The sequence below is a fragment of the Giraffa tippelskirchi genome, chromosome 9 (genome assembly GCF_054371585.1).
Source record: "Giraffa tippelskirchi isolate mGirTip1 chromosome 9, T2T-mGirTip1v1.2.pri, whole genome shotgun sequence".
Lineage (NCBI taxonomy): Eukaryota > Metazoa > Chordata > Mammalia > Artiodactyla > Giraffidae > Giraffa > Giraffa tippelskirchi.
Genome location: NC_137283.1, coordinates 48,279,459 through 48,412,978, shown reverse-complemented (window position 1 = coordinate 48,412,978; position 133,520 = coordinate 48,279,459). Strand labels below are relative to the sequence as shown.

The following is a 133,520-nucleotide window of genomic DNA, read 5'->3' as shown; positions in this document are numbered from 1 at the left end:
CTTAATTAGACACCTCTGACAGCCAGCTTGGACGGCTCTTGCAGGTGAAGACACACATCAGGAGATCTGGGAAGCTGGTCACCAAAGGCCAAGCCAGTGTAAGCTTCTCCCGCGGGGAAGCCACAGCCGAGCACTGGCAGGAACGCCCAGCCTTTGTCAGCCATCTTGAGCCTCAAACTGTCTTAGCCCACACCAGGAAGGGTGCTTGGTCCCAACCTACTTGGTTCTTTCTCAGCTGCTTAAGACTTGCATGAAGACAGCTCTGGGCCACCGCATCTGCTGTCTGCACTGGCATGGGCTTGCCTATAAACATGAATTTAGCGTCCATCCTCTGATCAGCCCCTCAGAGAAGCTGGTGGTCCCCTTTCCGACTTGCAATCTGTTCCGCAGCTATACCTGTCACCAGCATAACTTAGCCAGGTGACTGCTTCCTTTATCCTGTATCTTAACCCATGGCCCAGTTTCTTCGAGTTTAATAGGCTGTATGCTTGCTTTGTATCTCCTATTTGGGAGATCCTGCTAGTGATAAGTGACTCTCACCCCCTGAGAACCTGAGGCTGAAGCCCAAGGACCCAGGCATTCCCCACTGCCCATCATGGGCTGCTCCAACCCCAAGCCCAGGAATGAGTGTGCCAGGTCCTACCCTGCCCACAGGGTTGCTGTTCCTCCCAGCCATGGCCAATGGTGGTGCTATAAGTGCAGTGCAAAGTTCTCAAATCAGCGAAACCCAAATTCTGAATTTGGAAGGGTCTCCTCTGACCTAGAGGGATCCTCCAGGGTTCCCAAGTCCAGCCTGCCCTTTGCTGGGACAGCTGCTGCACTGTGCAGGGCTTTGAGAGCCGTCCAGGAGCAGCTGTCATGGCCATGCATCAAAAGAGTTTCAAAGCCCAGATGAGCAGCCAGGCCTGAGCTAAGCTCCCCAGGCATGCACAGTCTGGCTGGAGGCCTCAAGGGCATCTGGAGTCCAGCCATCGGCCACCCTGAGTCCCAAAGGATGAAGCCCTCAGGGACAGGTGGGGATGGAGGAGGGTGCGGAAATTGCCCTGGAGACCGGACCCTGGAGAAGGGCTGTACTGCTGGTGGCCACCAGGTGGCAGCAGCCCACCATTTATGGGTTGGCCTGGTTTAGGTTCTCTTGGTGGAAGTAGGTCTCATGAAGTCTTAGGGTGCTGGGCTTCTTGCAGGTCTCTCAGATTCAAGGAGACCTGGCTAGAACTCGGCCTCGAAGATCTGTGTGGAGTGGAAGAGGCAACAAGTTTGGGGACCTGCAGGTTCTTGACAGGTCCTTTACCCCCAGGGATCACCACAGGCTAGAAAAGGAAATTTTTGCCCAGTTGTGGGGCAAAGGGTCAGGCTGGCCCTGTGCACAATAAGTGCTTCAATCTCTTAGCAATTCTTTTCAACCCAAGTAAATAATTTCTATGGTCGATAAAATGCATTTCTGCCTCTCACACTCTCTTTACCCATCTGCATGATTACTGACTCAGAAATACTCCCTTGGCAGAGTCTACATTGGATCCAGACCCTCTCTCTGTCTCTACAAGCCAGAGGAAGCTGGGGTTGAGCTTGGCCAGGTCTCTCAGGTGGAGGCAAGGGACATCCACGTGCCCTCACTCAGCCTCCCAAATGGTAGGGGGCCTGGGAAGCTTTCCAGCAGGAGGCACAGCCAGGGGGAGAACCCTCACACCATCTGATTAGTCTTTGTACCACTTTTAGTCCCTAACCATTTTCATCCCATTTAAAGAGGAAACAGGCTCAAAGCAGAGCAGTTGCTGGAAGTTATTACCAGGCTGGCAAGTGCTGAGCCTAGATTCTGACCTAGGTACCCCTGACCAACTAACATCTGGGCCAGCTGAAGGGACTCAGTAGAAATGGGTCCTTAGCTGCAAGCACAGGGTCAGTCTCTAGTTGGGACAGGATGACATGCTCCTACTGATGTGTTGGGCCTGGGAGATGCCCCCCCTCAATGCCCTAGAGAGAGAAGACAGACAGGGAGAGGCAGGAAAAAAAGACAACTACAGACAAAGCAAGGCCTAGAGGATGCTGGGAAAAGGAGCAGGGAAAGGTCTGCAGCGGCTGCAAGGAGCGGGAGGAGGCTGCCGGGCAAGATAACAAGGAGTGGGGGTGGCCAGGTCTGGGGGAGTTGCTTCCGCTCCACCCCCTGGCCACCAAGGAGATAAGACAGCCAAGTAGCAGTGGGTGAATTCTGTGTGGATGAGGGGGGAGGCGAGGGGCCGCAGGCTGTGGAAAGAGGAGGGGCCCGTGATCTGGCCAGGACCCCTGCTGGCTTTCCTGCCAGAGTGAGCAGTGCCCTTCATCCCCCCAGAGCCTGGCCCACCCAGGCCTGGCTCCCGCTCCAGGCAGGCACCAGCACCCTGAGTCCAGCTGTTGGACAGGAGCTATTTGAGAATGATTCATGGATGCAATTAAGTGTCCCCACACTATCCCCTTGCTCAGGCAGGACTAGGGGGAAGGGGGTTGGAAGGCGATGCGGATATGGCAGCCCTGGCCTGCTGTACAAGGGTGAGGTTAAGCGAAGCAGAGTGCCCCAGGTCATCCACTGCAGATCTCCAGCCTGGAGCAAGGCAAGACTGGACCCAAATATGGGGGGAAGAGGGGCAGTGCTTCTCCTTTCTCCCCAGATCCTAGGGGTGGTCCTCTGCATGCACAAGCATGCAAATGTACACATGCACACACACGCACAGGTTTGGACAGTCATCCTGCGGCAGCAGGCATGCTTCTCCAGCACGCTCGTGTGTCAAGGTAGCACACGCAGATACTAAGCTCTACCCCACCCCAGGCCTTGCCCATGCCTAAGGCATGCAAGCTCACACACACCTCTTCCCAACCACCTGTACATGGGCAGGCCAGGCCCAGTCATGAGTTCTAACCCCTGCACATGCTTACAGCCTGCTCTGGCCCAACGGGGCAGCAATCAGGCTTGTGCTACCCTTGGAGGAAGGAAACTTGGTCTGACAACCTGTTGGGAGCTGGGAAAGAAGTGGGAGCTCCCTATCCCCCATGTGCGGGAAGGGTTCAGACGGGCAGACCAGAGGCACACTGTGCGCGTGCGCATGTTCGGCGCACGCGCTCGCGCACACTGCACACAGGGAAGCTGGCACACACCGCTCTCGCGCAGTCTTTCAGGCGTCCCCTTATGAGGTAGGTGGGTCTTAGGGTTTCCACTCTAAACAGGCTTCTGAGCTTATTGAACTCAGAGTCCTCGGTCTACTCAAGGGTTGAAATGCAGAGCTGCAGCGGGAGGGGAGGCTGTGGAGGGAGACACGGTGCTCCTGAAATACTGGCTCAAAGCTCAAAACTTTCCTGTTACCCACAGCCACGCTTAGCGGGGAGAGGACGGAGCAGCCTTCTCAGACGGACTGCAGACTGAGGCTCAGAGATGGGCTGCCGGCAAACTCTGACTGATAACGGTTCATCTACAGCTCTTGGAAGCCCAAGGCTCCTCTCCCTGCCCCTGGCCATCTCCGCGGGTTGGTGTCCTATCCCACCCAATACTGGGCTCTGCAGTCCCCGCAGACACGGAGAGTCTAGGAGTGCCCTGAATCAGCTGGGCTCTGCCTCCTTTCTCAGACTGGAATCTCCTAGGACTGGATAGCTTCTCCTCTAGGAGTGCGCACCCCAGCACTGGCTTGGCTGGGCCTCTCCTCTAAGTCTAGGAGCCCCAGCCTGAGCCCCGCAGGCTCTACCAGACTGAGATACACAACGTGAGCAGCAACCACACACCGCTGTCCTCTCACACAGATTTTTCTGGTTCTTATTAATGTAAATGAAATCTGCTCAGCGTCCTTAATGGAAAGCGTTCCTGGAATTTGTGCACACGTGGTGGGGAGGTGGGGGAGGCGGCACCCTGAGATTAACCCTTGTGTAGCCAGATAGAGATTCATGACTGGATAGTGACCCCTCTGGCTGCAGGCTGGGGTGGGGCTTGGCGGAACCAGGACACTCAACCCCTTCCAGAACTGTGTCCCTGCAGCATCAAAAGTGGCAGAGCACCATACATGCTCTACCTTCTGCCCTGAGACCAGAAGTTCCGGTGCAAAAGTTTCTCAGAGCCTCAGAAAGGTGGCCTTGACAGGAAATGGGGAGCCCTAGAAAGTCCTTGATCAGGGAGGGGCCCAGCCAAAGACTGGAGGGGGAGGGGGTGAGGAGGGGTGGCAACTGCCAGCCGGGCTGCCCTTCTTGTGTTCCTCTGGCTCTGTCCTGAGTTGAGAGGGAGGATACAGGCAACAGACCCTGTCTCTTTGAATCTCCCCACCCAGCCAGGAGAAGACCCTGCCTCTGTGTTGCCCCCCCTCCATCCCTCTTCCACCCACCTTACTTCTGTGATAGGACAATTATCTTCATAACTTGGGGGTGGGGGGCAAAGAGGGAAGCTGGAGACCCCAGGGTAGGTGCCTAGAGAGGATCGACTGTAGGGGTAGGGGGGCAGCGAAGCCCTGGCCTGGAGCCCACACTGAGCCCCGCCTGGCTCCCTCCCCAAAAATCTGGATGCTTGTTCTGGCATAGCCCTCTACCCGTCGCTGGGCCCCAGTAGAGCTGTGTTTTACTGCCTTTCGTGGCCCGGACAGGGATGTCTGCTTCATTGGCGGGGGTAGAGGAAGAGTCTAAGATTTCAATTTCTCCCAGGTGTGGCTCCGTCTGGAGGATGCCTTGGGGAGGCTGACTGAGGGGCCAGCACCTGGGGGGGAGGGCAGCGCAGAGAGTGGGAGGGGCTCTGGAACGGGAGAAGGCCACAGAGGGGGTCTCAGAGAGGGAAAGGGGGCTCTGGAGGGTGGGTTGGAGGGGCAGGGGACTCGGGGAGGGGGTTGATGGGAAAGGGGTCTCGTCTTGGAGTGGGACTGGCTTCAGTGGGGGACAATAGACCGATAGTCTTCCCTCCCACCCACACCTGTCAGGCAGGCTGGGGGAGGGAGACTGACCCACTTAGCTGTCTCCCCTCCCAGGCTTCCCACTAATGAGCGCTCTGGGCTTTGGGAGGCAGCCTTCCCCCCGCCCCCCCCAGGCTGTGCCTGAGGCTGTCCCTTCCCCCCAGTCCCTCATTATCTACTGGGGGTGCTCACTGGCTCAGCCTGCCCCCCTTATCTGCAGCTGTGCCTGCCTCTGGCAGTGAGGAGGTGGCTGTGGGCCCCAAAATGTACCCTCTCTGCCCCATCTCCCCTACTTCCCCAGGGCTGGGGAGACAAAGGCTCCCACTCCCTGCTGTGCAGCTCAGCGCTGAGCTTTGATTCCACCTGTGGGCCCCACCAGCATGCCAATGAGGGAGGCGGGGGGCCTCTGTGGCTCAGGGAGAGCTGGAATTGAGGCGCTGGCAGGACCCCTGGGATGGGGAGTCTGCTCTGCTCATCAGAGGGGTTTCCAGCAGCTGTGGTCGGGGGAGTCCTGCTTGGTGGGGAAAGCAGGCCCATGATGGTTGATGGTGGGAGAGGGCTCCTGAATATGTGGAGAGCACAGCTCTGGAGGGTGGAGAATATGGAGTACCATTTGGGGTGGGGGGCACATCTCGGGGGGTGGGGGGCACATCTTGGGGGCTGATGTGTGGGGAGTGCTGCTCTCAATGATTTTCTGTCTGTCAGAGGACAGTCCAGGGAGGAGGCTGCCATGTCTCTGGTACCCTTGGCTGTTTCTGAATCCTCCTCCCCCACATTCCTGGGGTGCATGGGGAGGTCTGGTTGCTGGAGCATGCCCAAGTCCCCCCAGGCTCCCTCTGACTCTGTCCCGCTGTCCATCTGTCCACCCCCTCCCCTTGGAGCCCAAGGCCCAGGTGGCACTCTCCCCTCGCAGCACCCTCATTAGGAAAGGGCTCTGAGATCCTTCTAAAGCATCTGCCCCCACACCCACACCCCAGATCCGAGTCAGCTGCAGGCTCTAGCCCCTAGAACCTGATAAATATTTATGACAAGCTAAGTAGGATCTGTCAGGTCCTAGCCCAAACCTTTGTCCTGGGAGTTAGAGGGAGAGACAGGGTCAAAACCTCAGGACTTGAGTGTATGGGGGCTGAGCTAGGTCTCTGGTTCTGGGTGGGGACAGGCCTCCTAGGCTCCATACACTAATGAGGTGGCTGGATTGGGCTGCCCCTGAAGCCTGGGGTGCCTAAGAGAGCTTCCTCCAAGGTGCCACACTGGCCAAGGTCATTCTCCCCAACCCCGGCAGGTCTTGTATGGGGGTGAGAAGGGTACACGCTGATACTTGGGTCCCATTAACTTCCTGCAGCAGTGTGGCTATCTGCTATTGCCAGGGTGGGGTTAAAGCCATACTTAGGGGCAGTCCTGAGCTCAGGAATTCAAAGAAGCCCTGAAGTTGAAGAGGGAATGAATGAGTGCCATTAATGGTTAAGTCCAATGAGACTCTGGGCATTCCTAGCCAAAGAGGTGGGGCCCAGGTGATCCAAGGGGTCACCATGGATTCCAGACCTGCCTACAGCCTGTAAACCCAGCAAGGCAGCCAAGCTGGGCTCCTGGCTGGTGATGAGGGTGTGGGGGCAGCCTCAGGAAGCCTGAGGGAGGAGTCCCTACCCTACCACCTGCATTCTAAGGCTCCTGCATTCTAAGGCTCCTGCCTAGGAGGGGCCCCAGATCTTCCTCCTGGGAGCAGGATACCCTGTTGAGTTCTCTGAGACAAAGGCCAGAAGCCCAGATGAACCAGCAGGGATTGGCCTTTTGCATGTGACTCCAGGAGCTCCTGGGGCATCAAATACTGGCCTGGGGCCACAGGGACTGCACCAGGGTTGGGGAGGTGGGGGGGGGGGCAGTTGGGGGCGAGGAGGGGGATGGAGACTGAAGCAGGGGAGTCTCAGGGGAGCTGGAGGGTCCCTGCTCTGAAGAGAGGATGGCCACCTTGAGAAAAATGTGTGGCGGCAAGAGGTCCCAATGTCCCCACTGGCCAGCTCCATTGCTCCTGTAGTTCCCATGTGTGTGCCCCATGTGTGTAAATGAGAGGTGCAGCCTGAGTGCACCCCAGCTGCCGCCCCTCTCATGGCTCAGGGTCTGCACCCTCTCCCCCACCAGTCATGACTCCTGCTGCAGTGGTTTGAGCCGCTTTCTCAGCACTGAGTGGTAATCTCCCCATCTGACCCCAGCCAGGCACTTCCTACCTGCAGCCTGACAGCAAGGAGGATGTGGCTGCTGCGGGTTCTTGGAACCTTCTGGAGGGTTTTGTATTTAACATCCGCTGTCCAGACCTCGGGATTCCTTAACCTGAGCCAACTGGGCTGGTGGGAAGGCAGGACCCCAGGCTGGATCTCTCCTCCCAGGGCTGGGTGGAACAGCTTCAACAGTTCTGGGCTCAGCTTTCATACCTGTGAGATGGGCAGTTGGGCTGGGGGAGTGAGGAAAGAAATGCCTCTCTTTCACCCAGGAGTACCCAGACTCCTGGAAGATCAGGCCAAGGCAGCAGTGAGGAAGGGCAGGAGTCATTCGAGCGCCTTGGATTCTGGCTTCTCCAGAGTCAGAAGATATCTCTTACCTACCTGAGAGGTGCTTGTCCCCTAGACGGATTCACTCTTCTTCCCACCCTCCCCTGGGAGTCTCCTGGGGCTACACAGCCTCCCTGATGCTCCAGGATCCCTCAGAAGTCTTGTGCCATGCTTTCAGCAGAAGGGAATTCTGGGAGTGGGTCTGGAAATCCAGAGTGTAACAAGCCTGCTTGAGGCTGAGACTGGGGAGGTAGACACCCCCACCTTTGCTGACTGTCCTACACACACACACACACACACACACACACACACACACACACAGCCGGGTCTCCAAGGCCACAGGCAGCTCATATAATCTCTGAACTTGGCTACACTAATGCATTAATGGAAAAGCCTGAGACTCTGGGAGCCAAGATACTCCCAGGTGTGTCTAACAAGCATCTTCTGGCGTCACTGGGAACCCCAGAGACCGACTCTGACGGTAGGATGTAGGCCATAGGGCTAGTGAACCTGCATGTCCAGCCTCTTGCATGGAGCCTGTAGTGTGAGAGTCATTTGGGACCCAATGGCTGCACAGGTCAGTCCTGAGCCCACACCAGGACCTATCAAATGGGACTTGTGCTTCTGGTTGCCAGGCTGTCCTGGGGTTCCTGCAGGTGTCCTCAGAGGAGCCTTTCTGTTCCTCCCTGAACCATGACACTAACGCAAGTTTCTGTTGATAGGTTGGAGTCCTGGAGGCTGGAGGCTCTTGGAGGAGAGGACTGTCGCCTTGAGAAACCAACCTCCAGGTATGTGTTTTCATCTTCCAGGTGTATGTAGCAGCCCACCAGGTATGTTCATTTGACCTCAGGGTATGTTACATAGTTGTCCTGCAGACCTCATGGAACTAATTCTTGGCCATACACTTTTCTTTCTTGGGGACCAGCGACTGACAGTGACTCCCAGACTGCCTCTCCCCTAAGGTCAGGGGCGGACTTGAATGGTCTGTAAGTCCCAGGTTGTGCCCAGTTAAGAGCTCAGTTAAGCAGTCTCAGGATCCCACTTGGGTCTCCTACGGGTCAGAGATATTTGAGAAGGGAGTGGGTGGTAGAGGTTAGGGGATTATTCCTGGCAGTATTTGCTCCTCTGATCTTACTGCCAGGAGAAGGCACCCAGCCTGGCCTCCTGGAAGTATGGGGGTAGGTGATCCCAGGCTGGATGGCAACCCGCCCCCCAGCACAAAAAGTGCTCCTGCCTAGGCTCAGCCTCCTTCACCCACCCCCTCCGACCACCTCCCAAATCCCCAATCCCAGCAGCAAACGTCGGTGTTTGCCTGTTGCCATGGCAATGGGATGCACCTTTCTGTTACCATGGCAACAAGCCAGGGGTTTTTAAAATTCAGTTGAGGTAATTTCCACCCCTCAATCCTCATCCTCAGACACCTCATTCTTCTCTTTTCTTCTCTGAATCTTAGAAAGGATGGGGTAGAAGACCAGAGGGGCCAGTGGGAGGACTTGGGCCCCACCCCTCCCCAACTCCTTCATGCACCCTAGATCCCAGAGAAGAGGGCAGCCTCTTCCCCGTTCCCTGTCCATATCCAGGTCCACAGGGGATAGATGAGGGCTTTGCATGGCTGGGCAGGCAGAGGCCAGCACACTTGGGAGACCTGGTTGAGAGTACAGCCTGTGTGGCTTTGCAGGAGCAGAGAGAGTCAGCAAGGACCCTCCCAGACCTCCCCACTATGTCTCCAGGGCTCATGTGAGGATCTCAAGGCGTTGGGACCCAGACCCCAGGACAATAGAGCACAGATGTTGATTATACTGTGTCCTGGTGTTAAGGAACTTAGCTTAGGGAACCCTGTGGTGGCTGGATTTGGGCAGAGGGCATCTGAGAAGGATTGACGGAGAGGGATGCAGACACTGTCCAGTCCCTGCCTCTCCCCTCCCATTAGTGTCCTCTCTGCTCAGGACCCCACTTCATTAGTCTGGTCATCGTAAGTTCTTGAGGCCCAGCATCCCCTCCTCACCCCACCTGCCTCCTGACTAGGAGAAGAGGAGCCGACCATCCAGGACAGACAGGTGGTTGCCCCTCTTAGCAGAGCAGACTGGCTCTAGAGGATGATGGGGCCCCAAGCCCCATGCAGTACCCCATCATGCCTCACATACATGTAATTCCTTTACACTTTGACTTGTCTCTGTAGCAGACCCGTGCCCCACAGGTGGAGCCTCCCCAGAGAAAAGCGTTCGAGGCAGAAGTTGGAGAGAGTCCTGCAACAAGGCCGCCCTCCCCGCCTCCCCTGTGCTCTCCCTATGCATGTGCTCCCACCCCATCAGTCATTTGGGTAGAGGGGCCCTTCTTCCCCAGGATGGATGTGGAGTGCCAAAGCCAAGCACTGCAGGGCCAGCAGATGGGGGCCAAGGCCAGAGGGAAGTCACTTCCATCTTACCTGTCCTTTGAGCCCAAGGGTTGAGACTGTATAGTAACAGCCCTTCAGAGGCCATAGATGGGCAGGCCAACCTTGGGGAGGCTACAGAGAACCCCCAGGAACAGGATAGAGGAGTGTTATGGCCAGCTCACCACCACCTGCCCACTTTTCTTTCAGTCCCTATCCTTCCCAGACTCCCAGATCAGGGAAGCCCCAAGCTAGGCTGAGGAAGAGAGAACCCCAGCCCAAGCCCTAGGTGAGAATGAGAATGTCCCAGGTGGAGCACCTCCTCTCTACAGCCTGTGAACCACCTCCCCCCACCAGGGTTATGACACCCAGATAGGGCCAGACCCCTCTCTCCCCCAGCCATCTGTGGCTGCTAGGCTCCTGAAGAGCTTCCTGGTATCAAGGAACTAATACTGAACTACACTACACCTATACCAAGGCCTCCACACTTGAGAGCCTGCAGCTAAAGTACTGAGGAGCAGGGCTGCCTGAGATTTCTCTTGTGAGCAGCAGGCATCTGGCAAGCCTCACTCACTATGAACTGGGGGCTTGGCATCAGCTAGAGGACTGTTCAGACCCTCCAAGAAGGTCTGCTGGCCCTGGCAGGCTGGTGCAGCACTGGAGCCCCCATCCCGAGTCAGAGGAGGGGTGTGGGTGAGAGGGGGACCAGCAGGGCAGGACGGGTGTCAGCAGTGTCGGAATAGAAACCACCCCACCCAGGACACCTGATGGCCTAGTTTCTAGGCACCATCTCTAGGATCAGAGGCAGCACCCTGTCCCCCACATCCCGTGTACTCACCAGGCCTCACGCTCCAGAAATGGTGTGCCTGGACCAGCGTGATGCCTGAACATCAAAAGGCCCCAAATTGCCCTGCCTCAGTGGAGATGGGTCCCTGGGGCTTTAGAACCAGGAATCTGGGCCTAGAAGCCTGACTCCCCAGGGGGGGTATTTGAAAGAGAAGCTGAGGAAATGCCAGCAACTATTTATAGCCTGTGGGATATACCAGCCCCATCTCCTTCTCCTGCCAGCCACCTGCAAGCCGTGGGGGTGAGCATCCCTGCTCTAGAGCAGGAGACCCCGAAGGTTCAGAGAGACCAGACCTGTCTGAAATCCCACAGCTCACCATCTGCACAGCCCTGGGAGCTGGGAGCAGGGGCAATGCCTAACCCAGGGTACAGTGTTGTAGGGGAAGGGCGCTGGGATGGGGACATTTACCCAGAAGGCCAGGGCAGGGCTTTCAGCCCAGGCTAAGCTTGGCAGGCCTGGTCAACAGGAAAGGGTGGTTGAATAGGCCTCCTGGTAGGGGAGTGGAGTTCAGTTCCCTCTGCATGGAGCTAAGGCTGTCTGATTATCTATAGGGGTGGTTGCTAAGGGGTGGTTGCTAAGGATATAAATTGTCCTGTCAGCTGTTTAGGCGATCCAGCCATGGGGGCAGGGAGCAGGTCAGAGCTGGCAGTGGGAGGAGCACCGAGTGTCATTGAGGCAGGTCCCCACTGCTGGGTGAGCAGGCTAGAGATTAGAAGCTGAGGACCCCCTCCCAACCCACCCACCTGATGACAGTGCTTTCCGCGGAGCCCCTACAGGAGGCACCCCTAAGCCCCAACCTCCTAGCCCTCCTGGCCTCTTAATGCTCTGACAGCCCATTCACCTCGGGCTTCTCTGGGTTTCTTTGGGGGTCCAGGGTCGTGGCACCTATTTCTTTAGTCCCAGGCCTGTCTTCCAGGAAAATTCCAAGCCCCGGGCAGGCAGAAACCATACCTGCCTAATGTCTATACCCCACTGCACCCCTGCCACACTGGGGCCCATGAAAGAGAGGGGCACACCACGGGGCTGGTCTGTGTGTGAGGCAATGAATGAGTTTGCCTTAAAGCATCGGAAATGCACCTGTACCCTGTGGTTAATTGGTTGACCGAGCTGTTACCCAGGCTCCCAGGACCTGGGGACCAAGTGTGCCTGAAACAGATGTGGGCTCCATCCTCCCAGAGCTCACAGTCCTGTGAGCAAGGAGGACAGTGCTGACCCAGAGTGGCTGGACCTGTGATGAGGGACACAAGAGACTGGGGACCCTGAGGAGGCAGGACTAGACCATCTTCTTTGAGATGGGCTGAGCTGGCCAGGTCCCGTGGTTCTGAAACTGCAGCCCTGACTGGGAAGGGAGGTGTGTCAGGACCCAGGAGTAACCCCCTCAGAGCTGGAGCTGTCTTGATTGGCTTTCCCTGAGACAGGTCTCCAGGGAGGTTGCTGACAGCAGAGATCAGAGGGGACTGCAGGAGGCACCTCTTGTTCACAACAATGAATAGCCTGGGGACATGAAGTCAGCCTCAGGCAGTGGCAGGGCCTCGGGTCACTGCCTCTCACTGACCTGAAGGACAGGCCAACTCAGATCTCCCGGGCAACTGGCTCCACGCATCTGACCAGAGCCGGAGAACCCAACCAGGAATGACCAGGGACATTCTGGCCAGGAACACTGGGGAGCGGACTGTGGGGTTACTTATCCCCTCAACCTTCCTTATCCCCTCAGCCTGGTTCCTTACCAGCAGGCAACCCCTTCCCAGGGACTGGTTTGTCTTTCCCAGGGCCTGCCAGGGTGACCCCCCCCACCCCGATGAACTAGGTAGGCAGACACCTGCCCCACCTCCCAGGGACACAGGGGTCAGTTGCCCCACATCTGGACAGGTGAAGCCCGTTTTTTACCAGCCGTCAGACTGGAGCCAGGAGCCAGAGTCCTTCCTAGGAAACCATCTGCCCAGCTCAGGTTGCCTGAAATGGGCACCAGCATCTGAATAAACAGCCCTGAGTGGGGCAGGGCTGGGGGTAGTGGTGGTGGGGAGGCAGGGCCCCCAGCCCCGCCCTGGAGTTCACAAGAGTCCCGCAGCTGCCTTTGTCCCATCAGCCGTACTTGATGACCACATGGACCTCCCACCCCCCAGCCCCGTGACTAACTGCTGCCTGCCCACGATCAGCTGGACTGAAGCTCTCCCAGGCTCTCCTCAGACAGCCTGTCTTCCTGGCACGTGAATGGCCTCTGCTACACTCCAGGAAGACCCTGCCCATGGCCGTCCATTCCCCACCACTACACCAATCAAGCTGGGCTGTCCTTCCTAGTGTCCACCCCTGCCCCAGTGCCAAGTGCAGGCTGGCACACAGTGGGTGCTCAGTAAACATTGCTGCCCACGGTCATGACTGTGGGATGGGGTGGTCCCAGGAATAATGCCTGAGCCTGCTTGGACCAGCAGTTCTTCCTGCTCCTCCAGCCCATATGGCTCGATCCGGCTCTGAAAGCCTGACCCAGACTCAGAGCTGGGCTGGGCCCCTGGTGGGAGCTGCCCATGGGAGGCCCACACTTAGTCCAAGTACCCCAGCTCCTGCCTACCTGGGGAAAGAGGGGACTGGCATGGCCCCTCCCACAAGGCCCCATCTACAGGCTATGGGGCTGCTGTGGACACGGTATCTGGACACTCTTGCCTGGCACCCCTCACAAGGCTTCAGCCCCCACTTCTCCTGCTGCCTAGGACTAAGGGCAGGGGGTGTATGGACTTTCAAACATCTTTCCTGGAAAGGTCTGTCAGTGCTCTCTGTCTCCAGATGGGGGACTTCCAGATAGTGCAGGGGCAGGGGCTCTGGGGTCCTGGGTGCCTGTAGGACTGCACACAGGGCTCCCCAGGGACCTGAGGGCACACAGGGGTCCCTAACCGACCTGATTATCCTTGCTATGAGATCTTGGGCCGGGGATGGGATGGGGGATGTGGGGAGGTGTGCCAGCCCCTCCCTCTGGGTACTTCAGAAAGCAGTGCATGCATCCCCCAAGGTTCATTTTCCATTTCCTGTAGGTCGGATCTCAACCTGACAGGCATCCCCTCTCACCTCCCAATCACCATTCCTCCCACCCCCTCCCTCTGCCCCCTTTTCTATTACCCACCCCTTCCCCTACCTAATCGGAACGCACCCCCACCCCCACAGAGTGGCTTCCTCTCTCCGCTGCATCTGGTTCCCACTGCAGCCAGAAGAAGAGGCCAGCACCCCAACCCCCTGCCTTCCTGCAGTCCCTGTCGTCTCCCCTCTGCCCTTCAGGCAGCCCCCATCCCATCCTGAAAGAGCCCCTCCCCCACTTTGGGATCCCCCTCCCCAACCTAGGGCCCCCACCCCCAGCAAACTTGGCTCCTTTCAGCTCCCCTCCCTCTCGGGCAGAGGCAGGGCGTTCAAGTCCATTTAATCTTGGCAGAATGCAATTTCCTGCTTCAGGGAGCTGGCGGGTTTAGGAGGCTTAATGAGGGGGGAGGGGGGAGACGGGGAAGAAGAGAAGCTGAGCGGGGCTGAGAGATGGAGACTGAGTCCCTGAGAGGGGTGGTCCAGGAAGCTCTGGGATGTGCCTGTGTCTTGGGGTTGCCTGGGGGGGTCTTTGGAGGATCACACGGGTCAGCTCTTCAGCTTCAGGTCTGGGGCTCCTTCGCACACCTCCCCACTCCAGCTATATGGGGTGGCAATGGGGGAAGGAGAGGGGCCTCAAAGTGGCCCACAGCGTGAGTATGTGTGTGTGAGTCACGCCTCTGCATGGCCAAATGGTGGGGGGTGCAGGTCCCAGTGTGCAGATGGGGGAGGGGGTCCTGGGGAAAGTGTGCAGCTGGCAGGTCTCAGACCCCCAGGTGGGGAGCTAGGCAGCCGGGCTGGAATTTCAGCCCCAAATGGGATGTTTATCTGGATACTGCCACCTAGGAGGCAGAGAAGATAAGAGACAAAGGGGCCTCTGAGCTGCCAGCAGCCCCACACCTGGTGGGGGCAGGGCAGCCAAAAGCCTGGTCTGCCACCCAGAACCCTGGACAACCCCTGGGGAGACTGAGGCTGGGTGTCTTCCTGTGGTCCCTGCCCTGAAGCCCCACCTGGGCCCCTCTCCCCATCCCTCCCCATCCCTCCTTGCCCTGGTTCAGGCGTTTACTTCCTGAAGAAGTCCTTGGAGGAGCCACGACCCATCAGAGTCCCCAGGCAGGGCTGGCAGAGCGGTGGTCAGGCAGGGGCACCCACAGGAAGCAGGCTGGGGGAGGGTGGCGGGTATTTTCAGGGAAAAGCAGACAGCCTGGAGCCCTCCAGGAGCAGCGCCCTGGATAGGGAGGTTCTGCTAAGCTTGCTGCCCCTGGTGAGGGGAGAGAGCAAGGAGCGCAGAGAGGATCTGAGAGCTCTGGAAGCCAGTCTGAGCCCACTGTCTGCTAGGAATTCTCATTTATGGCGTCCTGGGAGGAAGGCCGATGAACACCACGGAGGGCTTAGCCTTCAGCCCCTTGTGTGAGGCACTCTTCCTCTGGGCTGCAGTCTCACCATTTGTGAAGAAACGTAACTGGGGCAAGGTTTCTGAGGAGTAGCCCAGACCTCCTTGGAAACAGGTGGGTCCTTCCCAAGCCCAAGGGTCATCTGGGGGTGTCCTTGAATGGCAGCGAGGTGTGTAGAAGGTACAATAGGGACCCACCTGTGACCTTTGCCCTCCCGCACGTCTCCAAGCCTCCCAGCTGCCTGTGAGTAATGAAAACAGCATCTTCTCCAGAGGAGGCAGCTTGTCTCTCCAGGGAAGCTAACACAAATCTACCAATAGACTATGCTCAGGGGCAGAAAGGTCTGCAGGCTGGCCCCAGCTCCTTATGAAGGTCTGACCTGGTTCCCTGCACCTCTGCTTCCCCTCTGACTAGGTCACCAGCTGTCTGGGCTGCCTCTTCCTCTGATTGACATCTCCCCAAGGATTGTTCCCGGGTCCACATCTGCCCTCACTCTGCCTCTGCTGAGCTCAGTGAGGGCCTTCCTGGCTCTTGCAAGGGTCAAAATGAAGCTCCTCTGCCTCTTCTCCTATCCCCTGCGCCAACACGCATCTCTCATAGACCATAGACTCCGACACTGATTCTGCTCAAGACAGCCCCATGATCTGGCCTCCAGGACACCTTGACAGGTCATGCCTCCAGCCTCTTGCCCAAGTCGTTCCTTCATCCTTCAAGCTGGGAGATCTCTGATTGGTTCTTTTTTTTTTTTTAATTAAATAAATTTATATATTTTAGTTGGGGGCTGATTACTTTACAATATTGTAGTAGTTTTTGCCATATATTGACATGAATCAGCCATGGGTCTACATAAAAATATGGAACGCTTCACGAATTTGCGTGTCATCCTTGTGCAGGGGCCATGCTAATCTTCTCTGTATCGTTCCAATTTTAGTATATGTGCTGCCGAAGCGAGCACTCTGATTGGTTCTTTAAGGCCCAGTGACACTGTCACTTCCTCAGTGCGGCCATTCCTGAGTCACTCTCCTGGCCCTCCGCGTATACACACCCTTGATATCCCCTGGCCGACCTCGAAGCTAATCTGGGGCCTCATCACCTTGGTGACCCCAAGAGCTCCTGGGTCATAAATGTTTGGAAAAACTGTGGGCTGGACGCTGTGGTCGGGGCCAGAGTGGGGCTGGTCTAGAGGGCAGGTGTGTGACCTGGGAGTCCCTCCTGTGCTATCACCGCATTCCCTTGACAGCTGGCATGCAGGCCTCTCCCTGGGAAGATGGTGTGGTTGCCTTTGCTGGTAGAGGCTCCAGGGGGGCAATCCTGTGTGCTGCCCTGTAGGTCCTGGATATCTGAGGAGCTGAGACAGTGGCTGGATATGGAGTCCCTTCTGCTGGCTGAGAAGGGTCCCCACTCTCTCCTGGGGCTCCAGCCCATGGCAGAGGAGTTCAGATAAGCCCTCATGCCCCTGGGTCTCTCTGGCATCTGCTAGGAAGAAGCAGTGAGTCATAGCAAAGGTGACATGGGCAGAGAATGCCCTACATACCGGGAGATGCTGCTCCCGGCAATCCGCTCGTAGTGGCTCATTGCATCCTCCCAGCACCCTGAGATGAGAGACTAGCTCTCATTTTACAGATGAGGAAACTAGTCTCCAGAGAATAAGCAAATGAATGCACGTGGGCCACGGGTGGGTAAGACCCACCCTCAGGCAGCTAGGCTTGGAGTCAGAGGGTCCTTGATGGGGCCCCGTGGAGACCTTCCCACACTTCCGTGCACTTGTACTACAGCCCCAGCCTTGCTGGCCCTGATGGTTGGGTAGGCAGAGTGAGGCACAGTGAGATCAAAGAGCTCAGTGTCCCTGGCTGCGTCTGCCCATGTTCCCACATCCACGGGAGCCTTGGTGGCTGCTTAGAGAGCAAGGCCAGAGCTGCAAGGCCTCTGCCACCACCCAGGCTGCACACCGGTCTCCACGCTTCTGTGGGACTCATGCTTCTCGAGACACCAGGCCGTTTCCTGTCTGAGACCCATCTCCCAGCCCTCAGGGGGCCTATCCAAGGTGTAGGGTCCAAGGCAGGCCTGAGCCCTGCAGGGATTTGATCCCCCACACTCTGTGCCATTAGGATCTCCTGAGGTGGCCCCTTTTCCTCAACCTCAGGCCTATAAGCCTAACCTACCACTCCTTGGGGACAGTTTTATTGCTCAGTAGGTAAAGGTTCTGCTTGCAATGCGGGAAATTCGGGTTTGATCCCTGGGTCGGGAAGATCTGGAGTAGGAAATGACAACGCACTCTAGTATTCTTGCCTGGAAAATCCCATGGACAGAGGAGCCTGGCAGGCTACAGTCCATGGGGTCGCAAGAGTGGTTTCATGACTAAACCACTACCACCACTCCTTGGGGACAATTTTGTTAAAACTTCAGCCCACACTGGGGTGGAGAATCAGCATGGGAGGCTGGGATTTGGGAGCTTACTCACCCAGTAGGCAGGGGCTCAGTGGCAGTCTGACCCACTTTTTGGCTGTGCTAGGTCTTCGTTGCTGTGCGGGCTTTTCTAGTTGTGGCAGGCTGGGGCTACTCTAGTTGCCGTGTGTGGACTTCTCATTATGGTGGCTTCTCTTGTTGCAGAGCACAGGCTCTAGAGCACAGGCTCAGCAGTTGTGGCTCACAGGCTTAGCTGCTCCTTGGCATGTGAGATCTTCCAGGATCAGGGATCGAACCCGAGTCTCCTGCATTGGCAGGCAGATTCTTATCCACTGTACCACCAGGGAAGCCCAGTCTGACCCATTTTGTCCATCCTCCCAGAACCAGCTCTGCACCCTCAGCTCAGAGGAGACTCTACCAGACCCTCTGAAGTTCATGGTCCAGAGTGAGTATGAGCTGTGTGGAGACATTAGCCTCCATGGCCTGGCAGTTGGCACAGGGCAGTAGTAGTAGTGTTAGTCACTCAGTTGTGTCCGACTCTTTGTGACACCGTGGACTGGAGACTGCCAGGCTCCTCTGTCCGTGGGATTCTCCAGGCAAGAATACTGGAATGGGTGGCCATTTCCTTCTCCAGGGAATCTCCCCGACCCAGGGACTGAACCTCTGTCTTCTGCACTGTAGACAGATTCTGTACTGTCTGAGCCACCAGGGAAGCCCAAATATAATGTCAGTGCTATGTGAATAGCTGAAGATGAGTGAAAAATTCAAGTTTTGGCTTTTGGAATTTCGTGGAATTTGGGGCAGGGCACACGTGATACCTGCAGAATGAATATGTGACATTTGACCAAGACACAAGGTAGAGAGGTTGTCTCCTAAGAGTTCAGGGGAGGGCAGTCGGGGGGCCTTTTAGGGGAGACAGTATTTGAATCTGGGAGCTACAGACCAGCCCTACCCACGTGGCTGGCTCTACCTGCAGAATGTGTGCTGGAATTTCTTCCTTGTTCCAGCCACCCAGCTCTCTGCGTGCCTCCTCTCCCGCAGGCAGGGGCTGGGTGCACAGAGAGGACTGGGGAGAAGGCTGCCTCATGGTTGGGGGTGGTGTGGGAGGGCTGCAGTGAGGAATGGGGTGAAGAGAAGTTGGGGCAATTTGGGCTTGAGGACAGGAATTGCGGGTACTTCAGGAGAGGACAAGGGGCCAGGCAGCTGGGGGCCCCAGTTTTCCCCCAGGGATTGTGAGGAGACCAGCAACTGGGAAGGGGGAAGGGAGAGCAGCGACCTCCTTTTGAGGATGAAATGTCCCTCTGTGCCCCTGACCAGCATCCTGGGGAGTCAGGACCTCACCAGGACTGCTGCCTGAAGAGTACAACTTGGGCCCAGAGACCCTTCCCTGTGAGCTGAGTGGATGTGACTGATGTAGAGGAGGCACACAGTAGGTGTTCAGACAGGCTGTGGACACCTGAATGCATCACTGTAAGTGGCAGGAACACAGCCCCTGCATGTTAGTCGAGGTGCTGGAGGCAGGCAGGCCAGAGGGTGGAGTGTGGATTTCTGATCTCTCCCTAGGCAGGCCCTGCCCCTTCTCTCCCTCCAAATCTGCCTCCCACCTTATCCCTCCATCTAGGTTGGTCTCTGCTCCTTCCAGCGGCAAACATGAGCTTTGCAGAAACTTGTCCTCGGATTAAACCTTAAACCACTGTCTCAGGGGAGCAGGGCAGGGAGGCCGGCCGGCCAGCCAGGCGGCATGTGGAGGGTGTACGAGGCTAGGAAGGAAGCCGCTCTCCCCATTCCAAAAGTTTGGGTCAGATCTCATACACAAAGGGGAGAAGTGAGGGGACCCTGGCTGAGTTGAGCATACCCAGCAGCGCCCCTAGTAATCTAGCCAGGTACCTTTCCTCTCTCTTAATGCTCATAGCTTCCTTTCTGGCCCCCTAGAAGCCAGAGGAATCCTTCAAAATCTTAAATCAGACTCTACTGCCCTCATTATCCTCAGGCAAGTCCTAGTCTTTCCTCAATCAGAGGCTACACCCCAACATTCAAGGGACCCTAGTCTGGAATCCCCAGACAAGTTTGCCCAGCCTCCTGCTCCTCAAGGACTCGGTATTCCCTTCTGTGAAATGGGTGCACCATGATGTTCTGACCAGTGTGAGCCAGAGGCCCTCATCCTTCCTAAGACTCCACAGATAGCACAAGTGGAGCCCCCGATTCCTGGATGCAGGTTCAGAGGCCAGGTAAGGCCAAGGGGTCCACTCCACCCAGTTATGTTTGGAAATGAAACCCTCACAGGACGGGATGGCACCCTATCCCAGGGTAGGGGGTGTAGACTTGGCTTTGCTGCCCTGCCAACCACACACAGAGCAGAGAGGTTCATCATTCTGGATGGAGTGCTTAGCAGGCACCAGGTTGGCCGGGGCAGGCCCAGCTCCCCACTGCCTGGCATCCGCCTTGCTACCCGACACTCCTCTAAGGCACAAGGCCATGAGCTGTAATGGGCAGATTCTCTGCACGGAGCCTTCCTCCTTGGCCAGTCCCAATGCTGCTGTGCCCCAGATGCCTTACAGCCCAGAATAGGCAATGGTGCTGGCCAAGATCCTCCATTTCCTGGCTCTTGGAGGATGGAGACCCAGATGGGATGCTCTGGCCTTAGATCTCTGGTCTAAGGGTAAGGACAGTGGCCTCGTATTGTAGCCCTTCCTCAGGGAAGGCCTGAAACCAGGCTAAGGGAGGAGGACCAGGATGGCAGGGTGCCCAGGGTCTGCCCATCAGCCCCTCCCCCTTCAGGGGGTTGCCTTATCTGGGCCCCATTTCCCTGCTGGCAAAGAGGGACCAGGGGAGGCCATGCCGCGGCTGTCACGGAAGGGACATTCCCCAGTCATTTGGAACTAAGTAAGTCCAGATCTCAGCTTGCAGGCCTGGCTGCAGGACCCTCCCTGGGCCCCCCTCCCCCAGGACTGTGGCCACACAGACACATAGAAGGGGTATGTGCAGCAGATGTGGGCCTGGGAGGCAGCCAGAAACCCCACAGGATCAGAGCCTGGCGCACTTAGCTTGGTTGGGGGCTTGCCCAGGTCTCCCCTAGCTCTGAGACACACCTCTGCCTGAAGAACTATGCCTGCCCCTGGGGGGTGGGCTCACTACTAGATTTTCCCTGCCTTTAAAGTCAAGGCAAAGTTGACCTTGAGTCTCTGGGGCTGTAGCTGGAGACACTCTCTCCTCAGGCCCGCTCTTCCATAGAGGAGGAAACAGCACATGGGCATCCATCCCTGCCCTGTCCTCAGCTCCAGGGAGTGGGTGCAGAGGCCCAAAGATCAGGGTAGGAAGCAGCTCCCAGCCCCTGATCAGAGTGCAGAGGGGCCTCTGGCAGAGCCCTTCTCTCATTCAGTGAGGATGCTATATACCAGTCTCTATTCTGGGTGCTGGGGAAAAAGGAAATAGAACAATTCCTGCCCTCTTGATGCTGATAGTCTACCAGGGGTAGAGAAATGGACAATAAACAATAAGCAAAAAGAAGAAGAAGTAAAGGAGGAGAAAAAGAGAGGAAGGGAAGGGAAAGTCAAGAGCATTGGGGTGGTGGTGAGAGATACAACTTGTGATAGGGACTGTCTGAACAAAAATCTGAAGGAGGTAAGGGAGAAGTCAGGGGGATGCCTACAGGAAGATCATCCAGGTTAAGTCAGTTCAGTCGCTCAGTCATGTCCGACTCTTTGCAACCCCATGGACTGCAGCACACCAGTCTTCCCCCGTCCATCACCAACTCCCGGAGTTTACTCAAACTCATGTCCATCGCACCGGTGATGCCATCCAACCATCTCATCCTCTGTCGTCCCCTTCTCCTCTCGTCTTCAATCTTTCCCAGCATCAGGGTCTTTTCCAATGAGTCGGTTCTTTGCATCAGGTGGACAAAGTATTGGAGTTTCAGCTTCAGCATCAGTCCTTCCAGTGAATATTCAGGACTGATTTCCTTTAGGATGGACTGGTTGGATCTCCTTGCAGTCCAAGGGACTCTCAAGAGTCTTCTCCAACACCACAGTTCAAGAGCATCTATTCTTTGGTTCTCAGCTTTCTTTATAGTCCAACTCTCACATCCATACATGACTACTGGAAAGCCATAGCTCTGACTAGACGGACCTTTGTTGGTTAAGGGAACAGTCATTGAAGTGTGGCTGGTGTGAGAGGAAGAGAGAGAGGAGGCTGTAGCCAAGAGCAGGAGGACATGAGTCAGAGATGAGGAGGGGGGCTGGGGAGACAGCCACAAGACAAGGACTTGGCTTTGACTCTAAAGGAAGTAGGAGCCATTGAGAACTTTGGGCAGGAGAGAGACATGCCCTGGCTTCCATTTTAACAGGGCTTCTCCAAATCCTGGCTGGTTAGCAGGAGGCAAGAGCAGAAGCAGGGAGCCTAGTAAGCAGGCTCCTGTCCCTGTCAGGCGAGAGATGAGATTGGCCGCGGAGGTGGTGGCTGCAGAGGCAATGGCTGCAGAGCTGGCAGCCAGGGAGAAGGTAGGAAGTGATCACCTGACATTTTGTATATTTTAAAGGTGAAGTTGAAAGGTCTAGATGGAGATGTGAAATTCCAGGCTGATTCAAAGACTTTTTGGCCTGAGCAGCTGGAAGGATGGGACTGTCTCAACTGAGTTGAGCAAACCCAAGGAGTGGCTCCAGATCCCAGGTCTTTTCAGCCAGACTCCGCATCCCCCACCCCTACCCAGTGGTCGGGGCTGCCCAACCATACATGACCCTGGGCCCAGGCACCCAGAAAAAAGGCCTGTGCCATGGGGGCAGGGGAGATGCAGAATTCCCATCTCAGTTCTTAGTAAAGATTCTTTTCTGGAGCAGATAAGGATTGAGCTCTAGGCCCAGGACCTGGGCTCCCCAGCAAGGGCTGGGCAGGCCTGAGTGGGTGAGGGATGGCTGTCTGGCCTCTATCTAAACAGGATATGCTCAGGCTGGCTGATGGTCATGGGTCACTTGGCAGCCAGCCAAGCTTAGGCCCACCCGACCCCCACCTCCCTCAATATACAAACATACACACACAGAGTAATACAAACATGGGATGAGATGAGTATGGGCAACTCAGATCCCATGACTCCCTCTTTTGTTCACTCTAAATGCACACGAGAACAGCGGCTGATGAGTCTCTGTGGGGCCCAGCCAGGAGAACGCAGAGAGACCTGGGTGTCTCGGTCTCTGGATGGGCTTTCAGGACCCCTACAGCCTAAAGAAGCTTCTGACCCAAACATTAGGACTGGCTTCCTGGGAGGTCATGTCTTCCCAGAGGCCTACAGGATCTAGGAGGAAATAGGAAAGGCATTCCAGTACAAGGGATCAGCATGTGTGAAGACCCAGAGATGAGAGAGAGGTCAGAACTCTTCAAAGAGCCTGGGAGGCCTTCAGGATTCCAGAGTGGAAGGGGAGGATGAAGCTGCCTCAAGAAGGGAGGCTGGCCCCTTGTGCAGAAAGGGACGGTGTGTGGAAGGTGATGGAGGTGGCCACAGGCTCTGGACTAGAGGAAACACAGGGCTTACACTGATACTGAAGTCGGGAAGAGCACTCCTAGCAAAGGGGACAACAGCAGAAAAGGCCTAGAGGCAGCTTTGGGGAGCAGCCAGGGAGGTGGGTCGTTCCAGCTTTTGATCGGCTCGGAGCCAGCCCCTGGGGCAGGCTGGGCAGGAGAAGGCTGAGCCGGGCATGGGTGACTCCTTACTGCCCGCCCCCCTCCTGGTGCAGCAAGCATGGCCTTGCACCCCCTCCTGGGGGCCCCCTTTCCAACACTCCCCCTCTCTGGGATCCAGTTCCGGGCCGGTGGGGGCTGGGCCAGAAAGCAGGCAGCGCCTGGGGTTAGAGGAGATGAGAAAACCAGAAAGTGGGGAAACCTGAGCCAGCAACGCTAGGGCTGGGCGGGCCAAGGCTTGCTCAGCCGGCTAGGCCCGGGAAACAGGTTCCCCGGAGACCCAGCCAGAGGAGAGTGCTGGTTTAGCGGGCCACCTTCGTAGAGGGGGCATGGCCGGTCCCTGAGGCCCAGGCCTGCCTTGTTCAGCCTTCCAGATGCAGAGACCAAGAGGGCAGGTTTTCTCTCAAGTTTACCCACAGTGGAGGCCAGATAGAGGCAAATAGTGTAGCCAGACAGAGGTTAGACAGGCAGCAGGAGGCCCAGGGCTGCACTTCAGCCCCCAGCAGCACAGCCGGGAGGAGCGAGAAGGAAACAAACAGGCATGAGCACTGCCAGAAACAAAGTCTGGGCCAGGCTGAAGGCTGGGGGTGTCGGGGGGAGACCTTCAAAACTCTCCTTCTTGTTACCAGCACTATCCCCATGGGTGGGCACCGGGACAAAGGGAGCCAGTTCTTTCCCAATTGTAGCCCTCACTATCAGGCTCTGTGGGACCTCAGGAGCTCTGGGAAGCTGAGCCCAAGGCTGCACAGCCAGGATGTCACTCCAAGGGCCTGTCCTCATGGAGGAAGGGAGAGGGTGCTGCTTCAGGATGGGAACCCCAGAGGCTCGGTCAAGGTGGGGAACCAGACCTGGCTTAACCATCTCTGAACTTCCTACCACCCTGCATGTCCAGACCAGCACTAGCGTGGGCCATGGGGACTGAGTGGGCCTGGGGTCTGAGTGTCCACAGAGGAAGGAGGGACAGAGGCCAGGCAGGGGTCAGCCTGGCCTGGCCTCTGTTCAGGTGGCCCCACGGGGCATCCTGGGTGGCTCTCAGGTGGAGCTGGCACAGCTGAGTGGCACTGAGACAGAAAGATAGAAGGACTCGGGGTGGCGGTGAGAGTGTCGGGTGGGGGCAGCCAGTCCAGAGGAGCTGGGTAGCAGGCAGGGAGTTGGCTCCTGGCCTCTTGGCTCATGTTCCCTCTTGGATCTGGTGTTACAGGGATTTGCCCTCTTATTCATTCAATAAAGATTTATTGAGCTCCCCAAGTGCCGCGTGTGGCTCTAGCACTCATTGCCAGCCCCCCCAGCACTGGTCTGCAGGCCCTTGGCTCCATGTGGGCCCCGTGGCCTGGCCCTTCCCTCCTGGAGCCTTCCGATAGCTCCGGAAAATGCTGCCCTTCCCACACCACGGCTGGTGGTTATAGGCCTCACTCCGCTTCTCCCAGTCTCCTCTTCCTCAGCTGTATAATGGGGACAGCAGGACTTGCTTCTCAGTGGGATTGTGAATGGCATGCAGGGCCTCCTGGTTGGGCATCAGGCTGGTTTCAAGGGGTCTTTGACCCCTGAAATTGGAGACAAAATCACCACAGGCTCTACGATGTTCCTCTCAATAATACATATTATATATAAAATAACATATATAGTGATACAAAGTGCTCATCCCAGCACTTCACACAACAGGACATGGGTGCACTGTGGATTCACTGCTGCAATTATAATTGTTTTGATTTCTATCGATTATTCAGCCTTCTCACAGTGATTACAAGAGAACTGGCATCATTCCATTATATGTAGCCAAGCCCAGCTCTAACTCTCTTCTCTTCCGCTGTCCCCTTCCTCCCACCCCACTGCCACCAAAGGCCTCTGTGTGCCGAGAGGCCTGTGTGTGTATCTGAGAGGTGCTCCATGGACAAATCAGCTGAGTCTCTTTCCTTCCCAACCCAGCACCCTGGAGTCATCTTTGCCAAGTCCCCACAGTTCTGCTTTAATGACCAGGATAATGATCATGATGGTAGTGGTGACAGAGGTGGCCAGGGAGCTCCAGGATGGTGGTGGAAGTGATGGCTTTGGAAACCCTCTGCAGTGATGGTGGCGTAGGCTACCCTGGTAATAGTGGTGCAGTGGCAGTGACCTCAAGGGTGACCCTCGTACAGAGAAGGGGGAAATGAGGAATGATTGACACAGTGTTTTTAAATGAGGCATGACGGCGAGAGATGCACAGGCGCTGTCACTGCAGCCACCGTATCTGCAGGCTGGTGTTTGCTCACATCCAGTGGCCAGCCTCCGCTTGGAGCACGCGGGCCAGCACTCCAAGTCTAAGTCCGAGTCAAGAGACCCTCAGCAGGATGCCTAACATCCCACCCCAACCTACATTTGCAGTCAACCAGCCAATAGGTCAGAGTGAGAGATGTCTTGGGTGGGGGGTTAGCCAGGAAGAGAAAGGAGAGGAGGAAGAGAGAAAGGCGAGGAGAGTGAGGAGGAAGCAGACAAGGAAAAATAGAGGGAGAGGAAGGAGGGGAAAACGGCTTCCCTGGTGGCTCAGATGGTGAAGAATCTGCCTGCAATGCGGGAGACCTGGGTTCAATCCCTGGGTCAGGAAGATCCCCTGGAGAAGGGAAAGGCAACCTACTCCAGTATTCTTGCCTGGAGAATCTCATGGACAGAGGAGCCTGGCGGGCTATGGGCTACAGTCCGCGGGGTCACAAAGAATGGGACAGGACTAAACACACACAAGGAGGGGGAAAAGGAGGGGAAAGGAAAGAATAGAAAAGAGAGAAGAGAAGGAAGGGGAAGGAATAGGAGAAGAGGGAGAAGGGAGAGGACAAAGAGGCCCATGCCCATTGGGACCTTGGCAAAGTGCGTGGGGCAGGGCTGAGACTGTGGTCCTGGCTGGTGAGGCCATGGCCTTGGCCATTGCATTAGGTTGGGTGGAAGGTCCCTTCCTGGGATCAAGGTGGGCACGCAGCTCAGTTGCAGGGCCCTCAGGTCATCAGGAATCCATCTGAAAGCAAATGTCCCTTTCAGGAACCCCTATCTGGCTTCTCTGGAATGTGGAAGTGTAAGGGGTGGGTCCTTGGGGCTACTGGCGGCTTGAAATAGGGCTGGCTGCTGAGGAGATCGCATGGAGCCCTAGAGCTGCTGGATGGAGCTGTAAGGGTGACCTGGCCTGGGCTGGAGGCGGAGGCCAGGTCCAGCAGTGTCAGCCGTCCCAGGGGCTACACTGCCACCTGCTGAGCGGCCCGGGCAGTCCTGGGTCCTGAGCCGCGGGGCTCACGCGAGGCCAGGCGTGGCGGGCAGCGAGTGGGAAGGACGGACCCGGCAGGGGGTTCGCAGGTGAGAGCAGCCTCTTGCTCTCTGGCGCGCCTGCCCTTCCCGCCAGGGAGTTGAGTGCCCGGGTAAACACCAGGCGCAGTGTGCGCGGTGTATCCACAGAGAGACAAAGCCGGGGCGGGGCGGGGGCGCCGCCCGCGAAGCCAGGGCGGGGGCGCGGGGTGCAGGTTAGCCTTACCGGGCGCGGGCTGCCCCACCGCCTGGGAGCCCCGAGCCTACCCTGCGGACAGGTGGAGCGGGGGCGGGACGGCGGCCGGGCGGGTCCCGCCCTGGGGGTGGGGCCGGGCGGGGCGGGCGGGGCGGGGCTGCGCTATGCAAATGTCGCCCACGGGCGGCCAATTGCCGGCGCTCCCCGCGCGGCTCCGAGCGCCCCGTCCCGCCGGCGGCCGCGAGACCAGAGCGAGCGAGCCAGCGAGCGAACGGCCGCGGCCCGGTGAGCCCCGAGCGCAACCCAGCGCGGCCGCCCGGCCCCAGTCCAGAGACCAGGCGAGCACAGTGCCTGTGGGCCAAGCCGAGCGCAGCGCCCCGAAGCCGAGCGCGCGCTGTCGCCCGCGCCCCGCGCCGGGGAATGCGCCCTCGGTGCGCCGGCCAGGGGGCGCCCGCAGCCCACCCGGGGGGAGGCGGCCCCGAGCGCCCCTGAGCCTTCCCATGGCCCGGGATGGGGTCCGGGGCCTCGACTGCTGACGCGCCCGAAGCCAGCAGTCCCCGTTAAGCCGGGGCCGCGGCGCCGACCCCGGCTCAGGCACAGCGGCGAGAGGGCGCGGGCAGGGCCATGGCCCCGGGGGGCCGCTAGCGCGGACCGGCCCAACCGGGAGCCGCTCTGCTGCCGCCGCCGCCACTCGGGAGCCCAGGCCCCGCCGCCGTGGAAGAGGTGAGTGCAGCGGGAACCGGGAGGGAGCGGGCAGGCGGCCGGGCCACCCCGCGATCCCTCTGGGACCCGCGGCACTGCAACTCTGCGGAAGTGTCTGGGGCGCGGGGCTCGGAGAGGCAGGGGGCTTCCCGCGGACGCGAGGACGACAGGACTAGAGTGGGCGCTGTACCTGTCCGGGCTGCCCGGACCCTCAACCTCGAAGCGACGTGGAGATGTGTGAAAGATGTGGCCTGCGGGGTCACCAGTGTGCAAAGCAACTTTTTCTCCGAAAGGTTCTGGGTGGGTGGGTGCTCCCATACGCCTCCTAGTTGCCGTAGCTGGAGGCCTGATGCCCCTTCCCCTGGCTGAGCTCTCACACTAACGCCTCAGGCAGCTCTCTTCCCGAGTAGGTACCTCTGCCCTGCCTCAGTGTCGGAATCGTCCAGTCGGATCGTCCGCTGGAAGGGAAGCACTACCCTGGCAGCCCCCTCGTGGAGGGTCTCCAAGATCAGCCGGGGCAGGACAGCCAGCCCCAAGGCTTTTCTCCCAGCCCTGTGCCAGGCCCCCGACCCCCGGCTGCTAGTCCGTGTCTGCCTTCCTGCAGGGCGTTTTGCCTGGATTAGGGGCCCTGCTGTTTGTGGGTAGTAAGTGAGCTGGGAGAGCCTGCAGTCAAGTCCCCCCCCCCAAAATCTGGTCAGGCTGGGGCCCAAGTGGTGGAGTGGGCAGGAGACAGTAAGAGCTTGGTGGACTTGCCTAGAGCAGGTGGGACCAGAGAGTGTCAAGGTGGCCTAGAAATGAGGCAGGGCTGGCAGGAGGGCTCAGCTGGAGCTAGCGCTGTAGGCCTGCCTGGATAAATAACTTCTGATTCTTGAGATAACTGTGTTATGAACACCAGCCCATGAACACCTGGGGGAGGAGGGGTGTGAACCTAAAGCGCTAATGTGTCGGCTCTGGAGATTGGGGGTTCTTGTCCTCCTCAATTCATCCAGATTGTCTCCCAGAAGCCCCTGTTCTAATTGCAGAGATAGAGAAACTGCACCCAGAGGTTGGTAGGCTCATGCCAGTCCAGGGGGTTGGATGGAGATGGAGCCTTTTCCCAGGCTGTACAGGGAGTGTGCCCAGACCCTTGGGGTAAGGTGTCCTGGAAGGTGAGGACACTGGGCATGCCTCCCCCTGCTGCTGCCCCTCAGTTCTGAAGGAGCCAGGCCCAGAAGTGTGGGGGTTGAGGAGAGGAGGGAACCCAGCCTCAGCCCCCTGCTACTCTAGGCACACCTTGAGGGGGAAGATGGAGCCAAGCCCAGGTGACCTTGACTCGGAAACTCTGACCATGAAAGAGGGGTTTTCAACACCAGCTGTGCTGGGGTGCTCTGCTTCCTGGTCCATAGGGTGTTGGGGGAGGGGGAAGCCAAGGAGTCAGGAAGGAGCTCTGGCCTACTGGAGGGGGCTGTCAAAGGAGCTAGATAGGGGGTGGGGTGCTGTTAATAATTTTTCCATCATGTCCCCCCCTCAGCCTTTCCATCCAGTTCTCAGCTCGCAGGAGCCAACCTTCCTTCCCTGAGGCACGCTGTCCACCCCCCTACCCGCGCCACCCCCCGCCCCCCAATCCCAAGAAGTCTGGATCAGGCTGGACAATGTGACCTCCTAGCCCCCTGCTCCGCCCCCAGGTGCCTCCGGACCCCTTCGTCTGGCCGCCCCTTCCCTGCACCCCTTGCCAGCCCCAGCTCCTCGGTTCTTTGTTCGAACGTCTCTCCTCCGTCCCTCCCTCTCTCCTCCCTCTCTCCTCCTCCCTCCCGCCTGCCTCCCTCCCTTGCTCCCTCCTGCCAGCCTTCTTTCCTTCCTTCTCTGCTCTTCTCCTGGTGGGCTCCCAGGTGGCGGTGGCTGTTCCTTCTCTGTCCACCCACCTGGGCTGGACCCGACTAGGGGTGCTCTGGGACTGGGGCTGAGTGGAATGCATCCAGGGGCTGGCAGAGGAGAAGCAACTATGGAAATGCCTGCCCCATCCCTATCTCTGTCCTCCTCTTCTTCCTCCTCCTTCCTTCTCCTCCTCTCCTCCATCCCCCAAGCTGCCAAAGAGGGGGCCTAGGTTTGGGCCTGAGGCCCCAACAGATCTGAACATCCCCCGTTCACCCCTTTAAAAGTCCAAAGCATTGTGGGAGGTCCCTGAGGGGCCCAGTGGAGCAGAGCCCTCCAGGTTCCTGGACTCCCTGGGGGGACTCCAACACTGTCGTTGGTGACCCTGACCTTATCACCATGAAAATGGTTGTAGGAGAAATGAGGTCACAGGGAGGAAGGGAGACGAGTCACCCCAGCCCCCTGATACCTAGTATCAAAGCTCTCCAAGGGACTCAGCCTGCATCTAGCCCTCCCTGAGAGAGCTAGAACAGCGTCTCCCCACTTCCTTGAGCCCCACCCCACTAGCAGGTCGAGTTCTTGAACAAACATATATATATATATGCTTGTAAGGACTAGTGCAGGCATGTAAGTTTGGACGTATGTATATCCACAACTGTTAAAGGGGGCCTCCCAGGTGCACCCGAGGGTGCCTGCAGCTGCACAGCCCTTTCTCCTACACGCCCCCCCCCCAATCAGGGCCTGCCATTCAGCCAGCTCCTGCTTTGTGCCCCAGCAGACAGGGGGCGGTGCTGGTCCTGATTCTCCCCTCTCTCAGCCAGCCTCCCTAGCATCTGTGATGGGAGGTTTAGATGGAACCTGAGAGGTACAGCAGGCACCCTGAAGAGGGTGTGCCCACAGAGAGCACCACGTGGGGAATGGGTCAGGCCGCTTGAAGCTGCACTTCCTGTCCGAGGAATCACCAGTGGTTTGCTTGGCAGGAGAGGCAAGGGCTTAGGGGAGGTGGGTCCAGGGAGGACATCGGGGTCTGTCAAGTGGGACTGGATAGTCTGATGTGGAGCCTTGCCTCGGTGGATGCCAGCCAGGGCAGGGGATTAACAGATCACAATACCCCTCACCCTCCCCTCCCCACCCCAGGGTCCTAGAAATGGGCCTAGGGTCTCTATCTCCCATGGGAGAAGGAAATAGACCAGGCAGTTCTGGGGGGTGGGGCTTACATTGTCATTGTTGCCCCCACCCACAGTGCATCTGGGTGGGGGGGGGTTGGGAAGTTGGCGCTGATTTTCGCCGGGAGGGAGCAATATGTTCTGACAACTGGTGCTGGGCTGCGTTTACCCAACAGCCAGCCTGCCTGGGGAGACAATATTTGAAAAACATTGTGTGGAAACTTGGGCCTGCGGGGGTATGTATCAGAGCTCTGCTGGGGACACTGAAGCTGGCTCAGAATCTGCCCCTGTCCTGCTGGCCACCCTTGCTCCCCCTCTTTGGTCTCTGTAGGCAGAGCTGGAAATTTCCCTGGCAGGAAGTCCTTCTGTATGTCTGACCTGGATCCCTCCTGCTGTGATTTCAGTAGAAGTAGACCCTGCTGTTCTTTGCCTTTCCTATTCTGGCTGCTGTCTCTCTCTAGGCCATCTATGTGTTTCTCACTCATCCTCCACTCTCTCTTGCTCCCAACTCTAACCATCAGGTTCAGGTCTCCCTTTACTGAGAGGAGAGACTTGGCTGGAGCCTAGGACTGGACCCATCTCTTCCCCCATTCCCTAAAGTGGGAGAGGAAGGAATAGCCCATTTGGTTTGGGGGTGGATGCATGGGAACTGGAGAAGGATGTAAGATCACCTCCTTGAGCTGAGCCCTGTGAACGGAAGTCTGGAAGCTGTGCTTGGGGAAGGGTTTGAGTGTCCACTGGCCCCTGTCAGCCCTGTTGACCCTAGACTGCACCCAGTTGCTTGGTCTTCAGACCCATTGTTAGGGACAGGAAAGTATATGAGATTTTCATGTTAACGGTAGTCATGGCCCCAGGCTGAGGGTATGAGCACAGAGTTACCCATCACCCTAGTTGTTCAGATAGGAAAACTGAGCTACTTTTGGCAGAATTACACAGGACAGTGTTGGTCGGGCAGGAAACTTTGCTCTGCCTCACATATTTCAATCTTGTTCCTCCTCCCAGGTGTATAGACGGCTGCCTGACTCGTGGGCCCTAGGCCCCTTCCACAATGCCTGTCGCTGGTCTCCTCCTCTGGGCTTCCCTGCTCACTGGGGCCTGGCCAGCCGCCCCCACCCAGGACTACCTCCCAGCCACGCCCCGGGTCCGGCTCTCATATAAAGGTAAGAGGCTCCCTTGCAGTTCCCCGGCATCCTCCTCTGTCCAAAGCATTTCGTCCTGTTGCACAGGATAGAGAGGAGAGGTCAGAGCAAGAAAGAACAAATTGTACAGCCACATGGGTCACACTGGGTGTTTTGTAGGGATTGGGGGAGGTGGTGACTTGCTGGGAAAAGCTAGAGACTGGACTACTTTGACATTTAGAGAAGGGTCCTGAGTCTGGGCTGCTTCTAGAGCCAGAATGTATGGTCTCTGGGCTCGAGTCTGCAGGGTGTCTGTCCATGTGACAACTGGGGGGAGACAGGGGTGTCACATCTTTCAGACTTGTGCCTGCAGAAGCCCTTCCCTGCTTGATCAGACAGTCAGACAGACACTGAGGCCTCCAAAAGCTAGAGGAGCAGGACCTGCTCCTCTGGGGTGTGGGTGCTTGAGGAACCATCCTGGGGATCTCCAGGTGGGAGGGAGGGGCTTCTAGGAATTGGGGAGGGGGCTCTTGTGCTGTGACTGGAGGAGTCTAGGGCCTCTGGTGAGTTCAGGGAGAACACGTGCTGTTGTGACAGGCCCGAGATCCCCAGTGAGCACTTTGCCTGAAATCACCGGAAGGTTTTTGGGCTTCCCTGGTGGCTCAGCCATAAAGAATCTGCCTGCAATGCAGGAACCGCAGGAGATACAAGTTTGATCCCTGGGTTGGGAAGATCCCCTGGAGGAGGGCATGGCAACCCACTCCAGTATTCTTGCCTGGAGAATCCCGTGGACCGGGGAGCCTGGCAGGCTACAGTCCATAGGGTCGCAAAGAGTCAGACACGACTGAAGCCACTCAGCACGCATGCACACAGTGGAAGGTTTTAATGATGAGCTGGGGTGTGCAGAGTGAGATGCTCCTCCTGCTCCATCACCTTTGCAGCTAACCCGCTGGGCAGGTGAACGCATGTGGCACACATACTCAGACATACCAGCGGCTCACTCACTGGCCACTCACTCAAAGACGTAATCGAAAGAGTCTCCCCTTGGCCTGAGAAAAGGGACAGTGCCTATGCCTGGGGGGCCTGGGGTCACTGCTGAGTTTTCAGCCTGGGCCCTCCTCTGCCCTAGAGTGACTTTATTCAGCTGCCTGTCCTGGGTGGGGCCAACTCAGCCCTGGCTGACCAGATTTCCAGGTAATACTTACTAGGGTGAGAGCCTGGGCCAGCCTTTCCTTCCTCAGGCTTGATGAGGCCCAGCCCCTCCTCACCACATTCCCATGTCCCCTAGAAGAACCCCTCTCTTGGCCCCCATATCACTCCTGCAACTTGATGGGGGGAGAGGGGAGTGAATTTCTGAGAGTGCGCCTGGGAGGAGTCCTGTGCAGGGCCTGAGAAATAGGCAAAAGATTGATCGCTTTGGGTTGTAAAAAACAACCCCTCTCCTAGGCCTGGGAAGATGAGATATTTATTCTGCTGATACCGCTGCCATTCCCTGGTGGAAGTTCTCAGAGCATATTAATAAATACTGAAGGGGACCCATCCCCCTCTCACCCCCTTCCCAACCCAGGGTGCTGGCAGGGAGAATAGAGCACCCTCCTCACCAACAGGGGCTGGGAGGATGAGTTGGTTTCCAGACCCCTGGAATCCTGGAGCCCAGACATCCACTCTGGGTATTTGTCATCATCTTGGAGACCCATGAGAGGAAGTAGGAGGAACGAGGCAGAGGGAGGGTCTCTGGACGCTCCTGTTAAACCTTCTTGGACCTGCAGGGGCAAAGGGACAAAAGATTTTGTTCCTGTTTTTCAGAGAGAGAAACTGAGGCTTAGATGAGGGCAGGGCCAAGGTCAGGCAGGAGACAGAGACGAGGCCAGAAATAGAACCCTGGTGTCCTGGTCTTGCCGATGCCTGATGCTCACATTGGTCAGGTCGATTCCCTCTCAATTAGCTCTGAAGCCGACACCCGCTGACTAAAAGCCCAGCTCGCTGGCAGCCAGCCTGTGGCGCTGACTGTTGTGGCAGCCTGGGGCGGGGCTGGAGGCTGCCTGGGGCCACCCCGTCCCTGGGCCTCTGTGCCTTCGCACACGCAGGTTTCTCTCCTGAGTGACCTTTCCGTCTCCCACTTGATCTCCTGTCCTACTTTTATGCGTAGATGTCACTTAGTTTAGTAGCTACTTGAGTCCCTGCCATGTGCCAGGCCCTGTGCTGAGTACTTGGGACTGTACAGTGAACAAGGTACAGGGGCGCTCCCAGACAATGTGGCTGAAAAGACAGTGGACACCCAGTTGGCCCATGCCTCCTGGGAGCCCAGCACTTACTGTGTACCAGGCCCCAGGCACCCTTCTCCCCCGTCAAGTTGGATGGTCTCAGCCAGGACATACCTATGGCGCTGCCCTCGGTGAGGGATAGGCCCTCACTGAGCATTTGTGGAGTGAGAATGGAGACAAACATCTACAGAACCCGGGGGTCCTGGCCTGGCTGTGTCTAAGGCTGGGGGGACAGCCTCCTGCTGCATATACCCAAGGGGCACAGAGGAGGCTGCTGTTAGGAGACCTGATGGTCACGGAGGCTCCATGCCTCAGCTTCTCCATCTGTGGATGGATGAAAGCAGCTGGCCTACCAGGCCTCAGGAATTCGGCCTAGGCACATCCCATCCCCTCCCCTCCCTGGGCAGGTGCTAGTTTGGAGGTGCTAGTTCCAGCCCAGTCAGGCCAGACCCTCTAATAAGCCAGAGGTGCTGGTGTGAGGGGGGGCCATGCTGCCCAGGGCAGATAAAGGAACAAAAGCAGGAACTGGGCCAGGCTTGGGCTTGCTGCCTGCCCATCAGCCTGGGCGCCCCAGCCAGGCCGAAAGCCTGGAGAGGGTGTAAGGAGAAGGGGCCCAGTCGGAGCAGGAGGACTCCTCTGGCCCATCTCCTGTCCTGTCCCATCAGCAGCACAGCCAAGGTCATGCGGATATGAGGGTCAAGTGGGGAAGGTTTTCAGGAGCAGGAGAAGCATTCTTTGAGTGCTCATGGATGCTTAGAACTAGTGACCTGGCCAGCAGGACCTTCTTTCTTCCGTCCATCCTTGCCTTGGCCTGGAGTCCTCTTAACCCCAGAGTCACTGGCCAAGTCTGGGAGGAAAAAATACCCTCCTTCCCCCACCCTGAGACTGTCCAAGCCCTGGGGTACCACCTCCCACTGCAGAGGGAGGTGTGAAGGCCCTGCCAGCTCCTTTGTTCAGCGTAGGGAATGTTTACTTTTTCCCAGGAAGCCACCCCCACAAGATATAGCTCCTGCCTGGGCTGGCTTTGGCCAGGACTTGAGGCCAAGAGATATTTGGAGAGGGAAAGGGGTCTTGTGATGACATGAGGTGGCCAAGCTACTGAGAAACTAAGGCAGGAGTTGGGAGATGGAGTGGAAGGTCACCTTGCCAGGGGAAGTCAGGAAAGATGAAAATAATGGAAATAACAGTAGGTACCCATGATGATAACCAAGTGGTAGTCCCACCAAGGCCTGGGGAGGAGGGCTGCCCGGGTTTCCTGTGAGGAATCAGACCCAGAGGCTTTCCCGGGTCACTCAGGAGCCAGACTCAGATGGAACGTGGCTCCGCCTAATGTCCGAGCCTGTCCCAAGACTGAGGCTGGAGGGCAGGTTGGGGAGGCAGGCCCAGCCCTCTCCCATGAGCTTGGGCTAAGCCTTGAGGACCCTGCAGTGCTGCCCATAGCCTGTCCAGGCTTACTTCCCAAGGAAAGCGCTGGGTTCACACTGGGCAGGCTTCATGTGCTCTCTCCCACTGGGGAAACAGCATCTGGATTTGCTCCTTTCCTATGAATCCAGTTGTCCATCACCCCAGCCCCTCTACTGATCAGAGTCCCCTGGGAAGCTGTCTCTCTCCAGAGAAGGAAAAACAGAGTCCAGGAGAGGAAAGAGCTCCGACGTCCAGAGCAGCACTGCGGTTCAGGCTTTTCAGACTGGGCGTATCTGGCTTCCCCTGCAGGAAGGACATTCTGTAGGTGGGGGGTGAACAGGTGGGTGCTGGTCACCGCCCCCCAGCCCACCTCGCCCAGCCTCTGCGTCTTTGGGGCTAATGGCCCAGAGCAGGGCCACCACTTACATCATTTGTGTGTGGCCGAATGAGAGTCGCCAGGCTTCCTTATTAGGAAATGAGGAGATTGGAGGTTAGGAAGGGTCACAGTCCGTTTACTTCACCCAAGGGAGAGTGAGTATGGGGTGAATACAAACTGAAGTGGAAGTGCCTCTAGCAAGCCTCATCTTAGCTGCCCTGACTGCGCAGGGGTGGGGGCAGGCCTGGGGAGCTTAAGAACCCTCCCTTGCCCCCTAGGGGCTCCCTGGCTGGCCAAGCAGGCTTAGAGCTTGAGATTGAAAGGCAGGGGTGAGAAGGAGCTTGGAGGCCAGGGGTGGCACCAGAAAGCTGGGTAGGTGGCTTTGACAATTACAGTGAAACTTGGCAATCACAAACTGGGGAGGGCTAAGTATTCCAGGATGAGCCGGACAAGGGAGAAAGGAAGAACCAAAGCACGAACTTGAGCCCAGATCTCTACATCGGGGACCTCAGTTTTCCTGGAAATGGGAGCTACCCCCTCTCCTTAGATGGACCTTCAAAGTGGCTGCCTGGGGAATTAGGAGGTCTGGGGGGGGGCTGGTTGGCCGCCCCTCAGCTGGCCACAGATCGCTGTCAGAGAGAGCGAGGCAGGTCCTTGTGCTTGCCGAGAACCTGCCCGAGGCCCCGCTGGGGTCAGCCAGGCCAGGGCCGAGGGCCTCAGCTGCGGTCCTTCCAGGTCCCGACAAGCTTCAGATGGGACCGCTGCTGGCTGGGCCTCCGCAGCACAGGCCTTGTCTCTGGGTGCCTGGCACGACGCCTGCCCCTCCCTCCCTGGCTCCAGCTTCTCTTGGCACGGAGTGAGGAGCTGGTGCATGCTCAAGGAGTAAATCATGTTCCTTGGCAGCCCCCGCTGCTTCGTAATCGTAAAGAATTTAAAGAGAAACCACCAAGATAAAAATCTCATTCTGGCCCATAAAGGCATCTTTCACCCTGTGGCTTGGGAGGCAGCGGGCTCAGAGTGGGCTCCTGGCTGTCTGCACCTGTATGTGCGCACCTCCAACCCCGTGACCCCTCCAGAGGTGGTGGGGGGTCCAGAAGGGTGTCTCCAGAGCCGTTCGTACGTGACTCTTGACAACTGGGAGACCTCCAGCTCCTCCCCCAGGTCAGGCAGAGCGGGGCACTTACATTTGGTAGAATGCAGAGGTGATGCTGTGCTGGTTGAGAGGGCTGGCCCAGAAGGCAGACAGGCTCCATCCTACCTTCTCAGCTGTGTGATCTCAGATGGGTAGCTTAGGCTTTCCCACCCCTGGTTTCTCCATGTGAGGTGAGGATGGCAGTGGTTCCATGGAAGCAGCATCTGGAGGTCTCAAGCTGCTCAGCTTGCATCCTGGCAGTGGGTAGACCTTACGTAGTGAAGTCCCTCTGTGTCCTGCTGCCTCATCTGTAAAATGGGGATAAAAATGATGCTGACCTCATTGTGTTTTGAGTATTAACTTTGTGTACACCGTTGTGGCTCTGGTGAAAGGCAGTCCCAGAAACTAGGAGCTACTCTGAGGTTGGCAGACAGGTGAGGGCTAGTCCTGGGGGTTCCCAAGGAGTTTGCACCGCCTCACCTCTCCCTGTAGATTTCTACCCTGTGGTGAAGCAGACGGTGTCTGGAAAAGGCTGCAAAAGACGCCCTGAGCCCTGTGGGTGGAGTGGGGTCAGGAGGAGGAGGACTTCTGCCGTGAGCATCTGGACAGGCTTTTTGGAGGAAGCTGTATCTCCAACAGGGAAAGGGAGATTTCTGGAAGAATAGGAGCAGAGGTGGTGTGTGTGGTTCAGCACTTGGGGAAAGGGCAAGATGCTGGATGGGGCTCACTCTCAGTGCTAGGATATACAGTTTGCATTTTCTCCCTCTGGTTTTTAAACTCTTTCTTTCATGGCAGAGGTACCACATGCATACTGGGGGAAAAGTGCATTTGGGGAGGGGATGCCCTGGGGGGGCGGTCTCTCCAGAGATGGGCGCCACAGTCTGGTGTGTGCCCATGATCATGGTGCCCATGATCAGCAGCGGTTAACCCCCCATCCCCATCCCCACCCCGAGCACTGTTCTGGCTCCTACAGCTTGTGCTTGGGGTGACCAGACTCGGACTGCTCACTTGGGCCTCTACACAACTGGGCCGAGAGTATATTTGCTTGGCCTGACCTGGCGCTGTCTGGGAATCTGAACCCTGCTTCAAGAGAGCCCTTGGAGCTTTGGAGAAGCAGAGAAGATTCCTGCTGCATTTTTCTTAGAAAATAGCAAGAGGGCCTTTGCCAGAGGCCTGGATGCCAGAAGGCTCCGATCTGAATCCAAAGCCCAGCTCACGTGGGTGCCTGAGCTTGGCAGGCCTGCAGGCCCCCGCCCCCCAGCTTGCCTAGCAGCCCCAGGGAGAGGGTGGAGGCCTCCTGGGCTCCAGACCCTGATCACTGATCCTGACCTGGCAAAGAATGGGGTCTGGGCGGTGGCTGCTGGCCTAGGTTCCAGGAGGCCGGCCCGTGGCCTGGGGCAGGCCCAGCTAGGCTGACTTGTGGCGTTCCCACTGGGGCTGCCGGCAAGTATTGCCCATCTGCCGCATCTCTGCAGGGCAGGGACAGCCCCAAAGTAACAGCCCCCTCCAGGGACCAGGAGGCCTTTGGGGTAAAAGGCCTTGGCTCCCCGCCGCCCCCAGTCTTCTTCCTTCCTTCCTGCCCCCTGGCCCCCTCTTGCCTCCATCTCCTCTGTCACTACCATGACCCCTGCTTGGCTTCCTACCCGGACATGCTCTTTCCTCTCAGGTCTCTGCACTTGGCCAAGAACCTTGTTTCTTCCCATTTAGGGCTCCGTGCTGATGCCCTCATTTCCTTCTAGGAGCAGAGTCCGCCGTGTGGACCTGCTGGTCAGCCCTCGTGCGTGGCTCCTGTCGTTCTCACACTACAGCTGCCGAGCAGCCGCTCGAGTGTGGGGGCCTCGTGGGCTCCTGCAGCATCTAGGGTGGGATGGGTGGCACTCCGGGCTCCTCTACCCAAGGCTGCCCATGCTGTCATTTTACTCAGCACTCTCCAAGTCCCAGCACCAGGTCTGTGTAGAGTACTCGCTGCCTTTCTGGACTGGTGAGCAGCTGAGTCCTGCTAGACTCCTGACACAGCCTCACCATATGCCCCAGGGCTGACCCTGAGTACACAGCTGTCTGTGCGATGATGCCTCAGCTTCCCCATCTGAATACTGGGGAGGGAGCTAAGACGGTCTGGGACACCCTGGGAATCTCTGGGTGGGTGATGTGAATGGGGCTGCAGGGATGGGACTCCAGGAGTCTGAGAAGGCCAGAGATGGGGGCAGGGCCCAGGGCAGGGGGAGGGTCTTGACACCCACCAGCCTGTTGGTCCCATCCTGGCCTGTCCATCTGGTTGATTTATCAGAGTAAATGAGCCATGGAGAGTTTGTTGTCTTTTGCAGTCACAGAGGGGAGGAGGAGGTGGAGGAAAGAGTGAGGGGTTTCCGGGCCAGGTCTGGAATGTGGGAGGAGGGGTGGGCCCCCAGGCCTGCGGAACTGGAGGCTCTGATCCACTCTCCCCACCTGAGAAAGGGATGGGTGCCACCCTCTCCTCAGGACCCGCCCCCTCTTCCACCCCCTTCCCACTTCTTGGGGCACATTCCAGTCTGAGCTGCTTGCCTGGCTCAGGCCCTCTCCTCCCACCCCAGGCTCGGGGACTACCCTGCTCCTTCAAGCCTGCCTCCTTGACCACGCTGTGTCTTTTCCAGGCTGGGCTAGAGCTCTGAACTTTCCCTGGCCCATGGATGCCAAAGGTGTTCTCCTAGGCACACCATTCGGGTCCAGGCAGGACGTCCTGACCACTGGAACCACCAGCCCAGACCTAGAACAATCAGGCACCATGTGGCCCTGGGGGCGGGCAGGGTTCAATGGAGGCACCTAGATGGAGGGCCCCCTACCTGCTAGGACACAATGGTTGAAAGTCATTGGACATCCTTAGCGGGGAGAGGTGTAGGACCAACCTCTGCTCTCCTCCTGTGTGTGCCAGAGAGTGACCTTGCTGCCACTTCCCACCTGGTTTTTCCTGGGCCGGGATGAGCTGTGCCCCCAGCCTGTCTTCTCCTGGGCGGGGCAGGTGGGCACTGGGGCGGAACGGGCGTGGGAACAGCATGCCTGGGCCTGCCGGGCCCCAGCCTCCAGCCCTTTGCCCCCAAAATGGGAGGGGAGCCCGCAGCAGAGTTTAGCCCAGCTGGGCTGCTCCAGCTTGGTGTTTACTGAACAGCTGCAATGTTTACAGTAGCTCTTGAGAAGGGGCCCCTTGTTCCAGAGGATTTCCTATCCTGAGGGTCCCATCAAGGTCTGATCTCACCACCTCCCCATATCCCTGGGATAGGCGTGTCAGGGAGCCAGGGACTACAACCATCTCCACCCTCTCCAGGGTTCAGCCAGTGTCTTGGAGCCTGCCCCTCCACTGTCCACTCTGGCCTCGGGTCCTTCTCCCCTGGAGAAGCTGACATTCCCAGGAAGTGGCAGCTCTAAATGGTGAAATACGGTAACAGGGTCCCCAGTTCAGACTTTTAAATTAAATTCAATCAGAGCCGTTATTGAATATAAACACGCAGAGTCATTTACATGTTAATTATGTTGAATGGACTACGAGGCCATAATTAGTTGCTAATTGGGTGAGAGCTGCTGTAATTGGTTTTGTTGGCACTGACCTGGCTCACCTGCCTAGGGGAAAGAGGGGCGAGTATTGATGGCTCCTAGGGAGGCCTGTGCGTCTCTGCCCTGGACAGCCTGATGCAGAGATGGGATTGGAGAGGACAGAGTTTGATGGGCTTGGGGCCAGAGAAACCTGGAGCCTGCACCCCCCTCTCCCAGGGAGCAGACAGCTTAAGCCCCAGGCAAACTCCTGGGTCTGGCTTCTAGGGGTTCCCATCTAGAACAACCCTAGGGGTGGCGGAGGAAAAGGACTGGGAGAGCCAGCCCCTGAATCAAAGGTGATGGCCTCCTCTGCTCAGCCCCACGTGGGACCTGGACCTGAATAAATGGAACGTGCCTAGGAGAGGATTAGCACAAGGCACATGTCACCCCGGTGTGTCCTTGCAGATGTCGGGACCCTGGCATTGAGGTATGTGGGAGGTGGGGTGCTGAGCAGGGAGAAAAGTGCCTGCAAAGGCTTTAGGGCTGCCCTGCCCCCTGCTCTGCCTGGCTGGAGCTCCGGGGTTGCAAGGCTGTGGCCAGGGGCTGAGGCCTTCCGGCTGGCCGCTCATTAAAAGAGGATTAGGCCGGGAGCCAGGGGGCCAGCCCAGCCCCTGGGCCTTCCTCTGGGGCCCCACACAGCTTGGGGGAGTGATGAAGGGGCTGGGGGCCACCCCTCCTGGGGGCCACCCCTCCCCAGCGCCCACGAGGGTGTCCAGGAGGGACCCTGCCCCTCCTGCTCCTGCTACCATCTCCTTGTCCACCTCTGTTTCCCTCCTCAGAAGGGCCGAAGGATAGAGTCCTGACAGAGCCCCTGGCACACCCCTGCCCCTCACCCTCCTCCTCATTTCTCTTCATCTTAGGAATTAGGGCTGCCCCAACCCACATGAAGTCAGAGGTCAGGGCTGGGCTGCCGGGACCTGTCCATCAGCTCGAAGTACCCATGCACAGCCCTGGAAGTGACACTGTCAGTCAAGGCCTGCTGCTTTGTAGGGCTGTAACCGAGGGGGCGGGGTACCCATCTCAGCTCCAAGACCCCCCTCTTGCAGCAACCCCTGTCTCACTGGCGACAGACCTGGTGTCCTAGAGACAGGCAGCAGAGGTCAGGGGGCTGCGCACTCGGGGTCTGCGGGGTCTGCGGGTGAGGGCTGCAGACACGCCCCCTCAGCAGTGTCCTCGCCCACCTCCTCCTTTCAAGTGAGGCATCGAAGGCTTCCCAGAGAGGAGGAAACAGAGACCCCCAGGATTAGGCTCCTGCACACTGAGAAAGTTCCTGCCCCTGGACCTTTGCCAGGTCGTTCTGGGCCAGGACCCCAAGTGTCTAATGGCCATGGGAGACTGTCAAGGCTGGGAACGGCTGCGGAAATGAGGTGGCCGATGCCAGAAAAGGCGCTTCCTTCCCAATGACGGGAAAAGCCTTCCCGGATATTGCTCCACCCAACCTATGCCCAGCCTGCAAGAGGACCTGGGGGGGTGGGGAGCTCGTCCCTGGAGCATCACACAGGCACACCACCCTCCCTCCCCCAAATCAGAGCTCATCCAGACTTGAAGCCCTGGCACCCGCAGAGCCTTGGGTTATGCTGGTTGTGCCCCGGCCCCTCCGTCTGTATTTTCCTGGGGTTGTGGGGGGGCGGGGGGGTGACACTCCCGCTATCAGAGCTGGGCCTAGAACAAGTGGAGCAGAGGTGGGGACCGGCCTGAGGATGTGAGCAGCCTGGGTCCATGTCAGCTCCCCTGCGTACACCCATGCCTGCTCAGGCCCCCAGGTGCCCTGGGCCCAAGGCCCTGCCCCTCACTGGGGCTGGCAGCCCTAGGCTCCAGGCCTACTGACGCTGCAGGTGTCAGAGCAGGATGCCCAGGGCTACTCAGCCACCACTTGCCTTCAGCCGGGCTTCTCGGAGGAGTGAAGACCCCCTGTTCTTTCAACCTGTGGCAGAGGGGAGGTGGGGACAGGACACCAGTTTCACTCCTTGCCTGGTGACCTAAGGTGAGCACCACTCTCCCCTGGGCCTCAGTCTTCCTGTCTGGAGCTGGGGCTGCAGGGGTGTCACAGGGACCCTTGTTGTAATTCTTTACTACAATCTGGCATGCAGGAAATGAGCCCTCGGTGACCCCAACTGGGCTCCTGAAGCCCATGCCAGGAGCCCATGGCAGAGCCAAAGATTCCTGGCCCCTGTCCCACCCCTTCCCTACCCTACACAGCCGTATGGGGGTTCCCCACACCCGCCTGTTTCCACAGTGACCAAAACATCACATCCTGTGACAACAGAGCCATTGACGCCATATCCCGTGGCCACTGGGAGGGGTCCCGAGGGTCCTGAGTCATGTGCCCTGTCAGTGGAGGACGAGTCACCTTCCGGCCCTGGCCCTCCCGGCAGGCAGTCCCCACCACCACCACCAGGATGGGCTCTGCCGGGGCTGGCCCCTCCTTCAGTCCAAAAGGCCGTGGACCTAGGCAGGAATCCCACGCTCTGCGCACTCCGATGTGTCATTTCCCTGCTCTGTGCTTGTCATCTGTAAACTGGATGCTGTGAGCACAGGGCTTTGCCCGTGATAGATACGGGATGACTAAGTGAGAGGCTCCCTCCATTCCCACCTCTACCCACAGGGCGGGGACCCGGAGGGTTGTGAGGGAGGGTGTCAGGTCAAGGCGAGGTGCCCTCCTGCTCGTCCTGTAGGTCTGTTTCCTCATCTGCTGAATGGCCCTCTCCTCTGTCCTTGTAGCGCTTTGATCTTGAGAGGGGGATTTGGAAAACTTGGGGGTCCTGGCACTGTAGAGTGGGAGGGTTTGGATTATAGGGGCCCCTGGGGCTGGGCAGGGATGGATGTAGGGATTATGGCCAGTTGCATCCCTGGGGCTAGATATTTGAAGTTGCCACAGTTAGATCTCTGTGTCTGAAAGTGCCCACTTGAGCCTTGTCTCCCTTCTCCCTCTTGCCCCCCAAATGCCTCCTAGCCCAGCAGGATTGGTAAGGGCACTGTCAAGGCCGTGCCCCCAGCCAGGGTATAAATAACCCCTGGCGGGCTGTCCCAGCCTGGGGGGGCTCCGCTGGCAGCCCTGCTTCCTCTCTGGCCACTTCCTGGCCCTGGGGGTGGGGGAGTGTTTACTTTCCTGTTGTCACGATGGCTGAGTGGCCAGGCGGGGGACACCGAGTGGCCCAACAACAGGTGCAGGACAGGTGCCCAGGCTGCCCTGCCCAAGACTTCAGAGGTACCGCCGACGAGGCCGAAGCCAGGCAGGGATCGGCCCTTTGATCCCTTGGCGTCCCTGCGTCCCAGCGGTGGGCCAAGGTCATCACCTGTATTCTCTTGTTGCCATAGTCAGGGCTGGGCGGGGCACGGCCTTGGACGTGGCCTCCGCGTCTGCTGTGGGAGTCCCCTGGCTCCCGGCCCACCTCACACGCCCATCTCAGCACATCCCGAACCTCCCGTTCAGGGCTGCCCTTAGGCTCAGCCTCTCCAGCCGCCTTCCCAGCTCCCTGGCACACAGCGGGGGGTCAGGGTCAGCCAGGCCAGTCAAAGACAACTGCCCCAAGTAGAAGGTGGCCTGAACTAATGGGAGGGAGCCCCCTGCTGGTTCCACCTTGAGGACCTCAGATGCCAGCTATTCCCCCCTCTCCAGGTCTCTCTGTCAATTGCCCCACCTGTGAAATGGGTCACCAGCTGTGGTGCAGGGAGATTGCACATGTTTGATCTCCCTTGGTGGGTGCCTCATGTGGTGTAGGACCTATATGTACTTGTGTGTATACCTGGGCTGGGTACATACATGCATACTGTTGGTTCTGTGTTCCGCCTTCTCAAGCCTCCCGTGCTGGTGAATATCCATCACCCTGGTTACAATCGCTTCTCTCTAGTGGAGCTGAAAATAGCTGGGGGTGGGTGGAGGAGGGGCCTGCCGTGGGGACCCCTCAGAACTCCCTCTCCCAGAGGAGGAAGGTTCCCAAGTTTTCTGGAGTCCTCTGTCTCTCGTTGGCCTATCACTAGCCAAGTTCCCTCCTATCTTTCATCCTCAGAAAGGAGGACTTTCCCCCAGCAGCCTGTGGGTCAGAAGGCCACACAGAAGGGAAACTGAGGACTCAGATGCACGCTACTCCCAGCCCCTGGGGGTGCTGCAGCACTAGAGGGCGGGCCTCTTTCCTGGGAAGGACTTCCTGGCTGGTTCCAGGAAGTGGCCTGAGGCTTCCACCATCAGCAACCCCATGGGGTCTGGGGGAAGCCCAAGGTCTGTTGGGCAGTTTGCTTCCAACAAGGCTTTCCAGTGTCCTGCGTAACTTGCTTCCGACAAGGTGGGGACCTTGTGTGTGCCCGCTTTGCCCCCTGCCTTGTTGGCAGCTGGGGTAAGGACAGGGCGCCCTGGCTCTGTGCCAGCGTCTTCGAGCTTCCCTTGATGCACCTGCCCCCACCCTCAGCCCCTGCTCATTAACCCTTTTAGGCCCCTGTGGGAAGCTGGCCCCACCCTGAGCGTGGGAGCATTAACCCTTACCTGAGCAGAGAGTCTTTGATGCCGTCACGCGCCCTGGCCTGCACCCACTGCCCTTTCATTGGGACCTGGAGACTGGCTGGGCTGCTGATGAATCAGGGCCCCAGCTTTGGGTGTGGCCCCTTCCCTGACTTGCCCACCTGTCCCACTTTCTCCTCCGAGAATGTCAGGGACTCAAGAGGTTACCAAGTAGGCCCTGCAGCGGAAGCGGAGGATTTAAGATGACCATGGGGTGGGGCTACCGCCTCTGTCGAAGAGGGGATGGCTGGCTGGTCTCCAGGCGCCCTCACCGCTCCCCTTGCCCTCCGCCCACAGAGCTTAAGGCCACAGGCACGGCCCACTTCTTCAACTTCCTCCTCAACACAACCGACTACCGAATCCTGTTCAAGGACGAGGACCACGACCGCATGTATGTGGGCAGCAAGGACTACGTGCTGTCCCTGGACCTGCATGACATCAACCGCGAGCCCCTCATTGTAAGGGCCAGGCCAGATGTGGGGAGAGGGGACGCGGGCGGGGGACCCCGGCTGGCTGGCCCTCTGACCCCCATCTCTGGCAGATCCACTGGGCAGCCTCCCCACAGCGCATTGAAGAGTGCGTGCTCTCAGGCAAGGATGGCAACGTGAGTGTGGTGGGGTCCACGGGTGGGGCGGGGTGGGGAGGGCAGGGGGCCCGGCAGGCATCCGGGCACCTCCTTGGCTTTTCCTCCGGCCCCAGGGTGAGTGCGGGAACTTCGTCAGGCTCATCCAGCCCTGGAACCGAACACACCTGTACGTGTGTGGCACCGGAGCCTACAACCCCATGTGCACCTATGTAAACCGCGGCCGCCGTGCCCAGGTAAGCCCCGCCCACCTGGGCCCGGTGCCACCCCCACTGGGAGCTGCCTTCCAGGGTTCTGACGGGAGCATGGGCCTGAGCCCCAGCCCTGCCACCTCCTGGCCCTGTGACCGTGGGTGAGTGACTTCTTCCACCTCTCAGAGCCTCTGTTTCCTCACCTGAAAACAGGGCTCATAGCTGCCTTTCTCACAGGTCGGTGTGAGGAGGAGGCAGTGAGCTGATGCTCTCAGAGCGCTTAGCACTGTACCTGGTGTGTAGTAAGCCCTCACTCCATACCTGGCAGCAGTTCTCTTGGCTTTGCTTGTGGACAGTGCCCCTTGCAGCCAAGCCAGAGGGCCTGGTGGGGGCCTCAGCGTCAGGAGGCTGGACGCCTGGGTCAGCTTCTGCCGCACGGCCTGGGGGAGAGCTGCCCCTTCCTCAGCTCTGCCTGCCCGCCCACCCGCTTCTACCTGCCTCCATTTCCATGTGGGTGTGCGTGTGAGCTGGTGTGACCTCGTAGAGTGTGTGTGAGAGCTACTGGACCGAAGGGACATGGGTGTGTGCAGGTGTGCCCCAGCTGTGTGGATGTGTCCTCGTGGCGGTGTGTGTGTGAGCCAGGGGGCCCGGATGCGCCTGTGTGTGTCCCTGACATGTGTGGTGTGAGAGGCTGGCAGCCCAAGCCCGCTCCCCCAGCCCCTGCCACCCCTGGCTCTAACCCGTGTTCCTCGTCTTCTCAGGCCACGCCCTGGACCCAGATGCAGGTGGTCAGAGGCCGAGGCAGCAGAGCCACCGATGGTGCCCTCTACCCGACGCCCACAGCCCCACGCCAGGTGGGCCTCATCCCTCCAGGCCCTTGCCAGGCAGTACTGCCTCAGAACCGAACCTCACCCCGGTCCTGGCCTTCCAGCCAGGAACCTGCACCCCAGGCCAGCCTCCCCAGGGTCTTCTGTCTACCTGTGTGCCCCCTCCCACCCCTTCCCCTGCAGTGCCCTCAGGCTCTGAAGGCATTCCCAGCTGGACTCGTGTCAGCCTCAGTGTGACAAGAAATCATGAAGTCACCAGTTGGGGAAGACAGGAGCCCTGGGGACAGCCATCCCTCCGCCCTCAGAACACGTGTGTAGGCATGTGTGAGCACACACAAACATACACGTGGGCATGCGTAGGGCACTCTCCAGCCCACACCTTACTCAGCACCCAGTGCAGGAACATGGCACGTGTGTTCAGCCTGACGTAGCTCTTAGGGGTCCTTGCCCCAGGCCTCGCCTGGGTCGTGGGTTAAATAACGCAGCTGTCCTGCACACCCCCATGCTCGGGGTGGGAGGGGCAGAACTGTGTGTCTCCTAGACTTGACCTGGGACAAGGCTGGGCTGGGGGGCACTGGGGGCCGGGGCTGGGGGTGCTGGGGCTGGGCAGGGGCGGGCAAGGGGGCAGGGGCTGCCGGTGAGTGACAGAGCAAGTGGTCACTTGAGCTGGTGTGTCTGTGGCAGGGAGTGCTGAAAGGTGGGACCGCTCAGACTCTGTGTGTGTGCACCCAGGGTGTGAACAGTGGGTTCTGTGTGTTGGCTATGATGCGTGCTGAGCTTTGTGTGCAGCCCCGTGTGTGTGCAGGAAGTCGTGTGTACAGAGTGGAACTGGAAGCAGGCCTGTGTACACCTTCCCATCACCATCCCTGCCCCCTGCTGAACCTTCTTCCTGCCTCTTGCCTCGTGAGCTCGTCCTGGTCCCAGTGCCTCTACCAGCCTGCCTCCTAGCATCTGCAGGGATGGGCTGGGAGGCCTGGGGGGCTTTGTGAATTCCACGTGGTCCGGGCTAGACCCCTCAACTCACAGCTCCCCACAGAGATGTGTGGGTCTGGGGGCTCTGCTGAGGGGCAGGGAAAAGGCCCTGCTCTGTTAGTCTGTCCCAAGGACCACAGGTAGGGCACAAAACCCAGCAGCACAATAACCTCAGAGCCCTCGGGCCTGGTGGGACCTGATGGCAAAGGGCAGGACCCCAGGCCCTTGGCCAGTCCCCCTGCCCTGGTCAGATTGACAGCCCCTCTGTGGCCTGGGACTGGCAGCCACGTCTCAGAGAGGTGTGCCTCTGTGGCCCGGGGTGGGGGTGGGGGGCCCTGGGCAGAGTCTCCCTGAACCAGTTGGCGTGGAGGGACTTCAGCCCCCATAAGCCCACCCCATACCCCTCTCGTGGCCCCCAAAGCAGAGTCCTCTGATTCCCAGGTCTTATCTGAGACCTGGACCAGGAAGCATCTCCCTGGGAACCCACAGCACGCCCGTGCCCTTGGAGACCTGGCCAGATGGAGTTAAAACCCAGTGAGATCTGGGGAGGGAAGCAGGGTAGCTTCAGGGTTCCCCTGGGGGCTCACTGTCACCGTGGGAGCCTGGTGACCCTCACCTTCCCTAGCTGTGGGACAGCCTGGACGATGCTGCGCCCCTCTCTGCCCTACAGGATTACGTCTTCTACCTGGAGCCTGAGAAGCTCGAGTCAGGGAAGGGCAAGTGTCCCTACGACCCCAAGCTGGACACAGCCTCAGCCCTCATCAGTGAGTGCCCTCACCCCACCCCGGTTCTGTGGCCTAAAGGTGTGACCTCTGCCTCTGGAGCAGGGAGCATGGCCCCAACACTTATCTCAGGGAAGAGACCACGAAATTGCCGTGTCTGAAACCTGCCCCCCACAGTGTGGCCTCTCTTGGCAAGGGGAAGGGTACAGACCACACCCCAGTAGCTGAGGGGCAGAGACGAGGTGGCATGAGCCTCCATCCAGCCCCTTGGATGGGGGGTGGGATAGGCTCTGGGGGGTGGGATAGGCTCGGGGGTCCAGATTCTACCCTGAAATCCACATTGGGGTCCATGCAAAGGTCAGAGCCTTCTGGACTGAAGGCTTCCTAGGAAAAGACAGGCGGGGTCTGCACTGAGGGCTGGTCCTAGAGTGTGCCTTAGATCATCTGGGAGACCAGGAGAGGCCCACAAGGCAGCACCAATGGAGGGTGCTGGCCCAGAGACTGACTGGGAGAGTTGGTTTCTGGTCTGGCCAGGTGTCTGGGGGAGTTGGGAAAGTGTTCTCTGAGAAGGAGCCCTGCCTGGGGCCTCAGGAGCAGCTGCGGCCCCCTACCGCCAGGTTGGGCAAGCCCCGTGCTGACCCAGGTCCCTGCACTCAGCCTGTTTTCCGGCTGCCCAGCGAGTCTGCTTCTCAGCAGCTGCTGGGCACTGTGCCACCTCTAAATCTGGGAAAGGCAGTGGGTGGGCTTTATCTTCCCCCATCTTGGTAAGAAGGTCTCCTAGCTGGATGGCAAGATCCAGACCAGGGAGTCTGATGGGGGAAGACCAGACCTGCTGGGAGAATCTTAGAGGAGTACCTTGGAGTCGTGTGCTGGCGTCAGCACACTTGTCAGATTTTCTGTTAAATTTTCAGGTATTTTGTGGGCCAGCTATTAAACACGGGTATTATTAAAAAGTCAATTATATAAGCTTACAATTAAATTACTGTAAAAACAAAGGTAAAGATAACTCCAAACTCATTACTTCCTAATTATTTTACTACGTTTTATTATTATCTATACTCTTGAGATTATTTACATCTTCTGTGAATATCCACTGGTTTGAGCAGCTCTTCCCTACTCTACTCAGTGACTCAGGGTAATAGCTTGAAGTCAGCCCTGGTGGGAGCATTTACACCACAGACACTGGCTCTGGCTGCTTATCAGAGCCAACTGTGACCAATCCCAGTCCTCCCAGAACCAGTTGTCAAAACAGTCCCCAGCGTCCCACTGGTGGTACGACTACCCGGGAGAACCTGAGGGGGGCGACGGGCCCCTGCCCCGGAGGTCACCTGAGCTGTGCACCAGCCTCGGCCAAGGGCGTCCCCCTGACTCAACTGGCCCACCTGCAGACGAGGAGCTCTACGCAGGCGTGTACATCGACTTCATGGGCACCGACGCAGCCATCTTCCGCACACTTGGCAAGCAGACAGCCATGCGCACGGATCAGTACAACTCTCGGTGGCTCAATGGTGAGAACAGCCCGCGACAGCTCCAGTGGGCAGCATGTCTGGGGTGCGGCACAGAGACCCTAAGGCAACACTCATGGAAAATTTGGGGGCGCTTGACTGGCTAGGGCAGGGGTGGTTTCTTATCCTGGGTTAAGGGAAGGGTTGGAGGTGTTCCTGCACCGCCTGGGCAAGAAGCCTTGTCTGAGGAGGGCCGGGCCTGCTGACCCCTGCCTGCTTGCAGACCCTTCTTTCATCCACGCCGAGCTCATCCCTGACAGCGCAGAGCGCAATGATGATAAGCTCTACTTCTTCTTCCGCGAGCGGTCCACAGAGGCGCCGCAGAGCCCTGCCGTGTACGCCCGCATTGGGCGGATCTGCCTGGTACGAGGCCCCGTTGCCGCCCCCTCCCCAGGCCCAGTCCTGGCTCTTGTCAGCCCGGCTTTGGCGGGGTCTTGGGGGTGAGTGAGCTGATCTGACCCAGCCCCTGACCCCCAGAATGATGACGGTGGCCACTGCTGCCTGGTGAACAAGTGGAGCACGTTCCTGAAGGCAAGGCTGGTCTGCTCCGTGCCAGGCGAGGATGGCATCGAGACCCACTTCGATGAGCTCCGTGAGCACCCGGGCGGGGGCCGGTGGCCACTGCAGGGGAGGGCGGCCAGATGGATGGTCAGGGAAGCTTGGTGTGCCCCCTCACCTGAGTGGGCAGGGCCCTGGGGCTCCTGGCCGGGGTACGCTCCCAGCCCCTGCTCTTTCTATCCCCAGAGGATGTGTTTGTCCAGCAGACCCAGGATGTGAGGAACCCAGTCATCTACGCTGTCTTCACCTCCTCGGGGTGAGGCTGGGGCCAGGGCCAGCAGTAGCAGGGTGTGGCAGTTTGAGGGGCTATGACTTGTGGCGGACCCCATCCTGGTGGGGAGCTGTGGGTGAAGGCAGGCCAGGGAGGGGCCCTGGGCCAAGGGTCTGCCCCACCTGCAGCAGCAGCCTGCCCTGCCCGCAGCTCTGTGTTCCGAGGCTCTGCCGTGTGTGTCTACTCCATGGCCGACATTCGCATGGTCTTCAACGGGCCCTTTGCCCACAAGGAGGGCCCCAACTACCAGTGGATGCCCTTCTCAGGGAAGATGCCCTACCCACGGCCCGGCACGGTGAGGACCCTACTCAACCCGCCTTTCCCTTTCCTCTCTTTCTACAAGACTTATGCTGGGTCAGGCCCTTTGCAGACGTGGGCCCCACCATTGTGACACTCAGCCAAGTAGCGGGCGGGGGGGAAGGGTGGACCACACACACGTATAAACTCCCCATTCACCCCCTATAAAGTTGAAGTTAAAAGAAAACTCCACCATTTACAAACAGTGTCAGGCTGTGAAAGAAGCCAGCTAGGATCCTGAAACAGAGACGGTGGCTGGATGTGGCAGGCTGCACCCTCTGGGGGCAGGGGGTGGTTGTTTGAGAGCTGGAAGTTGTGGGGGAAGTCTTCAAGGCAGGCTGGAGGTGGGGGGGCCTGGGCAGGAGCCCCTGCAGGGAGGCGACCCACCTGATCTTGGTGTGACGGGGCCACCACAGGAGTGGAAGCAGGAACACATCATGATCCGATCACATGGCTAGGCTGGGGCAGAAGCTCCCGCTGAGCAGGGGGTGGAGCGGGGGACGGGGGGTCTGGAAGCAGACAAGTGGGTGGGGACCAGGACTTGGAAAGGCCATGGTCAGCTCTGCCAGATGGCTGCCACAAGGTCACGGCACATGAGCCAGGGAGATGGCCATGGGATCTGGCCAGGTGAGACCTTGGGACCTCAGCTGGAGCAGGACCTGCAGAGAGGTTGGGTGGAGGGCAGAAGCCCCGATGGGGGCGGTTCTGAGAAGCAGAGCAGGTGGAGACAGCAGGTGGGCACAGACAGAGGGGAGACCTCTTCTGGAGCGAATGGGCTGGGCGGGCTGGGCCTGACGCTCATCACCTGCCTGCAGTGCCCTGGCGGAACCTTCACGCCGTCCATGAAGTCCACCAAGGACTACCCCGATGAAGTCATCAACTTCATGCGCAGCCACCCGCTCATGTACCAGGCTGTCTACCCTCTGCAGCGGCGGCCCCTGGTGGTCCGCACGGGCGCTCCCTACCGTCTCACCACTGTGGCCGTGGACCAGGTGGACGCAGCCGACGGGCGCTATGAGGTGCTTTTCCTGGGCACAGGTACCCACTGCTGCTCCTGGCCCCTCCCACACTGGGCCCGCTGGGTGGAGGGTGCTGACCTACAGGGCTGGGCCCTAACCCCCTAGGGGGTTGCTACGAGGTTGTCCGTGTCACCCCTGCCACCTTCGTCCTGTGGAGACTTCTGTTACCAGGATAACTGAGAACGGGGGTGGGGAATCCCCATCCCTGGTGGCCGGGAGAACGGGGACCCAGGATGCCTGGGGACCCATGTTTGGGCAGGAAGAGAGAGGACAGAGGCAGGCACTTCCAGGACACCCGGGTCCAAGTACACGCATGCTCTCGTGTGCACGCGCAGACCACATTCACCACTATCCCAGTAGTCCTCAACCCAGGGGAACATGTCCGCATCCTGTTCTTAGCTTCCCAAATGAGGGTCTGGAGTCAGAGGGGCAGACTCTAGCTGTGGCTCCCTCCTTATGCAGGGCCAGCCCCCTTAGACCTCTCCCCCTCATCTGGGGGCTACTCTTCCACCTTGGCACAGAGCACGCCCACTCCACTGCCCTTGGGGGGTTTGGGCCCTGGTGGGGGAAGGGGCTGAGGCTGGTGCCCCTTTCCCAGCACCCTCAGCCCCGCTGAGGCCCTGCCCGGCCCGTTCCAGACCGCGGGACAGTGCAGAAGGTCATCGTGCTGCCTAAGGACGACCAGGAGATGGAGGAGCTCATGCTAGAGGAGGTGGAGGTCTTCAAGGTGGGTGTGACGCCACCCGGGCCTGTCCCGCTCACCACAGCCCTCCTCTGTGCCACCTCCTGACCTCAGACCTCCAGGTCAGGACAGGAAGAGGGGTTCCCAGGGTCGCACCCTAACGCCTGTTTTCTTCTAGGACCCAGCACCTGTTAAGACCATGACCATCTCTTCCAAGAGGGTGAGTTTAGGCGAGGTGGGCTGGGGGTGGGAGTGGAGCCCGCCTCCCCTTGGGGTCAAGCCCGTGGTGAAGAGAGATGGGGGATACTGAGGCACCTAACAGGAAGGGGAGGAGCCCAGCTCATCTGGCTCCTATGGAAGGCTGGCTGCCGGGAGGGAACTGACAAGCCCTTACCCCTACCCACAGCAACAACTGTACGTGGCCTCAGCCGTGGGCGTCACACACCTGAGTCTGCACCGCTGCCAGGCATACGGGGCTGCCTGTGCCGACTGCTGCCTCGCCCGGGACCCCTACTGTGCCTGGGATGGCCAAGCCTGTTCCCGTTACACAGCATCCTCTAAGAGGTGCAGACCCTGAGACCCTGGGAATTCTGACCAAAAGGCTCTGTCCTGGGGGTCTCAAGATGGATATGATATTGCCCTGGGGGTCTCTGTGGGTGAGGCATTCTACCCTGGAGTTTTGGGGTTCTAGAGACCTGGTGGTGGGGAGTGGGGGGACAAGCTTTCCTGAGAATACTTCTTTAGGAGCTATCTTCATCCAGGCGGAGCCGCCGGCAGGACGTCCGGCATGGGAACCCCATCAGGCAATGCCGTGGGTTCAATTCCAATGGTGAGTGTGCTGTGACTTATTACCGCTGGGTGCTCCTCAGCACGGAGCCGTGTGGCCCGCAGAGCCGCTCATGGGGCCCCCACTGCACGGAACCTCCCACGGTCCATGGCGGTGAAGGGTTTTGGAGAAGGGATGTCCCTGACCACCCCCTCCAGGAGTCGATGCCTGAGGGCACAGCCCTGCCTGTGTGTGTGTGTGGATGTGTATGGTTGCATATGCCCCCCACCAGCCCGCGGTCTGCCCAGAGGCGGTGCTGCTGTCATGCGGCACCCTCTTGCTCTGCAGCCAATAAGAATGCCGTGGAGTCTGTGCAGTACGGTGTGGCAGGGAGCGCAGCCTTCCTTGAGTGCCAGCCCCGCTCGCCCCAGGCTACCGTGAAGTGGCTGTTCCAGCGAGATCCCAGTGACCGGCGCCGCGAGGTGACTTCCCGTGCCCCACGGTCCTCACCGTAGATGGGGCATCCCTCGTATAGTAGAAATTCCACGTGGGTGAAGCGTGGTATAGGAACCAAGAGTGGGGCAGCCTTCATTCTAAGAAAGTCTTTCCAAGTACCCTTCCTTGTGAGGAAATCATTTGGGTGAATCCAGTTATATGGAAACTCTGTGGGGTTTCCATATTACATGGAAACTATTTGTAGGCATGCCTTTTTATGTGAGAGTTCCATATGTGTACTTGATTGGCAGTGTACCTCACTGTATGGAACTGTCATGTGGATGAGTTCCAGCATCTGGAAATTCTATCGGGTAGCCCTCCTATTATGGAATAGCTTCTAGGCAATCCCTTCTTAAATGGAAATTCTAGGAGGGTGCCCCAACATCTGTTTATTCTCATTAAACAGAAATTGTATGTATGCTCCAGAATTCTCTCATTGTACAGACTCCCGTTATGGTCATTCCTCCAGAAATGGCAGTGTGTCTTATTCAGATGTCATATGGACACTTCCTGTGGGTTTTTCTTGCTCCACGGAAATTCCAGATGGATGTCCCTCCATGGGGTGGCCACAAAGGTGGGCTGATCTGGTGGGGACAGCAGGGTGGCCCTGCAGCCTCTGAGCCCCACCCCCTGCCCCCATAGATCCGCGCGGACGACCGCTTCCTGCGCACTGAACAGGGCTTGCTGCTCCGCGCCCTGCAGCCTGGTGATCGCGGCCTCTACTCCTGTACAGCCACCGAGAACAACTTCAAGCATGTCATCACACGGGTGCAGCTGCACGTCCTGGGCCGGGACGCCGTCCATGCAGCCCTCTTCCCACCGCCAGCTGCGAGCATTCCACCGCCCCCAGGCGCCGGCCCCCCCACACCCCCTTACCAAGAGCTGGCCCAGCTGCTGGCCCAGCCAGAAGTGGGCCTCATCCACCAGTACTGCCAGGGCTACTGGCGCCACGTGCCCCCCAGTCCCAGGGAGGCCCCAGGGACACCCAGGCCTCCTAAACCCCAGGACCAGAAAAAACCCCGGAACCGCCGCCACCACCCACCGGACACATGAGGCCTGCTGTCTGAGCCCTGCAGTGGGCCAGCCTCTAGCCCTTGTTCCTTTTAATATAAAAGATATATATATATATATATATATATATATATATATATATATAAAATATCTATATTCTATATACACCCTGCCCCTGCAAAGACAGTATTTATTGGTGGGTTGTAAATAACCTGCCTCAATGGCAGCATCGTCCAGAACTTAGACCCAAGCTGGTCAGAGACAGCAGAAAACAGAGCCCACCTAACCAGGCCCAGCCAGTTGGCCGGGTCAGGCCAGGACCACACAGTCCCCAGGCTCACCTGGGAGTCTACCTGCTCGACAGCCACCGGTGGGATCGACAGGACACAGGGAGAGAGCAAGCTCTACCTGGATGGGGCACAGACTGTACACACACCTTTGCCAGTGTGTTCCGTCAGCCTGTGCTGTTGGCGTACACGTGGAGGCGAGGACTGCTTTGGAGACTGGGGGTGGGGGGCGGGGGCTCAGATGCACTCAGAGAAGGGAAGAAGGGGGTGGCACAGGATGCCAGCGCTTGCCTGGGAGAGGAGCACTCAGTCAAGGCCAGCCCTTTCCTGGGTATTTATTCTCTATTTATTGGGGATAGGAGAAGAGGAGCCCTGCCTGGGTGGGGCAGCCCCTCCGGCCCGTCCTTCCCACCCTGCCTGGCCTCTCTACCTCCTCTTTGCTTTTTCTGTGCCACTGTGACTCGGGGGCTGGGAGAACAGCAGAGGGGCCAGGCTCAGGTAGCACTGAGGGGGAAGAGGGCCACAGCGGAGGCTTCGGGCCTGCAGGGGCTCCCCAGGGCTCCCTTCTGCCCACCACTTCAGATGATGGGTGTAAATAGCTCTGGGGGGCAGTTGGGTAGGTGGGTGCCCTCTGCTGCCCGGCCGCACCTGCCCTTGGGTTCCATCTTGCTAATAAACACTGGCTCTGGGACTGGACTTTGGCTTTCTCCTTGGCACAGGAGGGAGGGTGGGAGTTCACCCCACACCCAGATTCTGTCCTCCACTAATGTGGCTTGACCACCAGTTCCCCCACAGACTCCTTTGCAAGTTCAGCTTTCATTCATTTATTCAGCTGTTTGATCATTTGTTCACGCTGCTTTCTCACCTGGGTTTGTGTCTTGCCAGGAACTCAGGACTCAGAATTGGCAAGACAAAGCCACAGCCTTCACAGTACAGTTGCCCCTGGCCCGAGAATCAACAAAATTCCCATTCTTCCTGTCTCCTTCCAACCAGCTCTCAGCAGAGAGCCCAGCACAAGCAAATGTCCAGAGGCAGGGAAGACCAGGATAAGTGGGGAGCTGCTGGAGAGAAGGAAGTGGGGCTGGGGGCCCTGGGCCAAAGTTAATGAGTCAAGCCTTGGTGTGCTTGCATGTTCAGTCATGTCCGACTCTCTTTGCGACCCTATGGGCTGTAGCCCACTGGATTTTTCAGGCAAGAATACTGGAGTGGGTTGCCATTTCCTTCTCCAGGGGATCTTCCTGAGCCAGGAACTGAACCCATATCTCCAGCATTGGCAGGTGGATTCTTTATCACTGAGCCACCTGGGAAGCCCTGAATGTTGGCAGGGGAAGCCAATAGCTAGGGAGGCTCAGGGATCCAGCAGGGTTCAGGGCCATACCTGGCAGGCAAGGAGAGCCAGGTGGGGACGAGGAGGCAGTGGAATAGTCCCACTTTAAGCAAACCTAATTTGTAGAAAGCAGGTTTTTGTTGGTTTAATACACCTGGGCCCCTGTACCACCCCAACCCCCTGGGCAGTGTGTACAGGGCTACAGAGACTGCAGGGCCCGCTTGCAGCATGGTGGTGGGGTAGAAGACAAATGGAACCTAAAAGTTGAAGGTGGCACAAATAATCTATTGCTCCTGAACGGATCTCCCCTCACCCAGCAAGGCAGATGTTGAAGCCACCAGCTCGCAGCTCACAGAACCGTTGTCTACTTCCCACGTGTTTAGGGTCAGTGTGTGTTGTGTGGGTGTGTGAAGTTTTTAATTCAAGTATAGTTGATTTACAGTGTGTTAATTGCTGCTGCACTTATACATATATTTATACATCCTTTTAAAATATTCTTTTCTGTTATGGTTTATCAAAAAGTATTGAATTTAGTTCCATGTGCTATACAGTAGGACCTTACTGTTCATGTGTCCTATATATAATAGTTTGCATCTGCTAATCCCAAACTGCCCCTCCATCCCTCTCCCACACCACTCCCCCTTAGCAACCACAGTCTGTTCTCTATGTCTGTGAGTCTGTTTCTGTTTTGTAAAAGTTCACTTGTGTCATATTTTAGATTCCACATCTAAGTGGTATCATACGGTATTTGCCTTTCTCTTTCTGACTTGGCTGCATTTATTGTTATAATCTCTAGTTCCATCTGTGCTGCTGCAAATGGCATTATTTCATTTATTTTTGTGGCTGAATAGTATTCCAGTGTGTTTTTGTACCACATCTTCTTTATCCATTCATCTGTCGACGGATGTTTAGGTTGTTTCTTGGCCATTGTGAATAGTGCTGCTATGAATATATGGGTACATGTATCTTTTTGAATTACAGTTTTCTACAGATATACGCCTGAGAGTGGGATTGCTGGATCATATGGCAACTCTGTTTTTAGTTTTTTGAGGAACCCCCATACTGTTCTCCATAGTGGCTGTACCAACTTACATGCCCCCCAACAGTGTAGGAGGGTTCCCTTTTCTCCACACTCTGTCCAGCATTCACTATTTATAGACTTCTTAATGATGGCCATTCTGACTAGTGTGAAGTGGTACCTCATTGTAGTTTTAATCTGCATTTCTGTAATAATTAACAATGTTGAGCATTTTTTCATATGCGTGTCGGCCATCTGTATGTCTTTGGAGAAACGTCTAGTTCTGCCCATGTTTTGATTGGATTATTTGTTTTTTGTTGTTGTTGAGTTGCATCGGCTTTTTGCATGTTTTGGAAATTAAGACCTTGTCGGTCATCATTTGCAAATACTCTCTCCCATTCCTTAGGTTGTCTTTTCATTTTGTTTATGGTTTCCTTTGAGGTCCAAAAGCTTTTAAGTTTGATTAGGTCCCATTTGTTCATTTTTGCTTTTATTTCTATTGCCTCAGGAGACTGACCTGAGAAAATACTGGTACGATTTATGTCAGACTGTTTTGCCTACATTCCCTTCTAGGTGTTTGATGGTGTCCTGTCTTACATCTAAGTGTTTAAGTGACTTTGAGTTTATTTTGTGTGTGTGGTGTGAGGGAGGGTTCTAACTTCTTTGATTCACATGTGCCTGTTCAGCTTGCCCAACACTAAGGACCGTCTTCAATGCTCAGAATATGGGGGCCTGGCACCCTTGCGTCTGCAAGAGTTGAGTGCTAAGGCAGCAAGTTTTCTGGGGAGTCCAGCCAGGAGGGGGCCAAGAGCCCAGGATCTGAGTCTTCTCATGGGAGGTGGCAAAACTCCAAGGCTGCAACTCAACACTACATGCTTGGCTGAACCACTTCCACTTAGTAGCACACCCTGTCCCATCTGAACCCCACACAGACATCTAACCCCTAAGCTGAGGCAGGCATGCCCTGGAGATATCCCTAGCAAGTCCCAGAGCACCCACAGGGGACAGAAGAGGAGTAAGGCTCATCTGCTCCTCCCCTGGGAGTGCCAGACCTGCTCTGGGATTCAGTGTTACCATCTGATAACAGGCCTGCAAGACATTCCCTGCAAGAGCCTGGCCACCTCTGCAGGTCAGACTGCTGACCTCAAGTTTATGGGTACACATACATGCAAGTGTGTTTGCACACATACAGGCAGACACATGCATAAATGTACGTGCACACAGGCAAATCCACACACATGCATTTCACATGTGCATGCATGTATACATTCACACACATGCAACATTAACCCACATAAGCATAGCAAAGTACACATATAAACACGCACATGAGAAGTGCACAGAAGCATCCATGCACACACACACATGGTACAAAAACAGGCAAGCGTAGACATACACTTGTACTCATGAAAGCACAGGCACATGTTTACACACAAGCATACACAGACAAACATATGTCATTGCCTTGCTTGACACCCACCCAAGTCTGTTGGAGTCATGAAGGCAGATAGAGGCCTCGCTGAGGTCGGATCCAGCCCTTGGTACAGGGCAAATGCAATGTCCACCTTTCCTTCTTGACTCCCTGTTGAGCATGGAACCCTGGCCTGGAGTCACCGGCCCTTCTCAACCACCTCCTGTCACGTGATCCTCTGAGCCTCCACTTCCTCATCGGTGCAGTGATGTGGGTACCCATCTGCCAGGCTGGTGTGAGCTAGGCCAGGAGCAGTCCTGAGCCCAGTACTGGGCAGCAGGCAGGGGCTCTTTGCAGGCTTCTCCTTCTCCCTGCTTCCAGGCCCACCCCCTGTTACCCCCACCCCCAGAACTGAGGCCCTCTCTTCCCCTTTCTGAGCCTGAACCCCCCAGAACTTGTCCCCCTGCTTTGGAGCAGGGGCTGGACTACCTCCAGGGTCTCTCACAGAGGGTTTGGGGAGCGCCAGAGAGGGGGGTGCAGAGTCAGCAGTTGAGGGATTGGGGCCATGCCAGCCTGATTAGGAAGGCTGGGGGCTGAGCTGGATTCACCTGTCCTTGTCTCTGATTGGCTCTTGGATACCAACAACCCCCAAATCCTACTAAGCAGCCCCACCAGGGCCTGCACAGATCTGTAGACAGCCATTGGATTCCCAGTTCTGGGGTCAGAAGAGTGTCCAGGGAGGCCAGAGGCTGGCCTGAGCCTGGCTCTGGGGACCCCTCCATCCAGAAGAACCAACTCACCACCCTACTCCTTCACCTCCTGCCGGGACCATGGGGGCTGGGGCCAGCGCTGAGGAGAAGCACTCAAGGGAGCTGGAAAAGAAGCTGAAAGAAGATGCTGAGAAAGATGCTCGAACCGTGAAACTGCTGCTTCTGGGTAAGGGGGTGGGCTGAGGAGGAGCCACATCCGCCAGTCAGAGGCCTGGGGGCAGGCAGGTGGCCCTTCTGTGAAGCAGGTGTGATTTGGGAAACAGAATGAGCCTACAGCCTAGCAACAAACAGAGTGGAGCCCAGGCCAAGCAAGACCAGGCCTGATAGGTGATACTTTTGGTTCCCTAAGACTGGGTCTCCTACAGAAACCCTCTCTAGAGGGATCAAACCTCAGGCAACCTCCCCTCCCAAGATGTGTGTGCCAATCACATTTTTTTTAGAGACGTGTGTTCAAGGCCCACTTTTGCCCTGGCTATGTTCCCTCAAACCCCAGCCTTTGGCTTGATGGGCCTGCTGGGCAGGGCTCAGAAACCAGGGGCCTTGTTGGGAGCACCACAACAAGGCTGCTCCCTTGGGAAGGAGAAGGTCACAGTCCTCCTGTGAGTAGGTAGCTTTCAGGACCTCCCAGGTCCACACACAGTGGCCCTCAGTTTCGAGAGCTTTATTGCTGGCAGACCTGCAGGACAGCTAAAAGGTGTAGAGGGCTACTAAGGCCCAGCGGGGAATAGATAAAGCCATGTCCTCGGTCCCATGGGTAGTGAGGGCAGATAGGACTGATCCAGTACTTCCTCCTGCTACCACCACCAAGGGAAGGAACTGCTTTGAGAAGGCACTGCAGGCTTCACCCAGGCTGTCCAGGGTTCAGCCAGATAAGTGAATGTGTGTAGAGAGACCAAACCAGAGTACCCCAGGGAAGACAGGCTAAGCCAGAAATCCCATTAACTGTGCCTGACACCCACAAGAGAGCAGGCTCAGAAGGACTGTCAGCTCTGTCCTCTCCCTCAGCAAAACGTGCTAATTCCCTGTGAGCCTCTTGGGGACACCCCCTTCCACCCCAGGTGGAAAACCAGGGGTTGACCTGGCTCAAATAATCCCATGCATGTAGTACCAGACACGTCCACAAGGTGGAGCTCCAGGTTTCTTTATTTTTGGCCTCCGAAAGATAAACGACAGCATACCAAGATGTTGGAGGCTCCAGGACAGAGTTGAGATTGTCCATTCGCCTCGTCAGCCCCCTTCGGTCACTCCTGACATTTAGGTTTTGCTGCCGGGGCATTAGGACCTTATTTTGGGAGTGTGGTAAGGAAACAGGTGGGATAGAGGGGACTGTGCGGTCTGCGCACCTCTGAGGCCGGGTTTCCATTCCAGGTGCCGGTGAATCCGGGAAGAGTACCATTGTCAAGCAGATGAAGTGAGTGCCCCTACCCTACCTGAGGCCCTGGGGGTGGGTGGTGCCTCTGCTCTACCTGAGGCCCTGGGGTTGGGCACGTGCTGGAGGTCTGTCCCCCGACCCACCCAAGAGGCGTTGACCCGGCTCCCGTGGCTGCAGGATTATCCACCAGGATGGGTACTCGCTGGAAGAGTGTCTCGAGTTCATTGCCATCATCTATGGCAACACGCTACAGTCTATCCTGGCCATCGTGCGCGCCATGACCACGCTCAACATCCAGTACGGAGACTCTGCACGCCAGGTGTGCCAAGAGACTAGCTGGACAGGGCCTCTGGGGATTCGAGGTGTGAGGCAGGGCCCCAGCCCCTGGTTACTACCAACCACTCCCCTGCCCTCAGGACGATGCCCGGAAGCTGATGCACATGGCAGACACCATCGAGGAGGGTACGATGCCCAAGGAGATGTCAGACATCATTCAGCGGCTGTGGAAGGACTCCGGTATCCAGGCCTGTTTCGAGCGAGCCTCGGAGTACCAGCTCAACGACTCCGCTGGCTAGTGAGAGCACAGGCCAGGCACAGGGGTGGGGGGCAGGCGGGGCCCTGGCACACCCCTCTACCCACCCTACCCACACCCCGTATCTCCCACAGCTACCTCTCAGACCTGGAGCGGCTGGTAACCCCGGGTTACGTGCCCACGGAACAGGATGTGCTGCGCTCCCGTGTCAAGACCACGGGTATCATTGAGACGCAGTTCTCCTTCAAGGACCTCAACTTTCGGTAGGACACTGCGCCCTGACTCCTGCTCTGGGGTGGGGAGGTCTTCCCCCAAGTTGACGGCCTGAGGCCTGTTGGTCGCAGAGGTCCCAGCCCTTCTAGAGACCCTGCCGCTTCTCCAACGCCCCGCCGGCAGAGAAGTCCGGCCCCTTCGGATGCCAGGCCCATCTGGGTGCCTCCCATCCAGCATTAGGAAGCCAGGGGATGCCTGTGGGCGTCTCCGGGGGACTTGATGCACGGGTTTCCGGTCCTCATGGCCCCGTAGGATGTTCGATGTGGGCGGGCAGCGCTCAGAGCGCAAGAAGTGGATCCACTGCTTCGAGGGGGTGACCTGCATCATCTTCATCGCGGCGCTGAGCGCCTACGACATGGTGCTGGTGGAGGACGACGAAGTGGTGAGTGTCCAGGCAGGCCTGAGCGATTGAACGGGGAGGAGGAGAGGAGAAAGAGGAGACGGCGCTGCGAGCGGGCGCGGGGAGCATCTGAGAGAGGATGTTCGTCCCAGAGCCCTCTGAAGGAGGAAAGGAGGCAGCCTCCTCATCAGGAGATGAAGGGATGGTGGGTGAGTGGGGGAAGAAGGAGGAGGCAGTCTTGGAGCTGTCTGAGTGGGGACCCGGAGCCCAGAGAACAGGCTGGGGTCGGCCAGTCGGTAGCAGCCAGGTGGAGGCAGGTGGCGACCCCTGTCCCCCGGTGCCCGACAGCCTCTGCCTTCCTCAGAACCGCATGCACGAGAGCCTGCACCTGTTCAACAGTATCTGCAACCACCGCTACTTCGCCACCACGTCCATCGTGCTCTTCCTCAACAAGAAGGACGTCTTCTCGGAGAAGATCAAAAAGGCACACCTTAGCATCTGCTTTCCGGACTACAACGGTGAGACCCTCGGCCCACCCCCAGGCGGCGCTCCTAAGCCACGCTCTCGGCCTGCGCTCCTCCCGCCGCCGCGGGGAGGCTTCGCTACAGGGACTGAGAGCCCCTCCTCCCCTGCCAGGGCCCAACACTTATGAGGACGCCGGCAATTACATCAAGGTGCAGTTCCTCGAGCTCAACATGCGACGCGACGTGAAGGAGATCTATTCCCACATGACGTGCGCCACCGACACGCAGAACGTCAAGTTTGTCTTCGACGCTGTCACCGACATCATCATCAAGGAGAACCTCAAAGACTGCGGGCTCTTCTGAGGTGCCTCCCCCGCGGGCCGGGATGCTCCCCTGTCTTGCCTCTTGATCTCAGTACATCCCCGGGGCCCCATCCCCAGCTCCCCATCCCATCTGCAGGCCCCTCCCCAGCTTTCCAGATCCACTCCACTGCCTGGAGTGGAGTCTAGTCCCCAGGCTTTCTGACCCTTCCGCTTCTGGGTCCCACCTTGGCTCCTCAGGCTCCACCCCACGGCCATAGGCCCCGCCCCTGGCTCACAAGCCCCACCCACTTGCTCTCTTTTGACTCCGCCCCAGTCCCTCCCTCAGCTGGGGCATTGCTTCCACGCTCATCTCCATCTGTCTCTCAGCCTGAACCCAATTATGTCAGTGCCTAGGGATACTGACTCTGTTCCTTCTCTTCACAGGTGCCTGAGCTCATGCGTCCCTGAGACCCTGAAGCCCTTGCCGCCTTGTAGCCCCAATGCACATGACCCTATCAGCCCCCCAGGACTCCTGGGCCCCAGCCTGTTGCCCCACCAGCCACACACTCAAAGCCCTAAACCCTGCTAGCCTTGAGGCCCTATAACCCTCCCTCGTGGCTCCCAGGATTCCCAGGTTTCCAAAAGTCCAATGCCCCCAGCCACCCCAGCACTGCCCTTCACGGCCTGGTTGCACTGGCCTCCCAGACCTACCACAGCCAGCCCCAGCTAGGAGCAAGCAGGACTTGGGGCAGCTACAGCTCACGATGACTCAGCAGTACCCCCACTGACCAATCTCCTGCCTCTCCTCTGCCCCAGGAGGCCCATGACTCACCTGGCGAGTCTGGGTTCAGCAAACAGCTCTCCCTCCCAGAGCTTTGTGAAGGGCAGGGGGCAGGCATGGAGCCCTCTTCTGAGCAGGCCTGCTGCTTAACATCAGCCCATTCTAGCCTTACCACCTCCATGTGACAGGGTCTGATGCCCATCTGCCCAGTGGCCAGTGACTGCCCCGCCCAGCAGATTCAGGAGTCCAAAGTCCAAGCCAGCTCTGGCCTGTGGAGCTTGTACAGAGACGACTTAGTGAGTCAGGGCAAGCCTGGGGGCTCCTGGTACCAGGAAGAGACTCAAGCTGGAACCTTCCCATACCCTAACTCCTCCCCCCGTAGGCTCTGCCCACGCTGTCCTTGGACACCAGAGTCATGTCCTACTCCCCCCTAGCCCACAGCACTCCAGGCCAGCCACTCTGTCGAGGGAGGGTACTGTTGACACCAGTTGTAGCCAATGGTCAAACTGTCCTGAGGGGTGGCTGGGAGCAGAGTCCGGCTCCCATTGATCAGCCCCAGGCAGAGGATTTGAGACCAGAAGGAGCCCCAGATTGTGCCCAGAGGGGTCTGCCTCAGGTAGGGTCAAAAGCAAACCCATGTGACCCCCTTGTCCCTGCCAGCAGCTTCTCTCATCCTTCCCATTCAGGGCCCTGGTAGGTAAAAACAAAGGCCATGCCTGAACTATCAGGGACAAAGGCCCATGTCCCCTTACCCCTGCTCCCCACTTCCTCATCAAGTACCTAGTCCTTGCTGATGCCCATGGGCCGGGGCCCGTGGTGTAGTAAAGGGCAAGGAATATCTGTCTAACAAGGCCAGGGCATAATTTGCACTCCCTTCAGCTAGATACACAAACTCAGCAATAAACCTTTGCATCAGGCCCTGGTTGTCCTTTCTTGGGGGGAAGGGGAGAGTTAATGATCATGAATCATGCACATTTATTCAATGCCCAGTGCTGGACTGGACATGAGTGGGGAGATGGTTCTTTCCAGAACGAAGCAGCTGACCTGACATGGCAGGGGGCACTCTTGGGGGCATGGGATCAATTTGGGTGTCCCGAGAGGGACTGAGGGGGCAAAGGGACCATGGGAAATGTTCACAAGTTCAATGTTGGATCAAGAAGGGGTTGTGAGGTGGAAGCTCATTCTGGCATGAACAATAGGGTGTATATGGCCCAGGAATGTGGGCCTTTGGGCCACAGGAGTTGCATGGAGCAGGAGCAGGGAAGGGAAAGGAAGATGGGAGAAGCAGCAGCAGGGAAGGCTGTACAGGTGCCACCGACCAGCCCAAGGCCCTGTGCTTCCTCTAGAAGATGATGGGTCCAGGAAGCCCTTGAAGCTAGGATATAATCACAGGGCTGAGATTAGGGTGAAGCAAATGAGGCACTCACCTCAGATGTAACACTTAAGGTGGTGCCAAAAAACTCAGTAATCAAGATAAATATTAATGCAGTACTTTCAAAAATCAAAATTACCTGCAAAAATCCATAATGAACAGAATATCAAAATTTTTCATCAAGACAAGATCCAAGAGAACCTGGAGGAACCATATTAGACCCCGAAGCAAAAGGAAAAATGTCCACTCCTATTATATATGTTTTCATGTAGTTTTAAAGGTTAATTTTTTTTTTTGCAGAACATTAAAGTAGTTGAAGAAACGTCAAATCAGTTGAAAGTAGACATATTAGAATTCACAACATGACTTTAAGCTTGTGCATGTATGCTAAGTTGCTTCAGTCACGTCTGACTCTTTGTGACCCCGTGGGCTGTAGCCCACCAGGCACCTCTGCCCATGGGATTCTCCAGGCAAGAATGCTGGAGTGGGTTGCCATGTCCTCCTCCAGGGGATCTTCCCGACCCAGAGATCGAACCTGCATCTCTTATGTCTCGATCCAGGGATCGAACCTGCATCTATGTCTCCTGCATTGGCAGGTGGGTTCTTTACTACTAGCACCACCTGGGAAGTCCTACTTTAAGCTTAAGTATTTTATTTATACCTAAAACAGTATTTATAGTGTTATATAGAGGAGACCCAGGTTTGATCCCTGGGTTGCCATGATCCCCTGGAAAAGGACATGGCAACCCACCAGTATTCTTGCTTGCAGAATCCCATGGACAGAGAAGCCTGGCGGGCTACAGTCCATGGGATCATAAAGAGTTGGACACGACTGAGCAACTATCACTTTCACACTTTCACATTCTTGGCTTTCATGGGAGTAAAATCATCAACGCTATTTTCCAAATCTGTTTCTGGAAAAAATAATCATAAAAATTTTCATAAAAGCATGTATATAGGGACACACATTTTTCCCGGAGGCTGGGCATGGGGGGATGAGAGGAGTGGGGCTGGGAGGCTCCATGAGGAAAAGATTTATGTCATCACTCCATAGGACCAACATCTGCAAGGAGTGGGACTCAGTGACAAGGATCTGAATTTGTATGATCAAGTGCATGTGATGTCCCCATCAAGCTGGGGCTGCAAAGGAGTGTTGAGAAGGCTGAGGTTTCTGGACCTGTGGCCACTAGGGGGAGAGATCCAGGAGTCAGACAGATCCTTGGGACTGGGCAGAAGGCAGCATGCGGGCGGCGTCCTCAATGTCCAGGTGGAAGTGGCACAGTGAGCCCGCATGGGGCTAGAAGGGGAGAGTGAGCGTGTGCAGGCCTGAACATGGGGTGGAGGTGGGGGGACACTGGATAGGTTAGGGAGCCCAGGACACACATGGGCAGCCATTCTGGTGCTGCTCAGAGGCCTGAGGGGGAGCATGGGGCTCAGGCCAGTGTGTCAGGACCCCACTGGTTGGTTTGGGGCCTTGCTGAGCTGGGCTGCTCATCCCTGCTAAGGAGCCTCTGCCCAAACAATTTACTGGAGTGAGGTGGGGCAGGGGAGGGTGATGGCGGGATTTCATAGGGAGGGGCAAGGCAGAAGACAGAAAGCTTTGAAAGGCTGGAAGAGGCAGGCTTGAGACAGAGGAAGCTGTCAGGAGAGCTGGGCTTATGGAGAGGGCTTCCTAGCCACCTTGTCTTAGAAGAAAGGTGATCAGCTACCCAGCCTTCCTAGGCAAGAGACAGAGAGGAGGCCAAATACCATGGAGGCGCTGGACCCAACACTCCAGGTTCTGACCCTAGGGGCTGGGATTCTGAGCTGATATTCTTGGATCCCATGGACTGGGGACTCTGCCTGGCCTCCAGCTGCCCTTTTCATGGCCAGCAAGTGGAGGGAGAGGGGCAAGTCCCCTGGATGGAAGCCTCCTCAGCCCCACTTACCACACCATTGTAAATGACACCCTAGCGAGCAGGATCAATGGATGCCCAGTGCCTGATTCACAGTCCGGCACAGAGGATCAGGGAGCTGGTCCAGAGTCAACATGTGGCCACACCCTCGTCTTATAGGCAGGGGGCATTTATCGTGGGCACCTCCAGCCACCACCATCCCCGCTGACCTCAATGTCAAGGCGCCCCTGGGGGCCTTCACGGCCTTCGACTCTGGCTCTGGCGGGACGAACCTGGCCCAGCTACGGAACAGAGATTAAACAGGCCTGGTGAACGGTTAATGCTGCTGACGTCAGGGCCTGGTTGGGTGGCCACTGGGGGCTTGGGCCCTCCCCACAGGCATGGGGGGCCCACGTGATCTGGGCTCATTAAGCCGCTTCAGTGGCCAAAGAAGCTGGGGGCCAGGTCTCGGGGGAGAAAGGGGGGCCCTCCAGGGCTGTGGGGACAGGCTCTAGCCAGAAGGTCACGAGCTCTGTGGATGCAGGCCAGGGGAGAACCAGACAGGAGGGTTTGCCTATGGGTCCGCTCTAGACTTCCACAGCCCTAAACCCCTGCTTGGTCCCATAGGGGAGCCTCCCGGACACCAGGCTGGGCAGAGTGTAGTCAGGAGCTGTAAGTGTAGGTCCTCAACCCTGGAATGTGGAGGTGAAAACCACCCTCTCGCCCGAGGGCTTGAAAGCCCCCAACGTGACTCCAGGCCAAGGGTCTCGTCCTGCACAGAGCCCTCTGCCTATCAGTGCTAATCTCATACTCATTCATGGTTCCCTGTGGCTAAGCTGTTCCTTCTCTCCACTGTGCCCTCTCTTCCTCACCCTGGCAGGTGTCTTTCTTCCCCTTGGCAGAGCCAAGCCCACAGATTGCTTCTCCATCAGGCTTTTCCTGATCTGCACGCTCTAACCTGGCAGGAGCTTTCCTGCCTCAAGGACCCACACAGAGTGCTTGGAGACACTGGGGCTGTGGCTGTGTGGCGGGGTGGCAAGAGCTGCTGCAGTTGGTGTGGGAAGAAAGAGCTGGCTCTTCCTGGGGGCTCAGGGGTGATACTTCATTTGGCTACTGAAGGACAAGCGAGAGTTTGCCAAGGACGTGGGACAGGATGGGGAACCAGGACGGCAGAGGAACAGGGAAGTGAAGGCTGGGATGTTCTTGGAACACCAGGAAAGAGTGTGGCCAGCTGGGCAGTAGGGGAAGTGAAGAGGCCAGCTGGGAAGAGGAGCAGGTCCAGAGGGTGTCAGTGAGGCTGGCTGGGTGTGAGGCAGGTGCCTGCAGTGTGTCGGAGGAATCAGTGGATACAGATGCTAGGCTCTGAAGAGGACTGGGTTGGAGATGAAGATGGGACCTCACGGTAAAAGAGAGTCTTGGGATGCCGTGTAGCCAACGTGCCAGGGGACGTGCTGGCATGCTGAGAGGAGGCTGCCTAGCTGGAGGCTGAGAAGACATGACTAAAGGGGGAAGAACAGAGCAAAGGGCTGCGGGGACCCTGGAAGAAGGGTTTGAGTGATCCTGGGACCCTAAGTTCTGTCTCATGTATCTGGCAGTCTCTTGGGGCTGTGTCTCAGTTTCTGGAGATGGGGGCTTGGAGGTAAGAGGCTGGGCCACAGGTTGAGATAAAGCTCCCCCCATCTTCCACTCCAGGTGGCTGCCCCCCACACTGCAGCTGCGTGGACAGACATTCCCTCCAGCCTCTGGGAGAAGGTGCCTGGTACCTCTCGGAGCCCCGTAAAGACTGCCAGCTGTCCGGCCACCTCAAGCTGGGCTGGGAGGTTCGGCAGGTGGCAGGAAAGGCCTCTGAGCTGTGTTTGCCCTGGCTGGGGCCCAGGCCTAGCATCAACAAACAGGCAGCTCCTCCCCCAGCCGGGCCACAACTGGCCTGGCCCAGGGACCCCACACCACGCCGCCCTGGGGCCTCTCACAGCAGCCTAGCCCAGCTGGCCCCTGCTCCCTCCAGACTGGATTGAGGACCCCAACACCCACATGCCGGTGACCTTGAAGCCAGACCTGGCTCCTCAGAAACTGCCAATAGGAGCACATAGTCCTTGGCAGATGGCTTCTGTGAGCATCCAGGATGTGTGGAGGTGGGCGGGGGACAGAACTGAGACCCTGGTCAGTACCTCTCCTATTTGACTCTGTCCCACGGGCAGTCCTAAAGCCCCTCAGAGGGTGAGTTTTAGGGTCTCTCAGGACCAAAGTAAGCTGTGATCTAGGGATTATACCAGCTCCAGATTAAGAGGGACAGCCAGTCCCTTCCTGTTTTTCAGGCCTCAGCAGGGAGGCAGTTTAGATGGTTTGAGGTTTTCAAGGATTGCCACCATCCCAATGCCTTTCTCTTTAGTCCACCCAGCCCCCTGGCCTTCCCAGCCAAAGCTGAGTCACCTGTCCTTGATTCACAGCTTTCCCTTAACCCACTCCCTTCAGGCCAGGGGAAAAGACAGAGCTATTTCCTTGTGACACAGAGGGAAACTGAGGTACGCTAGGGCTTGGCTGTGGTGGTGCTGTGAGTCAGTAGGAAGAGAATCTTGGAGTCCTGACTCCCAATCCAGGGCAGGAAAGGGTGGAGGGCTGTCTTCTGAGGGCATTCTCCCCAATACCAGGGAGGGGGACAGACATGACACAGAGACATTCAGCTTGGCTAGGAACAGCAGAGGCCATGGATTAATCGGATCAGAGCCAGTGGCTGAGAAGCAAGGGACAGCTGTTTGGCGAACAGTGCCCCCTCCAGCTCACCCCCCAGGTCAAGGCCTTCCCCAACTTACTGCTGGTTATGCCTGGGCGGGTGGGCCTTAACACCCACCACCCACCTCTGAGCACTAAGGCCTTGGGTAAGAAGCAGGCAAGGATGGGATTAGGAGCCCTCAGCCAGGAACTCCAGGACCACCCTGAAACCCTTTCCGCCAAGGCACCAAGTCCCAGACCCCACTTTCCATGGGCAGCCACAGCTGTCTCCTACTCTTCAGAAATAAGGAAGTGGGGGTGGGGGCATGGCCAGGGAGATACAGGTAAGGACCAACAGGAGCCAAGCCTTGCTCCACTCCCGTCCTCACCCTACCCACAGTCTCTTTCGATTATCTGCAGTGAGGACAGAACTGATGCAGAGTCCCTGTCCTCACCCTATCCTGCCTCTGCTTGGGAAGGGTGAGGCCGGCAGAAAAGACACCTTGTGCCTAAGTGATGTCCGAAAGTCCCCCACTCAAAGCACCCTTCGCTGAGGTTAAGCATGACTCCGTTGCCATTCCTCTTGGCTGGAAAGCCCCTTCTGGCTCAAGGGAAGTGAGGGCAGAGCACTTCAGGGGTTAAGGGGGCACTCGGAGACCTTAGAGAGAATCTGTTCTGGACGAAAAGTATTCTCCCAACAAGACTCCACTGAGCCCCTTCCGGAGCAGCTGCTGTCCTACCTAAGGGCTTCCCCTTTGCTCCAGGCCGGCGGAGGGCCCCCGCCTCTCCCCAGACCGGCCCCTCCTCCGCGGGCCGCCCAGGATTGGAGGGCCGGGGGCGGGCCGGGGGCGGGGCTGGGCGCCCTTCATCCCGCGCCGCTGAGCTCCGCCGTGGGCAGAGCGGACAGCACCGACTCGAGCGGAGCACCGCGCGTCCCCTCCCGCGAGGCCAGGTACCGCTGGGGGCGTCGACCCCCGCCTAGGGGCACCGGGCGGGCGGAGCCCTACTGTCCACTTTCGCGTCCGGATCTGGACTCCGGGCTGGCCTCACCCGCCCTGGCTCCGGGCAGGCGCTCCAGCCTCCGGGAAACCAAAGCCCGGAGAGCTGCAGGCTCTGGGGACCCGCCAGCTCCCAGCTTGAGCTGGTGTCCCGGGAGGGGCACCTCGTCGTCCCGGGGCCTCTCGCAGGGCCGGCGGGATAGCAGGAGGTCGGCGGTACCAGAAGCCAGGGTCACGGGACGCCTTGTTAGAAGCTGGGGTGGCGCGCCGTGGGCTTGCCGAGGCACGGCCCACTGGGACGGGCTCGAGAGGGTCCCGGAGGGGGGCCTAAGAGGGCCCGGGAGCAGGCCCTGGAGCAATGCCCCGTCAGGCTCCTTGACAAGCAAATCGGCCCGGCTGGCAAGCCAGGCGTCAGGGTATATTTATCCTGCGGCCTTAGGCAGGGGCTTGAGGGCAGATCCGGCTAGGCTTCCTGAGGGGCTACGGGACACACGTTGGTCCCAGAGCCCGTGCCATTTGCAGCCAGGCCAGCGGGCACGACAGGCACTGGGCGAGTGTGGCTCCCCGGACTGAAGGCGGGGCTGCATCTGAGCTCCTCCCCGCCACGCGCACTGGGACCGAGGTGTGAGAGCTGGCAGCCCGCGCTGGGGCGGAGGGGAAGGACTGGGACTAGGTTCACAGGAGCCCGCCCCCGCCCGACTGGCCCGTTTGATTGGCCACAGCAAGTGCGTGCGTTTGTTTACACCCGGTGGAGGGGCCAGGGGCGGGGCTTATGGGAAGTCACGCTCTCCACCCGCTGCCCCACCCCCACCTCAGTCACCTGAGCCTTGAGCCCAGGTATATGCTCTGGGACAGGTCTGAGGGGGACTACGTGAAAGGTCCTCGCACCGTGGGGGACACCTCGACCCAGGCCCATCCTTCCTTCAGCCTGCCAGTCCTGTCCTTCCTTGCACGACTGCCTTGGGCCTCTGTGCTGGCCCTGAAAGAAGCCCTTGGTCTTTAATGCACAGTCTGGCATGAGGGCTCACTTCCTTCTGGAAAGGAAGCAAATCCCTCAGAGGTTCTCAGTCTGGAGCATAGAAAGCTGGCGGGATCCAAGGACAGGTCCATTTTGAGAGGGGGAGGTTCTGCACAATCATGGAAGGCTTCCTATAGGAAGCGCCAACCGTGGGAGAAATCAGGGGTGGATGAGGCCAGACCTGGCACATCTCCAAGAGGCCTGGAATACCTGTAATCAGGAAGAAGGATCTCTGGCTCCCTGAGGTTGAGCTGTATGTCTCAGAACTTTATTAGGCCTGGGCTCCTAGAGCCCCTGTCCTCACTGGCTTCTCAATCCACCTTTGGTTCAGTACTGGTTCTTTGGGGCCATGTTGCAAACACCTCCCATGAGGCTACAAGTGGCAAGATCTTGAGAGTTGGTTGCTCCTGTCCTAGTGCCTGCTCCCTAGCAAGTAGCCTTGGTTGTTGTTGTTTAGTTGCTAAGTCGTGTCTGACTCTTTTGCAACCCCATGGACTGTAGCCTGCCAGGCTCCTCCGTCCATGGGATTTCCCAGGCAAGAATATTGGAGTGGGTTGCCATTTCCTTCTCCAGGGGATCTTCCTGACCCTGGGATTGAACCTGCATCTCCTGCGTTGGCAGGCAGATTGTTTACCACTGAGCCACCAGGGAAACCCAAATAGCCTTGAAGCCCTGGAGAGATGGAGAAATTGAAGTGCAATAAGACAGACTGGGTGGTTTATGGTGCTTGGGTAGGGGCAAGGAAGGTTTTTTGAGCTGAACTGAGTACACCCTGAAAGTCTGGGCTGGGTAGGGGGCAAGCACTCAGTTTGAGGTGGGAACCGTTTTAGAAGAATTGTTGGCTGCAAGAGAGGTACAGTTGTGGCATCTGTGCACACAGAAAGCTGGGGTGGATTTGCAGCCTGTACCCTACTAGGAGAGGGGCGCTGCAGGGGGATATTCTCAGGCAGACATGGCTGGGGAGCCAGACGCCACCTGGAGCAGGTGAAATGGGCTGGAGGCTTGCCAAAGACTTTGAACCCATTTCGTTCATTTCATATTTACTGAGTACCTACTGTGTGCCCCCTGCGCAGTCAGTCAGGTGGGTGGAGGGCTGGACTTTGACTCTGGATAAGAAGACTGATGCAGGGTGGGGGCTCTTTTAGAGAACCAGGCGGGGCTACTGGGGGCCAAAGGGAAGGATCAGCTGCTGGGCAGGAGGGGCTTTCCGGCCTGCGGCCTGGGGTGGCTTGGATTTGAATTTCCGCTCTGTGGGCCACGTCCTGTACACAGCCTCTCAGCCAGCACGTCTACACACGTGCGTGGCCACTGAGGATGGGGTCATTCCAACTGACAGTTCTCTCTTGTAGCTTTCCTATTGTGCGGGTACACAAGCTGTGGGTGCTGGACTCGGGGGCTCTGAGCTTTCTAGCTCATCCTGGCCTGTGGCCCCATCCTCTGAATGTCTCCACATGGCTAATGAGGGTATAACCTGCCCTCATAAGAATCCAGAAATGCTGTGGCGTCCCACTGGACCTGCTGCCCCTCACCTGAGCCTCTGGCTCCCTCCACTTCTTGCTCCTTCTGGGGCACTCTGTCTGGTAATGCTGGCTCTCTGTCTCTTTCTACATCTGGCTATATCTAACTGATTGGCTATCTCTGTCGATCCATCTCTCACCTATCTGGTTGTCTATCTGTCTCCCTGTCTGAATGTCTACACACCTATCTCTCTGTGTATTTTTCTCTTTTTGTGTCCCTCTGGGTGTGTGTGTGTGCATGCGTGCGTGTGTTAGTCGCTCAGTCATGTCTGACTGTTGTGACCCCATGGACGGTAGCCCACCAGGCTCTTCTGTCCATGGAATTCTCCAGGCAAGAATACTGGAGTGGGTAGCCATCCCCTTCTCCAGGGGATCTTCCTGACCCAGGGATTGAACCCAGGTCTCCTGCATTGCAGGCAGATTCTCTGCCGTCTGAGCCACCAGGGACACCCCTGTGTCCCTCTGGATCCATCTGTGTGTCTTATCTCCCAGCGCTTCTGTCTGTCTCTTGGTCTGGATCTGTTTGCATGAGCACAGATATTATGTGTGTGTGTGTTTTCTCTCTCTCTCTTCCCTTCCTCCAACTCTCCCTGCTTCTTCCTGACATTGGATGGCGACTCTCCTCCAGGCTGATTTTGTCTTTTGCTCCCCCTCCCCCACCCCCTGCATCGGGGTCTCCAATGAGTCCTGAGCTGCCCCAGGCCCCAGCTCCAGCTTTCTTTGGGGCGAGAAATCCGGCTGTCCAAATATTTGGCTGCCTCCAGGGGATTCCGGGTCAGCAGAGGATGGGCTGGCTGCCTCGGGGTCTCCCCTGCCCCTGGGGGGGGCCACAGGCACGTGATGTCCTGTCCTTTGCCTCAGCTGAGCCTTGGGATGCACGTCCTTCTCAGCAGGCTGGCAGTGGGGGGAGGGGGGCTGCTGCTGGCCGTGGCCGAGTCTTGAGCCAAGAGATTCTGACCACAGCTTCCACCGGGTTGGGGGGCAACCTGAGCAAGGAGGGTTCAGAGTTAGGCAAGAGGGGAGGCCTAGGTGTCTGGGGATAGGCCCAACGCTAAGCATCTGTTAGGTGTTTAGAAAGTGTACCCTGTCACAGGAAAGTCCACCTTCCGGCCCCAGTGGGGGCCCTCAGATCCTCCTGGATGGTTCCGGATACCCAGAACACGGAAGCACGGGGCCAGGGAGCTAGGGGATGAGGGTTGGTGTGGCCAGCACATGGCTGTTCTGCACCACTTGCCTTCCCCTGGATGTGGCCCCTCCTGTCTGCCACCCCCTTAGTACCAGCCGAGGGTTAGCCACACACTGGTCACTTACTCAGTGTTGTTGACAATGAGGGAGTAGTGGATAGAAGACTGGATCCGCTGAGGTCAAAACCTGGAGTTGTGGGTCTCGAGGAGGGGCAAAGTACCTGATTTTTTTAAGCATCCTCTCCTGTTCTAAACATCCTCCCACACGCCCTGTCCCTAGACCCCTGACCTCAGCAGTCAGCTTTGCACCAATCGCCGTGGCTGTGTCTTGAGAGCATACAGTCCACACGTATCCAGCAAACCCAGTTTCCCTGTTGACTGATGTCTGGTCCGGGAGGTTGTTTTCCTTCTGAAGCCTGGAGAAGCAGGTGAACGGCAGGGGCACTAGGCTGGGAGGGCCATCTTCTCTCAGCCAATGAGGGAAGTTGTAAGGACCCATGAGCTAGAACTGCAGGCAGCCATCACCCCTAAGCCCCCAGGGATGAGCACAGTGGAGCCTTAAGCCAGGCCTGCTGCCTCTGCCCTGAGATCTGAGCTGAGGTGGGGGCTGTCCAGGCATAAGGAACCCGAGGGCCATGGCAGCCATGGGTTGGGTTCAGTGCCTCCACCAGCGCATGCGGCCACAGGACCGAGGGAAGAAGGACAGTGCGGATTCTCCCTGTAGCTAAGCCACCACGGCAGATCCACTCGTGTCCCTGAACGTGGGGGAGGAAAACCGGGCTCAGAGCCCTGGTGACTCCCAGAACCTGGATGAGGGCAGAGAGACATGCTTCCCGTAGCAGCTGACGCAAGCAGTGGCCCCACGGTGGCCTGGATTCCTGGATCTTGAAATCTTTAATTAGCCAAACTCAACGCCTGCCGAGGAGGTGTGCCTGACAAATTCTCACCCTGTGATGTCTGCGTGGGCGGACGTTACCTGCTGTGCGATCTCAGTGGCTTCTGGTCCCCCTCCACCTCGGCCCTTATCTCCCAACAGAGCAAACAGGCCCCAGGGCAGTGGCCTGGACCATCGATTTACTGCTTGAACTCATGCTACACCCATGACGGCTGCCGCTCCGATGTTCCGCTCTGATGATCCGCTCAAGGTCGCTGTGATCTCCCCACCCAAGAGCCTGACCCCTCTCTGGGGGCCTGTGGTCTGCTCTAGGGGCAAAGTCCTCTGGGAGGCGCCTCACTCTTGTCCCCACCTTTGGTCAAGCCTCACAGAACCCCCGGAGGACAGGAGGACACTGAGGCCCTGAGTGGGGAATACTTTGTCCATGATCCCACCGTGAGGCGGGGCCAGGTCAGGCCTCAGACCCAGAGTGTCCGCCCTGGGCTTTCCTTACAGTGGGTCAGAACCTCCTGGCTTCTTTCCTCAGGCAGGGCTAACCCCTGAGGCTACCCAGATGTCTGATGCAAAGAGGCCTGGGGACGCGGCAGGCCTGAGAGATGGGAACAGTCAAAAATGGGCTGCCAGGGAATGGTTGGGGGTCCACATGTCAGGCCAGTGCTAATCTCCACCCTGCCGCCACCTCCAGCCCTTAGTCCTGCTTTAACTGAAGTCCAGGCTCCTTGACCTCAACTTCAAGGCCCTGTCAGGCTTGTCTATGGCCACAGAACCTTCATACTATCCTCACAGCCTGCCTCAGGGCCTTTGCCCTTCCGTGCTGTGCACGCTGCTTGAGCTGCTCTTTCCTGTTTCCACACCTTGGGGGCTCCTGCTGGCATTTCAGAACTGCCTCCCTCACCTCTTCCTCCAGGAAGCCTTCCTTGATGCCTCCCTCTCTCTTTCCTTTTTTGAGTCACAGCACTATGTGGCTCCGTTACAGCAGGAGCCATCGGGTAGGGGATGGGGGGTGGGGAGTTTGTCCCTTCCAGACTGGAAGCCACTTGAGGAAGGGTATTCTGTGTCCTCTCTGGGATCTCAGGCCAGCCTGTGACTCAGCACTGACTGATCATGAGTACTAGGCAGGACCTGAAGGTCTAGGCCTCAGGTCCTGCCGAGGGGATGGGGAACCTGAATCGAGGGCCTCAGGCACCTTGGCCATGACCGAGCCAGGCACTGTGGTCTCCCTGGAGGCAGTACTTGGCTGCTAGGGAAGAATATTAAGGCAGAGAAGAGTGCTTTGTCCAGTCTGCCGACTCAGCACACCCTGAGGGCCTGTCCCAGCCTGCCCAGGGCAGGAGGCCCGGCAAGGGTAACCCCAGCTGAGAGCCGGGGGGCACTCTGGAGTGACTCTGGAGTGACTCTGGAGATCAGGTGCGGGTATCCTTGGAGGGGTGCTCTCAGTGAGGCTCAGGGCAGGGCATGAAGAAGACAGGCTGACCTGGGGGACTCTGGTCCAGGGGAAGAAGGCATGAGAAGAGATGCTCAAATTGTTATGGTCCTATGTGGACAGGCTGGAGGAGAGAAAGGTACAGGTGCCAGCATCAGAGGAAGGAGAGGCAGGGTAAGTGGTCCAAGGGTGCCAGATACGGGGTCTTCAGGACCGAGGTACCTAGGACCGGAACTCTGCTTTGGGGCTGCATGAGGCAATCACAAAGAGGTCCCTTGGTCAATTCCATGTGGTTGCTGCCCTGAGGACACCAGGGCCTGCAGCCTGAGGCTTGAGTCCTGAGCTTAGCCTCCCCTCCCCACCCTAGCCCTGAATGCTGAGTCTGAGACCTCTGGTGCTCTAGCTTTAAAAGCGCACTTGACACCATCAGGATCTGGGGGATTTGGGGCAGGATGCCGGGTTCCCAAGCAGAGGGACTAGTCAAGACTAGGTTCTGGCTGACCTGCCTGGCAGTGCTACAGCCTCCCTGGTCTCTACCCTGGCCTTCTGTCTGGCCTTCAGGATGTCCTTAGAGATGCTGGGGGCACTACGCCCAGGTACCTTCTAGACATGGGGTAGTTGGCTCCCAGCCACAGTGATGGGGGAGGGGCCAGCGAGTTGTCTGGGCAACAGGCAGAGTTGGGCACGGGGAGGAGGGGATCGCTTTGAGGTCCAGCAGAGCACAGGGAAGGGAAGACTGATCCAGTGGTCCAGGCCCATCTACAGCTGGCCAACGCCCTGAGTTCCTGACCTGGGGCTCCAGGAGGTGGGGAGTCTGCACTAAGGGTGGGGGCTTCCCCAGCAGGGGAGGAGAGGCTCAAAAGAGAACATGGCCCTGAGGCCAGGGCTGTGTGGAGGGTGAGGTCTGTGTGGCCCAGAAAACTGGGCTCTGGGGGCTCCCATTTCCTGGAAGGCCACGAAGGCACTTTGCAGCCGAACAGGCAAGGCCCAGGTGTCCAGCCACCCAGCACCGCCTCAGGCCCCCTGACTCCGGGGGGGGGGGGGGTAGTCTCTGCGCCTGCCGTTCCCAGCGCCAGCTCTCAGCCCACAGAGGGCCTTTTGTTCTAGCTGCCAGCAAAGCCCGCCGGGCGGCTGGGAACAGGGCCCACAGCCCTCGCCCTGTCCCGAGGCCTCCAGCCGTCGGGCAGTGCCATTCTAGGTTGGCTAGGAGGCCCCTGGCACACAGGGCACAGGAAACCATCTCCCTCTATTAATGTCAGAGAGGGGGAGTCAGTCCAGGGCCCACCCCTAGAGAGGGGTCTGGAGGCCTGGGACTCAGCACCCTCGGGTTGTGGCAAGTCAAGTCATGCAACTGACCCTTACTTCAGAGATGGTAAAAGCAAGGCCCCCAAAAGACTTGCCTGGGCCTCTACGTCTATGTGGTGGGGGGGGGAGGGGGAAAGCTCTAGGTACTGGCCGAGGTGTCCCCTCAGGATGGCCTGGAGGGCTCAGGGATCCAAGCTCTGCCCCTCAGTGGCAGCTTCCAGGGACGCAGCAGGCAGACGCGAGCAGATATGTCCTCAGTGAACTGGGAGGTGTGCTAGAGCGCAGACTTCCCGTGGGAGTCTGGGCCGCGAGCCCAAGGAGCGGGGATAACCAGAAGGACTGTCTGCTTTGTAGACGTCTGACTGCGTCAGCATACAAGCCGGTGTTCCTGTGGTGGTGGTCCTGGAGCCATGGAGGCACCTCTGCAGACGGAGATGGTGGAGTTGGTACCCAACGGCAAGCACTTGGAGGGTCTCCTCCCAGTCGCCACCCCCACAGCCGGCGGCCAGAGGTGAGTGCAGGACCCTGTCATGGCATACAGCAGGGTAGGGTTGGGGGGTGGGGCAAGAGGCTAGAGCTGAGCTGCGTGCCCTGGCCTGTGCCTGCAGGGTTGAGGACCCTGGACGGAGCTGTGTTGAGGGCGAAGGCTTCCTACCAAAAAGCCCCAGCAAGGAGCCGCACTTCACCGACGTGAGCAGGGGCTGCAGTCGGGAGCTCAGGGGCATGGGAGCAGTACTGAGGCGCACTGGGAGGCCGAGGGACAGTGCAGGAGGGAACGTTGGCTTGCCCTCCGCACCTCACTGACTCACCCCACCCTCCTGTCTCACTCTGGTGCCCACAGTTCGAGGGGAAAACATCGTTCGGGATGTCGGTGTTCAACCTCAGCAATGCCATCATGGGCAGCGGCATCCTGGGGCTCGCCTATGCCATGGCCAACACGGGCATCATCCTTTTCCTGTGAGTGTCTTAGCAAACTTTCTAAAGACAGGAGCCCCAAACAGGCCTCCAACCCTGACCTCCCAGGACCTGCCAGTTTCCTATCCCAAGACCCAGGCTGCAGTGGGTGGGCACTTACATTCGCCCCAAACCACAGCTGGGGAAAAAAAAAAAAAAAAACAGCCCTGGACAGACAAATATACCTCATTTCCTGGTAAGGCTGCTGAAATGACGACATGGGGCCAGCCGAACAGGCCTGAGTCTGTCCTACCACATTTAACACGTGATGGATGAATCCAGTGGCCAGGCCGTATGTGGATACACGTGTCCTTACCTGGGAGCTCTGCCCTGCAGCCTAAATGGAAAACATGTCTTTTCCGAGATCTCAACGGGAGGTGGTGCTCAGAGGGTCTCTTCTGAGTCCTGACCACCCTGGGTCAACCTGGGTGGTGTTTGCCACCCCTGGGGCCTGTGAAATTTGCATCCACATATGCTGGGGGTCCAGACACCTGGGTTGTGGACCCCGCACACCCAGCCCCTCCCCAGAGCTCACCACCCCCTGCCTGCCAGGGGATCCCCAGTGGCCGCTTTTCATCCGCCTTCCCCAGGTTCCTGTTGACGGCCGTCGCCTTGCTGTCCAGCTACTCCATTCATCTGCTACTCAAGTCCTCAGGGATCGTGGGTGAGCCCCAAATTTGGCCTGTAGCAGGGAGGAGTGGGCTGGGGAGAGCTCTTCTGACTGTCCTGGTTCCCTGCCCCCACAGGCATCCGTGCCTATGAGCAGCTGGGCTACCGTGCCTTTGGGACCCCAGGAAAGCTGGCGGCCGCCCTGGCCATCACGCTGCAGAACATCGGAGGTGAGGCTGATGGACAGGCCGGCAGTGGGCGGTGGGCAGGCTGAAGGCTGGCTGTTTGGCTGACCTGCCCTTCTCCCCACAGCCATGTCCAGCTACCTGTACATCATCAAGTCCGAGCTGCCCCTTGTCATACAGACCTTCCTGAATCTGGAGGATCAGACCTCGTGAGCCCCAGGGTGGGGCGGGGCTGGGTGAGGGTGGGAGGCTCTGGGTTACCCCTCCCTGCCCACCACTAGCGGAGCTCAGGCTGGACTAGTGGGAGAGAGCAGCAGGGTGGAGGTGGAGGGCAGAGAGCTGCTGGAAGAGCTAACATTCAGTGCACACGCGTTTATGAAGCACCTCGGGGCACCTTCCCAGGAGGGCCGTGTGGGGCTGGGAGGTGGGGTGAGGCTGAGCAAGCTGGCCCCGCCTAGCCCTGGACCCAGCCCATGAGCACCAAGGACCTGAGAACCTCGGGCTTAGCTCTAAGCTCCTGCTATTCCTGACCATGGCTTGGGTGTTAGCTTCCCCCCACCTCGCCCCAACCAAGAAATTAAGCCCACAGTGTCCCAGTTGCCTATCATCAGTTTAGCCAGTACTGATGGATGGCATAGCCATGTTTTGTGGGTAAGAGCACAGAAGATAGCCAGGCCCTGCCCTTGGAAACGCAGCCCCAGCAGGCAGAGGGGCTGTGTGGCTGTGAGCAGCTCTAGGTGGACACAAACAGCCAGGATTCGGTCCCCAGGCCCTGGGGGCCTCTCCTGCGGAGTTGGCCTTTGGACTTGCCCTGGAAGGAGGGTCTCTTTGCTCATCCCTATGCCCACTGTCTATTGAGGGGGTGGGCCGGGTGATGTAGGATGAAGTCCTGGGGGCACCACAAGGAGCTCAGGTGGTTGGCAAGTCCCTGAGAACCCCATGGAAAATGCCTCACCACCCCCCCAGACCCAGGTTTTTTTCATCCCACCCCCTTCGGGCTACTTTCTGGGCAGGCTGGACCTAGATCTGTGCATCCTGGGAAAAACAGCCACAGTGACTGTGATCATAATGGTGCATGTGTTAGTCCTCACCCTGCCCCAGAGAATGCTGGGAGTGGGCCCATTTTGCAGATGGGGAAAGGGAGACTCGGCGGTGGGGACCAGTATTCTTCAGAGGTCGCTGCGTGCCATCACTCAGTGGTACCTTGGGTGACCCTGACTGAGGACAAGCCAGCCCCGCCACCCGAGGCTGAGTGACTGTAACCTTGGCTCCCCACTTCCGCCCCTGCAGGGACTGGTACATGAATGGAAACTACCTGGTGATCCTGGTCTCTGTCGTCGTCATTCTGCCCCTAGCCCTGATGCGGCAGCTCGGTGAGTGTGGTGGAGCCAGGGCCTGGGGCCAGGGGCAGGCATGGGAGGACCCCTCCAACTCACACCCCCCTCCCCCACTTCGCAGGCTACCTGGGCTACTCCAGCGGCTTCTCCCTCAGCTGCATGATGTTCTTCCTAATTGCAGTGAGTCACCCTCCACTGGGTTCAGGGAGGGGGCAGGTCTTTCTGGGCAGCCTGGGTCAGGAGGGCAGCTCCACGTGTCCTGATCTGCATGTGGCTTCACAGTGACTTCCCAAGACCCCTACCTGGCCCTGATGCCCTCATCCTTCCCCCGCCGCCTAGGTCATCTACAAAAAGTTCCACGTGCCCTGCCCGCTGTCCCCCAATGTAGCCAACATGACAGGCAACGTCAGCCTCGCGGAGATTGACAAAGACAAGGCAGGGCTGCAGGCCGAGACAGAGGCCGGGACGTTCTGCACCCCGAGTTACTTCATGCTCAACACTCAGGTTGCAGTAGGCCAGGGGAGGGGCAGCGGGCCTGGGGAGAGTGAGGGAGCGGTGAGCGGGGCGGCCTGTCCTGACACCGAATCCGTGTTTCCTCAGACGGCATACACCATCCCCATCATGGCTTTTGCCTTCGTCTGCCACCCTGAGGTGCTGCCCATCTACACGGAGCTCAAGGAGTAGGTATCCATGTATGGGAGGAGAGGCGGTCCTTCTCCCTGGAGTGAATGGAAGTGGTCCTAAGCAGGAAGGAATGTCAGGAGCCAAGTCATTTTATCCAAGGTCTCTATGGCTGCCAGAGGGGCGACCAGGGGGTGAGAAGGAGGCTCCCCAAGCTACCAGATGGTGAGGGTGTGTTGCCAGAGAAAGACCCCAGGACACCCGGGGGTTTCCCAGCTTGGCACCAATCCCCTCCCCTGCTGCCCCATAGCCCCTCCAAGAGGAAGATGCAGCGGATCTCCAACCTGTCCATCGCCGTCATGTATGTCATGTACTTCCTGGCTGCCCTCTTCGGCTACCTCACCTTCTACGGTATGGCTGGACCGTGGGGGGCAGAGGCAGAGGCCAGGCTGGGGGGCAAGGGGCTGGCCAGCGGCCACGGCACCCTGCATACTATAGGCGCTCATTAGGTCTGTGATGCCTGTCTGTGCCCTGCGGCTGTGGAGGTGAGTCTGCTGCCACTCCCCACAGTGTCAGGGTCAACCCAGGCTCAGAGCCCAGCCCCCTCCCCGGACCTCCTGCTGACCACCCTCCCTGCCTGCCACAGACGGGGTAGAGTCAGAGCTGCTGCACACCTACAATAAGGTGGACCCGTTTGATGTGCTGATCCTGTGCGTCCGCGTGGCTGTGCTGACGGCAGTCACACTCACAGTGCCCATCGTTCTGTTTCCTGTGAGCCAACGTGCACGTGGCCCAAGCCCATGGCGGGCGGTAGGGGGGGGACTGAGGCGGTTGACAGATTGATGACTCTCCCCGCCCTGCTTCCCAGGTACGCCGCGCCCTCCAGCAAATGCTGTTTCCCGACCGCGAGTTCAGCTGGCTGCGGCACGTGCTCATTGCCGTTGGCCTGCTCACGTGTATCAACCTGCTGGTCATCTTCGCCCCCAACATCCTGGGCATCTTCGGGGTCATCGGTAAGGGGTCTGGCCCTCCTTTGAATGGAGGCAGGGTGCTGCCCCAGGAAAATTCCTCTCTGCAAACCCTGGCAGATTCCTGAGCTCATACCTTACATTTAAGGGATGGCCACTGCCATGTGCACAGCTTGGCCTCCCATCTGAGATTTGTTCTCAAGGGTCTCTTAATCCATTTTGAGGGCTCAGAACCACCGGGTCAGTTACCCTTGCTGGAGGTGTTGGAGGATGGGGTGGAGCCCAGGGGTCAAGGGGCCTCCACAAACGATCTCATCGGGCCTTGACCCCACCCCACATATGAGGAAGTGTACAGTGATTAAGGGAGAGCCATATAGCTATTAAGCGGAGAGCCTTGATTCAGCCCCAGGGTCATGAGACTATAGATTTGGGCTTCTGTCCAACTGTCCCAGTCGGAGCTCTGAGCGGGAAGATCAAACAATTCTGACATCTCTGGGGTGACTCAACTCAGGAGACTGACTCTTCAACTCTGCAAGGACCAACACACTGACCTGGGGACTGAGTAGATTTATATCATAGACAGGACTCTTGGTTCTATATGTCTGAAATCTGACTCAAAATGAATTAAGCATAAAGTAATGCATGGGCTCAGTTGATTGAAATGCCTTCAGGAATAGCTGTATCCAGTAGCCCAATATCCTCAAAGCTTTGTCTCCATCTCTTGGCCTGTCTTTTTGCTATCTTTCACTGACAGATTCTTCAGATACCAAAAGCCCTAGCCTTCTATCTTGGTGGATGGAGAATAAGGGGAGGGGCTGATGGACTTTCCAGAATCAAGCAGAGTTCTCAAGTGGAGTTTCAAGATGAGACTCCCTCATCAAGGAATGTTTGATCTCATTAAAGTGTCCGACCTTGAACTTTAGCCAGTCGGTAGAGGTGAACCAACAGGCGTGATCTTCAGTCGCTCCGTTGTATCTGACTCTCGGCAACCCCATGGACTGCAGCACGCCAGGCCGCCCTGCCCTTCCCTGTCCCCCAGAGTTTGCTCACGCTCATGTCCACCGAGTCAGTGATGCCATCCAACCATCTCATCCTCTGTGAGGAGCCAACAGTAGCCATGTCTTTGCAGGTGCCACGTCTGCCCCGTGCCTCATCTTCATCTTCCCAGCCATTTTCTACTTTCGCATCATGCCCACTGAGAAGGAACCTGCAAGGTCTACCCCCAAAATCCTGGTGCGAAGGCCCTGGAGGTTGGTGGGCTGGTATGAGGCTGAGGGGGTCTGCCCTGACCTCAGGCCTGACCCTGACTTCTGATCCCACAGGCCCTTTGTTTCGCTGCACTTGGCATCTTGCTGATGACCATGAGCCTGAGCTTCATCATTATGGACTGGGTCTCGGGCACCAATCGGCACGGAGGAAGCCACTAGGATGACCCCTGCATCTCCTTCTGTCTCCTCGTCCTTGTCCTCCTGCCCAGACTCCTCTGTCCCTGCTCCCATCTAGTGGCCAGTCGGTGGGGGGAGGAGAAAGTCACGCTGAGCACTGGCATCTGGCCCTGCCCGGTTTGTTAGCGCCAGGACCAAGGCCCTCGGGCCACTACCCCACTGAGCTCCTGGACTTCAGGGGCTTCCCGAGCTGGGAGCAGGGCGGGACTGTATCCCTGTTCCCTTCCTGTTGCCTCAGATCCCACCCAAGCCCCTTATCCTCTTTGCACAGGTGCATAGGCCCATCGGCTGCCCCCTCAGGTCCCACAACCTGTAGAGGGAGCACAGAGCTGAATCAGCCTGCAGTCACCCCCAACCTTGCTGCTGGACCATGGTCTGCACCCTGGGGCCTCATCTCCTTCAGCCTGCTTGCCTTTCCTCCTTCTGTCCCCGAGGCCTCTTTCAGGCACTGGGGCTCAGGCCCTTGGATAATCTAGTCCTCTTTGCCCATCACCCCCACCAGGAGCAGACACTCCCCTGCCCCCCAACGCCCCCCACCGGCCTCACCCTATACCTGAGGCCAGAACTTGGTTTTCAATTGAGGTGGGCGTGGGCACCCCCAAGGGACCTCTTCCCTGGCCCTTTGCCAGTCCTGGGGAGGCTGGGACTCCCCCCCACCCGAAGCCCAGGCCACAGTTCACATTCCACTGCTGGGAGAAGAAAGAGGCTGGGGCCCAGAGCGTCTCTGCCCCTGGGAGCCAAAGACCCTAGGGGCCAGTCTGGGGCAGGGGTGGAGAAGTTGGCAGCCCCCTTTTATAAATATTATACATAAGACCAGCTGTGCTTTATATTCTTGATCTCCAGGGTGCCTGGGTTCCTGGAAGGTGGGGTGGGAGCCGGGACACGGATGCTGATGGAAGCCCACCCTGCCTGTTTCCTTGGGATGAGTGTGGGACAGGGTGAGTCCCCTACCCCACCCCATCCCCTGCCTCCCAAACCAAGCAGCGGCGTGCTGAGACCCAGCGCTGGGCCTGGGCCAGGCTTAGCACAGACCTGCTTTCTCACGGGGTGAGGTGGGGAGGAATTAATGAGGCCCCAGGAAATGGGACAGAGAGAGGCCTCCGGATGGAGGCAACGTGAGGCGCATCCTCAGCAGCTTCAAGGAGGGTCTGAGCTGGGGGCAGCTGAGCCCTGCAGAAGCCCCGCAGAAGGGCCCCCTACCCTCCCTGGCTGCCATGTCAACCCTCTGTCAATGGCTTCCGTCTGGGGACAAAAGTCCTGGGATCCTGGGCCCTGTCTGGATCTTTAATTATCTTTTTATTAGTAAAACCTGCTGTGACTAAAGGTGGGTTAGTGAGTGCCTGTATGTGGGGCCTGAATTCTGAGAGGGGGAGTCCAAGGCAGGGCAAGAGTTTCAGGGATGCAGAGTGGCCCCAGGTGGCCCAGCCTGGAACAGGGGGCTGGCTGGGAAGCTGCCCATTGCCTGGGGCAGGCCTGAATCAGCTGGGACCCAGCAGGATGGAGCTGCCCAGGCTTTGGCATCAAACCCTCATTAGGAAAGACCCCGTACCCAGCTAGGCGGCCGGGGAAAGGGGCAGCAGGAAAAATCCAGTTTGAACTGGCAAGGCAGCTGCCAGCCTGAGAAACCCCTGAAGAAAGAACTTCCTCAAGTCGGTGGCTGCTCGGCCCATGGCAGTGCCAGCTGATCAGAGGGGGGCTTCCTGAGTCTGGTTCTCATCAGTCCCGGGCGCCTGACTCCAGCCTGGGGACTCACCCAGGAGCCCTATGGCCCCAGGAAAGAGCTGGACACTGGCCTAGAGGTGGCCACGGCCCAGAGTGCCCCCGGTGAGCAAGGCTACCCTCTGCATGGGAATGTCTGGCTTCTTCCTCGTCAGCTGGGGCCATGGCCCTGCCCGAGACCCTGGGCTCCTGGGGAGTAGGAGGCAATAAAGGCCAGGGTCCATCCTGCTGACAGACCCTGGGAGTCTTGTCTCATACTCCTTCCATCCAAAGAAGGTTGCAGGCCAGAGCAGCCACAGGACCACCTGGAATCCCTTAAGATCCCCAGGTCTGGATTCAGGCCTCTCAGATCAGTAGCTCCACCCAGCCCTCCCACCCACTACCCTCCCACCCACACCCACATATACACATATGGGGTGGAAAAGGACTCTGGCCCATTGGAGGCATCTCTGCCTGCCCAGCAAGGTCTCCTCCAGACTGATGGGTGGGTAGTGGCTCCAGGGGGAAAGGGGCAGGCAATGTGGCCACTACACTATGTCCAAAAGTCGGGTGCCCACAAGACGGTTTGCAAATGAGGACCTCTTTAGCCCTGGCTGTCAAGTTCTAAGCCATTCAGCCTCTGTGAGGATGGGTCTGCCAGCTGTTGGTCATCACTAAGCACTTTTATGTTTGGAAGAATTTCTCAGGACATTTTTCTTCTTTCTTGCTTTTTAAGATTGCTCTGAAAAAAAAATTTTTTTAATCTGAAATGTTAACAAATTAGCAGGAATTCCCTGGTGGCCCAGTGGTTAGGACTCCGTGCTCTCACTGCCGAGGACCTGGGTTCAATTCGTGGTCCTTGGTCAGGGAACTAAGATCCCACAAGCCATGAAGCACGGCCAGAAAAAATTAGAGCAGCACAAAAGTTGTCTATATTTCTTTCCACCGCTTTCCTTATGACTGCTTGCAGCAGAAAAACAAGATGATATAGACCAGGAAAAAGGGCCAAAGCATGGGCCTTGGTCTCCCTGACCAGCAGCTGCCCCTGCCTGCACCCTTCTTGCCTGTGTGCACATGCACAGATTTGCCTAGCAACTGAAAAAGAATCCACTGTTTATTCATTCGACAAGTATTTATTAATATTTCCTATGTGCCAGGCACTCTTCCAGCACCTGTACATATAGCAATGAACAGAGTGAAGATCCCTGCCTTCCTTGAACTTATATTCTAGGTAGGGGATTAGATTCAGACCAGAAACATGAAACATAATCAGTTAAGTTATATCATTTGTTAAAAGATGGTCAGTAGTATAGGGACTAAAGATGGCGTGGTAAGGGCAATGAAGAACAAGGGTTGGGGAACTTCCCTGGCAGTCCAGTGGTTAAGATTCCACACTCCCAGCTCAGGGGACACAGGTTCAATCCCTGGTCAGGGAACTAGGATGGTGCATATTATGCAATGTGGCCAAATAAAATTTTAAAAAATGGTTAGGAGATGGATCAGGTGGGCCTCACTGAGAAAGGGACGTTTGATCAGAGCTTGGAGAGAGAGGAAGCCATGCAGATGTCTGCAGGGAACATTCCAGCTAGGAGGATCAGCCAGTGCAAAGCCCTGAGGCAGAATGTGCCTGGCATGGGAGAGGGGCAGCCAGGAAGCCATAGAGACTAACGCTAAGTGAGGTGAAGGGGGGCAGAAGAGACGAGTGGTGGGTAAGGAGGGGATGTTGTGGGACCTTGTCAGCCACCATAAGACTTTGGATTTTTCTCTGGAAAAGGTGAGAACCAAGGCCAGGTCCTGAACAGAGGAGGGGGCAGGATCTGACTCAGTAGCAGCTCTAAGTTTTAAATGGATTATTCTGGCTGCTGCATTGAGACTAGACTCTGGGGTGAGGGACAGGGAGCCAAAAGTATGACAGTGACACAAAGGCCATTACAGATGTTCCAGGCAGGCATGGCAGGTGTCTCAGCACAGGTAGGGGCACAGTTAGGGTGAGAAGCTGGGCATGTCCTGAAGGTAGAGGTGGCAGTGTTCCCTAATGGCTTGGGTACGTGTGTACGAGGGGAAAGACAGAGACAAGTCCAGGGTGACTCCAAGCTTCCTCTGTATGTGCTGAGGGAGGATAGAAGAACAGGAGCCTTGGGAGGGAGATCAGTTTTGCCCATGAAAAGTTTAAAACACTGACTGGACACCAAAGTAAAAATGCCATTTTTGTGCGAGGTGTGTGACTCAAGTTCAGCAGAGTGACCAGTACTGGAGCTTTGGATTTGGGAGGCAAAGAGACTGGATTGGTACTTAGAGCCAGGGTCCTAGATGTGATGGGGACAGTTTGGGTTTGGAAGGAGGAGGGGAGTGGTAGGGACTGAGCCCTCGAACATTTCTCTGTTGGGAGGTGGGAGAGATGAGGTGAAACCTGCAAAGAAGCTGGTGGGAGCCACCAGGATATGGGAGGAAACCCAGGAGAGTGCGGGCTCCTGGGAGACAGGCAAGCACCAGCTGCTCAAGGAGGTGAGGGTGGAGAACAGACCAGTGGATCCAGCAATGTGCAGGTCACTAAGGACCTTGACCAGGGATTTATTTGTGGAGGGAAAGGCAAGCCTGTCTGGAAAGGGTAGAGTAAGGAGAGGTAGGATCTTCAAATAATAATTGTAGACAATTTGTGTGAACTGAGAGGAGCAGGGCTGACAGAGATGTTTAAGAAAGACTGGGAAGAAGCAGCAGTTATTGAGGTAAGAGATGGGAAGAAGCTGGCAGTGTGGTGGGTTGGAGGTAACTGAAGGACTTCTGGGCCAGAGCCCTGGAAGACAGCACATGGAGATCGGACAGTGGCATCAGGGGGCACGCAGCGTGGCCAAGCCAAGCGCTGCTAGCAAGGAGCATCCTGGGTCCAAGATGGAGCCACGGACCTCAAGGAACAAATACATGTGCTTAGTCGCTCAGTCGTGTCTGACTTTTGCGACCACCAGGCTTTTGTAGCCCACCAGGCTCCTCTGTCTATGGAATTTTCCAGGCAAGAATACTGGAGAATGTTTGCCATTTCCTACTCCAGGGGATCTTCCCCAACCTAGGTATGGAACCCGTGTCTCTTGCATCTCTTGCATTGGCAGGCGGATTCTTTACCACTGGGCCGCCTGGGAAGCCCCCACAAGGAGCATATGGAGGGACCCAGAAGACTCAGTCAGGTCTCAGCCTTGACTTCCTTTAAAGTCATCCAGTAACCGACTAACTTTCAAACATCGTTGCTGTTGCTCAGTCGCTCAGGCCTGTATGACTCTTTGTGACCCCATGGACTGCAGCCCGCCAGGCTCCCCTGTCCATGGGATTCTCCAGGCAAGAAAACTGGAGTGGGTTGCCATTTTTTTTTTTTTTTAATCGTGGAACAGTAATAATAGACTGCATGCTACTTAGAAAACGTAGCCCTGGGAAATATCGGAAAGAACAGAACTGCTTTCAAAACCATACTAGGCTGCAAACCTGCCCCGCCACGCGCCGCCGGACCTGGGACTGGATTAAGTTTAACCCCCACACGCATCCACTCCCGACCCAGCATGTCCATACAAGGCAGCCTCTGCTGCCCCCTGGCGGTCAACGGCCAGAGTCTGGGCTGTGTGGTGACTCAGCCCATACATTACAGAACCTGGCGGTGGGGACGCTCAGCTGCAGCTGTGCAGGGGGACCTGAGGCTCCAAGGCTGTCCAAGAAAAAATCCTGGCTGGCGCATGGGAAGGGCGCAAGCAAGAAGGCTTCGGGCCAGGCAGGAGGGTGAGGTCGCCAAGGGAGGGGTGGGGGCTTCATTCATTCAACACTGGGCATCTTGGGCAAGTGAGTAGCTGCCACTCTCACGCTTGGCCAGGTCCTTAGGCAACCAGGCCTTGCCCTTTCCCCATGAGTTGCCTGACCTTGGAGGGGTTCCTGGCGCGGAGGAAGGAACTGGAGTCCCAGACTCACCCTTAACCATGCCTTCTGAGAGCCCCACCAAGCATCACCCAGCTCCTCTCCTTATCCTGTCCACATCTCTCCTTGGGTCAAGCTCATTAAGGCACCCGGAGCCTCCAGAGGGCAGCGGGCCCCCGGCTTAGTTTACAGTATGGGCACTGAGCCACCCCAGCCGCGGGAAGCAGGGACGTGCCCACCGGGATAATCAACCAAAATCAGCGTCTAATCTCTGCTCTGAATTTGGGGAATGGAGGCTAGAGAGCATTCTAGAACGCAGGGGATGAAGATGCCGGGACCAGAAGAAGCAGGGCACACGTGTCGTGGCACATTCTGTGGATGGGCGGCTAAGGCTGGAGGAAGGCGGGGAGGGCTGGGGTCAGAGCTAGGTGAGGGCCTTGCGGCGCCACGGACGGCTCTGAGCGAGAGAACGCCGAACGGCTGCTGCCCTATGGAGGGAGACCCTTGCTGGCCGCCGAGTGGGCAGATCGGAGGAGGCAGGGGTTCAGGGCTGGAGTCAGAACGAAACTGGAAGGCAGGACTGATGCTGGCGCGAGCGGCAGTCTGGAGAAGAGGAGAGGACCGCTGGGAGGTAGGGGCCCTAGGCCCCCCTCGGCTCCCGCGTTGCGCTAAAGACCCGCTAGAGGGCGCCGCTGTCCCGCGAAGCCGTGCTCGGTCTCTGGCACCGCCCAAACCCCGCACTCCCGCCTCAAGAAGCCCCGGAAGGGGCGGGGCGGCGCGCTCCGGGGCCGCTTCCGGCTTCAGCTAGTCCGGGAGGCGGGGGGAGGGGGTGGTGTGCGCAGAGACTCAGGGGGGTTTGGGTTCCGAAACTTGGGGAAGGTTGTCAATAAGAGGGAGAGGGAAGGGTGCGAGGAAGCCGTGGTGGGCCGAGGGCAGGCAGTGTTGCGGGGTCCTAGGGTCGGGGTGGGGAACAGAGTGTCAGGAGGCCAAAGCGGAGGGACAGGCTCTGGTTTGCAAGGCTGCACCCTTGGTAGCTCTTGGACCCCACACCTAAGCCTCCAGCCTTTTCCCTTGTGAAATACAATCCTGGAGCTCCTGGGAGGTTTGGCGCTGCCCAAGACTTGAGGGCAGGGCAAGGAAGGCTTTCCAGCAGTGGAGAAACGGGAAGGGAACTCCAGCAGTGGAGTAAAAAGGTGCTCAGAGTTGGGGAAGCAGCTAGAGGGGGCTGGGGAACCCTTTCAACAGATTTTCTTTGAATGTTGGAGCAGTGTCCATTTGGAGAAGAGGCCAGGCCTGTGGAGAGGAATAAAAGGGGACTAGTCAGCCCAAACCTGCTGGTGGAAACTAGCTCAGCCCAGTTATATGTGCCCTGCCCCCAACACATCCCCAGCTACCCTCTCCTAGAGGATGTGGGACAACCCTGTCTCTATAGGCTTCACTCCATCACCCTCATCTCCTGCACCACATGGTGGCCACCCCATGCCTTCTTTCCTACCTTCTCTCTTGTCCACAGCAGCCAGAACGAATTTTATTTTTGAAAATAATTTTATTTGTTTTTGTCTGTGCTGGGTCTTCCTTGCTGCATGGGCTTTCTCTAGTTGCAGTTTGCCAGCTTCTCAATGAGGTGGCTTCTCTTGTTTAAGAGCACAGGCTCAGTAGTCATGGCTCATGGGCTTAGTTGTCCCGTGGCATGTGGGATCTAAACCGAGGGTCAAACCTGTGTCCTCTGCATTGGCAGGCAGATTCTTTACCACTGAACCACCAGGAGAGCCCCCCATGGGAAACTTTAAAATAGCAGATCAGGTCACCCATTCTCAAAAATCCTCCAATAGTTTTTGGGGTTTTTGGTTTATTTTTTAGGCTCGCACTGCTTGTGGGATCTTAGTTCCCTGACCAGGAATTGAACCTCGGCCCCAGCAGTGAAAGTACTACGTCCTAACCACTGGACAACCAGGGAATTCCCTAAAAACCTCTAATTGTTTTCATCACATTTGGAATGAAATTTGAACGTCTTCCTGCCCTGTGGCTCTGATAACCTGACTTGTCCTTACTCTCTGCTGGCACTAGCCCACAGCTGGGCCTGTGATTGCCCAGAGCATCTCAGAAGTTTTTCTCCCAACAGCCTATAGCCATCCCCAGCAGGCTCATTCCTCTAACTCTGTCTAGCTGGCTTCAGTGGCAGCATTTGCTCCCTGCAGTGCTGCAGAGCAATGTCCCATGCTTCCAGGGCCCAGTGACCAGCATCTCTCCCAGAAGAGGTCCCATTCCTCTTCCCCCTCTACTGCTGGTCACCATCTACAAGAAGCTCCTGAACCCTGGTGGCTCGGCCTTGGAGGCACCTCATGGGCTGCTTGCTGTTGCGTCACCTTCATTAGGGCTGTTTTTGATCCTTCATTAAATTAAATTCCAGGAAGCAGTGCTAATGAAGGCCCTAACGAGTCACAGGAGAAGCTTCCAGCCCCAGCCTTTGGACAGCATGACAGGGAAGGCAAGGCAACAAGGTGAGCAGAGGAGTGGCTCCTGGGGATAAAGCTGATTATCATTTCCCAAGCTCTCTTAAGGATCCTGGGTTTCCCAGGGGTGGTGGCCCTTAGAGGCTGTGCAGGTGTCCGAAACAGGGGCAAGTTGGACAAGAGCTCTTTAAGGACATGGAGGGGGTCTCAACTCAGTCCTGGATCTCCTGGACAGTTCTCCCCCAGTCGTATCAGCAGCACCCTATGAGTGCTAAGATAAGTAGGATTTTCAGGGCCAGACATGAGTCACAGGCTTGGAGATGCTGGGATCTACTGCAGGCTCATATACACTCCTACCTCAGCATCTCTTAGGCACTTGGGAACTCCCTGCTTGCTCTTCACCTCACTGATGCCTCGTGGCTGTACTCCCTCACACCACAGACCCTCTTGCTCTGGCCAGGCTGGCCTTTCGCTTCCAGGAACACCCAGGCCCTTCCCGCCCTGCCCCGATGTCTTTGCTGTCGCTTCTGCCTATCACCCTCTTCTCTTAGCTTGTCACATGCTTGGTCCCTTCTCATCATTCAGAGTTCCCCTCCTTGGGAACAAGTCACTGTTCCTCATACATACACCTCCCAGTGGCTCTCGTGTCACCCCGTTGAGTTCCTCCAAAACCCTGGAGTTCATTTCCCTGTTGATGTGTTTGGCATGTGCTCCTGAAGGGCAGGCTTCCAGCTGCCTCCCTCACCCTCACTCACCCTCAGGTTCTCAGCACACAGTCATTGAACAAATGACTCCTCCTCTGAGAGCCTCCTGCCCCTGTATCAGCTGGAATCCCCTAGCCTATCAAGCAACTTTTTGGCATGGAGTGCTGGGGGCCTGAGTTCTCCAGGCGCTAAAGCCAATTGAAGGAGGGGGATGTCTATGAACGGGGACCCTGAACCCCAAGGCCTGCCAAGCCTGGGGTTGTTTCTCGGGGGGGAGGGAAGAGAAGCCTGGTAATGGAGGTTTGGAAGAAAGGGGCAGAGAGGATGAGGTGGCTGACTCCAATCTCAGAAGTGCTGCTGGGCTCAGAAGCAGGAAAGAGGAAGTGCTGGGGGGGTACCAGGAGGTGGAGCCTGGCTAAGGGTTGCAGGGAGGGAACCAGCCCCGGCCACTGAGATCTACAGGCAGAAGTCACTGAGACTGTTTATCTGTAAAGCTGTGATTTAATGGTACATAGTCTTGCTGGCGACTCCCTGCCATCTGTGACCCATGGAGGTGGGGTGGCCAGAATCCTGGACTCGGCATTCCTGTGGGGTCCTGCCTGTTCCTGGACTCTGGGCGGGGGCAGACACGCCTACCCCGAAACTGCCTTTGGGGAAGTGCTGGCAGCTTCCCCTTCCTGGAGCCCGTGGGCTGGTGTGTCACGGCCCACTAAGGGGGTCTCCATTCCTCACCCTGTTCAGCCTGGTGCATGACAGGAGCTCAAGACAGAAGAGCTGCTCTGTGGCCTGTGGCGAGCCCCAAGGCTGTCCTAGCTCTCCAAGCGAGCCAGTAGCTTTCACTTCATTCCACCTGGGGCACTATCCTCATCTCTGTTGAACGTCATTTCACCATCCCTTACAGTCTAGTTCAGGGAGTGCTGGAGCAACGTGCAGTGCAGAGAGACAAGTCATGGCTCTTCTGGTGCCTAGGAGGCCCTGGCTGGGCAACCATCCTCTGCCCCCAGAACAGTGTCTCATGAAAGGATAAAAGAACTCCTGGGTTGCCAAGTGTGAAGGAAGCAGCATGCCTGTATGTCCCTCACTGGATGACCATGGATGGGTCCTGACCCTTTCTGGGTCTCAGTGATCTCAGCTGCAAAGCCAGATGTTTCTCTAGCTCTGACCCTCGATTTTTCTCCCCACCTCTTCCCAAAACCCCCTTCCCAGTCCCTGTTCCCTCTTCCTTCAGTGATCTCCCTCTAACACTGCCCACACCACCTCCACCAAGAAGGCTTTCCAACCTTCCCAGGTACCTTGAATTTCTCCCCTCTCTCCACAAACAGCTATGGCATGTTTTTTTTTATAGCGACAGCAGGATTAATTGTTAACACTTCTCCCCACTCCAGGGTGGGGGAACCCCTGGAAAGGGTGAGTTAAAGTTTATGTGATTCATTCATTTCATTTAACAAAGATTTACCTACGACCCTCAAAGATTAAGCTGTAAGGGGTCTGGCATCAGAGATCTGGGTGGGTGGGAGAGACTCACCACCAGGCATGGTGGGATCTGTTGGGGGAGGGGAAGCCCCAGGACAATAGGAGTCAGAGATGCCCAGTTTACAGCCGGGGAATGAAAGATAGGGAGGAGGGAAATGGGGGGAGGGATAAAGGAGGACATGCAAGAGGGTGGGGAGAGCAAGGCAAGTCAGATGGCTGGAGTGCCAGGGTGTCACAGACGGAGGGAAATGATGTGGGCCTTGGTCGGGGACAGCCCCTACAGGGCCTGGCAGAAATTACTATTATAGCAAGTCACCCGTACTGAGGGCGTTCCATGTACCATGCACATTCTGAACGTCTACCTACACTTCCTTCCTTAGCCCTGATCTCTGCCAGTACAATGGGTAGCTGTGACAGTTAGGTCCACTTTATTGATAAAAAGACTTGAGACCCAAGGAGTTTCTGGTACTTGTCCAAAGTAATACGCAGCCAGCCAGTTTTCAGACTGCTCCACAGCGAGTCCTTGCTGTCAGCCACCACTGTTGCACCTGTGCCCCTGCACGGTCCAAAGCAATGTGTGTGGGCTTTATCCTCAGGGTACTGGGGAGCCACAGAAGGTTTGCGTGCAAGACAGTGATGTGGCTTCTTTGAGCAGGATTCCCTTGACTGCCATGTAGAAGATGGATTGTAGAGGAAACGGGAGAGCCAGGGAGAGGGCTGGAGGCCTAGAATAAGGGACAATGGGGCCATATTTGAGTGAGAGTTAAGGAGGTAAGGAAGGGAAGAAACTGACAGCATGTCGGGGTGCAGAGAAAGGATCATGGCTCTGGCTGGTCACAAGGCCACAAGGTGGAAAGCCCAGGAATAGGGATTATTGGGGGTACTTGAAATGACTGGGCTTCAGAGCAGTGGTGAACATGGGGCTGGTGATGCAGGAAGAAGCTGGGCTGCAGATGGTCCTGTGGGGTTCTGAGCCCCAGGAGTGGTATGTTACGGGAGGAGTAAACAGAAGCTTCTTCCCAGCAGCCCTGGGGCCCCCATGGAGACAGGGAGGGAATAGCCAGGAGCACTGGATGCAGGGGTCGATGGACTGTAGGAAGAGCACTTGAAAGGAGGGACTAACTGGTACAAATACCACAGGAACTGGCTTGGGGCTAGGGGGCCATGCCTCCCAGTGGCCCTGTCCTGCCTGGCCTCCATTGATTGGGGTCTGTGTCTGCGCACCTCTGGTGAGCCTGGCCTCCGAGGGGCTGACAGGTTCTCCTGTTGCCTGGCAACTGCAAGAGCTGTTGGCTGTTGCTAGGAGCAGGCTGGGGAGGCCTGAGGAGGGAGGATCAGCTCTCAAGTGAGGGGCGGGGCTGTTGGGGGAAGAGGGCCGCCTTGGAGCTGGGTTTGTAGCCTTTGTGGACAGGCTGTGTTCTTGACTATGTGCAGCCATGTTGACAATGTGTTCTGTGGATCTGAAGCATTTTGGAGACTGAGCCTATGTATGGATGTATAGAGCATATCTCTGAATGTCTGTGTCCCTGGGTGGGTATTGTGTGTTTTCAACAGGTTCGCTGCGTGCTTGTAGCAGGGCCTGCCTGAGCTTTGATTCCAGGCAGGAGAGAGTCCTGGGGGAACCATTTGAGGATTTACAGGCCAATGCCTCCTCAACAGGGGGGCCATTCAAATAGGGACACACAGACATTCCAGGGAGAGCAGAGGGCTTGAGAACTGGGAGCAGAAACAAGATGTATGTCAAGGTGGTAAGGAGGGAGTCTGTGCTGAACAGGGGACTGTGGGTGGCCAAGCATTGCTGGCCAGCTCGCTTCCTGGCTTCGTGGACTTTCCTTGTCTTTGGACTGGGCCCTCCCCAGCTCAAGGCACACAGGACACCTTCCTGGGTAACCCTTGGCAGACTTTTTAACTGTCCAATAGAGGTCGGGGCTGTGGGCTTCTCATGGAGAAGAAAATCAGAAAGACTGAAATGTCCCGCTGGAAATGCTGCTGCCTCCCCCCCACCCCTGACCTTTGTCCAGCCATGGCCTTGCAGCCACTGTCCGGTGATGACAAGCCATAAGATCATGGCCACTTATGTTTCCAGAAGTCTGGTGGCACCTTTTTCTCTTTCTCTTCCTTGGTCATGGTTGCTGGGTCCCAGGTTGGAGCCCAGAATGGCTACCTGCTGAATGATAGATACCTCTTAGAAGATCAGAGAAAGATAAGTCTTGGATGATTAGAGAAGGTACCCCCAACTGAGGGAGACAGCCTGGGCAAAGGCATTGAGGTGGCAATAGAATTTTTTCTTTTTTAACTTCAACCTAGAGAGAGAGAGAGAGAAGGGGCGAAAACCGCTTTAAGACGAAGAAAGAAGCAGTCCAGAGAGCCTCCCGGGCTCTCTGGATCCCGAGACAAGTTTATTGGGTTCATTAACTTTAAGACACGCCTTCTCTGCCCTGCTCGGCCAACTCAGAGGACTGGTTCCTGCTCGGCCCCTGAGGTGCACCGGATCCCCGTCCTCAGGCTACGAGATCCGCCCGCCCCCGCCGTCGAGCAACGGGGCTCCAGGCTTTCCTCACCCAATCGGAGCCCGGCCCCGCCTGCAGCCCGCCCTCCGCCCAGTCCTTCTGGGCTAGGCTCAACCCCTGCAGTTCTCCCTCGGCGTGACTCCGCCTCCAGCCCGGGCCGAGCTTGGGCTGAGCCTAACTTCGCCTTCGTTCCGCCCTCTAGCCAATCAGAGGCCCCAGATCTCCTATGGTCCCGCCTCCGGCCCTGCCCCGGCCCAGTCCCAGGCTTGACTCGCTCCGGCCCCACCCCCGGCCCGCCCTGCCGTCGGTGCGCGGCGGCCTGGAAGGCACCGCCCGCAGACGCTCGGAACTGCCGACTCGGGAGCTACCCGTTGAGGGCCGGCGGCGTGAGCGGAGTGGGGTCGGGCGGGGCCGAGCCGGGCCGGGGCCTTGTGGGGGCCGGGCAGCGGCCGGGCCGGCGGACGGCGGGATGGGCTGCACCGTGAGCGCCGAGGACAAGGCGGCGGCCGAGCGCTCCAAGATGATCGACAAGAACCTGCGGGAAGACGGCGAGAAGGCGGCGCGGGAGGTGAAGTTGCTGCTCTTGGGTGAGGCCGCGCCCTGCGCTGGGACCCCCCGATTCCCCGCCTAATTCCCCAAGTTTGACCTATGGACTAAGGCTTCGAACGCCCAGACTTGGCCTGGACCCCCACACCTGGACTTGAACCCCCAGATCCGCCCGGCAAGGATATAACAAAAAATGGATCAAAACTCTGGGTTGGCCGAGACCTCTGATCCGTAGTCCATAGGTCCCATCCTCAACTCATCCCAGAGCCCAAACCCCCAAATACAGCCACCAGTGCCCCAAAGCCCGCTGCCCAGAACTCTGCTTGACCCTCCACTCTTGCTGTCCAACCTGACAGACCCTCAGAGCCCCCTGCTTGTCTTTCCATACTTCCCCAGACTTTACCCAAACCCCTACAATCCCACTCAGCCCCCACCTTCAGGCACCACCTGGTCCCTCACTTCTCTCCCTGTTCCTATTGGGCCTGAGTATCTCCAGGGCCCCTCCCAGGCCCCCACTCCCTCCCTCCTTCCCATTCTGTGCTCCATCCCTACTCTGGACCCTGTATCCTCCACCTGTGCACCTTGATCCCAAGGGACTTCTCAGGTGGAATTTTGGTTTGCACCTCTCAAGTGGAATGACTGCTTATGAGATTACCTTCCAGCCAGAGCCCCCAAACCCTTAGAGACCCCTGCTCCCTGCATCTGACCCACCAGCTCCCTCTTTGCATGCATCTCTCCTCAAACCCTCTGCTCCCCTGCTCTTACTTTCTCTCCCACACTCTAGCCTTCTCCAGATTTCCCCACCCGCCTCCTGCACCAGGTGGGCCGGACTGAGAGGACTGGCCCCAGACCCTCTAAGGGCTCCAATGGTCATGTTGGGGGAGGGGACCAGGCCTCAAGCTGCCCAGGGAGTTCTGCTGGCTATCCGTTTCTCAGTTTCTAAGCTCTGTCTGGGTCAGCGAGGAGGGGGTCTGGGGGTAGGAGGGAGTGTGGAGGAGTTTGGATTGCGTTGGCTCCAAGGCCAGGGAAGATGGTGGCTGCTTGAGGGGTGGGGGGAAGTGGAAGTGGTGAGACAGCGACATATTGCTGCCCCCGGCAGGCGGGCGGGCCAAGGAGAGCCGCTGACGGGTGCTGGGCTTCCCGCACCCTTTCTGGGCCCAAAGGCCTAGGACGTGGCTTCTGAGCGTGGGTGGGCCTATTGGACCTTGAGGCCCTGCAAAGGGGGAGTGGTGGACCAGCTGGTTGAGTAGTGGGGGGCCTGCTTGGGGGTGGGCATCTGAAGTGGACTTGTGCAGAGGCTGGAGGCCTGGTAGTTGCCCCAGTCCAGCCTCTCACTGGGAGCAGGTGTGGTGCGCCCTGATTGGGGGGTGGGGTGGAGTTCAAACCTAGTGGGGAAGGAGGCCCTCAAGGCAGTGTTGGGGGCTGGACCGTGTATGTGGGGGGGTGTGGCCCCTCAGCCCCAGAGCTGCCCTGGGGTCCCCAGGCAGCGAAAAGTGGGGCTTTTCATGCTGAGCGTGTGGCTGAGGGGACAGCATGTCTTCCATCCTGGGCCCATCTGTTGACTGTCCCTGGGGGCCTGGCCTCAGGGGCACAGCCCCGGAGGTTTCAAAATGGCATCCGCTGCCGCTGCGGGGAGGAAGAGAAGGGGCGGGAAGGGGCGGCGGCCCAGCCTCCTGGGCTGTTTTGCGTTGGGCGCTTGCCTCTTCCTGTCTCTGTTGCGAGTGCGGCAGCGGCAGCGAGTGGGTGTCGACGCGGCGGAATGCCCATCGATGCTGCCCGCTGGGCCTGGGAAGGGTACTTCGGGTACTGCTGCCTCCCAGTGCCCAGCCAGGGGGTCACTAGCCAGCCCCTTCCCTGGGCGATCACAGTTACGGTGGTGCCCGAAGAGATGTGGGACTGGGCCATGGGGCTGGGGCACACAGGGCCCCTGGCCTGGTTCTGTGTGCTGACCCCATCCCACCAGTCTTGGAGCCCGGCTCAGGTTTTGGGTCTGGCAACCCCTCTCTACATACTGAGCTGGCACCAACCAGGGGTACAGGGTCCCCTAGAAATGCTCGGCACTTTGTAGGCTGGGGAGTCCGTCTCAGCATCCTGTCCTTCTGGCCTTGGCTTCCACTGTGAAATGGGCTTTCTGGGTCTGGGCCAGAGGAGTGCCGTGCCCAGGATGGGGAGTGGGGGCTAAGACCCTGCAGAGGATGCACTCACTGTAGGGGGCTGGGAGACCAAACTTTGCCTGAAATTGAGGACCCAGTCTGTCCGGACTGCCTGGAGAAGGATCCCGGCTGGCCGTCGTTTGCCTGTCCGGTTTCGGCGGAGGTGATGGGAGCCCAGCTGAGGCAGCTTCAGAGAGCTGGGCGCCTGTCCCACGTAGCGGAAAGACTGTCCAGGCAACGGGACTCGTGCTGGGCAATTGCCAGCCTTCCCTCCCAGCCCAACCACGCCTGCTGCCCCACCCGCATACTGGCTCCTTCCCGTCCTGGGGAGCCCTGCCAGCCGACGGGCATAGTCACTGTCACCAGGGCAAAGGCAGATGTGGTACACACCGGGGAGAGGGTCTTCCCTGGCTGCTGGGTCGGGGCAGCAGAGCTGCTGATACCAGCTCTACTTCAGAGATACCCCTACCCCCACCCAGTTCAGCTTGATTGACCAGCTATCCCCTGGTAGAATCCGGGGCCTCAGCCTGGGCACTTTGGGTAAAGTAAGCCAGAGTGTGTGTTTAGGGGGTGACTCTGATTTGTTTGGGCTTGTGTGGGCAGTCTACAGAGAAAGGAGAGATGGTGCTCTTCACTGGCTCCAGGAAGGCTTCATGGTATGAATACAACATTTCCAAAAAAAAAAAAACAACAGTTCCCTCTTGCCCCTGGGACTTTGCATCTGTTCCCTTCACTTGATGTACTTTCCCCCCATTTCACTCCTACTTGATTGTTCTTCAAGACTCTGCCCAGGGATTGCCTCCCAGGATCCTTCCTTGACCCCTTCTCGAAGGCTGGTAAAGCACCTCCTCTAACCCCCCACCCCCATGCCCGCCCATTAGAGCGCGGTATTTGTCTATTTCACAGCTGCCCTCCCCCTCGACTGGAGCAGGACTGTGTTCCGTTCATTTCTGAGCCTTCTATGCCAAGCATGGAGCCTGGGAACTATTGTCTGTTTGTTGAATGAAAGAAGTGCTATTGGTGTGAACTTGGTCTTGGACATGGGTAGATGGAGGAGTAAGATAGCGATCAGTGAGCCATCGCCTGACATATCATGGGCAGGTGGCAAGGACTGTGTAAGGCCAATGACCAGGACTCAAGGGGAGACTGAGGGAAAAATTCTTCGGGCTGTTTCCTTGTAGTCTCATCACGCTCTGCTGGCACCTCAGTGCGTGCTCAGTCACTCAGTCGTGTCCGACTCTTTGCGAGTCCATGGGCTGCGGGCCACCAGTTGTCTCTGTCCATGGAATTCTCTAAGCAAGAATACCATTCCCTTCTCCAGAGGATCTTCCAAACCCAAGGCTCCAACTCAGGTCTCCTGCATTGTAGGCATATTCTTTGCCATCTGAGCCAGGCAGGCTGTGGAGACAGCCCTTATCCCACTCCCTGCAGATCACATAGTAGGGACTCCAGCTGTTCATATGGGAAGACTGGCTTTGCATTCTTCCTTTTAGCTCAGGCTGTTTGGGGACTGTTGCAGGCCTGCTCTCTCTGCTGCTGCAGTAGAGCCTGTCTAGCTCTTAGGGCTGGAGCTACCCTACAGCCATGGGGCTCAGTGCAGAGCAGTGCTGTGGGAGTTCTTGGCCTGGCCAGTGTGGAGACTGGACATTGAGGGGCTCAGTGAGATTTATCAAATGAAAGGAAGGGAGTTTTGTGACGTTAGTCCTGTCTGTCTCTCACAAGGGACCTGGCACACTGTAGGTGCCTATTAAGTGTGTGTGGAAAAAATGAAACTCTTTGCACACATCCCTGAACAGGGATAAGTAATTCTCAAGCTGCTGCTTGGGGCTTGGTGTAGCAGGAGTCAGTGGGAAGGGCTAGCTTGGGATCCTGGCTGGCTGGGTAATGAGTAGAGTCTAGTGATGCCGGTGAATTTTGGGGGTAGGAGGAGAGTAGTCCTTCCTGGGAAGGGGTCCTCTGAGTTGGCCTTGAAAAATTAGCAGTATTTGCCAGGGTCAGGCACTGGGGGCAGAGGGACCAACTCAGCAAGGGCTCTGAAGTAGGAAGGCCTGGCCTGCGGGGAGGAGGGCTCACCCTCCTGAGGGGATCACACAAACCTAGGTTCAGATCCCTGCCCACCTAGTGCACTGGCTGAGAAACCCAGTGACAGGTGAAATCCTGGTAGATGCTCTGCTCTCCATCCACAAGCTGGGATGGGGTGCCTGCCTGCAGCCACACATGTTGTGGGGATGGTACACCAAGACCTGTGGGTGTGAGAACAGGAGAGGGACCCCCTCTGCTGACTCCTGCAGAGCTGACAGTTTGATGGGGGGGAATCTCCCCAGCTTGGAGGTTGCCTGGCCTTAGTATGGAGGCCCTGGGAACCCTGACCCTTGCCCTTAGGCCGCTGCTCACAGCGAGTGAGAGGTTGAGACTTGTAGATATTTGGTGGCAGCTGGAGTGACACACTGCCCTGGGGACCTTACGCCTAACCTCTGGGGGCGGAGCCACCTTCCTGGGGGGCTTAGGGTTGTGGGTGTGGCGGGGCCCTGGGGCACCAAGTGGGCTGGTACCCAGGCCGGCCTGCAGCCTCCCTGTGCTCCCCGCAGCCTTCTCCATCCCACGGTCCCACCATCCCGCTATCCCGCAGTCCGGCTGGAGCTCATTAGCACTTGAATGGGGGGTGGGGCAGCTTGAGCCTGCGAGTCTCTTCTTCCCACCCCTCCCCCAGGCGAAGCCAGGCTTTGTCTTTCTGAGTCGGTAGCTGCACTGCTGGGGCTCCCAAGCTAGGGAGTGAGTAGGGGGTCTAAACCGTTTCTGACCCCCCCTCTGCCTGCCCGGTCCCCCTGGGCTCAGCCTCTGCCCGTGACCCCAATGTCGGTGCAGCCAACGAAAGTAGTTGTTCCTCTAGGATAGGAGTGAAGCTGGGTCCTTCAGGGGCTACCCCTGAGCTGGGAGACTGGGTGAATCGGGGGCGGTTTTGCAAAGGAAGTGACCCTGGAGCTCAGCTGAAGACATCCCAGGAGGGGTAGGGGTTGGAGAACCCCAAGACAGAGGGCAGAGCAGGTGGTAGGGACAGAGGGAATGCCTGCCCCTGTGGCTGGAGGTGGAAGTGAGGCCAGCTGGGGAGCTCAGGCTTCCATGCCAAGCCCTGAGGCAGCGTTGAGCCACCCACTGTGCTTGAGTTGAAGCCTGTGCTGCCAGATGGGGACTGGCACAGTCAAGGGCCTCTTTGGGTTGGCCCTGGGCTGGCCTGAGCTGCAGGGTCATTGGCTAGCATCATAGATATCCTAAGCCTGCTAACAGCAACCCAGCAAGTGATCGCAGGTATTGCTGGGGGTGGGACCTGATGGGATCCCAGCGAGGTCCCCAGGCTCCAGCAGTGCAAGGGCTGGCACTTGTGGCAGCTTGAGCCACAGGCGGGGGCACACAGGTTCTGTACACCCTGTCCTTGATCTCCGTCCCTGGCTGTGTCTCTCTTGGTCTCCATCTCTAAAAGCCACCCATTCTTTAGGCAGGAACAGGATGGAAGAAGCTTTGTCCACTTAAGCTCTTAGCGTCTGAGGGACCAACGACTTGGCCTCCCACATCCCCAGCAGAGGATGAGACAGTCTAATAACCCAGAGTGCTATCTCCAAGGCAGGACCCAGGCCAGCTTCTAATCTCATCTTCCCACTATCTCGGGGGCAGGAGTCCTAACCTAAAAGGTCAGTGGGGGAAAGGGGTTAATGGGTTCTGGCAGGCCACCGCTGATGTGCCCTGCCTAAGAATGCCCGGTAGGGCAAAGGACTGGGCCCCTCTGATGATGGCTCTAGTACCTGATACTCTCAGACAGCTTCAGCCACAGGTGCAGGGTGGGGCTCCTCTGCCCAGCCCCACCCAGCCTTTCTGCCCGGAGCTCTTGTTCTTACTAAACCCCAAACACTCCACCCTCACCCTTATGCTGCACCTTGGGGCTCTGATCATCTTGGTGGCTGGGGGAATAGTCTCCCTGGAATAGCCACACACTCTCTAACCTGGGCTGGCCCTTCAGTGTTGGCCTCCTGCATACACTTCCAAGGCTTGGCAGTAAATGCCAGACCAGTTTGAGCCAAAGCCTAAAGGTGGGATCATACAAGGCTTGTCCTGAGAAGGGTGTCCTTGTGGCTGAGAGGAGTTCAGGGTGCCAAGGCTGCTACAGCCTCAGAATCTCTGGTTGGGGAGGGGGTGGTGTATTGATGGCAGCAGGTACCGTGCCCCGGGGTTGCAGGAGGGGTGGTGGGGTGGTGAAGTCTGCACGACAGGGCTGGGCCTCTCAGGGAAGTGGTGTCCACACCAGAGGAAAAGGAGGAAGAAGCTGGAGGAGGAGGAGCCCAAAAGAGGAAGAGGCCAGAGAGCCGCTCACACTGTGCGCTGGGGTGGGGAGTGTGAGGCAGGTCACTGGGGGGCTTTAGAAGGTGAGCCCACCTGTCCGGGGCCCCTTTGGGCTGCCCCTACTGGTGGTCCCCGGGTTGGAGGCAGTCCAGACAGTTCTGTCCCTTGTCCTGCCCCAGTGACCACTGGGCCCAGGATCTCAGAGAAGGTGGCGCCTCTGAGAAGGATTCCAGGCCCCTCCTTTGACCACAGGAAGTGGTGGCTGGGAGAGGGACGCCGGCAGGCTGTGGGGGGGTGGGCCGGTGCTGGCAGGAAAGCCAGAAGGCTGCTCCTATGTTCCCGGGCAGCCATTGCCCTCCAAAGCCGGAAGGCCGGCTGCAGGCCCAGATGAATGCCCGGAAATGGAGCAGCAGCCCTGGGATTAGCTCACTCTGGGTTTCCCCTGCCTGGAGGTAGACAGAGGGGCCCTTGATCCGGCCTAAGGATTTCCCCCACCTCACTACCCACTGGGCCTGAGTAGTGGGTGCCTTCACTGGGCCTCAGTTTCCCCTCCGGTGATAATAGTAGCTGCCTCTGATTGAGCTGTGACCATTGTGTAGGGCCGGTCTCTTCGTGTTTAACCCTGTGGGGCTGGGACTGACATACTCATTTCACTGATGCAGAAACTGAGGGTTGGGAACATCATATGACTTACCCAATAAGTGGAGAAACCAAAGGACAACCCAGGTGGTGACTCTGAGCACCTGTCCCCAACTGTTGCCTCCCCCCCCCCCCCACAGGAGTCTGTGCCCAGTTGGCAAGAATTAGTCAGGGTGACAGGCAGATGCGCTTGGTGCACCCGTGTCCTGCATATGCCTGAGGGCCTCGATTCTTCTTTTAGGGGATTCTGAAGGGACCATCTATTCTAGAGGGTGGGACCCAAGACTGTGCGTGAATCTTTTTCCTGCTTAAAGCCAGAAATCTGCTGTGTGGCCATGGGGTGACCTCGTACTAATACAGGTGCCCCCATTTTCATTTTCCACCTCCCCTCCTAGCCCGTGTCCCCTCACAGGAATCCTCAGGTCACCGTCAGGCAACATAATGTTTTGCTTTTCCCCTAACGTGTTTGTGCCTCCCACAAGTCCCGGCCTGAGGAAAGCTTGGAAGCTGTCAGGGTGCGGTGTGGGGGCCCCTGAGCCTGGTCTGGAGACTGGGGCTTGTCCAGATGAGGGGAAGGGAAGAGTGGTCCTGCTGAGGGTCCCCACCAAGAGCAAAGGCTGCGGTGGGCTCCTCTATGGCGACTCGTGTGTCTGTAGTGTGGGCTGGCCACAGCATGAGAAGACCACAGCTGGTCCTCATCCTTCTTGGCCTCCGAAATCCAAAGTTCAGTTGCTTTGCCCTTCTCCACGGAGTTCCCAGGGTTCTGCTCTGGCTTGTCAGGCCAGGCCCTAGGGAACTGAGGGGTCTAAAGGACCTAGGAGAGAGCAAGAACAGAAGCGGCAGAAGCATTAAGGCCAAACACAAAGCTGAATGAACATGGCCTCCTCATGGCCAGTCCAGACTCCAGGTCCCAGAGCACCCTCTCCCCCACCTTCCTCACTGTGTGACCTGAGGCAGGCCGCCCCTCTCTTTGCCCAGTGCTGGGTCCCGTGACGTCACGCTTCTCAAGCCTGGTTCGTGGCTTGTGGGCACACAGACAAACTGCCCGCTTGGGCTGGACCCCGGGGTGGAGTTTGGGGTGGGTGTGTGGACCCAAGGGAGGCTGTTGAGGGCGGGCATTGTGCCTGGCACACTCCCTTGAGGAGTACCTTTCAGAGATGGGGACACTGAGGCCCAGACATGGGCATCTCACCGTGGGTCTACCACAGAGAATCGGATTCTTTGAAAAGAGCAAAGCGATTTCCTCCAGTGAAGAAGCATCAGGAAGAGGGCTGTGCCAAATGGCCTGGCTCCTTGTAGGACCCGGGCCCCTGGGCCCCGTCTAGCAGTGCCCGGCTGTGGAGGGTGAGACCCATATGCAGCCTCAGTGGCCAATGAGGAACAAGTCTCAGGGCCTCCTCTCCTCCAGCGTGGCCTTCCTTACCCAGTGCCTCAGTTTCCCTTTCTACAGTGGGCAGGGCCCCACTGCAGGAAACAGCCTAGCCCTGGAAAGCCCTCTCCGTGCCTGGGAGAATCTGAGGCCTGCCTGTTTCCTTTGCACCGAAGAGCAAAGACTTGGCCAGGCCCTGGTCCTTAGTGGTTCCCTGATGGGCGTCAGGAAGCCGCTGGAGGCTTCCCAAGCGGCAGAGACTGGAGGGAGGGAGGTTCCGGCTTTGCTGGGGCACCTGGAGGAAGGCGAGGCCACACATGTGGGTGGGGGTGTCACACGGGGTCAGTCCAAGATCCTCCCAGCCCCTCCCGATGCCAGACCCCTGCTGAGCCTCCTTGGAGGGAGTGAAGCGCAGCACCTGGAGGAAGGAAGAGACGCCAGGGGCAGGGCTTGGAGGGCCTTTGTCTGGCGGGGCCCTCTCCCCCTCCCCGCCGTCCCCATTGTTCCCTTGTGGGCCGAGTCTCTGCAGGCCCAGGGCTTCCCAGGCTCGGGAGGGGGCCGTGGGTGAGGCACCTCCCCCAGCTGCCCCTCGCTGCCGCCGCTTTCCAGAAACAAACGCTCCTCTGCGCCGCCCAACCCCCACCTTCTCCACTGGGTCCCTGGCTGCCGGGCTCCCCCTGGTGGTGGCGGGCCGGGGACCCTGAGGCTGCAGGGGCGGGGCGGGAGCAGGGGGAGCCCAGAAACGGCGGGCTGGGCTGGAGGCTGGAGACGTGGCACCTTCCTGAGATGAGAGTGGGAGGTGATGCCAGGGCCGCCTTGGGGGTGGGCTTCCCAGGGTGCAAACCGACCTTCCCCCAGCGTCCCACCAGGGTAGGCCAGTGAAGGGGGGCGGGGAGCTGTGTTGGGAGGGCGGCAGTGGAGGGGCGGGCCGCCTGTGGCTTTGAGCTGGGCTGCTCCCCACGTCTACCCTGTGGTCCGAGCCACGGCTGCTTCTGAGAATCTCAGCCCTCAGGCCTGCCACGTCAGCTGGCAGCTCTCCCCGGCCCCACATGTTCCTGGGGAGCCCACCAGCATGAGAGCGTCTGCAGGGAGCCCTGCTCCCCGGCCTTCAGGGTGTGGAGAGAGTCAGGGAGCCATGTCTGCGGTGAGACCTGCTGAGGGGGAAGGAGTACCCTGCCCGGGTAGGAGTGCCAGGCTGTGTGGAAGGGAAGTGACGAACTGAGAGCAGAAAGCCAGCAAAGGAGTGCATGGCTCTGACTCCGTCCCAGGTTACACAAGTCCCGGCAGGGAACCACCACCACTGCTGAGTCAGGCTCTCAAGCCCCTGGTCACTGCCCTGGGCTGTGCTTTTGCCTGAAAGCCTCAGAAACTCGCCTTCAAAATGAGATGGCCACGGCAGGCTCCTCTGCAGGCTGTGGTTGCAGTGACCTATGCAGCGTGGTCACTGTGGGTTGCAGGAAATGAGAGGTCTGGGGAACTCTGTCCTCTTCCGGAGGGTAAAAGCAAACAGTGATAATAACTTTGATCTCAGCGCTCGCCGTGTGCCGGGCACTCACCCGTCTCCTAGGACGAGACAATGGTGGTATCCTGTTGCACAGATGAGGTGCCAGAGCCAGGGCAGGATCAGGCAGCTGTTCTTGGAGATCTCGGGGAGGATCAAGGTGGGCACCGGGGCTGTGGTGGGTCTGGACCTTCCTTTGGGAGAGGATCCGAAAACGTGACATGGGCCCGCTGGCCCCTCAAGGCTTCGCGGCTCCTCCAGAAGGGAAAGTGGGGCCAGAGAGGAAAGCGGCACCTCAGGGCCTCCCAGCAGGACAAAGCCGCGTCTCGGAGGTAGAGGCTTCAACACAGACAGACCACAGCAGAAATGCAATGCAGGGGCTTGGGATCAGCATCACGCCATTGGACCCGGGGCCCTGTCTTGTGGCAGAGGCCCTGCTGGCCTCGTTCAGGCAGGTGGAGCCATTCTTCCCCTCCCCCCCATCTGTTCCCTCCTCCTTTGGGGCCCAGGGCTCCCAGAGTGGAAGCAGATGTTCCAGTGCAGAGCAGCCGCTATCGCCCTGCAGATCTGGGCAATTACCCCCTGCCTGCTGGGGGCCCCCCCCGCAGCTGCGCCCCAGGGCAAGGGCTGCAGAGGCTTCTTCCTTGGTGGTGGGAAGAGGTATGGCCCAGTGGGAACACTGAGGGCACCGCAGCGATCCTCTGTAGGTCCCTCTGGTCCCACTCAGCTGGAGAAAGGGGCGCCTGGTGGGCCCACCATGGGTACGAGACTCCTGCCACCTTCTGCTGGCTGAGTCCCCCACCCCCGCCCTGCCCCAGCACCTCTGCAGCAATCTGGATCGAGCTAGTGACGCCGTCTTCTCTGAAGGGAAGGTGCAGGGCTGGGTGGGGAGAACTGGGTGCCTAGGATCAGCAAGGTACAAGAAGCAAACTCCAGGCCAAGTGCCAGCCTATGTAATGGGGAAGCGTCATCAGGTGCCAATGGAAAAGGAGCTCCTAGGACACCTCGCCTGTGGGCTGCCTGAGAACCAGGGTGTCCAACTGGATAGAGCCCATGGCCCCACCCAACTCTGCCCCCAACCCCCATGATCTATTGTAGCTCCTCCTGGGCCACGCTTGTGATTCTGTCCTGGTGGTCTCCCCTGCTTTCTGCTTGGCTGCCAGCACTACACCCTTGTCCTGCCACTTAGCTCCTTCCCTCTTTGAGTCACAGCTGTGGGAAAGACAAAGGGACTGCTCTGAGTCCAGGGATGTGGGCTCTGTGACTTTGTCCACCTGTTCCTTGCTGGGGGCAAAGAATATGTCCTACTCTTTAAAGGGAGAAGAAGGGAGACTGAAGCTCAAAGGGAACAGGGAAAGGGCCCTCAATGTTTGCCTGGTCCACCGCTGCTAGGAAAATCAGATGCAAAGCAAGTTTGTGCTGGTGTCCTCATCTCTGGGCAGGGTCACGGAGTGGTCCACGCCTTTTACCAAGAGAGTAATCACAGGACTAGACAAGGAGACTGGTGCCTCAGGTGCACAGTGGTCCCAAAGTTACCCCCACCTGAGGTCCCCTGTGCCCCAGAGAGCTGCCCACTCTGAGTCTCGGATCACCTGAGGACAGCGCGATCTATGTGACCCATCACTTCACGCCCTTGGCCTCCGCTCCTGCACTGGGCCCCCAGTCCTGGGTGGGACTCGTGGCTCCTGGGTCTTCCTTTGCCCCAGGCTGTCCACCCTCCCTCTTGCTCTCTGGGAGCAAGTGACTAGTTGGGAAGGACAGCCAGGTGTCACCTGGCCCTCGTTCGTGGTCAGCCAGTCCAGCGCTGTCCTCCCTGCCCCGTGGATGTTCTGGGCCTTGGGGGAAGAGCCTCCGTGATTAGGCGTCACCACTGGGCCTTCCCAGGCCCTCTCCCCTTGGGCCCAGTCCGCAGGTGGGGGGTGTTAAGTGAGGGGTCCTGTCCTGGCCACTCTCCTGCCAGCCCTATGGAGAGGAATGCTGCCCTTGACCACAGCCCACGCCCAAGGGAAATACACTAGGCCTGGGGCCTCTAGTGCCCAGGGGTCAGACCAATAGAGGGGCCCACACCCCAGCCTGCCCAGAGCCTGCCTATTTGTGCCGCCCCCCTGTGCTCCCCGATCCTGGGAAGCAGGCCTGGGACAGTCAGAGAAGCCCAGTGATTCCAGGCGGCATTTGTGAAGCCTCCTCATGGAGGCCCTTGGGTTGTGGCCGCAAGCCACACCTCAGTTTCTCCTGGTCAGTGTGGATCTGGGGTGGGAGGTAGGATGGATACAGGTGGGCAAAGATCCAGAGTTGGCAAGCAGGGTCTGATGCTGCTTGGAGGGCAGTGCGGAGACTTGGACCTGAGGCTCTCTGGGCACGTCGGACAGCGCTAGGAGGCAAAATGGGCCACATGCAGAGGGGCTGTAACCATTTGACAGCGGTGTCTCTCAGTTTCCACCCCCACCACCACCTTTTTAAAAAAAAAAAATGTTTTGGCCATGTCCCACAGCATATGGAACCTTAGTTCCCCAACCAGGGATCAAATCCATGCCCCTTGCATTGGAAACGTGGCGTTTTAAACCACTGGACCGCCAGGGAAATCCTTCGGTTTCCTCATTTGTGAGGCGGAGACGAGGGTAGAGCTGAGCTATGCTCGGGGCTTGCTGTGAGACCACTTAGCGAACGGGATAGTCTTAGAATAGCGACTGATATGTAGGAGGCATGATTCCCAGCTGTGCTGAAATCATCCTTGCTGACATTCCTGCTGCTCCTGGCAGTTTGTGTGTTAGCTCCTTTAGCCTCTGAGGTCCTTAACCATCCCGGAGGGATATCTGGGGGCCAAGAGCTCCCAAGGGTGACTTCCCCCACAGACCCCCCCACCCACCCTGCTGAGCTGGTCAGAGGGACAGACCCACCACAGTGATCAAGAGGGTTGGGACACGCGTAGGTGGGACATTGGGCAGGTATGCCCGGCAGAGAGAACTCCTTGGGCAAAGACCTGGAATTGGCAAGAGGTAGTGCCTGACAGTGCTAGGGCAAAGCAGAGGGTGCAGTCTGGGCAAAGGCTGGGAGGGAAAGCTGGGCCCAGCTGAGGTGCGCTCTCCCTGGAGCTTAGGACAGGGAGTGGCAAAAGGGAAGCGTTGAGGCCCTGTCCCCACCCCTAGGCAGGAGAGGAGTGGCCTTCCTGGTCTCACACTTCCCTGCACAGACTCCCTGGGGAATGCGGGTTTCTGGGCTGTACCCCTTGAGACCTGGCTCTGTGCCTGGGATGGAGCCCGGGAAGCTGTTTTGTTTAAAAAAAAACAACAAAACCCAAGACATTGTCCTGCAAGATCTGAGCCACATTTTGAGTAGGGCTGGGCAGGTCAGGCATCATCATCCTACATACCTCCTTGCTCTTCTGAATCCTGGCTACATGGTCTTGGGCCAAGACCTTTCTGAGCCTCAGTGTCCGCATCTGTAAAATGGGAGAAATAATACCTGTTTTGTGGGGCTGCTCTGACAGTCACCAGAGAGTGGCAGTGAATTCCTCAGCATTGGTTGAAGAAAAATACAGGATAGGGCTCTGCCAGGCTGGGGAAGAAGCATCACAAGTCAGTATATGTGTGTATGTGACACTGCCTGTCCCCCAGGTCCCGGTGTCTTATCTGCTTAGAGTAGACCTTGGCCCAGCAAGCAGGGAGCTGGGCCTTGTCCATGTCTGGAAGGCAGGGGTATGACGCCATGCCTGGATCCAGGCCCCACGGCAGCTGCGGCTCACGGTGTAGGGAGAAGAGTAAGCAGGGCTCCTCTGCCAGGTATGACCTGGTGCCACGTTGAGGAGCGCTGGCCGCAGAGTGGCGAGCCTGCGTGTGCGAGAATGACAGGGTGACTGCTAAGCCTCAGGTCTCCAGCCAAAGCCCCTGGACTCAGCCAGGGCAGTGGGGAACCATGTTGGGCAATAGGCCTTGTGGGAAGCCAAGGCCTGGAGTGAGTCCACCGTGGGGTCCAGGTGGCCTAGGTTGCCTTCACCCCTGTGGCCCTGCCAGCCGCACCCCCGGTAGCTCTGCTGCCCGCCAGGCCTGACTGCTTCCCTCTGCAACTGATGGGAAGGATGGATCCTGCCTCCTGGGCTACATGGCTGGGCCACTAGTTACTGGCCTCTGTGACCCCACTGGGCCTGCTCCTTGACCCACTGTGTCCTTTGTTCCAGGTGCTGGGGAGTCAGGGAAGAGCACCATTGTCAAGCAGATGAAGTAAGTGCTGTGTGCGGGAGACAGCCTGCACACCTTGGTTTCCCCTCTTCTTCCTCTGGGTCTGTACTGCCCCCAAGCGTAGGCCCAGCCAGTGTTAGCCGGGCCCAGCACCTTCCCAGAGGCCACATTCATCCTCCACTCCCCAGTGGTTCAGAGGCAGTCTCCTCCTGTCTGAAATAGCTACTGTAGGCCCCCAGAGCTCCAGAGGCCCATGTGGGATCCCCGTGCCCGGTACACCCTAACCCCGCCCCCCTGGCTGCCAGGATCATCCACGAGGATGGCTACTCGGAGGAGGAATGCCGGCAGTACCGGGCAGTCGTCTACAGCAACACCATCCAGTCCATCATGGCCATTGTCAAAGCCATGGGCAATCTGCAGATTGACTTTGCCGACCCCTCCCGCGCGGTACGTGGATTCCCCAACCCCTGCCTGCCTCCCATAACGCTTCAGGGCAAGCCCTGTGCTGGGGGAGCTGAGAACACCCCAGTCTGAGCCCCATTCTGGAGGCTTCCTCCCTGCCTCTGACCAGTGGGGTGGGCGCGTGCTCCTGCAACGCGCTGACCACTCGCCGCTCTGCCCAGGACGACGCCAGGCAGCTGTTCGCGCTGTCGTGCACGGCTGAGGAGCAAGGCGTGCTGCCTGAGGATCTGTCCGGTGTCATCCGGAGGCTCTGGGCTGACCACGGGGTGCAGGCCTGCTTTGGTCGCTCGCGGGAGTACCAGCTCAACGACTCTGCCGCCTAGTGAGTACTCACTCCATGGGGCCAGGCCGGCAGTGGAGTGGGGGAAGACCTGGACTATAGCCTGAACCAGAGGGCTTGAGCACCCTCAGAAAGATACGACGAGTCTCTGCGCTGTCAGCCAGGGTCTTGGTTTGGGGTTTTGCCTGGAAGAGGGATGTGGGGAGACATCCATGGGCTCTGGGTGGGGCCCCCCAGATAGGCTGCGGGCCCTGGACTCTCACCTCCCATCTCCTACCTCTGCCTAAGCCAGTCCCTCTATCTGAGCAGCTTTCCCACTCTCACTGCACTTCCCATCCTGAGCCCACCCAGAGAGGGGCTGGACCTCCCCGAAGCTGAGTGGGAGGCCGGTCTCGCCTGGCCATGATTCCTGAGCCCTGCCCCAGTCACGTGGACAGCCTCCCACCCTCCCTGCAGTGGTCTGAATGCACTTGTGAGAGCACACCCCCCCATAGGAGCTGCGGAGTCACAGCCACACACGGTGGGTGGGGGGCTGGGGGAGTTTCCTCCCAGAGGTCATAGGCTCTCAGTGCCAGCAGAGCTTTGGGGTCCTGCCAGCAGGGAGGGGTGGCTCCTATCAACCCCTGTCATCTCAGGGCCTGGGATACTCAAGGAGGGCCTGGTTACGACCACCTTCCAGCCCCTTCCCACTCCTGTATCATCCTTGTCCTTCGTTCCCCAGACATTAAGCATCCACTGCATGCCCAGCACTGTTCTGGGTGTGGGGATTCAGCAGTAAACACGAGCTCTGCCCTCCCAGGCAGGTTTATGCTGCAACGAGATCACCCAGGGGTGGGGAGCAAATTGGAACACTCCAGGGTCCAGGCATCCTCCAGCCCCTCCTCATAGTAATCCTCCAAGGCTGCCATGGGGCACTGGGTCCCTGGGGTGAGCCCCCTGGTTGCGGACAAGGAAAGAACTGGTGTGGAATTCACCATGAGGCTGGAGGCTCTCTGTAGGGGGCGGGGTAGAGTTTGCAGGTCACAGCACATGCGTCACGGTTCCCCATAGCCCTTCCTGTTTTTCTTTTCGGTCTCTGCATCTCTGAAGTCATTTCCCTCTGGCCTAGCTGCCGGTGGGGGAGCCAAGAGCCGGCCCCAGCAGCCCTGCCCTGAGAGTAAGACATGGGTCCTAGGCAGTGGCTGGGAGGCCTGGACCCGAACCCCGAGGGCACAGCAAGGATATTGAGGCAGGCAGCTGAGCTAGTCTCAGGGCTTGGCCGGGGCGGCATTAATACTAATTAAGAGACCTGGTAGTGGGGAGCCCCTGGGACCCCTGCCAAGCAAGTGGTTATGCTCTTCCCCTGAGGAGCCCAAATTTTACTGGGCGCTGGGCAGAGAGCCTACTGGGCCTGGCAGGCCTCAACCTGTTCAGCCCCGCATCAGGGGACATGCCAGGCTGCTCTGCGGCAGGAACTGTAATTGCGCCGATTAGCATCCTGCATCCCTCACCAAAGGACTAATTTGCCCCCTCCCACCACCCTCACCTGCAACTCCACCACCCTGGATCCTGTGTGGGGCAGGCCTGCTTCCCACCTGGGTGCTGGGGCTTGGCTGGCCGGCCTCAGAGCTGCCCCTCAGCTGAGCGGTGAATGCAGTGCAGGCAAGGGTTGAAGAGTCAGTGGCCTATGTAAAATAGAGAGCCAATGGGAATTTGCTGTAAGACGCCAGGGAACTCAAACCTGGGGGCTCGGTAGCAACCTAGAGGGGTGGGATGGGGAGGGAGGTGGGAGGGATGTTCAGGTGGGAGAGGACATGGGTAAACCTATGGCTGATTCATGTTGATGTTTGGTAGAAACCAACACAATACTGTAAACCTATTATCCTTCAATTAAAAATAAATAAAAAAAAGTCAGGAGCTATGCCTGAGAAATAAAGGGACGGAAAGGCAAGGGGCCAGTTGGCCCCCACTCACCCCCACCCCTTTGCAGCTACCTGAACGACCTGGAGCGCATCGCCCAGAGTGACTACATCCCTACGCAGCAGGATGTGTTGCGGACTCGAGTGAAGACCACGGGCATCGTGGAGACGCACTTCACTTTCAAAGACCTACACTTCAAGTGAGCATGCTTGTGGGCCGGGTAGCAGGGTTAGGAGCAGTCAGCCTTGGGGGTGATGGGTAGAGATCCTCACACCGGGGCCTGCTGTGCTGGGAAAGAGGGCTCATCTGGGATCCTCAGCCCCACTCTGAATTCCTTAAGGCTGTGTGGTAGCCAGCAGCTCACAGTCTCTGCTGACCCTGCCCCATGTGGCAGCCACCTGCCCTGCTGACCAGCCTCACTCACTCCGCTGGGCCAGAACCGGGGGGAAGGTAGGCTAGTGTGGGTGATACCATGGAGGCAGCTGCCTTACCCTGAGCAGGCCTCTGTCCTGAGTCGGTCAACCTGTGAAATGGGGCAGGGACCTTCTCCCAGAATTCCCTTTTCTGAAGCTAAAGCACTGTATCCGCAGGATGTTTGACGTGGGCGGTCAGCGGTCTGAGCGGAAGAAGTGGATCCACTGCTTTGAGGGCGTCACAGCCATCATCTTCTGCGTAGCTTTGAGCGCCTATGACCTGGTGCTAGCCGAGGACGAGGAGATGGTGAGAGGCCCAGAGGCCACATGGAGAGGAGGGCAAGGGTGAGGGCGGGGAGGGGGGTGGCTGGTGCTGAAAGCGCTGTCCTGCCCCCAGAACCGCATGCATGAGAGCATGAAGCTGTTTGACAGTATCTGCAACAACAAGTGGTTCACGGACACGTCCATCATCCTCTTCCTCAACAAGAAGGACCTGTTCGAGGAGAAGATCATACACAGCCCCCTGACCATCTGCTTCCCTGAGTATACAGGTGTGGGGTCTGGGCCTCTGGGGAGGAGCTGGTGGTGACCAGGTGGGCCACGGGCGCCCCCTGCTGGACAGAAGGGTAAACTGTGGGACACTCACACAGAGCTGGTGCCTCACAGGCTTACACACTTGTGTCTGTACACCACAGGGCCCTTCTTAACACACTTGGGCACGTACCCCATACATGTCACTGGGCATCGTCCCTCACACAATCAGGTGCCCCTCTTTGCACACTCAGATGTTCCTGTGCACTCTCACAGTTGTCACACATACATGCTTGTTGGTTCACACGCACAGAACCTCCTCTGTACTGGTGGGATGGGCCCGCCTGCCGCACATGTAGCGCGAGTCCTCACCATTTTGCCTCCCCACCCCAGGGGCCAACAAGTACGACGAGGCAGCCAGCTACATCCAGAGCAAGTTCGAGGACCTGAACAAGCGCAAGGACACCAAGGAGATCTACACGCACTTCACGTGCGCCACCGACACCAAGAACGTGCAGTTCGTGTTCGACGCTGTCACCGATGTCATCATCAAGAACAACCTGAAGGACTGCGGCCTCTTCTGAGGGGCAGCGGGGCCTGGCAGGATGGTGAGCCAGAGGGGGCCGGGCAGGGAGGACCAGAGTGGGGCCACTGAGCCCAGCGAAGGGACAGGATTGGGGCCAGAGAGCGTCTAGCTTGGACACCTGGTAGAGACCAGAGGGCAGGGCGGGGGGGCCACAGGGTGTTGAGTCAGGAGGGTGACAGAGGGTAGGGCTCTGAGAGCGTGGCACAGGTAGGCCCAGGCTCCGTTCTGCCCAACGGTCCAGACAGTAGAAGCACCGGGCTGTGTCCTGGGACAGAACTGGTGGGCTGTCCCCATTTTCCTTGGCAAAAACTCAACGTTCCCTCCCACCAGGCCACTGGCCTGGCCTGAAGGATCGAGATGACAGAAGGGGCCCAGCCGCCCTCCATTCAGCACGACCAGCTCTGTGCTCACCCCTGCCATCTTTCCCTCGGACCCATCTGAGGGTCCGGGGCTGAGGCTGGCCCCACCGGCCCTGGGAGCCATGGGTGGGGAGGATTCTGCCAGAGCTCCAGTCTCCCCTCCCATTCATTCTTGAACAGGGGTTACAGTGTGTGTGTAACCCAGCAACACACACTGGCTCCTGGACGGCCACCATGTCCCTGGTAACAAGTGGGTGGGGAGACGAGAAGGGTCATCGTTTAGGGAGGCAGGCAGAGAGATCCACACTGGCTACCTCCCTCCCGACCCACGCCCTGACTGTCCCCCACCTCCAGGGCCACCGCCGACTCCGCTACCCCAGCCCCTGAGGAAGATGGGGGCAAGAGGACCACGCCCCCCGCCTGCCCCCCTGGCCGCTTTTCCCCTTCTTTCCTCTCTGTTCTTGGCTCCCCGCCGCCCCCGCCCTCAGCTCCAGAGACTTGGGGGAGGGGCTGCCACAGGCCCCCCTGTTTGAAGCCTGCCCTTGGCCCACGTGCAGGGAATGCCCCCAGCCCCTCCTGGCCTCCGTTCTGGTTTTAACCATTGTTTTGTTCTGTGATGGGGGAGGGGAGCCCATGCTGAGTCTCCCACGGCCTGTGTTTGGAGGGGCACCCACTTCTCCAGCCTGGGACCCCTGGCTTCGCCCAACACCAGCCCCTGACCCAACCCGAGTCCAAATGTTTACAGGGAGCCTCCTGCCCACCCCCACAACCCGCCCCCGCTCCCCCAAGCCACTCGGAGGCCCCAAAGGAAAAAGCACAAGAAGCGTGAGACGCCACCATTCCTGAAGACCACAGTCCACATGCTCATTCTCGTAGCTTTTTTTTTTTAATTAAAAAAAGAAAGAAAGTCAAAGGGGGAAAAAAAAAGAGAAAACTGCAAACCTAGAAAAGTTTTTAGAAAAAACTATTTAAAACTGTCAGATCCTGACCAGCACCCACCCAACCCCTTTCCGGTGATTCCGTGCCTTGAGTGTGTCTACGTGTTTACACCCATCCCTCTGCTGGTTGCCCCCTGTGTGGGTGGCACTCCAACCCTGCCCTCCACAGAATTGGGTTCCAAGGGCTGTTCCAGACAACTGCCAATGTCACTGAGGGCCCCACCCCAGTGGCCCTGGGCCCTGGCTCCATTAACCTAAATGTAGCTCCTTAGCGCTAACCTAGGAACCGCTGCTGCCTGCTGAGGGGCCATGCCCCTCATGCCCTCGCCCCAGGCCCGGGTCCTTCAGCGTTGAACACTTCCTTGCTTTTTTCACATGTTTTATGGAATTGTTCACCTGGTTTGAAATAATAAAACATAGAAAGAAAAAAAAAATTCCAAGACCTGCTCGACATTCTTCTCTCCTGGGGGCAGAGACCCAGGCTTAGATGTGCTAAGGTGATAGTGGTCTGGCCCTGGGTACTCAACTGCCAGGTCATACTGAGGCCCAGTACTCATCGCTTCAGTTTTCCCACTTGGACTAGTCATCTTAACGTGTTGGGGTCTCTAGGTCTCCCCCTTGACCCCCAGCGCCTCTGCAGTCTTGGGTCTGGGGCAGCCATCTGGAACAGTAGGGCCAATTTCTTAAGGAGCTCATCTCCTAAGGGATTCTTCCACACTGGGAGCAGGAGGAGTGTCCAGTGAGTCTCTGGAAAGGGGCCTCTGATCTCCCAGACCCAGGGCTCAGAGACAGCAGTGTTACTGAGGCCACACAGCCACATTGGCCACAGCCCCTTCTTCCCATCTGAGACAGTGCCCAGAACTGAGGCCCTTGGGCTTGACTAAACAGAACGTTGGTGGCCGCGGGGACCTTGAGGCATGTTCAGAAAGCTCTTTGCCCCAGAGACCTCGGCTTTCAAACCTGAGGATGGTAGGGAGGGGCAGGTGGCAACTCTTGAGAGCTGCAGGGCTCTCAGAGTGCAGAGGCTTTCATGAAGCTATGGGAAGTGCTTTTGTGTTGCTGCAGGAGGGAACGGCAGATGACAGTGCCCAGGTGGCTGTGGGTGAGCCCCAAGAGCCAGGCAAGGCACCTGAACTTTCTGCTCTGGACCGCCGGGGACCAGTTCCGGGCCGGATGTGCCCGTGGGGCGGGCTCGGTGAAAGGCCCGCCTCTGCGGGGCGGGATTCGTAGACGAGCTCTTCCACCTTCGGCCGCCAGAGGGCGCGGCAGTCCGCGCTCGGCCCCTCCGGGCTGGTCACGGAGGCTGACGTCACCGGGTCCTGCGGAGGCCGCGGGCCACAAAGGCAGCTTTGTAGGCAGGCGGCGGGACAAAGCGGCCCGGGCCGGGGTCGGCGCCTCCGAGGCGGGGAGGGCGGGGCCGGTGGGAGGATACGGCCGGGGACCTGGGACCCGGTCCTGCACACCTGCCAGTCCCCTCTCGGCCTCCAGGCCCCCTAGTCCTGGCAGGCGATGAGAGGCTGTGGCCGCCCCCCTCGGAAGGAGTTCAGCGACCGCCCCAACCACGCCCCAGTCCCTCTGGCCTTTCCTGCTACCCCTGTCTCTGAGGGATAGGGAGCACCAGCTAACTAGGAGAACAGAATCCCACGCCAAGCCTGGATCCCTCCTTGCCTTCGGCAATCAGCCCTGGACCCCTCTGAACCCCAGATGTGCGGGTGGGGCGTAGTGCGAGCTCCGGTGCTCTGATATCCGCCCAGCAGGAAGCAGGAGCCAGAGACAGTTCCTTCCTTTCGTCCTGAGGGGGAACCCTGCACAGAGGAACCATTGAGGAGCTGGCATTGTCTGCCTGATGAACCCAACGTCTCCCTCCCTGAGTGGGCCATGCAGGATTCTAGCCAGGATCCCCTTGTACCCGGCTTGGCAGTGGGTCTGGGTGGGGTCCTGGCAAGCAGTGCTTCCCTGGGTGCAGGCATCTAGGCCCCCACCTGCCCTTGGCCCTCCTACCCATGCTCAGATTTTGAGAGCATAAGGCTTCATTGTCCCAGTGCTGGCAGGGGCGGCCTCTCAATTCATCCTTGTCTTTAGTGGTTGGGAAATTCCCAGCCATGGGGGGCAGTAGGCAGGGGATGATACATCCCAGGTGTCCTATACCCCAACAGGAGGGACTCCGTAAAGTTAACTCCGAGGGATTCCCCCCATTGCCTAGAGCTGTCCAGGGCTGGACCTCAACCACCCTGCATCCCTGCGCAAGGAGAACCAGAGATTCAGTGCTCCTTGGCCGTGTGTCTTCCAGAGTTCTCCCAGCCTTAGAAGGCCCATCTTCCTGGCCCCACCCATAGGCAGCTACATCTATGAGGCTTAGGACCTTTAGATAGGCAGAGGACCCAGGCTCCTGCTCCCAGACCAAGCCATGGATCCCAGTATGAGGCAGGCTGTCTCCGGTCAGTGGGGACTGCCACGAGGCTCATCCACCACCCAGAGGGCCTGTCCCACTCCAAATAGTTGCTCAGACTACTGATGTGGTAGCAGACTATTTTTAACCCATTTTTTGGCGGGGTGGGTGGGGAAACAGCTGGGAAGAGAGAAAGACACAAGCTCTGAGAGTCAGAGAGATCTGAAGGATATAGGGAGACCCTGTGGGGAGAAACCAGTCCAGGCCTGCAGTCACTTCCCAACTCCCCTGGGCTGGAGCCCTCACCCCCAGCAGGTGGGTGGAGGCCTAGATGCCAAGAGCAGAAAGGGGAGGAGGCCCATTAGAACTGGAGCCTCTGAGGCTGCAGGAGCTTCCAAGACCTAGAATAACCCCTTGGCCGCATTCAGGGCAGCCCCGTAGCTGCTCCTGATTTCCTCCAGAAAATCTTCCTACTCCCCTCAGAATCGTCTCCCCCACCCACCCACCCAGAGTGCCAAGCCAGCTATTAAGCCTGGAGAATACAAGCCCTGACTCCAGCTACCTGGCCTGTGGCATGGCCAGCCAGATCCTAGCTGCCCTGGGGAGTCAGGAACAGGACAGCAGCTTCTCTTGGCTGAGTTCTGGGTCCTGGCCCACTCCCATGCAACTGACCTCAATCCTTGGGTCTGTTGCCCTAAAAGAAATCCCAGGGGACCTCATCCTTGCCGTGGGGCTGTGCATACCCCCAACCCCCCTTGAACACGGAGAGGGGAATCCAGCTCCCAGCAGCCTCCAAAGTGAAAAAGTGAAAGTCGCTCAGTCGTGTCTCTGTGACCCCATGGACTATACAGTCCATGGAACTCTCCAGGACAGAATACTGGAGTGGGTAGCCGTTCCGTTCTCCAGGGGATCTTCTTCCCAACCTAGGGATAGAAGCCAGGTCTCCTGCATTGCAGGCGGATTCTTTACCAGCTGAGCCACCAGGGAAGCCCGCACGCCCCCAAGGAGAGCCTCAAGTCAGCTGAGGTCTGTGTGCAGCTGTGTGACAGCAAGTACGTCCTTGGCTGCCAGCCAGTCAGCGCCTCAGTTAGCACAGAGACGGGCACTAGTGTTCAAGGGGGCAGAGGTCAAGGCTATGGATCTCTTTCTTTTCCCTGCTTTGATTTCCCCCTTGCAGGAGACGCAGCCTCACAGGTGATCTTATTTAAGAGAAAAATCACTTGTACATTCCTCGGTATTTATCCTGTTTTCTGACCTCATTGTGGGTGGAGGGAGTCAAGGCCTGAGTGGCTGATGCCTGAAGGGGCCTGAAGTCTCTTCTCCATCAACCCTACCCCCACCCCCATCCTCACCCAGGCTCAGCAGGCCCAGGAAGGTGGAAGGGCTTCCTGCAGCCACTTCCTCTATCTCTTGCTTCCCTGTGCCTGGTGGCTTCCCAAGTGATAATGGCTGCTGGGGATCCTAGAGCCCTGCAGAGTGGCCTGGACCTGGTGTTACAAGCATCCGGGGCTTCACGGAGAAAGGTGGGTAGTGAGTGATGAGGAAAAGTCCAGCAGGTGGCAAAGGGGAGGGCAGAGGGTACTGCCTTAGCTAAGTCCTGGCAAAGAAGCAGCTGCCACCTTCCAGAAATGGGGTAGCTGAAGTGCTGGCAGGGTTAGCCAGGGCTGAGCCAGGGAGGGGTGTGTGAATGCCTGGCTAAGAGCCTGGGATGTCCCCAGGCTGGAGGAGCTGGGGAAGCAGGGTAACTGCAGAGGGGAGGCACTGGGAGGAGATCTGGCAGAAAGACCATGGGGACCACCCCCAGGTGAAGGGGTCAGGCTTCAAGCTGCAGGGGAAGGAGGTGGGGCCTTGTTCTGTCTTAAAGGAGACAGAGGCCTCTCTGACTTGGGGCTCTCTGGAGGATGGAGGGTGTGGGCTTCTCGGCACTGGGTTGGAGACTTGTGGAGGAAGACTAAGGAATCCTAGGCAGCTGGGGAGGGAAGGAGGTTCAGGTGGAGGGTCAGAGTGTTGTCCTGGGGGCTGGAGGTGTGGGTAAAGGAAGAAAGAGGACAGAGACAGGAGAGAAATCAAGCCAGAGAAAGGGCCCTGTGAAGCTGGGCTGGAAGAGGCAGTGGTGAGTCTCCCTCAAGGTCCTCGGGCTTGCATGCCACAGGATGCCCAGCACTGAGATGGTAGCCAGAGTGCACACCTGTGTACCCTACCAAGTGGCAGACCTGCCTGGCCCACCCTTTACTACCAAGGGACAAGCGCGGAGAGGGGACTGAGAGGTTCAGTCTCCTCGTAGGCACACACAGCTGGTGGACAGCAGAATCAGAATTCAACCCAGTCACTCCCCGGCTACTATAGGGGTGGATTCCTGGGACAGGCTCCGGTCCACCTTTCCAGAGCAGCCTGAGCCCCCATCTGGCACTCCCTGGAGGCTCTCCACCACCACCCCCCGCCCTGCCCCCAACCTGAGGGAGGGAAGGTAGCTTTTATGTTAATGTATGTTAATGAGGATTGGGTGCCACCGGAGTCCACCCTGCTGCATTCCTGGCACCTCCTCCCCTGGGTTATGGAGGAGGAGAGAGGGAAGCCCCACCCCCAAGGCCCCTCGTCTCTCTCCCCACCCCTCTCCCCCCTGCTGGGCAACGAAGAAAACAGAAGTGAGTGAGGAGCTGTGATGTGGCTGGTGGGGGGGGCTCCCCCGTCCCGGAGGGGCTGACCTCAGCCAGGGAGGAATGTGCAGGAGGCGGAGGGCAGGGGCGGAGCGGGTGGGGGTAGGGCCCCAGCCAGAGGCCCAGGCTTCCCGGTGGCCCCTCCCTCAGCCCCTCCGCCCCTCCGCCCCAGCTCTGACAGGGCCCTCAGAAGGCAAGGAGGGAAAAAAAAAAATAAAAAAAAAATAAAAAAAAAAAAAAAAAAAAAAGAAGGCAAGGAGGGGAGGAGCTCCTCTTCCCGAAAAGGTGGGCCAAGGGGGGTTCCTCTGGGTGCCTGGACACCAGGCTGGGGGTGGGTGAGGGCAATGCCAGACAGACCTTCCCGGGAGATCCCCTGGCACGGCTAGCAGAGTGTCAGGGAAGTCAGGCCTCAGTTGGACTCTCCAGGGCCTGCTTTCCACTGCTTTTCCCCCCTTGCCTAAAGTCCTCCTCTGGGTAGCACGTCTTAGCCCCCACGTGGCCGGAAGAGGGAAAGGTCGAGCCAGCCGTTGGAGCCACCAGCCCTGATGGCTAAAGCAGGTGTGCGTGCAGAGCCAAGGCTCAACCCAGCCCAGGCTGGGCACCGAGAGGGTTGGCTGCAGTCTTCCATAAATGGATGTCCCACCCTAGCCCAGTCACACCACCGAGTCCAGGCAGGGTGCAAGGGGCACACCCAGCTGAGAGTGAGGACTGTGGAGGCAGGTGCTGGCACTTGGCACGACAATCCAGTTATTTCCAGAAGGAAAAACCAAGGCCCTAGCAGGCTATACTGCTGACAGGCAGCATCAGGCACCCACGCTGCCTCCCCTGGTTGGTTCAGTTCTGTCAAGACCCAGGCCCAGGCTGCGTGAATCCAGAATCCTTGGGGACTTCCAGAACCCAGTGTGACCCACTAACCCTAGAGGGCTGTCTCCATGAAGTCACTCCCTAGGGTCTGCATACTCTGGGACCCGGGACTGAGAAGCAGAAAGGAGACCTTGTGGGGATGGGGACAACCTGAGCTCTCACCCCTGGGGACCTCCCTGCTCCAGGGACATCTGGAAGCTGGAAGGCAATGCCAAGGACTCACATGGACTGGGGGACAGCCTGGTCCTTTTGGCTGGGGTTTGAGTCCCAGGATGTTGGAAAGATGGTGGGGAGGGGGGTCCTGATCTCATTATCCAATATGGACACTGGGTTACTGGGGGAGGGGCATGAAATAGAGCCTGGGACCCTGGGCCTAAAGAACTAAAAGCAATGGGGTCAGGTAGGGGGCACCGTGGGGTTGGGTGGGGACCTCAAAGGCACTTGCTGATCTTGGCTGCTTGGGTGGAAAATTGTAAACAGCCAAAGAATTTTGTTTGCTTGCATGGGGCCAGAGGAGGCTGCCCAGACCCAAAGCAAAAGAGCCTGGGAGGAGGGAGAGAGGCCACATGCTGGAAGTCCTGGGGCTCAGGCAGGGCTGCGTCCCCCAACTCCCCCTCCTGGAGGCCCCTGGTCATCCCACGGACGCCTACCCTTCACTGCCAACCAGCCAGCGAGACCAGGCCAGAGACACCAGGCCTGAGGCCCAGTTAAGAGAGGCAGGGCCCTCCCCAACCTGGCTGGGCATAGACACCTCTACTCTAGGAACTCGCAGGAGATGAGCAAAGAGAACCATGGCCTCCCTTGCAGACCCCCGAGGAGCTGCCAGTTAGCCTTGGGGAAAATGTAAGAGGATACATTTTGAGGGAACTGAGGGGTGGAAGAAGCCTACCCTCAAGCCCTGGTATGTTTACCCAGGTGGACCTGAGGACCCCCTTGGCCATGGTCGACACTCAGCTCCTCCAAGGAAGTACCCCTGACAGTATCAAGAGGGTGTGTCCCCCAGAGTCACCTTTAGGCCAAGGCCACAGACCCTTCCCAGTGGAGGTGTTGAGAAGCCCCCTCCTATCCTAATAGCCCCCTGGGGTATCTCACTCTGGTGAGGCAGACCTTGCCTGCCACCTACACCCTTGGAAGAAAGACAGTCCATGGACACGGCATAGAACATCCCTCACCTCCCAACACCACTGGTCAGGACTGATCTCTGAATGGGTCCGCACCCTGCAGTGCCAAAGTCAGACTTGTCTCCTGCCAACAGCCTGCCCCTAGAGAGCCCTCTTCTCCCACCCCACACTGGCCGTCATCAGAGCCGCTGCCAGCCAGGTGGCAGAAGTACTAAGTCGCTCAAGCCCTGCGGAAGGATGGGGGCTGGGTCTTGGGGGCCCATCAGATCTCCACTTGAAAACCCCTTCCCTGACCAGCCCTTCTCAGCAGGCTCCTGGGGACCCAGGTGGCAGCTGAGCCCCCTCATTCCCCGCCTCCAGCTCCCAGGCTGCGGAGGCACAGGTAAAAGAACCGAGTCCCTGGGTGTGCCCTGTCTGCCCGTTCCCTCCGCCGGCTGCACAGAGCTGCCAGGAGCTACGAGGTCTCTAGTGTTTCTTCCTTATTTGCCCAGACGGCCTGCCCCACTTCCAGGACCGCCGCGTGGGGCATCCTCCAGCCGTGAACCCCCACAGGGGAGGGGTCGGCCCTGCCAGCCCCTCCCTCGTGCCCGCTCCACTCTGGCCAGGCCACCAACTCCAGCCGGTCCGGCTGCCTGCCCAGTCACCCGACCCGCCCCGTAAACTTGACGGCGGGGCGGGCGCAGCTGGCTTGGTGGGGGCGGGGGCTGCTCCTTAAAGGAGACGTCAGAGGGTGCCCCGGGGCCCCTCGGCTTCTCCGACCTCCTCCGGGGTGAGAAGAGGCAGCGGGGTGAGGAGCCGCCGCTGCCGGAGCTCTCGGTGGAGTGTGGGGAGGCAGCCTGGAGTCCTGGGGTGCCGCAGACCTCCCGGGCCTAGAAGAGGCAGTGGCAAGTGTCAGTGGAAGGAAGGAGGGAGGTGGGAGTCCTGGGGTGGGAGGGGTCTGGAAGCGGCGGCGGCGGAGCTAGGGGGGTGGTTTGGGGAGCGCGGTTTGGAAGGAACGTGCCCCAGCAGCTGCACCCCTCGCTTGATTGTGCCCCAGGACCTTGCCCCGTGCCAGGGCTTCTGTCCCCGGCACCTGCCCAGCCAGCTTCTGGGAAGGAGGGTGGGCACTGCAGCCAGAGCCTGGCCCCATGTGAGGGGTCCAGGGAAGAAGGACTCTGGCTCACAGAAGTGGTGGGGCTCAAAGATGGGGAAACCCTTGTAGGCAAAGACGGGATGGAGAGGCTGAGGGAGATGCAAGAGGCTGAGAGGGAAGGACAGCTCCCCCGAGCTGGGGGGTGAGAGGCTGCCCCAGGCCCTTGGCTCTCCCCTCTTGGTTCCTCTTGGGTCTGAAGTCTGAGATCACAGCATTTCTGTGTGTGATCGGCCCCTCCTGCCCTCCCTCCGGGGTGGGGAGAGAGAGGTCCAGCGTAAAGCTGGGACTGCCGGGTCCAAGTGGGCGCAGCTCCCAAATCAGAAACTGAGGTGTCTGCCCAGCCCCGGGTCTCCCAGCTGGCTACTTCTCCCTCTGAGAACTGGGCTTCCGGGGTGTCTCAGAGTTGAAGCAGTGATGGACACTGCAGTTATATTTGCTCACCTGCATATCCAGAGAGATGTGTACGCTTGCGCATACATCCATACACACACGTGTGACACACATGTACATGCTTACAAACGGCACACCCCTGATATGTACATTCTGTGTACACATGTGTACACCCCGATGTGTACATCCTGCCTACACACACATTCATATCACACCTATGTGTCTCATATATGCCAGATGGTCTCACATAGGTATGCGCAGATATGCATGCAGACACACACAATACACAGATGCTCAATACAGCTACAAAAAGGACCCACAGAAGCACATTCATGCTCACAGGCACCCACACCATTGGCTCCTGCTCCAAAGGTGCCTCTGTCTCTCTGAGGACCCGTGGGTGCAGAGCCTCCTGCAGAGACATGACCCCCTCCTGTTACACTCTTGTTACACTCATACCCATGACAGGCTCGTTTTGCTCGTTGCACTTGGCACCTCTGTAGGGACTGCAAGCAACCCGAATCCTCGTTGGTCCTCTGCCTCCTTCTGCACGGGGGACCTTGCCTGTGTGCCCTAATGCCCCTAGCCCCAGTCCCCGGCTGGCATGAAGTAGGCGCACTGACTCGGTGAATTAATGCCTGTGGGTGTGTATACAGGAGGGCGGGTTCCTGGCGAGGGTGACGTGGTGGGGCGGGCGCCTGCCAGTGTGGGGTTGACCCTGAGGGTGTGCCCAGCGTGGGTGTGTCTGTGATTGTGGCCAGACAGGGCACCCAGCGAGGGAGAGGAGGTCTCGGAAGTGGAATGCGACCCCCCAGCCTCTTTCCCTAGGGGCTGTAATCTGATCCCTGGGGACTACCCCCCCCCCCAGCCTCCCGCCCTCGCCCCTTGCTGCAACTCCTTCTCCTCCAGATCCCGGGGCAGAGTCCAGGGCGGCTCAAGGCTCCTCCACACGCGCCCGCTGAACCCTGAGCTCCCTGAGCCGCGGGGATGGGGCGGGCCGAGGCTGCCGCCATGATCCTGGGCCTGGCCCTGCTCTGGGTGGCAGGGCTGGGGGGTGCTGCCCCCAGCACCCCACGCCTTCGCCTCTCCTTCCAAGGTAGGTGCACCTGGCAGGCGGGAGGGCCCAGCTCAGGGTGGGCAAGGAGAGGGGCCCAGGGTGGGTAGGGGGCATTGTGTTTGCTGTCACCCTTGTGTGTGTGCCACCCAGGCCCGGATTGGGGGGCACGCTCAGGCCATCTCCAGTTAACCCTCTCCTGGCCTCAGTCCCCAAGCTCTCTGCCCACATTCTCCTCATGCTTTCCCAGGAAGACCCCTTCTGTCCCCATGGCAACAGATCCTGCCTCCGCTCCATCCCCTGCTCCCAAGAAGGTTGAGGTGGGGGAAGCCATCAGAGGCGCCTTCCCACCCCCTCTACACAAGGGTAGTAACTAGGCAGTGGCATCATACTGAACCCGGGCTGGTGGTAGAGAACCCTTAGCCCGACTTTGGGGTCGGAGTTCTGGCTGTCCCAACCTGCAGCCCTACCCCAGAACCCTTGCCTCCCTGTGCGCCTGCCTGGAGACACTGCTTGTCTGAGCATGCCCTGGAAGCTCCACCTGCTTCCCCTATGGGAGTGGGGTGGGGGGGCACTGCACTGCCCACCCTGGCAGCTCGGCCGGCACCTGGGTGGGCCTGTCCTCCCGAGTTGTAAACTCACACGCAGTAAATCCACTTGTGTGTGGGCCAGGTCACACGTACAACCTTGGCCTGGAGGAAGCTTCTAGCATGACTGGCGAATCCTCAGTGATGTCCCCACCCTGCAGAGCTCCAGGCCCGACATGGTCTCCGGACCTTCAGGCTGGAGAGGACCTGCTGCTATGAAGCGCTGCTGCTCGATGAGGAGCGTGGGCGCCTGTTTGTGGGCGCCGAGAACCATGTGGCCTCCCTCAGCCTGGACAACATCAGCAAGAGGGCCAAGAAGGTGCCAGAAACCCCACCACCACCCAGCCTCAGCACGGCCCCCCCAGGAAAGAGCCCTGGGGAGGTTGGGTCCCCTGAGTGGACACCCTCAGCTTAGAGACGTGCCCTGTGTTCGCCCTCCCGCACCCTCCCCATAGCTGGCCTGGCCGGCCCGAGTGGAATGGCGAGAGGAGTGCAACTGGGCCGGGAAGGACATTGGCGTGAGTGTTGGCTGCCCGGGTGGGAGTGGGGGGGGTCAGCCCCTCACTCTAGCGATGGGCACTGCTAAAACAGAGGGCCGCCTGTTCTGGCTGGGATTGGGGGCAGGAGGGTCGAGGTGGCTGAAGTCTGGAGGTAGTGAGTCAGGGTGGGGGGCTCATGTGATTCTTCTTGGAGGCCTCTGAGTCACGGGGGACAATGCAGGCCTCTGCTTCCCCATGAACCCATTCTGGGGAGAGGTGAGAGGGCCGGGCTGGTCACCAAGGGCACCCGGGTCCGTGTCGCCCATGTTAGTACTTGCCTGGGCTGATGCACCAAAGAAGAAGGGGTGGGGGCACTGCTGGTGAGCGGGGACTCCTTCAGGCCACCTCCCTGAGGGAGGCCTCCTTGTTCCTGACCCTGCCTGCCTGCGTGCTAGACCGAGTGCATGAATTTTGTGAAGCTGCTCCATGCCTACAACCACACCCACTTGCTGGCCTGTGGCACAGGGGCCTTCCACCCAATCTGTGCATTTGTGGAGGTGGGCCAGCGGCTGGAGGTAAGGCTGGATCTGGTCAGGGAGGGAGGTAGGGAGGATAAGGAAGGAGGAAGGGCCTGCACTAGTAACTCCCCGCTGCCTCCCAGGAGCCCATGCTCCGGCTGGACCCTCGAAGGCTGGAGGATGGCAAGGGCAAGAGTCCTTATGACCCCAGGCATCGGGCTGCCTCCGTGCTGGTGGGTGAGTCCAAAGGCTGGGACCCCAGGAGAGCTCCTCCTGGAAACCGCCCCGCCCCCAGCCAGAGACTCTAGCATCTTGTAAAGTCCCAAGACCCTTCCATAGAACCCCAGGGATCCCCCATAGCCTCACTGACTCCCCAAGAGCCCCCAGAGCTCCCCCAACCTACCATATGAGCCTTTGGCTTCACTCAGCATCCTTGCCATGTCTACAGGGGAAGAGCTGTACTCGGGGGTAGCCGCGGACCTCATGGGCCGGGACTTCACCATATTCCGCAGTCTGGGCCAGCGTCCAAGTCTCCGGACAGAGCCGCATGACTCCCGCTGGCTCAATGGTGAAAGGCTGGGGAGGGTACTGTTGGGAGGGGGCCCTCATCTCCAACAGAGCAGGTGCTGAATAAGGCACCTGCTTTCCAGATGCCTATCCTGGGTCAAGCCCTGCTCTCAGTACTGGGTCAGAGGGCGAGACAAGATAGGTGTGACCCATGCCCTTGTTGAGTTCAGACCTCAGAAGATCAGTTCCAATGGCCAGGAGATACAGTGAGAGAACAGAGAGAAGGGAAGAGGAGACTAGGTGGGAGTGGGAGTGGTAGTGGGAGGGTTGGGGACAGGAAGCCACTCTGCTGAAAAGAGGAATGAGCTAATTCCCAGAATACAGCAGGATTTCGGGAAGAGCATTTCAGGCAGAGGGAATGATGAGTGCAAAGGCCCTGGGGACAGGAACAAGCCAAGGAACAGACTCATGAAGGGAGCAATGATAAGGGGCCTGCCCTGTCAGGAAACGGTAGGGCCAGAGTACATTATTCTAAGTGAGGGGACCCAGTGGAGTATTTGAAGCAGGAGTCGGGGCATCTGCTTCCTGCTAGAGAGGAAGATTCATAAGTGAAGGCAAAACCCAGATACCCAGGATCACTCCTTTCTTGGTGCACTGGCATGGAGAATTGCCAGGGGAGAGGTGAGAGGCCCGCCACTGGCCAAGGTCACCTGCCTGTGAGCCCAGGTAGCCACGGTCTCTGCTGCCCTCTCGTGGCTGCTTCTTGACCCACAGGCCCTCATCTTTTTGATTCTGTCCTGGGGAGCCCATCGAACTTGCTTCTGGAGGTGTGTGGGCTGGGGGTTTAGTTGCTGCCCTGAGGGCTTCTGCTGGCTTAAAGAGAAGGGGAGGCAGGGCCGGGACCTCACTGACCCCTCGCCTCCTGCTGTGGCCAGAGCCCAAGTTTATCAAGGTCTTTTGGATCCCGGAGAGTGAGAACCCAGATGATGACAAGATCTACTTCTTCTTCCGTGAGTCGGCGGTGGAGGCCACGCCGGCACTGGGACGTCTGTCTGTGTCCCGCGTTGGCCAGATCTGCAGGGTGAGGCCTTCCTGGGCCACATTCAGGGATTCTACCACCGCCCCTTTGCCTGTCGGGGCCTCACCCTCATCCCCTCCTACTGACCCCTGCAGAACGACGTGGGTGGCCAGCGCAGCCTGGTCAACAAGTGGACAACATTCCTGAAGGCGCGGCTGGTGTGCTCAGTGCCCGGTGCCGAGGGTGATACGAACTTTGACCAGCTCCGTAAGTGTCAGGAGTGGAGGATGGGGTGGGGGGCAGTGAATGCAGGGGCATAGAGCCTGTAGCCTGGCTCTGCACCCTCCCCCAACGTGGTCCCTTCCCTACAGAGGACGTGTTCCTGTTGTCCTCGCGAGATCGCTGGACCCCACTGCTGTACGCTGTCTTCTCCACATCCAGGTGAGGTGTGGGAGGCAGTGGACAGGGTGGCCCGGGCTCCACTGGAGCCCTTCGCTCCACTGACATCTCCACCTGCAGCAGCATCTTCCAGGGTTCTGCCGTGTGCGTGTACAGCATGAATGATGTACGCCGGGCCTTCCTGGGACCCTTTGCACACAAGGAGGGGCCCATGCACCAGTGGGTGTCCTACCAGGGACGTGTCCCCTACCCCCGACCTGGCATGGTGCGTAGCCCAGGGACTGCCACCACAACCCAGTTAACCTGCAGGGTGGAGGAGTCAGCCTGGGGTCTTCTTGGTGAATGTGGTTTCTTCCTTTTTTTTTTTTAAATGGGTGGGAAAACATCCTCTTCATCAGACAGGGTTCCCCAGGGGAAGGTCATCAGTCCCCCTCAGATTCCCAGGGCAGGGCTCTGTCCAATACCTGCCCCCTCATACACACACTCCAGGTTTTGGGAGGTCTGCTGTGGAGGGCTGCCCACCCGGCCTTCTTATCCACATCCTTGTCATGCCTCCTCCCCACCTCCCAGTGCCCCAGCAAGACTTTCGGCACCTTCAGTTCCACCAAGGACTTTCCTGATGATGTCATCCAGTTTGCCCGGAACCACCCCCTCATGTATAATTCAGTCCTGCCCATCGGTGGGCGCCCTCTCTTCCAACAAGTGGGTGCCGGGTACACCTTCACCCAGATCACTGCGGACCGTGTCGCAGCTGCTGATGGATACTACGATGTCCTCTTCATCGGCACAGGTCAGAGTCCTGCTATGACCACCCACAAAACCCAGCGCAGGCTCTTTGGCCTGTTAGTGGAATTTCCCTGCGTTCAGACCCATCTCTGTATGTTTCCCGGGGCCGTGTCCCCCATCTCCTTCTGGATGATGCTCTGACTGCTCCAACCCACATTCTTTACCTCTCCAGCCATGCTGTGGGTGGAGGCATTGGAGGCAAGGAGACCCCTGGCCCTAGCTGTAAGGGGGCACAAGGATTCACCCACCCTTTTCATCCCTGCAGATGCAGGCTCAGTGCTGAAGGTGATCTCCGTCCCCAAGGGCGGCCGGCCGAATGCCGAGGGGCTGCTCCTGGAGGAATTACACATGTTTGAGGTGAGGCCTAGCCCCCACTGCCTGGGGAACCCCCACCCCACGGAGCCATGATCTCAGAGCCCCTCCTCCCTCTCAGGACTCAGCTGCTGTCACCAGCATGCAAATCTCCTCCAAGAGGGTAAGTGACCAGAGTGCTTGGGGGTGGAATGGACCCAAAGTGTTCCCAGGTGCCCCGACTCCCATTCTTTTGGTAATGATAAGCCACAATTTTCGCTTCGAGGACAGGCTCTGCCCTCACTAGACTCTGTGACTTGAGACCCCAGTGTTCCCTTTTGTCAAGTTGGGGGAAGGGATCCCTGACCTATGGGAGGTGGGCACTGGGCCTCCCTCGGTCAGCCTGGAGCCCTTATTCCCCTAGCACCAACTGTATGTAGCCTCTCGGAGCGGGGTGGCCCAGATCCCGTTGCACCGCTGCGCTGCCCACGGCCGTGCTTGTGCCGAATGCTGCCTGGCACGTGACCCCTACTGTGCCTGGGATGGGGCCAAGTGCACTCGCTTCCAGCCCAGTGCCAAGAGGTGAGCAGGGTCAAGGACGCGCTGCCTGGAGGGAGTCTTTATCCATCCCTGGCTAAGAGACGGGCTCACCGAGGCTCTAATGTCCCCCGATCCCCAGGCGGTTCCGACGGCAGGACGTAAGGAACGGCGACCCCAGCACACTGTGCTCCGGGGGTGAGTGTCTCAGCCGCTCCCATCCCTCGGCGCTTAAAGACTTCCCCACCCTGTCCTGCTTTGCCTGAGTCTGACATTCCCTTTGCCCCCAGACTCATCCCACCCTGCGCTGCTGGAGCAGAAGGTGCTGGGTGTGGAGGGAGGTAGCGCCTTCCTGGAGTGTGAGCCCCGCTCGCTGCAGGCGCACGTGGAGTGGACCTTCCAGCGCGCGGGGGAGTCGGCCTACGCTCAGGTGAGCCTCCCCCCACGCCCTCCCCAAACAGGCCCTGTTCCAACCCTAACGTCCAGAAAGTGCCAGCCCTGATTAATGAGGCCCTTGGCCCGCTCCGCACGCAAGTCTAGATGCGATCCAGCCCCGCCCAGTGAGTCTCAGCCCAATCAGACCCCTATTGCCCAATTTGGTCCCTGGCCCTCACTCCGCATCCAGGTCAGGCCGCATTCCTCTAACTAGGCGCCTGACATCCCCGCCCCATCGGAGAGAAGCCCCGCCCTTACCCCGCCCACTGAGGTCTCCGACCCGCCCCCACGTGCAGATAAGCCCCGCTCCCGCCCGTTCCTTTAAATTCTCGCCTCCGGCTAATCCATCAGCAGGTGCCTGTGGAGGAGCGAGCGGAGCGCACGAGGAGGGGGTTGCTGCTGCGCGGGCTGCGGCGTGGGGACTCTGGCGTGTACCTGTGTGCAGCGGTGGAGCAGGGCTTTTCGCAGCCACTGCGTCGCCTGGCGCTGCACGTGCTGAGTGCAGCACAGGCTGAAAGACTGACCCGGACCGAGGATACTGCGCCAGTCGCCCCGCCGGGCCCCAAACTCTGGTACCGGGACTTTCTGCAGCTGGTGGAGCCCGGCGGCGGCGGTGGTGCGAACTCCCTGCGAATGTGTCGCCCGCAGCCCGCGACGCGCCCACAGGTCCCTGAGTCACGGAGGAAGGGCCGCAACCGGAGGACACACGCCCCAGAGCTGCGGGCTGAGCGGGGCCCGCGCAGCGCAGCAGACTGGTGACTTGGCTGTCCCCACGCTGGGGGCTGGGGAGGAGGCGGCAGGAGGGAGAGGGGGCGCTCAGACCCTGGGAGACGGCTAGGAGCCTGGCGTTCCCCGATGGAGGGAAGACACCGACCGACAGGCCCTGGCCAAGGGGCAGCCATGCTGGCTTATTTATTAACAAGAGGATAACCCTTGAATGTAACCCCGATAGGGGCGGCCCAGGCTGGGCACAGGGTCCGGCTGGTCGGGAGGCGGCAGAGAAGCAGAGTTCCCCGAACACTTGGGTGGGAGAGGTGCCCGGAATGCCCACCCTGGGGGAAGGACCACCTCTTTGGGCAACGGGCAGAAAGCTGTGAACAGACTGGGTGGGTGGGGTGGGGCAGGGCAGGCCAACTGTACTAATGCAATAAACACATTTTCAGCCAAAGCTGGAATGGCCCCAGCAGACAATCGCTGGTCTTAGTGTTACCGACCCAGGTTCTTGGACTCTTTCATCAATAGCAGTTGATAAGAGGCCAGATGAGAAATTCAGGCAAGGCTTCACTGGGACTCATGCCGCAGAACAAGGGAGTGAAAATAAGCCACAGGTGCCCAGCAAGCAACAGGTGCTCTCAGTTGCTTGCAGGGAGGAGGGCAGGAGGGGCGAGTTGGTTCCTTAAATGGGGTGAGGGTAGGGTCAGATCCATGGTTCAGGCAGTAGGGGTGGCTTAGGTGGTCAGCCCACCCCCTTGTGGTGGTGTGGCAATTGGTTTTTTTGGTCTTTTTTTTTTGGTCTTTTTTGTATCTTGTTTATAATTTGCCCCA

The 133,520-nt window shown here is 58.3% G+C and overlaps 5 protein-coding genes and 2 non-coding genes across 15 annotated transcripts; 5 read left to right on the top strand and 2 right to left on the bottom strand.

The window, feature by feature from the left end:
- Positions 1–15,952: 15,952 nt before the first annotated feature.
- Positions 15,953–16,059, bottom strand: LOC145522158 (U6 spliceosomal RNA). The gene has a single exon (XR_014065957.1). It is a non-coding gene; the product is annotated as a U6 spliceosomal RNA (small nuclear RNA).
- A 10,820-nt stretch (positions 16,060–26,879) lies between these two features.
- Positions 26,880–54,733, top strand: SEMA3F (semaphorin 3F). 2 transcript variants are annotated; one of them, XM_081525417.1, is made up of 19 exons: positions 26,886–27,360; positions 31,359–31,516; positions 45,007–45,167; positions 45,251–45,313; positions 45,409–45,528; positions 46,245–46,337; positions 47,953–48,046; positions 49,393–49,512; positions 49,733–49,872; positions 49,987–50,101; positions 50,254–50,323; positions 50,489–50,633; positions 51,451–51,673; positions 52,293–52,381; positions 52,515–52,556; positions 52,743–52,900; positions 53,098–53,165; positions 53,451–53,584; positions 54,240–54,733. In XM_081525417.1, exons 2-19 carry the CDS (start codon positions 31,405–31,407, stop codon positions 54,648–54,650), a joined length of 2,358 nt encoding a protein of 785 aa, XP_081381543.1. In that variant the 5' UTR covers positions 26,886–27,360; positions 31,359–31,404; the 3' UTR covers positions 54,651–54,733. The 2 variants fall into 2 exon arrangements, with proteins under 2 accessions (XP_081381544.1, XP_081381543.1); XM_081525418.1 differs by lacking the exon at positions 46,245–46,337 and having other exon boundaries at positions 26,880–27,360.
- A 4,685-nt stretch (positions 54,734–59,418) lies between these two features.
- Positions 59,419–64,403, top strand: GNAT1 (G protein subunit alpha transducin 1). Its single transcript, XM_081526218.1, has 9 exons — positions 59,419–59,587; positions 60,790–60,832; positions 60,971–61,112; positions 61,210–61,367; positions 61,460–61,588; positions 61,851–61,980; positions 62,303–62,456; positions 62,575–62,766; positions 63,149–64,403. The coding sequence occupies exons 1-8, from the start codon at positions 59,482–59,484 to the stop codon at positions 62,763–62,765; spliced, it is 1,053 nt and encodes a 350-aa protein (XP_081382344.1). The 5' UTR covers positions 59,419–59,481; the 3' UTR covers position 62,766; positions 63,149–64,403.
- Positions 64,404–70,268: 5,865 nt separating this feature from the next.
- Positions 70,269–84,715, top strand: SLC38A3 (solute carrier family 38 member 3). Of its 3 annotated transcripts, none has more exons than XR_014064324.1 (16): positions 70,269–70,392; positions 78,135–78,291; positions 78,389–78,470; positions 78,622–78,737; positions 79,325–79,398; positions 79,481–79,573; positions 79,656–79,737; positions 80,819–80,901; positions 80,987–81,045; positions 81,205–81,369; positions 81,466–81,545; positions 81,797–81,897; positions 82,133–82,257; positions 82,355–82,499; positions 83,209–83,687; positions 83,777–84,715. XR_014064324.1 is itself a non-coding variant. In XM_081526152.1 (16 exons), the coding sequence occupies exons 2-16, from the start codon at positions 78,191–78,193 to the stop codon at positions 83,879–83,881; spliced, it is 1,515 nt and encodes a 504-aa protein (XP_081382278.1). In that variant the 5' UTR covers positions 70,285–70,392; positions 78,135–78,190; the 3' UTR covers positions 83,882–84,715. The 3 variants fall into 3 exon arrangements, 2 of the variants coding, with proteins under 2 accessions (XP_081382278.1, XP_081382279.1); XM_081526152.1 differs by having other exon boundaries at positions 70,285–70,392; positions 83,584–83,687; XM_081526153.1 differs by lacking the exon at positions 78,389–78,470 and having other exon boundaries at positions 70,338–70,392; positions 83,584–83,687.
- Positions 84,716–91,373: 6,658 nt separating this feature from the next.
- TRNAE-UUC (transfer RNA glutamic acid (anticodon UUC)) lies at positions 91,374–91,445 on the bottom strand. Its single transcript has one exon. It is a non-coding gene; the product is annotated as a tRNA-Glu (tRNA).
- A 5,518-nt stretch (positions 91,446–96,963) lies between these two features.
- On the top strand, positions 96,964–117,245 carry GNAI2 (G protein subunit alpha i2). Its single transcript, XM_081525416.1, has 9 exons — positions 96,964–97,215; positions 111,343–111,385; positions 111,649–111,790; positions 111,967–112,127; positions 114,055–114,183; positions 114,575–114,704; positions 114,795–114,948; positions 115,322–115,536; positions 116,228–117,245. The coding sequence occupies exons 1-8, from the start codon at positions 97,098–97,100 to the stop codon at positions 115,510–115,512; spliced, it is 1,068 nt and encodes a 355-aa protein (XP_081381542.1). The 5' UTR covers positions 96,964–97,097; the 3' UTR covers positions 115,513–115,536; positions 116,228–117,245.
- A 7,267-nt stretch (positions 117,246–124,512) lies between these two features.
- Positions 124,513–133,166, top strand: SEMA3B (semaphorin 3B). Of its 6 annotated transcripts, none has more exons than XM_081525414.1 (18): positions 124,513–124,732; positions 126,274–126,460; positions 127,167–127,324; positions 127,461–127,523; positions 127,940–128,059; positions 128,146–128,239; positions 128,451–128,570; positions 129,445–129,590; positions 129,683–129,794; positions 129,899–129,968; positions 130,050–130,191; positions 130,497–130,716; positions 130,978–131,069; positions 131,146–131,187; positions 131,428–131,585; positions 131,683–131,738; positions 131,831–131,970; positions 132,330–133,166. In XM_081525414.1, exons 2-18 carry the CDS (start codon positions 126,352–126,354, stop codon positions 132,732–132,734), a joined length of 2,247 nt encoding a protein of 748 aa, XP_081381540.1. In that variant the 5' UTR covers positions 124,513–124,732; positions 126,274–126,351; the 3' UTR covers positions 132,735–133,166. The 6 variants fall into 6 exon arrangements, with proteins under 6 accessions (XP_081381540.1, XP_081381538.1, XP_081381536.1 ...); XM_081525412.1 differs by having other exon boundaries at positions 124,514–124,732; positions 130,047–130,191; XM_081525410.1 differs by having other exon boundaries at positions 124,556–124,732; positions 130,047–130,191; positions 132,327–133,166.
- The last annotated feature ends 354 nt before the right edge of the window (positions 133,167–133,520 follow it).

Excerpts from the sequence above, each read along its gene's own strand:
- SLC38A3 (XM_081526152.1), top strand. The coding sequence starts at position 78,191 with ATGGAGGCACCTCTGCAGACGGAGATGGTGGAGTTGGTACCCAACGGC. Across the intron at positions 78,738-79,324 it reads ACGGGCATCATCCTTTTCCT|GTTCCTGTTGACGGCCGTCG; the intron begins GTGAGTGTCTTA and ends CGCCTTCCCCAG. Across the intron at positions 83,688-83,776 it reads GGTCTACCCCCAAAATCCTG|GCCCTTTGTTTCGCTGCACT; the intron begins GTGCGAAGGCCC and ends CTGATCCCACAG.
- SEMA3B (XM_081525410.1), top strand. The coding sequence starts at position 126,352 with ATGGGGCGGGCCGAGGCTGCCGCCATGATCCTGGGCCTGGCCCTGCTC. Across the intron at positions 127,325-127,460 it reads TCAGCAAGAGGGCCAAGAAG|CTGGCCTGGCCGGCCCGAGT; the intron begins GTGCCAGAAACC and ends CCCTCCCCATAG. Across the intron at positions 131,070-131,145 it reads AGGAATTACACATGTTTGAG|GACTCAGCTGCTGTCACCAG; the intron begins GTGAGGCCTAGC and ends CCTCCCTCTCAG.
- GNAT1 (XM_081526218.1), top strand. The coding sequence starts at position 59,482 with ATGGGGGCTGGGGCCAGCGCTGAGGAGAAGCACTCAAGGGAGCTGGAA. Across the intron at positions 59,588-60,789 it reads CGTGAAACTGCTGCTTCTGG|GTGCCGGTGAATCCGGGAAG; the intron begins GTAAGGGGGTGG and ends TTTCCATTCCAG. Across the intron at positions 62,457-62,574 it reads CTGCTTTCCGGACTACAACG|GGCCCAACACTTATGAGGAC; the intron begins GTGAGACCCTCG and ends CTCCCCTGCCAG.
- SEMA3F (XM_081525417.1), top strand. The coding sequence starts at position 31,405 with ATGCCTGTCGCTGGTCTCCTCCTCTGGGCTTCCCTGCTCACTGGGGCC. Across the intron at positions 31,517-45,006 it reads GGTCCGGCTCTCATATAAAG|AGCTTAAGGCCACAGGCACG; the intron begins GTAAGAGGCTCC and ends CTCCGCCCACAG. Across the intron at positions 50,634-51,450 it reads CCTACCCACGGCCCGGCACG|TGCCCTGGCGGAACCTTCAC; the intron begins GTGAGGACCCTA and ends ACCTGCCTGCAG.
- GNAI2 (XM_081525416.1), top strand. The coding sequence starts at position 97,098 with ATGGGCTGCACCGTGAGCGCCGAGGACAAGGCGGCGGCCGAGCGCTCC. Across the intron at positions 111,386-111,648 it reads ACCATTGTCAAGCAGATGAA|GATCATCCACGAGGATGGCT; the intron begins GTAAGTGCTGTG and ends CCTGGCTGCCAG. Across the intron at positions 114,184-114,574 it reads TTCAAAGACCTACACTTCAA|GATGTTTGACGTGGGCGGTC; the intron begins GTGAGCATGCTT and ends CTGTATCCGCAG.